This window comes from Schistosoma mansoni, chromosome 4 (genome assembly GCF_000237925.1).
Source record: "Schistosoma mansoni strain Puerto Rico chromosome 4, complete genome".
Lineage (NCBI taxonomy): Eukaryota > Metazoa > Platyhelminthes > Trematoda > Strigeidida > Schistosomatidae > Schistosoma > Schistosoma mansoni.
In genome coordinates, this window is record NC_031498.1 from 6,365,720 (window position 1) to 6,508,636 (window position 142,917).

General features: G+C 34.1%; 7 protein-coding genes across 7 annotated transcripts; 2 read left to right on the top strand and 5 right to left on the bottom strand.

Annotated features, from left to right (window-relative positions):
* Nucleotides 1-2,250: 2,250 nt before the first annotated feature.
* Smp_027430 (putative ef hand domain family, member A2) lies at nt 2,251-4,699 on the bottom strand (the record flags this gene model as incomplete). The annotated part of the gene is made up of 9 exons (XM_018796650.1): nt 2,251-2,468; nt 3,466-3,574; nt 3,612-3,789; nt 3,823-3,917; nt 3,955-4,020; nt 4,062-4,144; nt 4,180-4,332; nt 4,372-4,504; nt 4,544-4,699. 9 exons carry the CDS (start codon nt 4,697-4,699, stop codon nt 2,251-2,253), a joined length of 1,191 nt encoding a protein of 396 aa, XP_018651771.1.
* Nucleotides 4,700-8,755: 4,056 nt separating this feature from the next.
* Nucleotides 8,756-13,972, top strand: Smp_137020 (phosphatidylinositol transfer protein; the record flags this gene model as incomplete). The annotated part of the gene is made up of 6 exons (XM_018796651.1): nt 8,756-8,807; nt 12,885-13,203; nt 13,236-13,313; nt 13,351-13,518; nt 13,567-13,662; nt 13,724-13,972. The coding sequence occupies exons 1-6, from the start codon at nt 8,791-8,793 to the stop codon at nt 13,970-13,972; spliced, it is 927 nt and encodes a 308-aa protein (XP_018651772.1). The 5' UTR covers nt 8,756-8,790.
* Nucleotides 13,973-21,824: 7,852 nt separating this feature from the next.
* Nucleotides 21,825-27,158, bottom strand: Smp_137030 (hypothetical protein; the record flags this gene model as incomplete). Its single annotated transcript, XM_018796652.1, has 3 exons — nt 21,825-21,980; nt 25,344-25,573; nt 27,137-27,158. 3 exons carry the CDS (start codon nt 27,156-27,158, stop codon nt 21,825-21,827), a joined length of 408 nt encoding a protein of 135 aa, XP_018651773.1.
* Nucleotides 27,159-48,980: 21,822 nt separating this feature from the next.
* Smp_027450 (hypothetical protein) lies at nt 48,981-56,912 on the bottom strand. Its single transcript, XM_018796654.1, has 4 exons — nt 56,893-56,912; nt 54,032-54,548; nt 52,176-52,664; nt 48,981-49,740 (listed from the first exon to the last, which is right to left on the bottom strand). Exons 2-4 carry the CDS (start codon nt 54,524-54,526, stop codon nt 49,171-49,173), a joined length of 1,554 nt encoding a protein of 517 aa, XP_018651774.1. The 5' UTR covers nt 54,527-54,548; nt 56,893-56,912; the 3' UTR covers nt 48,981-49,170.
* Nucleotides 56,913-60,515: 3,603 nt separating this feature from the next.
* Nucleotides 60,516-94,796, bottom strand: Smp_137040 (putative ubiquitin-protein ligase; the record flags this gene model as incomplete). Its single annotated transcript, XM_018796655.1, has 27 exons — nt 60,516-60,710; nt 61,310-61,405; nt 62,464-62,575; nt 63,534-63,716; nt 64,497-64,621; nt 67,839-67,976; nt 70,213-70,419; nt 71,334-71,411; nt 71,515-71,646; nt 71,695-71,794; nt 73,188-73,410; nt 76,644-76,762; nt 78,147-78,315; nt 80,675-81,165; nt 83,206-83,318; nt 85,169-85,233; nt 86,358-86,481; nt 88,497-88,602; nt 91,932-92,014; nt 92,050-92,135; nt 94,045-94,135; nt 94,167-94,271; nt 94,304-94,360; nt 94,404-94,468; nt 94,506-94,567; nt 94,603-94,652; nt 94,686-94,796. 27 exons carry the CDS (start codon nt 94,794-94,796, stop codon nt 60,516-60,518), a joined length of 3,486 nt encoding a protein of 1,161 aa, XP_018651775.1.
* A 14,096-nt stretch (nt 94,797-108,892) lies between these two features.
* Smp_027480 (hypothetical protein) lies at nt 108,893-116,909 on the top strand. The gene is made up of 4 exons (XM_018796656.1): nt 108,893-108,987; nt 112,147-112,368; nt 112,401-112,579; nt 116,602-116,909. The coding sequence occupies exons 2-4, from the start codon at nt 112,243-112,245 to the stop codon at nt 116,831-116,833; spliced, it is 537 nt and encodes a 178-aa protein (XP_018651776.1). The 5' UTR covers nt 108,893-108,987; nt 112,147-112,242; the 3' UTR covers nt 116,834-116,909.
* Nucleotides 116,910-138,447: 21,538 nt separating this feature from the next.
* On the bottom strand, nt 138,448-139,729 carry Smp_137050 (putative g-protein coupled receptor fragment; the record flags this gene model as incomplete). Its single annotated transcript, XM_018796657.1, has 2 exons — nt 138,448-138,503; nt 138,547-139,729. The coding sequence occupies 2 exons, from the start codon at nt 139,727-139,729 to the stop codon at nt 138,448-138,450; spliced, it is 1,239 nt and encodes a 412-aa protein (XP_018651777.1).
* Nucleotides 139,730-142,917: the final 3,188 nt, after the last annotated feature.

Below are 142,917 nucleotides of genomic sequence, written 5' to 3' on the forward strand. Positions count from 1 at the left end.
GTCTGAAGGAAACACCTTACTGCTTTCACACCTCTGTACAGTCAGCAGTACGACTTCGCCTTCGGACCTTGGGATTGCTGCTTTTAGTCTCACCGCTCTTCAACCGACCTGTCTGGCATGGTAGGACCTTGAGGAACGATTGTTCCAGCCAGCATAGCTCGATTGGATCATCACGATAGGCAAGCCCGACCACCACGTCAAGGTAGCAGCAACGGTCGGGACAGAGCAATATACTCATCCCTTAATTGATAGATGGATATCTCGTCTTCGCCATAGGTGATGTAAGTTGGCAAAAGCTAAACGAGCTTTTTGAATTCGTGAAGAGATTTCGTCAGACACCAACTCATTAGGGCTGATCAGACTTCCAAGATAAGTGAAGTTGTCGACGCGTTCGACTACTTCACTCCATATCCTTAGTTCAGGTGTTGACGTAGGCCAATCATGGAGTAACAATTTGCATTTAGAGGGGGCGAAACGCATCCCAAATATCCTGGCATTGTTACTCAGTGTCGACAGAAGATTCTGCATTTTATCAGTGCCCTCACCAAACAGGACCATATTATCCGCGTATTCTAAGTCGATAAGTGGACCCCCTGGTAGGAGATTAATCCCCGGAAGTTCATTCGACGAGAAAGTTATTTCCAGCAGTAGGTCTATGATGAAATTGAACAGAAATGGAGATAGTGGACAGCCTTGACGGACACCACTTGAGGTTGTAAAATCATATGACAGTTCGCCATAAGCTCTCACTCGACTGGTAGTGTTCGAGTAAAGAGTCTTCACAAGGTTTATGTACTTCTGAGGTACACCTCTCAATGACAGACACTGCCACAGAACCTCTCGGTCTACAGAGTCAAATGCTGCTTTTAAGTCAAGAAAAACTATCATTGTTGAATGCCGATAAGAATGCCTGTGTTCTAAATCTGAAGAATGGTAAATTCGTGGTCGATACAGTCACGACCAGGTCTGAAGTCGGCCTGATTTCCTCGTGTTTGCAGTTCACGAGTCTTAGTTAGGCGCACGATAATTATTGTGGCTAGTATTTTAGATACTATGTTAGTTAGACTAATCCCTCTATAGTTACTACAGGATGATTTTGACCCCTTCTTATATATTGGGACAATAAGTGATTGTGACCAATCAGATGGGAAATCGTCCAACTCCCAAATGTTTTTCATACTTGCTTTAACTTATTAACCATTCCATCAAACAAAATTAACATCAAAAGATGACCCAAGAGAAGCTCTCTAGCACCTTATTAGCACGGAATATGGTCTATATGTCATCAATATTGCATAGAAATCTTTATTTAAGTATGTAGCTGTTAGATAATAAAGTGTGAAACGGCAATTTCTTTCAATTTCCTTCCTGACTACAATTAAATCTGCAGCAATTAAAGTGTAAAGCTAAATCACATAATATTATATTTGGTAGTTTAAAAAATGAAACGAAACATATTTTTTCGTTTATGAAATCGCGGTCATCAGATTAAGTGTTTTAACTTTCGTCCACAAGTTCAGTGAATGTTGTTAGTGAATTGATGAGGATTTAGTATTTCTTCCATTTAATAAACCAAGTGAAAACCACCTAATTCTAACATCCACCACCATTTAGAAACCATAACCATTTCTCATTCCAAACCGATTACCAGTTAAAAATACTCAACAGCACGGCCTTTATCAAGAACAAAGCATTAATCTCAGGTTGTTAGGACAAATGGGGGCCACACAGTTCGTGTATATTTTCTTTGATCCAGTACAATGTAGAGTTTTTTCCACGTTACTATTAAATTATGCAAACTTAAATTTTTGTAATAAATTAAACTGTTTTATTAACTAATGTATGAAGTTTTTACTCTAGTTGCATTACTCAAACGTTGATAGTGACACTTACGGAAATCTAAACATTTCTAATTGTGTGACATAATAATAACTGCACGACAAAATGTAGTTGCTTTTTATGCATTTAATAACCACGTAATTTCCTTTTCGAGCATACATTGCTCATTTAACATACTGTAAAACAAATAAGCTTCAGCAAACGATTCCAATATTATTTTCTGTGTTTAGTCAACCTTTCTTATAAAACAAATGAGAAGCTAAAATATATGTAACCCACAAAGTTTTGTCTCCGAGATACAAAACACTAAGTAAACAGAGTAATACTTCCTTATCTACTGACAAGTAGCGAATTAAAAGGACTTGAAAACTTTGACAACCATAATATTATGTTAACATGAATCAAATGCCTTCAGAAGGCTAATAAGTTAAGCATCAGATGCAAAGCTAACGACCAATTCAGATAACCTACCGATAGTCCTCCAGAATGTCGTTCTCGCATGATGTGAATGAATTCATTATAACTAAGACAATTATCTCCATCACGATCAAATAAGGCAAACAAGACTGTTAAAACATCAGAGCTTAATTCATTACCGATGCATGCTTTAACAGCTCGCTTAAATTCAGCTAGAAAAGTTTGAAAAATTAAACGTGCGTAGAAATGATTAAGAGATCAAGAAATCAACCAAAAAACATTTACTATAACTTTAGATGTTGTGAACATCGAATAATGTTGGGTTAAACCACTTGAAGTATTAGCCAAGCCGTCTAGTATAATCCAGCTCTAATCATATTGCTTACATACATCATTTGTCACAACTAGATACATTTAAGAAGCAAGCCTAATTGAAGTTTCATCCACGATATAAGAGTCGATTAATTTGGGGCTACATAGTTTATATCAACTGAAATTTGTTCTTTCCTCATCAACCATCGAAGATAGACCTGTTGGAGGGCAGTAGGACTAAAAGTTCCAGGTCACTGCTTTGAAGCAAGTGTAAACTCTCAAATACACCCGAGTTCTAATGAAAACGTGGTTTTTCTAACAAACAAACAGCACTAAAAGAGGTGCTAAAAGAGACAATGAAAGGAATCGAAACAGCTCAAGATCAGATATGGTATAACTACTAGCCCCATGAAACTCTAATGCCGGCAGTCATGTTCGATGACGTGTAGAACTAACCGATTAAAAAGGACTTTGAATGACCAGCCGCGGGTGTTTAGAACTTGATCGAAAGTTGACAATAAGACCAATGAATTTGGTACATCCGTTCCTTTGTTTATACTAACACGTGAATGATACCATATTCTAATTTGCATCTTAACGAAAAAAATGATAATTAGACTGATAAGTATCCTGAGATTCTTAGTAAGCTCACTGCTAAATATTGAATTTCTAAGATAATAATACGGATTATTATTCTAGTTTAAGTGGACAACTCATTATCCAGATATTTTATTGAAATATTATAAGACACTTTAAGGTACTTAAGGACAAATTTTTATGCTAAACTTATATTAACTTTCTGGAACATCGCCAAGAATAGGTTTCCCGACAACCTGCTATTTTTTAAACTTTATTTACAGAAAAAGCAATGACATCACAAAAGTTTGGCGGACATACGTAGTGATATAGGCTGCCCTGCAATAGTGTACATTTTTACTGCCAGTGCGAAATCATCCAGACAGTTTAAAAACATGAAAAATTTCAGAAATTCGTTGAAGGTTATTGCCTGCAATATGGTTATAAGTAAGATAAACTGAACGAACTATATTCGGTGGAACAGCTTTTTCAAGCCGATTTATGAATGCATCATACTCAGAAGCAGATACCGTGGTATAACGAAGAATAATACGAGCGAAGTCGACTGGTGTAATTGCAGATGAGCCTGAAGAAAACTCCTGAAATTCAACCTCTAATGCTTCCGTTTGAACATTACACATGAATCTGCTGAAGTAAAAGTTTACTTTATAATTTTACCTTTTAAATTCCTCAAAGCTCAAGTTATTAGTCTTATTATAGCCAAATAGGTGAGCCATTAGAGTTGTATTATAAGCTTGGTCTGCCGGAAGCAACTACATTTTGAGGTCATCAAACGAGCTCTTAGCTTACAAGGTCACATGCTCCTCTATCGGTATCAGGCATATCATCGGTACTCTCTGCGATTATATGATTCAACTGAAATCATGATAAGTATATATTTGAACATCATCACTAACGATCATGAATTCCCTAGCGTCAACAGATCCGCTTAAATCCCTATCAAGCATCTTGAATGCTATTTCGAAACCTGAAGGAGTTTCTGAAAACATGAATATCATCAAAAAGTGTTTATACTTGTTAATATGTGGAGCAGAAACAAATATTCCGAAAATGTTATTATCCCATCGTTTTGAAGGTTTCTAAAAAACCGAGACCCGTATTTCTTCTTAGATGCCTTAGTCATTATCTTCTCAATAAATTGCGGTTCATTTGTAATCATCATTTTGACTGGTTATACCTCATAGTGCAGGCTAAACAACGATTTACCCTGCTTTTGATCACCAACCAAAGAACGTAGGAAATCTGAAGGGGTCATCAGCAAAACGCCGTTAAGTTGCAGGGAGGCGAAGGCACGAAACTTTTCCTCAAGCGATAGATGCTTAGTATCAGCCTTTTCATTCTGATTAGAAAAATTTATCTAGTAGTAGTTCGCTCAAACCTTCATTTTCACATGTTCATAACCATTGACATTAAGGTAAAATACTCCAGACAAAACAGATCCACATGCAGTTGCTATTATTACACCTCCCGTTTTCGTTCTAATGAAGGTGCCTACAAGTTCACCGATCTTACGGCAATAACAATGCCACAACATGCGCAGAAGTATCAAAACACTTCGTAATTGTTACGAACAAGAAACTATCCACTTAAACTGTTTACTTTATTAAAACACCAGTAAATCTGACACTTTCAATTACTAAATTTTCCTGTGAAGTTGTGAGTCACCAGGGTTTTTCTCATGTTTTTCAAGTTCGTCTTAGTATATATGAGCCGAGGACCATATAATAATTTTTATTCAATCCTTTTCCTGATAAATAAAGCCGCCTATATTTATAACTATAACGATTGTTGCTCCAACTACTCTATATACATCGTGTAGTTCTAGACAGTGCCAAAACTTCAAATCACTCCATTCTCAACCAAATACAGAATTTTTATTTGTGTTGCAAGGGATCTCCGTTTGTCCACATTCCAATGAAAAGAACAACCTCTGAAATTAGGTGACTCAACTGTTGTCACTATAAAAGGCGAAACGCTGGCAATTATAACACCCATAAAAGGCATTAACTGTGTAGGCAAAGGCTTTGTATGTCTCTTTCTAAAAAATTAATTAACTCAAGAGTCTGTAGCGGTAAATAAATCCTTAAGATCAATAGCTCAGTATGTCTTCGACTTTTGGTGCTGACTGCATTATTTTTAGTGAACTCACCTAGCTGAAGTCACTCGGTCACGCATCTGCATCAGATTACGAGTGCAACACATCTTCTACAACCTCTAGTGGGCTTAGATTAATCACTTCCCGATACATTGATAGCCAATCAAATATTTTTTAAAACTTCTTCGCTTCTGACTTTTGACTAGACTGGGTTGAAAATTTTGATTACAAAAGGTGTTGCTGGTTAAGGTGTTGTCACACTCTGAATACTTGTGATACCTTGAAGTCCTTCCAGTCCTCTTCCGATTGGGATAACAGACCAAACCTGTTAAATATTTTGGATCCCGACTTATCAATAATTCCTCCAGGACACGAAATCAGCCAAAAGCGTTGTCCACCATGACCCAGTAACTTACCTTATTTCAGACCGTTAAGCAGTTACGAAACACCATACTTCGTGACGAATACTGATTCGGTCATCTGTATTTCAAATTCACGGTTGTGTTGCATGTTCATATTGTTGTCTCTAGTTTGAAGTTATCCAAGTTATTCTCACAAGCCCCGAGCTTTGAATTAGATAAATATATACTAATATTTTAACTGGACAATCATAAAACGCAAACTATTCTTTTCCACAATGTGAGTAAATAATTATTTTGCGCCCTTCAGGCTGCAATCTTTAGCCAATAGGTAACATACATTACTAGGCCTTTTAGAGTCATTCCAAAATCACTTATGATTTCAGACTGATTTAGACTCCGTGCTCCGTGGTCAGTTGTAAAGAGTTTATTTTAAAACTTCCACATCCCTTACTAGCCCAAAGCCAACTCCTGTATAATCACTGTTATAATGTCTCCCTATATGTTCTCGGTTATTTATTAGATAAGTAAACTTAATATCCCCAATCTTCAAACAATCCCTAATGATCAGTGATACTAGTATTAGATGCCTGATTAGTCTGCTTTGAACAACGGAAGTGTTTCTGAAGTAAAATTTAAAGCAGTTACCTTCAGCATTGAAAGGACTCAAAAGAACACTTAGTTTTTTTTCATAAAAAACTGGCAAAGGTCCCATTACAGCAGTTCATATTGGAAACCCCTAAACCTCTAAAACGTTGTCATAAATGCTTGCATTCTGTCACAACTGGATTCCCTATTAAGCATGATGAAGTAATGGATAATCAAAGTGACCTTCTAGAGTGAAGAGTCATGCGTGCATCAAAATTGGTGTTTTGAAGATGCAACTGAAATGTATTCAATGACAGTACTGCTATTCCTTGAATTTACTCTCCCTCTTTCGTAGACATCGAATGGAGGTGTTGCATTTTCGGTAAAGAACTCCTAGCTATATTGCGCTGTTCGGCACTTTCGACACTCAGTTAAGGGCCGGGAATATACTCTTTTCAACGATCACAAACCACATACCTCCTTTTTAAGCTCATATTCAGACAAGTACCAGCATCGAGAGTCTCGACAACTGGACTACATTTCGCAGTTTACTTCAGATATACAACACATTTCTGGGGCAAATAATGTAGTCGCAGACTCTTCGTCTAGTACAACTTCCTTGAACAGTCCTCAAGGAATCGACCTTTTTAAACCCGCCGGACTTCAAAAAGAAGACACTGATCTTCAGCACAAGTTGTTTTCAACAACCCTGAAACCGAGTGTTAAACAGATGGAAACAGGTAAGGAAACCTTACCAAGCGACACATCTACAGGTAGAGGTCGTGGAATCGTACCGCAACATTATCGACTCAACGTCTTGAATACTTTGCACAAGCTTTTTCATTCGGATGTTCCAGTAACCGTCAGGCTCGTAGCAGAACAATTTTGTATGCTTCGAATAAATAAAGGCATGAGGGAGTGGGCACGCTCCTGCGTAAGCTGCTAAGAATCTGAGTTGATTAAACACAACAAATGTCCCTTAGGCACTTTCGAATCTCCCGATGCTCGCTTCGACCATGGTCTGGTCTTAACATCATGTCACTTCTAATGAATACTCCAGTCAGTGTATGTTGTAGATGAAGCCACATCCTTTATAACTTGAGGATATGAAGATTCAACATTATTTTGTGCGGGGGTGGGAAGTATCTAAAAAGTCAATCATTCATATTCTGGATATCAGTGTTTCAGTACACATTCAGCACCGCAATTGTATACGCTTCCAGGATCCAGGTGAGTCCGTTCCGATTCCAGTTGTTGACTCTGATACTAAATAGTACACTCTAAGTCGTACAGAACCTACATCTACTACACAACTGAACAGAAACATGATGAACCTCTGAGGAAGAGGTGCAATCGAGCACAGAAACTTGGATCCTAAAGCATGGTTGGTCTTCAAGTGTAGACAAACTGGCACTTAACCTACAGGCTATTAAATATTGTGATTACCTCCCCTGTTATTGATTCCTACTCCGAATTTACTGACCGAGACTGTTTGTCTCTGTAATGAAGAAAGCCTTATCTAGTGTTAATGTAGTTCCCTATTTAGGATTGTGAGTCCCGGTGTCGATATAACATGATCAGTCTTTTTATTAAACTAATGTGTTATCGTCGTAAAATTAGGAGGGAAAAATACTTTTAATTATCCATTATATCACATAGTATCGTCTTTAACATCATCTAGGTTAATACATCCAAGTTTTTGCTCTTTTTATTTTTTCAAACGCGGTAGATCGACCTACTTGTGGCTTACGATCAAAAATAATCATAGAATCAAATCTTGATTCAAGCATCAAAGTTTCTTTGCAAATTACAAGTAATGGACAAAATACCGTTCTAATAACAATTATAACATTTATAAAACAAATCTTATATTTTTTGGTTTTGGTTGAAAATACCACAGGTATTTGGAGTTTGACAGCGCTTCAACCAGTAACACTTTCTACTATGAATCGTACCGACCTAGTAAAATCAAAAGTCAAAATCAATATGGTTCGAAGAAATATATGATAGGCTATCAATGTATCGAGAATGGATCTAGGCTAATTGGTGATTGCAAGGGTTGTTGAACACGGCGTTCCCACTCGTAATCTGGTGCGGATGCATGACCGAGCACTTTCATCTCGGTGAGTCAATTAAAACTAATTTGGTCGGCATCCAATATCTGAAACTTATTGTGTCACTGATTTTGTAGATTTATTTACCGCTACACGGTGATCAAAATCTTCCAAATATCAAACCACAGATAAAGTGAAACCAAAATGTCCAAAGTGAAAGATACAAACGAACGAGCTTGAAAGTTGAGTAAAACGAATGCGTACAAAAACAGTGAAGTAATAAATAACCAATATGATATTTTTTAATCAGTCAAATATCTTCTGTTCCACTATAGGACGAATCTGACGACTTACTTAACTGAAAATATGAAAAAAACCATAAACTACTCCTTAATATTACGTCAGGAACACAAATACATCTTCAGAATATCGTGAGCTCAAAACTATGATATTGGATATTTGGTGGTTGTTTAATCTTACTAATTAGATATTTCCATCAACTGTGAACCAAATTGGATTTTGCAGGGCGATGATCATTAAAGAGTTGTAGGTAGTTTTAATGTATTTACTTGTTATTTGCAACTGTTCCTGGGTAATATTTGTTGATTTCGATTGTGGTTAAGTTTGAATCATGTAGCTTAGAAATGAGGTTTCATTCTTAGTCGATTATATACCTATTGAGAACATCTTCCTTGAAATGACAAATAGTAACATTTACACGCGATATTTACTAATATTGAACGAATATCATAGGTTTTCATATGTCTCTAAACTCAATGTGCTTATGCGTGGTTTTCATCCACACAATCAATAGACTTAAGTGTTTCATGTGACCGTTCTTATTGTAAAAAATGTTCTATAATTAACCTAGGTGTAAATATAAAAGGCAATATTGTTTGCTAAGTCAAAACAAAGCTTACCTGGTCACTTGGTTTATTCCTTAATCTTCACTGATTTACACACCCTCTGAGACTTGTACATCTTCCGGTAGGGGATTTACACGGTCTTGTAAATTTGACTGATTGGTACTTCTCAACTAATATAACTAGTTTATTTTTACGCCATGGCATATTAATCGCTTTCAGCTGGAATTTTAGCTGTTACGAATTATTTTTCACATGTACTCACTATCAAAGCATTAACATTGATGTTTTCATCGTTAATATCACCTATCCAGGTAAATAGTCTCATATTTTGATGGATTTGTATGCGGTTAGCTCATACTAACTAACTGGTCTAAAAAAAACTAATTCCACCAACATAATGGGAAATTGTCTGTAACATAACTTCATTTGATTGTCAAGCCTACACATCGTTTATGTTCAACAATTCATTTCAGTCAACCGGCAGCTCGTTATGTAGCTCACTAATCAAGTACATGTTCATGCACTTGTCCTCAACCACCTAGTTTTCTCAACGGCTGGAGATAACTAGTAATTACCAAATCAGCATTTGGGGAGTTAAAATTATGATGTTTTTACAGCCTATCCATCTGTCTGCCTCTGCCCTTGTGTTATCGTATTCATCAAACCTGTTCACACCTGTAAACTCTTATCAGTTATTAAAATACCTACTCTAAAGTAATTTTCGTAACTGGTTTTATGTGGCTGCTGATAATAGTTCGTTCTAATCTCTTCCTAAAGTTGTTCACCCTTGGATTTAACACATTCCCAACATAGACTCTTTGCAAAACTGCCCATCGCACATGTTAGGACTACAATTTAACACAGTAGTCTATCGACAAGTATCAGTCTCATACGAAAAAAATCACTTGAGAGCACCAATAGGGTCATGCTCCATTCTGAGCTAGTGTTTTCATAATATGAATACACTGAATTACTTTGAGGCTAGCAAAATATTGCCTCCGCATTGGCACTTGAGATGTCAGCAGTCCACTGCTTGGCTATACGAAATCTAATGGAAATAGGTCCACTTAATGTGAGATAGCTGTTATGTCCCACACTAATATCCTGCTCAATTTTATGTTCATAAAAATCAAACAATTTTATGCATCATAGCATTTTCATGCATCCATTCCTACATTAATATTATTAAAATCTGACTTGCTAGGTGCTCATTTTGAATCCCGTGAAGCTTAGTTTTCAATTATTTGTTTTGTCCACTTAAAAACGTTCATTTTAGTCAGTTTCGGTAAACAAGATATGAATCTCCAAATGTTTCAACAATAGGGGTATCTTAAGCGAAAAGAATATAAGCCAATAGAAGACAAATCAGGTTAAATTTGGTTAGGTCATGCATAACTATTCAGCTTGTGCCGTATAAATGAATTTTATGTGTTTAAATTCTTAGGGTTTGTCTTTAAAACAAATACAAGAAGTTTATGAGTTTTCTGTTTCAAAATTAAATTTTGCGTCGTGAGTACTAAATTATAAGGCCGTCGAATAAGCCAATGTACTTCAAATAAAAGGCCAAAATGCCTGAGCGCTGTGGGTGTACTTGAATGCAATTGATTGCAAGTCCTTAAACGAATAAATATCAATGTATTAAGCACTAAGCCATACATTGTGTGGAGTACTTTCCTCCTTGGTTTAATGTAGTTAAAAATGAGTTGAAGTCATCATACGTAAGTAGATCTTTAGAGATACATCATAGTACATCAGTCACCCCATCTTAATTCTTTAGGTGTCACCTATACCAGGTAAGACATAAAATATTGCTAGTGTATAAATCTTTTAGTTAACGTCCAACTGTCCTTTTAGTATTCTGAAATGTAAGTATTTAAGGGTAAACGAGGTATCCGTATCTCCGTCGTCTTGCTATCAACGATACTTAGGTGAAGGAATATCTTTAATTTCATTCTTTTCTGGTCAGTAGAGTGTTTATAGTGAAACAAAGATTCTTATCAATTCCGTTAAAATACTGTTTCATTGTGTTTTATTTCCTATAAACTAGCGTAAAATCATACTGTACCATGTTTTTATGGTTTGCATTGACAGTTTTGCTGTTTGTAAAGTGGTATTTACTAGCTATAGTAAGGTTCATTGACAATAACTAACTTCTGAATATCACTATTAATGTAACGCTTGAGGAAAACTAGTTAGATCTTTGGCAAAACTTAACGAAAAAGTTATCGGATATTGCACCCTTAGTTTGAGTAGTTGAACTGAAAAGAAACTGATAAATATTGCAAGCTCCTGAGAAATAATTTCTTAAAGTTAGATAGTTGCTTCTAAGATGTAGTAAAATTTTTAAAAAAAAAAACTAAAAAACGATAATTTATTTGTAAAAACTGATTTCATCCAATTTATATATAGCTTATTTGATTCGCTAGGAAAATCACCCTCTTACTTTGCGTACCCGAAAAAGCACCATAAATGACCTTATACTGATCATAACAGTCCAACCTTTCTTACAAATACTTGCTCATAAACACTGATCATTATTATTAATGCCATTATTACTAGTTGTTAATAGTCAGCTCATTTTTTATGGTCAAATCACTTTGCTTTTAACCACAAGATCTCAGGCTCAAAACTCGCTACACCTGCCTTGGTTAAGATAATCGATTATTATCTCCAGCAGCTATGCAAAAATAGTTTCTGGGGGCTGAATACGTAAATTTTTCCACAATAGATGGATTACTTATTCTTAATCTCTATCTCACTTTGGTCCTGATCTATCTAAAAAGTTGCCAGTTGGTTTTTCCTAGGAATCTGCTACGATATCCAATACAGCCGTCATTAAACTATGGCTTCCTTACTCGACTTTCACATTTTGATGCAACTTTAGACCACTAAATTACGGTTCAAATCTCTCTTAACTTAGATTTGAGAGGCCGAGTATTATCACTTTTCCTTAAAAAAAGCGTGTCTAAAAGATGAACACATGAGTCTATGGTTAGTTTATGACATATCCTCACTAAAGATCGTGTCGCGCCGTAGTTAGGTTCTTTGCCGGACGATTTCGAAGTATTTCCTATGGATTTTTCTCGGAGTCCTGTAACGTCAGTATTCGTTTCGCACTTGTTGCTAGTGTCTGGGCTGTATTCATTGACTTGAGTCCCATCAGTAGCCTTCTAGGTTAAAACGTTTGGCTGAGATTTGAGACCTTTCTGTATCGTTTCGTTTTTTTCTCGATCTTCACCCGTATTATTTCAATTACTGTTTGAATTCCAAGTACACTCCGCTCTACCTTTGGCATACATTTCATACCTTTTTCCTTACCACAGATTTTTCACTTTGTGGAATCCTGATGCAAATACAACCTCAGTTAAATTTTCTAAGAGCTATCAGTTACTAATGCTACAAGTACAATATTTCACGGAAAAAAGGACCACTAATCTGAGTTGTTTAGAGAGATGTAAAACTCTTAGGGAATGTCAAGATGGTAAAAACCAGTAGTTGTAAACCTTTTGTTCTATTTTACTCTTAATTAGTTTGTTACTCGCTGTTCATGTTATTTCTTAACTCAAACCTTTGCTTTTTAATGTTTTTCTATTCTTGTTGATTCGCTGCATTCCCTTAGAACTTGGATTGATACACTTTGCTACACGTTCTTCATTCACTCCTACCTATTATAATATTTTCCATGATGAAGGATGTAGCATTTCACTTATAGTACATAAGTATAACCCCCTTCCTGTTCTTTTCCCTATGTGTGTAGTCGCATAATTCTACCTTTAACGGTCGATGAATACCATGTTGGACAGCTCTGGGCTGTTGCAGAGGCATCCAAAAATGAAACCGGGGGTGGAGAAGGAATAGAGGTTCTGGTAAACGAACCATTTAATCTTCAAGTCAATCCTCCTGAGTCACCGTTAAAAGCTAATGGGGAAGAATTCTCTTCTGGGCAGTACACTCATAAACGCTTTTATCTGGCCGGGAAGGTACCTGGTTACGTACGTCTGCTTGCGCCGAAAGGATCACTTGAAATTGACGAAAAGGCCTGGAATGCTTACCCTTACTGTCGTACAGTTTTACAGGTATACATAAATAACTTCATAAATTTTTTTAGAATCCTAAATATATGCAAAATAACTTTACTCTGATGATTGAGTCTATGCACGTACAAGATAAAATTGATATCGAAAATGTAAGTACTGATTTTTAAAAGAATCATATTTTATCAGATTCACAACCTTCCACCAAAGCTCCTGGCTCAACGAGAAGTTGTATATATTGATATTGTAAATGATCAGTTGCACAGTGCTTCTGACTATGATGCAACATGTGATCCTAGAATATATCAGTCAGTAAAAACTGGTCGAGGTCCATTAGTAGGCCCAAGATGGTGGGAAGTGAGTATATTCGTATCTTCATTTATCTTATTTAAACAAATTGATTAGAATACAGATCTACCAATAATGTGCGCCTACAAACTTGTCACATGTGAATTTAAATGGTGGGGTATTCAAGGCCGAGTTGAAAATATGATACAGACTGTATGTTACATGTAAAAAAGATATAGGGTTGCATTTCTTACTTTCTTTTAAAATTATGTAGCAAGAAAGGCGAATTTTCCTTAATTTCAACCGTCAGGTTTTTTGTTGGCTTGATAAATGGCACGGACTTTCTATGGATGATATACGGGCTATAGAAAATAAAACTAAAGAAGAATTGGATGAAGTACGTTTGTTTGGTGGATATAAATGTATGATTACATTTTCTTCTTTTTTGTTAGTCACATATTGCAAGTTGATCAAGATTTCTAAAAGCTTTTGTCTATTATTTTTAAGGACATTGTTTGCTTAGTGAATAATTCAGTAAAGCACAAACGATACTTGACGGGAGATCAGTATACGATTTGTTTTCCCTAATATCTCAACATAACCAAGGGTCTTTAATTATGAAATATACATACAGAGCAATTTGGTTTTTAATATCACTTAGTGTTTTTTCACCTCTATGTTCAACCAAATCAATGAATTCTTTTAAATGTTTGCAGATTATCGGTATTATCAACAAGTGACGCTGAATTGTGTAACCAAAACTAACATTAACCGTAAACAGTCTGTGCAGATTTAGAGGACTTTGTAAAATTTATTGCTATTATTCGCTTCAGATTTAAGCTCCTTAGTCGCGTCCGTTTCTGCTACTTTGACGTGGTGGTCGGGCTTGCTTATCGTGATGAACCAATCGACCTATGCTGGCTGGAACAATCGTCCCTCAAGGTCCTACCATACCAGACAGGTCGGTTGAAGAGCGGTAAGACTAAAAGCAGCAAACCCAAAGTTCGATGGCGAAGTCGTGCTACTGACTGTACAGAGGTGTGACGACCGTAAGGTGTTTCCCTTAGACAACTAGCATGATACGATGCTGTCTTCCCACAAGGGAAGGGTGGAGTTAGAAAAGGCCGACCCTAGAAATACACACCTCGCCTTATCCCACGGATTTCCGTCTCCGGCAGTAAGGTCCCAACAAGTACGGAGCTAGCACGAAACTTACAAAAAGGTCGTATGTGACAGGCCTCAAGCAGTTGTACCTTGGGCACTGCGGTCACGTTCTCAGATCACCAAGACCACCTCGAACCCAATTACCTTTTCAGGTACCTACAGAAAAACCCTTCCACGGTGTGGGCAACCGGGAAGTGATAACTGTCATCATACCTCTAACAGCACTCAAGACCACTGTATTCATAATCAATCCCTCTCTTCAATTCCTATTATTCCTCCTACCTTGACTTTCAGCTCTAAACTCCATCTTTTGACTCCCTCCTCAATGTCACCATGGCCAACGATCCTAGTGCGCGAAACACTGCCCCAGGTCTACTGAAATCTCACTCCAAACTACACATTGGAACCTCCAACGTAAGCACCCTAAGTCAAAACAGCCAGCAGGCCTCCATGGCTAAAACCCTAGAATCTCGTGGCATTGATGTATGCTGTATCTCCGAAGCACACATACAGGATCCTAGTGTGGTCATTCACTTGACCTCACCTCGTCAAAACAGAGATAAGACGAGATACACCCTCCGTGTATCTGGCGACCCGATGGCTAGTTCTCGTGGACTTGTATGTGTAGGCATAAAATTAAGTACGAGGGCAGAACAAATACTATTAGAATGGATCCCTGTTAACAGTCGCCTATGTGCTGTTCGGCTAAACGGCTCCTTAAGAACTTGGAAGGATAGGAACACAAGTCGTTGGATTTTCATGATTTCTGCCTATGCTCCCACTAAATGTAACCCGGATGAAGTGGAAGATGACTTGAACAAAAAGCTTTCTGAACTCCTTCAAAAAGCTAAACACTCAAACATAGTACTCGTAGCGGGTGACTTTAATGCTCAGTTAAGTATCTTAAACTAAACGGAAAGACAGGTGGGTATGTTCATATTCGGGCTCAGCGAAAGGATAATGGTGACCGTCTGTCGCAACTGTGTTCAGACAATCGTTTATTTCTGACAAGCACTAATTTTAAACATACAGAGAGATATCGTCTAACATGGCAACCCCCTGCACCAAACCAACGATTGACTCAAATAAACCATATCGCCATCCGTCATCGTTGGAGAAACTCTATAGAAGATTGCCACTCGTTCTGGAATACATACTGATACTCCGATCATGCTCAAATACGAGCACGCACTTGCTTGCGCCTCACTGAACACAGAAAAAACATACTAAGAAGATCCATTAGAGTTGAACTCAGTGACGAGAAAGCCAAAAGTAGATTCCAGGAACAACTGAGGTCACACTCGGGCAATTTTAAAAACAAGGCTGACCAAGATGTTGCTTGGAAAGATATACAAACAGCTGTGGAAATAGCAGCGACATTTATTAGCTATTTGAATAAAAGGGTCACGAAAAATCAGTGGATTTATGAGACATCTATTGCACTAATCGACTCTTGTGAACTCATCCCATAGAGCTCCGAACACGATAATGAACGAAAACAAATCAAGTCTAGGTGAACGAAGAGTCTACGGAACAATCGTGAGCAGTGGTGAGCAGCGAAAGCAAAACAGTTGGAAAAGGCGGTAGCTTTAGGTAACACAAAACAGCTCTTCGGACTATTAAGGGAACCCGGGATTAAAAAGGTAAGTGTAAGTGAGACAGTCGCCAAAAAAGACGACACTTATATCTGCTCTCAGCCCATACGTTTAAAACGATGAGCGGAACACCCTAAAGAACAGTTCACCTGTCGGACGTCTGACAAAGACTCGTGAACTTCAAACACGAGGAAATCAGGCCGACTTCAGACCTGGTCGTGACTGTATCGACCACGAATTTACCATTCTTCAGATTTAGAACACAGGCATTCTTATCGGCATTCAACAATGATAGTTTTTCTTGACTTAAAAGCAGCATTTGACTCTGTAGACCGAGAGGTTCTGTGGCAGTGTCTGTCATTGAGAGGTGTACCTCAGAAGTACATAAACCTTGTGAAGACTCTTTACTCGAACACTACCAGTCGAGTGAGAGCTTATGGCGAACTGTCATATGATTTTACAACCTCAAGTGGTGTCCGTCAAGGCTGTCCACTATCTCCATTTCTGTTCAATTTCATCATAGACCTACTGCTGGAAATAACTTTCTCGTCGAATGAACTTCCGGGGATTAATCTCCTACCAGGAGGTCCACTTATCGACTTAGAATACGCGGATAATATGGTCCTGTTTGGTGAGGGCACTGATAAAATGCAGAATCTTCTGTCGACACTGAGTAACAATGCCAGGATATTTGGGATGCGTTTCGCCCCCTCTAAATGCAAATTGTTACTCCATGATTGGCCTACGTCAACACCTGAACTAAGGATATGGAGTGAAGTAGTCGAACGCGTCGACAACTTCACTTATCTTGGAAGTCTGATCAGCCCTAATGAGTTGGTGTCTGACGAAATCTCTTCACGAATTCAAAAAGCTCGTTTAGCTTTTGCCAACTTACATCACCTATGGCGAAGACGAGATATCCATCTATCAATTAAGGGATGAGTATATTGCTCTGTAGTTTGTTATGTTTTACTTTACGGTTGCGAAACGTGGCCATTAAGATTGTAGGTATCATTACCTAGTTTTGATTTAATAATTTTGAATAAATTGAGCATTGGGTAGATTGTTATAAATAAATTAATATATTTGTAATATCCCAATGAGTAGAAAAACTAGACTTTCTGACGTTTCTTGACTCAGTGTAAATCACTTCTTGTGGCCATTAAGAGTATAAGATATCCTTAAGTTACCAGTATTTGACCACAGATGTCTTAGAAATATCGCCAACATCTCCTGGGATCACCAGGTAAGTACAAGTGTGTCAAGTCCTTCTTAGTGCAGATCGAATGCTATCGATCAAGTTGCAATGTGGTCACTGGTCTAGATGGCTCGACACTGCGTGCACTATGTTGAGATAAGATGGTGGTTGGAGGTGATCAACAGGAAACCCTGGACCCAGGTTTCGTGTTACTTGGCACTTGTCAGCAAGGTGTACCTGTAATCTTGAGGGGACTGGTGCTGCTTGGAAAGACACACGAACAGCTGTGGAAACAGCAGTAACATCTATTAGTTATTTAAACCATAGGGCTCCAAAAAACCAGTGGATTTCTTCTAAGTCTATTTCACTGATGGATTCGCGTAAACTCATCCCATCAGGCTCTGAACACGACGAAGAGCGTAAACAAATTAGATCTAGGTTAACTAAAACTCTAAGGAACGATCGTGAGCAGTGGTGGGCAACGAAAGCAAAAGAGACGGGAAAGGCAGCGGCTGTAGGCAACTATTCAGACTAATAAAAGAAACCGAAATTAAGAAGTCAAGTGTAAGTGAGACGATCTCGGAAAAAGATGGAACCCTTATCTGCTCTCAACCCAAACGTTTAGAACGATGGGCGGAACACTTTAAGGAGCAGTTTAGCTGGCCTTCAGCTACTGCACAACTACCCACTATTCCCAGAAAACCTGAATGGAACATTGAAGTAGGCCCCCCGACCCTACCTGAAGTTCAAAAGGCTATAAGTAATCTGAAACGAGGAAGAGCAGCTGGTCCAGATGGATTGGCTCCAGAGGTCTTTAAATATGGTGGTCCAATTTCAGCGATTAGGTTGACTAATATTCTGGCTAAAATCTGGGAAACGGACGTAATCCCATCTGACTGGTCACAATCACTGATTGTCCCAATATATAAGAAGGGGCCAAAGTCACCTTGTGATAACCATAGAGGGATTAGTCTGACTAACATAGTATCTAAAATACTAGCCTCAATAATTATCGGGCGCCTAACTAAGACTCGTGAACTGCAAACACGAGAAAATCAGGCTGGCTTCAGACCTTGTCGTGACTGTATCGACCACATATTCACCATTCGTCAAGTTTTAGAGCACAGAAATGCTTATCGGCGTCCGACAATAATAGTTTTTCTTGACTTAAAAGCAGCATTTGACTCTGTAGACCGAGAGGTTCTGTGGCAGTGTCTGTCATTGAGAGGTGTACCTCAGAAGTACATAAACCTTGTGAAGACTCTTTACTCGAACACTACCAGTCGAGTGAGAGCTTATGGCGAACTGTCAAATGATTTTACAACCTCAAGTGGTGTCCGTCAAGGCTGTCCACTATCCCCATTTTTGTTTAACTTCATTATAGACCTGTTGCTGGAAATAACATTCTCTTCGACTGAATTTTCAGGAATTGATCTTCTACCAGGAGGTTCACTTATCGACTTAGAATACGCAGATGACATAGTCCTGTTTGGTGAAGACGCTGGCAAAATGCAGAGTCTTCTGTTGGAACTCAGTAATAATGCCAGGATGTTTGGGATGCGTTCCTCCCCATCCAAATGTAAATTGTTACTCCAGGACTGGCCTGCGTCAACACCTGAACTAAGGATATGGAGTGAAGTAGTCGAACGCGTCGACAACTTCACTTATCTTGGAAGTCTGATCAGCCCTAATTGGTTGGTGTCTGACGAAATCTCTTCACGGATTCAAAAAACTCGTTTTGCTTTTGCCAACCTACATCACCTATGGCGAAGACGAGATATCCATCTATCAATTAAGGGACGAGTATACTGCGCAGCAGTTCGCTCTGTTCTACTTTACGGCTGCGAAACATGGCCATTAAGAGTAGAAGATACCCGTAGGTTACTAGTATTTGACCACAGATGCCTTAGAAATATTGCTCGCATCTGCTGGGATCACCGGGTAAGTAATAGTGAGGTTAGACGCAGGGTATTAGGGAATGATGGTAAATCAGCTGATGAGTTGATGAATCTTCATCGACTGAGATGGTTGGGCCACGTGTTACGTATACTTGAACATCGATTACCACGACGCGCAATGTTGACTAGTGTAGGGGATGGTTGGAAGAGAGTTAGGGGCGGCCAAACCAAAACATGGCATCAGTGCTTGAAGTCACTAACTTCTAGTCTGAGCCATGTTGGAAGATGCAGACTACCTGGTTGGGGTCCACGTGACTATCGTAACCAATGGTTGGAGACTCTGGGTGACATGGCTCAGAACTGATCACAATGGCGTAGGTGTATACACTCTTTATCTTCCCTTAAACCTTGAGATTAAAATTGCTTCATAACTTTTTTCCTTCCTATACTATATCCTTATATACAACCTTTCTTTATATACTACCACCACTAAATTAATTACTTCTATGAATCCGGTGTTGATCTTGTTGTGCTAACGAGGTATGGCAACTTGGACCGATGCATATATGTGCCTGGTCCTACGTTGTCGCTGACTGACTGACCAGGTAAGTAATAGTGTGGTTAGATGCAGGGTATTAAGGAATGATGGTAAATCAGTTGATGAGGTTGTGGATCTACATCGACTGAGTTGGTTGGGCCACGCATCGTCAACCACCGAATACCACGACACGCAATGCTGACTAGTGTTGGAGTCGGATGGAAGAAAGTTAGGGGCGGTCAAACCAAAACATGGTATCAGTACATAAAGTCATTAACTTCTGGTCTGAGCCATGTTGGCAGATGCAGACTACCTGGTTGGGGTCCGCGCGACTACGTTTGACATGGTTGAGAATCGACCGCAATGGCGCAGGTGTATACACTCGTTTTCTTCCCTTAAACTGTGAGATTAAAATCGCTTTATACCTTTCTTCCTACGGACTAATTCTTCCTTTTTGTATTATATCTTGATATTCAATCTTTCTTTTATATATTACTACCGTTGAAGTAACTACTTCTATGAATTTGGTGTTCACCTTGTTGTGCTAATGAGGTGTGGCAACTTGGACTGATGCATATATGTGCGTGGTTCTACGTTGTAGCTGACTGACTGAAGCTCCTCAGTAACTCTAGTGTATTTCCTATTTTTAGTACCTTTCTAAGACTAGAAATCGCCGTCGTTATAAAACCATTTCTCTTATCAATACGTCTTTGTTGGGATTTTAACGGAGTATGTAAGAATGGATAACTGCTGTTCTTAGTCTATATGAATGAACTTCAAACCTTTTTTTATTTTCAGCAACGCCTTGTCTTCAAACCTTTTTTTATTTTCAGCAACGCCTTGTCGGTAGTATTCGTGGCACTGTGGCTCACGACTGGATTACACACTAATATATATATATATATATATATATATATATATATATATATATATATATATATATATATATATACTGATGAAACTTCCAAATTCTTATATAACGTAAGTTTCGTTTACTGCTATTCATTCATTGTTTTTAGTTTATTTTTCTCATGACAAGTATTTCATTTTACATTGTATCTGATTGTATTCAGTAACGATTTCGGTCAAAGTTCATCAGCTATTCCAATTAGATATGTCTACATAATCTTGGATACGTGTTTGGCTTTGTCAATTCCCTGTAAATTCATATATTTATAACAGTCATGTGATATGATAACAGTGATATTGATATCAAAGAAATAGTTTATTATTAGACAAGTAAAACAGAAATATGTCAATAAATATACATTTATGTATGATTTATAGACCATTCAATCATTCAGTCACTATTGCCTATTAACATTGTGTATGTGTACGCTATAATTTTTTATTTCAAATATTTACTAATTGTTTTTGTCATGCTATATGTAAATTGAAAATAGTACACAAGACGGCATATTAACTTGAAAATTTAATTATATTTTAAACTAGAATCGTTTCATTTACATCTCTGCATTAAATAAGATAACTTGAGATGGTAAAGTGGATAAATTTTCAAAGTGATAAATTGATCAGCTGTTACATTTATGTGAGGTATCTAGTTGTGTATATGATTGTTATTGGTGTTCTGTCGTATCTAGAAATTGTTTTGTTCATAGTTGCCAAGTTACTTCGTATAAATTCCTTGGTAGAAGGATCAACTGCTACATAATGTTAAGTCAAAACAGATTATACAATAGAGATGATTTTTATTTGTTGACGATAGATGGAATAAAAACGTCGTAAAACGTATTCGTGGTATTGATCAGTGATGAAAATGTTAAAACTTCCCTCCGTTTAGGTAGCTAGAACATTTACTCGGTACAAATAGTTACAACGTCTCTTACTCGATCGTCATCATGTTAACCTGTGAAGTACGTTCACTGAGAAATATCTTTTTATTTTCAATAAATTAGCTGAATCAGTAATTTAAAGTTGACTAATATCAATCGAACATTAACGAGTCGATTTTATTGTTTATTTTATATTGTCTTGTGTAAATATTTAGCGTAAACGTTTATGCATATTAACATGTTAGCCCATTCTAAAAACAATGCCATATAACCAATTATCTTGTTCCGATTTCCGTCCACAAACAGTTTAATCAAATCGCCTTTTTTGGAGGGAGGGACAAAGAGCTAGAGAGGAAAATAAACAGTCACTATCTACCACTCAATTCTTGTGAATGATTTCTTTCTTTTCTTTTGTTTCATCTCACAGTGTGTGTGATATTCTGTTATTATTTTTCTTTATTTCTATCAATGATAACATTCAGTGGTTTCCTATATATACATGTATGTTGTGAATTATCTAACTGCGCCAAATTATAAGATACACTTTTATAAATTACGTGAGAATTTCATTTCTCGGTTGATTTTTCTTCTTTCCTATTTGTGTCCATCCTTTTCATTTGTTCACTGTTGTCCATAAAATCAAAGTTTTGTTTATGACTGTATTTCTGCTTATTGTTAATCTTTTTTTCCTTATAATACTTCAGAAAAATAACTATATTATTGTTGTCATTAACTCAGTTTAACTAATAGTTGTGCTGCTAAATTACTTTTTGAAATTTGTTACCAAACACATTCCAAAAATTTCACAAAAGGATACATGTATACATATTTGTTTTTTCTTGTGTTCCCTTTTACATTTTCGGTGCTTATTGTCATGTTGTTTGCTTTTGTTTTTTCTTTACCTGAAATTAAGGATTACACCATCTCTATTTTAAATGCTATTATATATGATGTGTGTACACATTGTGTAATTGGCAAATGATCACATACCCGATTGGAATCTCTTCACTCATCTCTCTTATTTTTTTAATATTCTAACCATTGTTATGTTTACCTTTGATCGTCATCGTTTATCGTCATTAATAAAGAAAATAACCAATTGAAGGTTTTTCTTAAATTTATCAATCGTTTAAATAATCTGTCTCCTCTCCATTTAGAAAAATTCGCAAACAAAAAGATAAACAGTTCTGGATTATTACATCAATTTTCGTCTTTCCTTTTGTTTACTAATTTTTAACCATTCTGTCTTGTGTTAAAGTCAGTTTATTCATTTGTCAGTCTGTGTTTAGCTTTATTTAATTAGAGAATGCATTGAAGTATTCGTGTCGAAGTTATTAATACCGATGTTTAATAATATTCTGTGTTCTCTGATTTTTCACGGGAAGAAGGTTGTAACAATTGTCAAAATTATGTTTCTAAACTTGTCAGTTCGTAATGCAATCTAGTTACTCGGATCAGTTAAGTAATGTTAACCAGTTTTGCGTTCATTCTCTTAGCCTTGATGAAAACATATATTCCTTAAATTATTGTATGTGTAATAAATTAGATGACTCGATATTTCAGTTAAATGAGATACTATTATGCATCTTTGACTGCAATTGGGAATAATATGTACTCGAATACCTCAGAGAGATGTCCTTTTGATAAATGCTAATCTTATGTGGAAGATTTGTCTAAAACGCTTTTGGTTAATTACCTTTGTATATCAAAAGAATTAATTCGCATAGTTGTTATGCCAAGTTCTGCGTTGTTCATGAATGACAGACTAACATGGTTATTATGAATATTGCCATTCTTAAAATCATATCTCAAACTAGGTTTGCGCATTATGTAAAAGAATTGTTATTAATTATATCACTGATAAAATAGTATTGTTAAAGGGCATCAATAAAGTCGTTTTACGAACATTAGTTTATGATTTATTGAAAATATATATATATATATATATATATATATATATATATATACTTTAAAATCATCGCTATTTTACTGAAGCTTGTTGTGTCAGGGTGCCTTTCCTTTTGAGAACAGTCCTATAAGCTGTGAGCGATCTAAAGCGACGGAGAGCATCTAGGCTTGATGGGCTAACCCTTGAAATTTTTAACGATGGTGGTCTAGTTTTAGCAGTTAGATTGACTGAGATGTTAGCTAAAATCTGAGGACTGGACGCAATCTCATCTGACTGGTCTCGACGGCTGATCGTCCCATCAACCAGTCTGGCTTCAGACCTGAATGTGGATGTGAAAGCCTAATCTTCTCCTTTTGGCAGTTTCTGAGACAGAAATACTTTCCGACATCTAACAATAGTTGTATCCCTTCACCTGAGGGTGGCATTCTACACTGTTGATCTTAAGGTTCTGTGGCAGTGTCTGTCACTGAAAGACTTCCCAAAAAGTATATTAACCTTGTGTAGGCTCTCTACTCGACCACTACTGGTTCAGTCAGAGCTTTCGGCGAATTATCATCGGAATCAGTTACTTCAAGCGGTGTTCGTCAAGGTTTTCCGACTTTTATTTAACCTTTTCATAGACATGCTTTCGGAGGTGACATTTTTATCTGACTTGTCAGAGAATGATCTTCTCCAGGAGACTCACCTGTGGACCTAGAATACTCTGATGATATATTTCGGTTTGGTGAAGATAGTGACAAAATCCAGTCTTCTGACTACTATAAGCAACAATGCAAGCATAGTTTAAATGCGGTTCTCTCCATCCAAATGCAAAGTGTTGCTTTGGGATTGGCTTGCGCCAGCTCCTGAATTAGTCATAGGGAGTGAAGTAGTTGAACTCATCGACCGCCTCACTTATTTTGGGAGTCACATCAATACTGATGGTCTGGTGTCTGAAGAAATCTCAGCACAGATTCACAAGCTTCAGCTGGCTTTTGCCAACTTACGGCACATATGGAGTAGGCGAGATGACCGCCTGTTAACCAACTTACAATTTTAATGCACAGCAGTCTATCCTCTTCGACTCTATGGATGTGAAGCACGCTCATTAGAAACAAGACATTCGTAGGTTACTGGTATTCGACCATAGATGTCTTCGAACCACTGCTTGCGCATTTCGGGAACACCGAGTAAGTAATGTCAAGGTTGTGGATAGGGTACTAGTTAAGGATGGCATATAGGTTGGTGAGGTAGAAAATCCTCATCAACTGAGGTGGTTGAGACATGTGTTACGCATGCCCAACCACCACCTCTCAAGGTAGAAGATGTCTAGTGTACGAGTGGGCTGGAAGAAAGCTAGGGGTGACCAAACGAAAATATGGCATCAGTCCATGAAGTCATTGACAATTGGACTGAGCCTTCTAGGTAGAGGTAGAATAGCTGGTTGGGGTCAGCGAATCGTAACGAATGATTAGAGACATTGGGTGGTATCTTTGCTCCTTGTTTTCCTCACACCCGTTTTGTTGTATTACTACTACTGACAATCTTACTACTGCAGGATTCATCTTGATAGTTTTATCTCACAGTGCTAATGTGGTGTAGTGGTTTAAACTAACGTATGTAGGATTTCAGTCAAGAAATATTTACTCGCTTTTATTTGAAGTAGGCCCAAAGCGATCGAAAATATCTAAACCCTGATAGCTATACATTTTTTCCTTATTTCACAATACTAAACATTGAATAATACGTGTACTGACAATAAGCAATTTTATTTTATAGGGAAAATTACACCAGGATAGATAAAAAGAAAATTCACTTACCAAATTTTCGTCCGTATAAATATTGGCTTCAGTGAAAGAGAAACTTTCAAGTACACTAGGTAATTGATGATCTTGCATATTAGGATCAATTACTGTGTTTACATTTAATGCGTTTAACGATAATAATTCGTTCTCTGGTAGTTGTTCAGCATGCATTGAAATCAGTGGTAGGCCTTGTTTTAATACATGATTGACATATAAAGCATGTGCTTTAGGAGCTCGATGTAAGGCTATTAATTCAGTTATGAAACAGAAAAAAGAATAAATAGTTGCAACCAGAATGAAATCATTTTACATTACACAATATTAAGAGAAACAATTAATAGATCACCGTCTGTTGACTATATGAGGTAATAAATGGTTACGCATGACTATTTGGCAGAGAATATATATAATTGTTTCTTTAAAAAAAGCATATTTCATAAGTACTAACGGTATTGGTTTATTCTGAAACCCTGTCAATAGTTATTATTAATAAATTGTCATTTGTCTTCACCCAAAATTTGAATCAGAATTCGTCACCTTTTTTACTTTGTTTCACTAACTTATGTTTTTTCCCGAATCATCTATGCTCAATCTTTCCTTTTACTATTGATACTGTTACTACCTCTACTATTCTGAGATTTGGCCTGACAATCTCACCATGCTGTGCTAATGGGGTATGGCAACTTGAACCGATGTACATACGTACCAGGTTCTACGTTTTAACTGACTGATGTGCCTTGATTATTGATGGTATCTGTTTTCCTTACCCCCCCCCCATAAACGAAAAAATGTCTCGTTTCGCAACATAATGGTTCCATTTGAAGTCACTCAGTTAATAAATTTCATCTTGATTTCTACAAAATGAACAGCTAAGTTTAGCATAAGTAACAAATTGCTCAGGTTGGACTAATCTATAAAACTTTCTAAGGAGTCGAAAAATACAAAGCTAAATCACTTGGTAGTCATTTAGGAATATGGAGTACCGATTGACTTCTTAGTCATAGTTTAGGATCTTAAACCTTTCTTCTTTTGACCTCGTTCAATGTTACATTTTGGTAAACAGTTATTTTCTTCCAAAGCTTATCAGGTAGCTCAATATGGTTAGTTGGTCTTTGTTTTAAATCCATTGGTTGTTTAACTATTCATTGCAGTTTAACCACGTATCGCAAAATGTATTATTGACATTTATCAATAAATTCCCTTAAAACTTATATTATTGAAGCTTAAGTAATCACAGACTCGGAGTAATAGGTGGTGTAATCATTTATAAAGATGGAGTGAAATTTATCTTAGTCACGCGTTCATACATTAAGCTTTTGTGGCCAATATAAGCTGCGTCTTGATTTAGAAATTCCATTCATTACCAACACTTACTAAGTTCATGTACCCAAGACAGGAAGAGATTTAATGGCAAGCTCTATCGATTAAGCAACAATACTCACAGTCCTTGCGTATTTGTAGATAGCTCAAATGTAGATGATCTATATCTAGGTTAATAAATGTATTGTACACCCTAGTTGGATCACATTGTCACCAAACTTTCCATTCATCTTTTACACGAATGATTTAAGAAGTCTCATATGATTGGTGGATTCCTTAATTATCGTAAACGTAAAGTAAGTCATTTGATTTTATTGACCTGATCTGAAATTCGATTATCATACTTATGAGTTAATTCCACTCCCTAAAGGATACTTATTCATGTGGCTTACAAATTCTTTTGAATATTTTCTAGTAAAAAATACGTTCATTTATCCATACAATATTGATACACCAAAACTAATAAATTAGTATAAATCTACTTTTACCTTGATACAGCCAATGGGCCATATCTTAGAAGGTAAAAACCTTTAAAAACCAAGATCACAACTGCTTGATACTAAAAATACCTTTTAAGCATTTCTACGTAAGTAAACCACATAGGATGATTTTTTCCTCATATATATATATAAAACAGTCTTCAGAAATCGTTTGGCAAACTGATGTTGAGACTAAGGTTCTTACTTTTCCTAACCAGAAATTATTCAAATACCAAATAATTGCAAATGATATAAATTATTACAATAGTATTTTATGAATGTATAAAGTAAGACAAAGATATTATTTGTAGGTATCATAACCAAGTTTTGATTTTGTTATGTCTTGATCAAGGTCGTCGGCAATTTGTTGTGACTTTACAAAATGAACAAAGGACGTATCCTAATTCGTTATTGGTTTTATGTCCGGCTTTTATTCACGTGAATTATCCACCAATCGAAATACGACTTTTCCGACCTTAACACTGTGACAATCAATGACGTTCGATTAGTATGAGTAATCTAGCGTCCTTATTGGTCCTTTTCCGCCTAGCCCTTCCACTTGAGTCCAGAACACCAACGACAGATTCTGTTATGCGAATCTGTGCGAATCGTTTATTTCAAACATACTCGGTTTATATATCAGACAGACAGACCACATCACACCATGAAATAGAAAATAATATTTGTACAAAATCAAGCCAGATGTGGCTGTGAACGTGGGAGACAATAATCAATAAACTGAGTATAATTTAGGGAACAGTAAATCGTATAATAATAATCAATATGTTAAAATGAAGCTTACAATAAGATGAATTTAGATATATATAATCTAGTTACTCAATAGTTATACACTAAGAATATATATAGAGTAATCGTCCATTAATAGGTCCTGGGAGTTACTCGTACTTATGTCTTCGCTAGGATATAACAGATTTGATAATGTTGAATAAATTGAGCATTGAGTAGATTGTTATAAATGAATTAATATAGTTGTGTTATACCTGTGTTTTCCTATATAAACGACCCAGCGATTCCTATTGCTTAGTATTCTTATATAATGACACTCGACAAGACCCCAAAATCAGAACACGTTGAACAGGAATGAAATTGTATTCAAAATAACAATGGTATGTAAACAGCAATCACTGATTTTGAATAACGCTCATATATTTATAGTATATACATAAGAAGCTTCTAGATTTCTCTCCGATAATATGCCCGGGCTGATCGGTTTAGAATTAGCCAATCAGCGCGCAGCAATACCATCATGCATGAAACATGCTTTAATCCAATCTACGTCCCGCTAACAAGTTGTAATATCCCAATGAGTAGGAAAATTTAGACTTTCTGACGTTTCGTGACTCAGTGTAAGCCACTTCTTCAGAGAATAAATAACCAAATTAACATTAATCCAAGTTTAAACAGTACAACGGATATTATTTCTTACTATTCAAGTAATTCATTTACAAAATTATTTGATCAAATTTATAATCTGAAAATAGAATGAGTGATTGACAATCTCAACTTCTATTAAAAGTAGTAATTACATGATGTAGGATAAACGCTTAGATCACATGACGTTTGAGTGATAGAAATATGTGAAACTTTGGAGCAGTCACTTTTCATAATGTATGACTAAAGTTGTTCAAATACTATTACATGGATCCGAATTGGTATCACTCACACTTAATATTCTTAAAGTAGAACATATAAATTATGCTATATTGTTGAAAGTAAGCAACATGGAGCATTAGTTGATGAGACATGTTTTTAGCTATGAGTGAGCTCATTCCTGTCGTAGGATTTAAATTTAATTCTGACTAAAGTAGACTAACTAATACTCACATTATGATACTGTTGATGCAGTACAATCAGCTCTAAGAACCAGTTAAAAATGACATTAGTTACTACAAAGTGATTAGTCAATATGTACATAGATTTTGCTCAAGAAGTAGTAGACACTAGGTATTATCAATTCAAAATACGTATTATTTACATACAACTTTAAAGATGATTATAGATGATACATGAAAATTAACACATTTCTGTATACACAGGCATTTACCATACAATTGAGATGACGAAAGGAGATATTTAGCAGTTACATTGAATCAGCAAGTGAAAAAAAATCACCCAAGAAACTTGATTTATAATTATTCTAAACAAAGAACAGATCGACAACAAAGTAAATTAGTGAATGATTTATCAATATTTACTAGTCGCCAACTGTTATGCGGTTGTAACCGTTGATATTGTTCTTCTTCCTTGGTGACTAGACATTTTGCCAGATTTTTGGGTGCTTTCTGAAAACAACTACCTTGTTTGATTTGTCCAACGAAGCAGTACCTCAAATAGCTTACAATATAGCAAAGAAAGACTTGAATCGCTGTTTAGCAACCATCAATTATTTTTATTTATTTATCAGTACTCACACTGTTCGGATTGTCCTATATTAATCTATTCCTAACATTAGGAGTTTCCATTTGTCAGCTAAGTAGTAGTTGCTTTTTCGAAGATATCACCAAGAACGAGATTTGACTCAGATACTATGATACATCTACTTATAGCCTTCGATGTACTCCTTGAAGCCTTGTGGTTTTAACTGCTAGAATGTCCCGTATCTCAGAAATTCAAAATGAATACCACTCTGGAATACTCTAAATAAATGCCACATATACTAATTCGTAAAGAGTGTAATGTGAGATCGATAAACGAACACACCAATGATAAAGTGAAGCTCTCATCACCACATGATCTTTCTTTGAACTTGTATATCTTGTTTATAAACCAATCACAATTTTATATTCATTGTAAAACAATATTCGCCTTGTTGACTCATTTTTCCTATGCTCTAGTTACTGTTCGATATGTTATTTATGTCTCTCCTTTTCCCTATGTAATAGACTGTGCTGTTTATTTGTATACTAACGTTGTTAATTTACGTTTTAGAAACAGATAAAGTTTATTAAGCCAAATAGCTTACTTGTTCTGACTTTGGTGAAACCAAGACTATGTACTCGATAGTCTAGAGAATAGCTTAGACTTGCACCTGTAGGAAATTGCTTCCTACAAAGAGTGTATCATATATACTTTTACGAAACTGTTGCAGTATCACTATGTTCATCACATTTCGTGAATTGACCAAGCTTTGAAATATGAACCATTGGATACCATCTCAACAACCAAAGCGTCTCATTCTGGACGATCAACTTGGTAATTTTCGGTTTGGTTCAGCTTAGGATCGTCGGTGAACACTCCTGAAAAGAACCAAGCTTGGACGAAAAGATTTTTCAATACTCCCTAGTTATGAGTAGTTCACCAAATGAAATAAGTCCGTAATGTAAAGTGTTCTCACCCATTGTCACTATTTATCTAAAAAGACTAAATGGCCAAGAAATCCATTCTATATATTTAAAATAGTTGCTCTCTGATAGCAATTCCCGGAAGAATCAACGGAATTTAAAGATGATATCACAGTAGTTGGCCATACAATATCAGCAACAACCTACTGTAGGAGGGAACAAACCAGATTTCAACGGAGGAAGATATCAGGAAGAAGCCCTGGAAGTAGATAGGACATACATTGAGGAAATCACCCAACTGCGTCACAAGGCAAGCCTTCATATGGAATCTTGAAGACCAAAAAACACATTACGCCGAGAATTGGAAACAGATATGAGAATGAACAACAATTGTATAAAAGTAGAACGGAAGGCCCAGGACAGAGTGGGTTGGAGGATGTTGGTCGGCGGTAACATTGGGGGTAATGGGCGTAACTAACTAACATCACAGTAGGTAAAAAATAACGAACATAACTCTGAATCTCGTTTCAAGCCTTTTGCAAATATGAATTGTCTAGCAACAAGTTCAGTGCTTACTTTATCGTAGGAGCATTTTTTGTATGTAGTGTAACTTATCCTAATTAGCTATATTCAATCTTTCTTATTTTAACAGTCACATCTAATGATTGGTAATAATGTTGAATCCAATGAGTATTGTTACATGATGGACAACATATCCACAAAGATGAGGTAACGTTACTGATTCTTACACAAAATCCTAATTACATCAAGTGAAACGACAATATGTCTAGTTTTAAAATAAGGATTGTTATTTAGTTTTCATTACATCATTTGTGAATGGTTATTGTTAGTTCCCTTTATGAATTTAAATAAAGACAGAACAAATATTGATGCAGAATAATATGAATTCATTATATTTCGTGGTTTCTCATCAGCTGCTTACAACCAAATATGCATTAGAGTTTTAGCATTAGGGTAATAAATAGGATGGAACGGCTGGCATAAGTGAATGTAAAGGATTAGAATAACAAAAGATCATCAATGATAACTTTATATATATGTGCAAGGAAAGGTCAGAAGTTATTAGGTATTAGAATGAAGGGTGGCGTAATAGTTGAGTGGAATTCAAAGACAGATGAGATCAAAAGTGTGATTATTTTAGAGGTAATTAAAACAATTAGGGTGGGTTACGTAATAATTGAATAACTTTTAGAGGTAGTTGAAAAAAATTAGGGTGGGTTACGTAATAATTGAATGGAAAAAAACAAAAAAAAACCCTAATGCTAAAACTCTAATGCATATTTGGTTGTAAGCAGCTGATGAGAAACCACGAAATATAATGAATTCATATTATTCTGCATCAATATTTGTTCTGTCTTTATTTAAATGGTTATTGTCAAGGTTCATGAAATCAATCAAACTAACATTCAAGTGATCTTAAAAACTGCTAAGGAATCTAATACTCTGGACCAATAATATATGGGCTAAGTGATAAATCGGAGATGCTTGCGGGCTTACTCTATTGGTCAAGATTTAGCTTGACTTTCTGAGGAAACAGAGATGCACTATTTTTCGAGAATCTGGCATAGTTTTTTGAGGGAGACATATATTTATGAACGAGTTGTGCACATACTTTCGATTTGGTTAACTGATGCAAGCTTTTCACTCAAGCAGCTGGTTTTGCTGCTATTTAAAAAGTGTATGTTATGAGTACAGAGTCGGGTCATCACAGATCGTAGCAGAATCCCATACTGTAACAAAACAACTATCCAGCGCTTCCTAGTTCTCAGTAGTTGTTTAACTAAGAACAGCTCAGAGTGTAGACTATAAAGTCCGGCAATCTTGACAACACTGTAATATTATGATCTGATGGACAAGCTTGATTCGAAGAAAATACTTGATTTATACGCTTCCTTCAAGGGGACCAACTTTATCTAGAAAGAAAAAAGTACTACATTATTCCATTGTAAGATCCATTTACTTTTTCATTGCAACAGTGATACCTAATATATGTTTTTCCTACATAAATATATGTCCTGCATAATGAGAAAATAATGTAATTCATATGAATGACTTTGGTAGTCTGAGGAATTTTCAACTAAATATCTCACTAAGATGCTTCCAGTATCATTTGTAACAATGAATATTCATGAAAATTCACACTTTAACTTTGACAGTAGCTGCGTACACATTAATGCAGTGCAAAGGAAAGTAATAATCATAAAATCAATATCTACAACTATGTTTCTATGCATCCAAAAAAGAGCAGTGTATCGTATACCTTGACTCCGAATTACATTAAATCTCACAAATTTTACTACAATCATTTTGCATTTTCATAATCAAAATCATTTTTGAAGCGATTAGTCCCTTCGATAAATTTCGATAGTGTAATAAGAAGACGAAGATTATCAGAACTATGTGATATATTAGCGCAATACATTTCGAACAATCTGATCACACATATACTTGTTAAGAACATTTATATATAAAAATAAAAGGTCAACTAGACTGGAAGGATGTATATATCACAATGCTAAAGAATTTGATTATAGACCTAATTTATACGGATTCTGGTCCATAATGGATAATAAATTTCCTCGAAGTATTTTCTTAGTTGAAATCATGAATCGATTGAAGCTAGACCACCGTGGAAAACCTAGAAGCACTGGATGGCCGTTTCGTCCTGCTATGGAACTCCTCAGCAGTGCTCATCCACGATCCTGCTTCGCGGGATTCAAACCCAGGACCTACCAGTCTTGCGCCAGAGCACTTAACCGATAGACCACTGAGCTGGCCGGCATCCAACGGTGTTAATTTTCAACTTCAACCGTCCAGTGCTTCCAGGTTTTCCATGGTGATTTAGCTTCAATTGACTCTTGATTTCAGCTATGAAAATACCGAAATCTTCATAAAACCCCTTCTGATTTCCTCGAAGTTCTGCATAGTAGTAAGCAATATGAAATATAGTAGATTAATTCCAACTTTCGAAGTACTAACTACGTCATAAAAAGATAATATTTTGATTGACATTTATAATCGGCATATGCTTCTATTTCTTTAATTTAAATTTCTCAAATAATATCTACAAACACTCTTTAAATTATCAAATTGTCTTTCAACAATATGGTAATACTTATGAACAAAAGATATTTGCATTTATAAACAATTTTCTCTGTTTCTAGTTAAGTCAAATTCTTGTTGACAGTAAATTAAACGTATTGACAGAAGTATCATTTCATCTGAAAGTGTTTACAGTGGATGTGGTCATCATTTACGAAACACAAACAAACATATAAAAATAATCCAGGGTGAATCACATCTAAAACAAATTGAACTGTATTTCTAATTTTTGTTATGTCTAATTAGTAATAATTCAAATAAATTCTTGTCACCAACATTCACACCTTAGAATATATTTTCATCAAATCAACCATATCGTGAGTTATAACTGTTAGTAATTAGTTAGTTAGGAGACAAATAAATCATATAATGGGCAGAAATAAAAAGCCATTTCAAAACATGTAATCTCAGCTAGTCGCAGTTTACTGGTTTTCAGGTTGATGATATGTATCTATCATAAGTTTGGTGTCTATATAAAATAACTCAACTCATAGTCTCATGTAAAGATTTTTTTGAACATAAAACCAACCAGTACTGTGAGATGAAGCTTAAATGTATTAACCACGCCTATGTAAAAACATATGAATATGTTAATTAAGCATGAATATTTAAGTAAATTTTTATAACTGTATGGTCCTTTCCGAACAGCTAAACTATACTATTTTAATTCTGGCAAACTTTGAAGTTGCGATTTCTTAGGATGTTATTCAGTGGTGTGGTCTACTTATATCCATATAAGTAGTATATGGTGTTGGTCAGACATAGAATGTATTTTCGCAGAAGACCGATGAGGAAAGAACTGAAACAAAGCGCAATCGGTAGGAAAATGCACGAACAATGGAATTAGAGAAGAAACAGTGAAGATTGAGACTATTGGTTGTTAATTTGCAAATTGACTGTCCATTGTATGGTTTTCAGAATTTACTGAGATAGTCTGTAATGTTTGCTTAAAAATATTCGATTGTCCCCAGTCGTGTTCTGTTCACTACGGTGTGGGTATTTAAGATAGGACTATGATATATGGACATCCTTTGAGCAACTCTAAATGCCATTTAGAATGTCCATCTACTTACTAGGGTTAAATGAAGTTTATAAGTCAGTGAGAGGAACTAGAATTAAGATTTGCAGTTGAACGTCAGGGTTAAAAATTATATTCAGTGTGTTCATCAGGAACTTACATCAGCTTTAATGCCGAAATGGCATTTAACCAAATTAGTGGATGTATCTCGCGCCAAAATCTAAGACCTGCTATCTTAAATATATAAATGCTTCGTCCATAAATTATAGTCTCGCCATATTTACCCCACTAGTAAATCTCTACCTATGCTTATAAACAAAAGACCGAACGATAAGTCTACTTTCTTAAATTTTTATAAAAATAGTTAACACTTTATTGAAAATCACTGGAAAAGTACTCAATTACATTTATTCTCTGGAGATTTATTGTTCAATGGATAAGTTAATTTATGCGAAATTACGTAAGTGAAAACATGATTGATGATAAAAATCGTCCGACTGCTAATAGTTCAGGATTACTTGTTCAATGAAATATTATATTGATTTTTTCATATCAGATATTTGTAATTTCAATGATTTAATCCATCGAGCTTTGCTTTGATGCGTGCAAACATCTAAATACTTAAGAAATTATAATATTGTCATCTAAATTCACTTGGTATTGTTTGCTTGTATCTTCCTACCCAGCTGACGAGTCCCCACTAGGACGAAAAGCGCGTCTTGGATTACACTTCTAGCCATCATCCATCATCGATTATCGAATAAGCCTGTCTTATTGCATCGAGCCATTTCTAGAACTCATTTATACTATCGTTTAAACTCTTTCAGTTTTCAAACCTCTAAAAAGGTCTAAATACTTTCACATAGATAGTTTACTAAGAACAGAAATGATAAAAATTGACGACTAGCTTGAAGTGAGTCCATTATTTGTTGCTAATCGTATTTTTAAAGAAATTGTTGTAAAATTAGGGTGCATTCCAATTATAATGATAAGCATTTTTTTCAAAAAAAAACCCCACAAGTTCACCATTTATTTGTCGATTTTAAAGTGAATAAAAAGTTAAATGAAGCTTTGTCTGAATATATACCAATAAGTAATTAGATCTCAAAAACTAATAATATTAATAATAATAATAAATTTATTCAGCATCATATATGTGATTACGTTAAAAAACTCTAATCACAAAATATGTGAAATTCCAACAAAAACCCCTGTTTTATGACTACTTAACGTGTGCATAGTCAAGAGTTAGTCAGTTAGCTACAACGTAGAACCACGCACATATATGCATCAGTCCAAGTTGCCACACCCCATTAGAACAACAAGATGAACACCAAATTCATAGAAGTAGTTACTTAAACGGTAGTAATATATAAAACGAGGATTGAATATAAGGATATAATAAAGGAAAAAGAATTAGTTTGTAGGAAGAAAGGTATACAGCAATTTTAATCTCACAGATTAAGGGAAGAAAATGAACCTACACCATTGTGATCGATTCTCAATCATATCACACAGGGTCTCCAACAATAGGTTACGATAGTCGCGCGTAACCCGACCAGGTAGTCTGCATCTACCAATATGGATCAAACCAAAAGTTAGTGACTTTGTGTACTGATAACATGTTTTGGTTTGGCCGCCTCAAATTGGATAGTGGAAAAAAATCTTTATGTACAGAATTTTTTTGATATGGTCAAAAACTTATGTACATAAAGATTTTAAAAAGCAATTAGCTGCCATTCATATACATCCATAAAAATTAACAGTCCTTTTGCTTAAATGATGTTTTTTTCATCATTTATTAATATTCGATGCATGAACTCCACAGTGAATGTTTCTTGTTTCTTCAAAAGTCATAAGAAGATGAAAACATACAAACCAATGCGATTGAATTTTTCAAACTTCTCAATAATTCTACTCATGATAGGGTGTAAACATATTATGAAAGCAGTAGGTATAATTATTGAATTAAAACAAATCTAAAACAAAAATCTTTATGACAATAAGTGAATAGAAAAATGTTGACCCATCATTTGGTGCAAACTCTTCTAACCAATTTGATGATAGCTCCATAGCATCAGTAGTAATAGTGATGAAATATACAATGACAATGCTGTGATATAATAAATTCTTTTACATTAGTTTAATACTTGAGTTCATGAGTCGATTAAAGCTAGACCACCATGGAAAACCTGGAAGCATTGAATGTTCGCTTCGTCCCAGAATGTTACACCTCAGCAGTGCGCATCCACGAATCGAACCCAGGACTTATTGATCTAGCGTGAAAACGCTTAACCTTTTATATTAGTTTAATTTATTGTTCATTTTATCAACAATATTTCACTACCTAATCTGATTCTTTTCAAATATCTGAATAAAAGTCTTATGCAATATATATATATATATAAAACTAATAATTTTGTTTTAAATGTTAACTATTGTTTAAATATTAAATAAAGTCTAATAATATAACGATTTGAAATAAAGGTCATTCTTTTCTAGGAATGAAATAAAAAAAACTTGAAAATTTGTTACGATCTAGTTTACCCTCTGAAATTATAAATATTCTATTGTTTATCAAATAGCATTAACCAATTATTTAAATATTTAATTCATTTTTAGATTCTCTATATTTAATGCTAATCATCAATTGTTTTTATTTTAATTAGAATGATAATTTCACTGTTTGTTTGTTTGTTTTTTTGTGAACAAATTACAATAATTTCCAAATGGATGAATCAAAAAACAAATCTGGAAATAACAATCATTAAACAAAAAGCGCTAGACCGATAGGTCCTGGGTTCGAATCTTGCGAGGCGGGATCGTGGATGCGCACTGATGAGGAGTCCCACAATAGGACGAAACGGTCGTCCAGTGCTTCCAGGTTTTTGATGGTAGTCTAGCTTCAATTGACTCATGATCTCAACCAATAAAATTACTATAATATCCATAAAAATCTTTTCTGATATTAAAAACTAAAATGTACAAGTAATAACTAGTGAAGACACTATTTTAAAAAGATTAAATTAAACTAGTTTGTAAAACAGATTAATTCATGTTCATTACAATAAAACTAATTGAAGATTTACAAAAAATTTTACGTTCATGTACTATGTTAATATTCCATAATATATTATTCAATATGATGAATGAGACTATTTCTGTTCTCTTTTTCTCGGCCCTACTAACTAAAGTAAACAAATTAGTTTGGTAATTGAAAATGTTTTGTTGATGATGACACTAGTCAAACCAAATATTCATTTACGATATTGTGCGAACATCTTCCATTGACTCCGATGGGTAACTGTCTCACACTCAATACAGCTGAACTCCACTGGTCATGGGTTCTCATTGGAACTTCAATAATCACCTTTCGAAGCTAGTCAATAGCGAGCTCATGATAATTATCAGCATAGCACAAAATTTACATAGTTGTAGTTGAAACACAGAAAAGTGCTCTACATAAATAAACTCACCTGAAGATCCATCACGCTTATCTAAAACTATAAAGATGACTAGGGTGAGAGACATGAGAAACAAGAAACCACAATAATGAAGAAGTATCTTCGCCAATTTATTTTAAGTAAACAAAAAGTTGCTAGAAAAGTACTACTGATAATGAATGCAACAGTAATGAGAGAAAACTAGATACATTTATAGTATTTCCTTATATATGAAAGTAAAGCTGAACATTTTACATCGAGTTCCTAACATAGCTGGTATAGGAGTGAAATTTAAATCTAAAAATGAACTTAAGGACAAATTTTTTCAACTGCCAGAATAATCCAACCTTTTGAATTCCATGCAATAACTGAGTGGTCGAATAAATAGGACAAATTATCTGATCCTAGTCTATTAAATAGTGAAAATGTAGAAAACCAGTTAAATCTATTGTAAATTTGTACCGTAGCTACCACTGTTCAACCAATTATACCTGATTGCCTGATAAAAAGAAATGTAGTAACATTCCTTTAATTTAGTTAAAGTAAAACAAATCTTGACAAGCTTTCTTTTTCAGATATACTGAGATTGATTCAATATTTATGGCAAATATTTAAAAATCCAATAAATAAATAGAATAATCTAGTAGTACAATAGACGTATCATAATATAAAATCATGTAACCTAATGAATCTCTGTCAAAGAGACTAAGTTGTATAAATAATGAGAGCTGTTAGTAAACATTCAATCTAGGAACATTTTCTACTTGTTATTACCTTTAAACATAATTTTAAAAATGTCAATCCAAACTACGATTCACATCAGTGTTCATCGTATGCTACTTTCTGTTATTTTGATAGTAGTATCCGATCGATTTCACTTCATTCAATAACAAGATTTATTTCTACTTAAGAAATAAAGTGATTATATTCAACTTAACAGCTTTCGTCTTCAAGACTTGAATAAACATGTATTGTTTCATTATATTTTTTGTTATGCAAACTACCAAGAAGAATTGAAGTTGAAATATTAACATAAGTGTAATGGACTCTCAGAGAATACGTAAACAAAATTACAAATTTAGTAGTTTACCAGTATTCCTTCCGAAAAATATAACAATCCTAGTTGGTCGTAGTTACCATTAAGTTTTGTAACAATGTATTAACAGGGTTGTTTATCATACATAAATAAAACAGAAAATGATTTGAATCAATGATAATATTCAACTGTTAGACAATTTTATGAAAATGAATAGTGTATTATAGTATGAACTGTTTTAATTTACATAGTTGAGATCATGAGTCAATTAAAGCTAGACCACCAAAGAAAACCTGGAAGTACTGGACGACCGTTTCGTCCTATTGTGGGACACCTCAGCAGCGCGAATCCACGATCCGCCTTGCGAGAAAAGGGTTTTATGTTTATTCTATAAACTCATTTGGTAATCAAATAACTGTTCTTTGGGAAAATACGTCTTTTGAGAGGCGCATCAGTGAGTTGAGAGTTTGAATTTCTATTTCTATATCACTACACCTACTTCTAATTGGGCAACCATATGTGTTCACCAGCCCTTGTGGAAGGTAAGTATGTGAATCTGTGACTCGTAAATGAGTTAATTAATTATTAAATTAAATTTTTGGAATATTATGGGTGTCATTTAACCCTTAATGAACTGTAATAACCTTAATGAAGTTATCCACATTAATGAATCACTAAATATTGATCGATATGTTTTCTAGTTCAAAATATTCACAGAATTCAAACAATCGAGTTTGTGATCATATATATATATATATATATATATATATATATATATATATATATATATATATATATATATATGAGTATTGGAGTGAAGAGGCAAGGATGGAATAGTAAATCTATTGGGCTGCCGAATAATATATATATACACCCCTTAGAAAATCAATCCATTTCTTAGCCAATGATAAGCATTTGCCCTTCAGGCCAGTTCTGATTGTTATCAAATGATCTCATTTGCTCTCTCTTGCTTGCCTAACTACATCAGAAATAAAATTAACCATAACTAACATTAAATTATTTTTTATTGTTTGTTTGAGTCTTCCTATTGACGTTTAGGAGTGCAATCGGTCAGTCTCTTATCGATATATCTGCATCCTGTGAGGACTCCCTCGATATCGCCTCAAATGACAAGCATTATAAGCAAAGAAAGATGGTGGCTAGCATTGGAATTCACGATGAGCGTTTCTTTCAGCCAACGAGTCCTAAATGGGACGAAACGCGTGTCCTAGATTCCACTGCTAGCCACGACCCTTCTTTGCTAATAACAAAGATTGTTCCCGATCACAACGTAACAAAAGCAATACAGATTCTTACGTTGCTACGATTCAATCCAAATGACAAATGTGAAGATTAAATAGAATCGAAGGGAATTTAATTAAATTTGGTGAAAGATGATAGGATGTTTCAAATGTTATATAGCGTATGAGAGTAACGGAAGGGCAATATAAAAAAGAACACGGTGTTGAAATGGTTAGTGTCTTGTACAAGGTGTTATGAAAAATCGTGCACATGTCATAGTGTTATAGTACACAATAACTGATCAATAAGCAAAGGTCTGAAATCACTAAATTTTGCAATGACCTTTGGATATTTCTTGATGATACGGCATGTAAATTCTGTTTATATTTATTTTGTCGAACAGGTTTTTATACTGAAAAAGTATGAATACAACTGTTATTACATAATCAGTTGTTCACGTTTTCTTTTTGTCACTCATTTAGTTACTATTGCTTAAGTAAATCCAGTTTCCTGAACAGTTTTCAGTCAAACACACTGTATCGAATCGTGTTATCGATCGATCAATATTGTGTTCATAATTCTTATAAACTAAATATGTTCATACTAAATAAAAATTCTTGATCAATAATACTATTATGCAAACAGACTCTGTAAACTACCCAAACAATAAAGGGGCTTCACTGAGGACATCATTTTTAACAACTGAACGCGTAATATTTTCTGCCCTAGCTTTAACTGGACTCAGTGGCAGTGAATAACTCAATGTGTTTATAATATTCGTATCATCCGATTTGTATAGTTTAATATGATGAAATATCATGTTTCAATGCTTATTAAAAAACACACTCCATTACTCATAACAAAAATTTCCTTCTACTTTAATTCAAATAACGTTTAGTAAATACAAAAGAAAAACGAAGACTAGTAAGCTAGTACTGTAAAACTATGTATGAAAATTTTCATTTAAGCCACCTTTATCATGATTATTCACTTTCAGATTAGAAAAAAATATTTTCTACATTAGACATCAGTGCTTAGTTATCTGAAGAGGAACTATTTCAGTTATGAATAATCCCCTTTAAATTGGATAACTGAATGAAACAATCATAAAATATCAATAAAAGTTATGTTTGTTCCCACCGTGATGAATGAACTTTTTAAAATTAAGGTTCGTATTATTCTACTATGTCAGGAGCTTCAGAATACTTCGCACTAAATTAGCTTCAAGATATGAATGATTTCACATTCCTACCATTTTCACAAATACCATTTTTGAATACGCTACTGAATGAAATGAACTCAAATATTCAAAGTACAACCAGTTAACTAATTATGCTCTGTATTTCATCCTTCTACAGGATAAAGAGCAGATACCAAGAGAATACTTTTAAAACCTTCCTTAAGTACTTACATCAATGTTAGAATCAGGTAATTATAAATATTCCGAAATGTGATGTTAAACATATCAGATTCATTACATGAAATATTCTAACAAAAATGCAATCCAAAAATCTGTCGTTCACTTTCTAACATTTCTAGTTTCACAGAGTATTTATTTATTTGAACACATAAGTATTGGTACAAGGGAGCATCATATATATAGGCGCCATACAAATCTCATTTGATTTGTGTGAGGGCTGTGATACTGCCCAGGTGCCAAAACCGAAACAGGTGGTTTTATTAGGGGGGCAAAACCCTCAGAGCCTTTGGCCTAAAGGTCTGACCCACAAGACAATGGAGCATCATGAGGAGATGCAGTCCCATGATAGCCGGTGACCAACAATTGGTTCATACACCATTTGTTCCCTCAGGATACTGGAGCCCATGTGCACCATTGGTTTGGAATCAGGGTTTTCCAACTCCCCTAGTTGGACTTTCCGTGTCCACCAACCCGGTTAAAGCGCCAGACATTCGCTTTTTGTCCTCTCAACTAAGTTAACAACAGTAATGCCACGAGAAGGTAGTGAGTAGGACTTCCCTGTCAGAGGCTATCTACGCGTGGTCATGTGAGAGCATTTAGAGAGGGAGAGCGGACTCTCCCCACTCTCATTCGTACAAGGGCATTTGGGAGCTTATAGTTTCACACTTATGTACGAAATAAATTATCAACATTTTTGAAAAACAAGTAAATGATAATCTGAATTTTAAATAATTCTTCACTATTAATGTACAATAAAACAATATAAATCAATGAATACTTTTTCCGGAAAAATGGAAACGTAATAAAGTCGAATAATACACCACAATTTTTAATCATATTGTTTTGCCTTGTTAATAAAAAAAATTCGCCTTCATTGTTTGTTTGTTCTTTCTAAAAAGAAAAAAATTATATATGAAAGTATTTGTAAATGGTTTCACTTATTTTATATATTAAACTACCAATACATTCAAAAGTCAATAATGAATTTAGTTCTTGTATCAAAATCAAAACTTCACCTGTAGCTCTTCTAGAGTTACTGCCTGTCATGAGCCCGGATAAAGGAGGAGGGTTGGGCATGGGGTCGACGACCCCATCCGTAGAAAACTAACTCTTTAAAAAAACGCTAACCGGAAAACATCAAAATCAACTTCATAGTTAATAAATCTTTATATTAATTTATCGGTAAATAATTATTGCTCTTAACTTATATTACGTTGGGACAATAGTAACAGGCAAGACAATATGAAGATATCATTCTAGTTACACACTATGATTAGATATAGGTTGAAATTGTTAGCTTTTTTAGAATTTAGTCAAAAGTTTAACAAATTAGGTTTAAACTTGACAAAGCGTAATGATAATTATTTTAATTCTAAGAAAAATTAGAAATATTCATAATAGACATACTATGGAATAAGAATAAGTAGAAGTATATCAAGCCTTAATTTTCAGAGTACACTTCATACTGGTTCGATTGAAATTTAGAACATAAGTGTTAACCACTTGATTGTTTCAATTCCAATACGTAATTTAACATCGATAATAAAGATATCTGGAAGCAAATGTTAAAGCGTTTTGGAAGAAAACTGGATGAAGCTTTATTTTCTTTGAACCACTAGGTAAAGAATTTGTTCAGTGTTTAAATGAAGTGTTAAATGTGAATCTTCAATATGAAATATTTCAAACACCGTTATAAACAGAATTTGAAATATGGCATATTAGCTAAACATCTTTAAATGGTTACAGCTGTTTATTAACAGTTGTCTACGCAAGATACTTCGGATCCGTTAGCCAGACACTATCAGCAACAACCTACTGTGAGAGAGAACAAAACAGATTTCAACGGAGGAAGATATAAGGAAGAAGCGCTGGAAGTAGATAGGACACCCATTGAGGAAAGTACCCAACTGCATCACAAGGCAAGCCCTCACATGGAGTCCTGAAGACCAAAGGAAAACCAAAGAACACATTACGCCGAGAATTGGAAACAGATATGAGAATGAACAACAATTGGATAAAACTAGAACGGAAGGCCCAGGACAGAGTGGATTGGAAAATGCTGGTCGGCGGCTCACGCTACATTGGGAATAACAGGTTTAAGTAGGTAAGTATTGATCTAAAATTCAACTCTACTTGATTTAGCTTTGTAATAATACCAATATTACTTTCTACATTCCCTGAATCTATACCTAATGTGACGGTGTTTATAGTCACGTTTTTTGTTTGTTTTTGTTTAAAAAAAAAAGAAATGAGATTTAGTCTCTGACATTAATTAAGTTGACAAGTACGATTCAATTTCATTATTGTTGGTTGATATATTTCAATGCTTGTTTTCTTGCAAACTTTGTTTTACTGACAAAAGATGACATTTATTGATCAATCTTTATTTCTTGTTATTTTTTTTAATAATAAATTACAAAACATAAGACATAAATATAGATTTTAGTGGTTACATTCAAATGAACCTAACAATAAATCTTACATTTACTATACATCTCCCATAAAATATTGATATTCTGTCAAGATGGTATATATTTATATATTATAATCAGCATTATTTAATAATGTAAGAGATATGTATATATTTTCATAGAATGTCAGTTGATTAACATTGATTTCATTAAAAGTTCATTTTCTGAAATAACCAGACAAATAGAATTTTCATTTATCTACAATGAAGAATATTTTTAAAGGTTTCAATAAGTTTAACTAATTACAACCAACTCTTTTCAGCAATTATTGATACAAATCATTTCTATCATGATATCCATTGCATAAGTTTCATTGTATAGACAATTTTGGAACAAACTTTTCAGTAGCAGACGTTGGTATCATATGAATGAAGCACGAGACTATAGGTGATATTTTAAAAATCTCGCAACGTGAATTAGTCGATCTGACTATGAAAAAATCGATATTTGGAAACCATTTTATCAATTCTGAAGATATACATTAAGAACTATCAAATGAACAAGCAGAAGAAATCTGTATAACAAGGAAGATACGGCCTCCAAATAGTCGCATTCTGTTAGTTAACTGGTCGGTATTTAATGATTACAATTAGAATTAAATAAAATGTTTTTCCATACAATATAATTTTGAACAGTTTCATTAACTTACATATAGTCAGAGTGTACTGGTAACGGGAATTGGTAAATCTAAGTTCCAACCGAAACTTGATTATCCGATTATCTTATATTATTCAGTGATTAGAACTATTAAATTGGGACTTAAATATTGAATACTCACTCAAATCTTACGAATTTTTATTAGTCCTCCACCACTCTCCGTTCAAAATCAATTTTAAGATAGATGATACAAACAAATCAGCTTTGATCTTACTTATTTAACGATATCCTGAAAGGTATAAAAGATGTATTTCAACATCTTTCGCTCATCCAGATGAGTATATATCAAAAGTGTGATTATGCCACTATCAATTCATATCTGCAGTATTATCCATAAGACCAGTGACTTATGGATAATGGTTTAATTTTTTTGGTTTTTTTACTTCATTTTAATTAAAATAGTTACCGAATTCTGAATCCTACTTTATTCTCAAAGTTAGCTAAGTTCAATCATCTTTTAAATCTCAGAACAGTTTCATCATTGATAACAGTGACAAAAATTGGCATGTCGAAGGTAACGATTTGATGACACTTAGTAGCAATTACCATATGTGCATAATTATAAGATTTGGAGGACGAGAGCAAAGTACCGTATAAATAATACATAGATATTCTTTGTTTAGATAATAATGTACTGTAAAACTGAAGTTCAATTATATAAATTTCCAGAAAATATAGTTCCTTGATAAATTAACAGTTACATGACTAAGTATTCGTCACTCTAAAATTCGATGTGAACAATAAAAATCATATATTCTTAGCTCGTTAAAGCACTTTTGATCCATCACTTGGAATGAGTAGACGGAAATTAATACACAGTAAGTTGTGACAAAATACCCGATTGACAGTTGATTATTCTTTAAGGAAATTTTACCATAAGGTATCTGTGGAGTTCAGTTGTAACGAGGAATAATACGATTTTTTCAAGAGTGTAATTCATATGAATTTAAAGAATCTTTCTTCAATGTACAGAGAGGACTGAGATGAAATTTTTAACTAGCACACCAACAGAAAACAGATGTTACAAATTAAGCTAGCCTAATAGAAGAAAAATCTATAACGATAACATCATTAAACACGAATTTTTAATTCAAGTGATACTGATTAAAAAAATACTTCAAAAGTTCTTTTTATAATATCGCTGAGAATGATTTGAGACCGCTCTTCTTTAGTCGAAATTCAATAAATCAAGGAATGAAAAATAAAGTCAGACTGATGACCATTTCGATGAACGACAGATTTCTCTCTTGAGAAAATCTCAGTGGTCATCCTCTAAATCAAGTTTGTAGACAACATTGAGTATATACTATTGTTTGTTCAAAAGAACATAATAACAAACCCCGGACATTTTGTTAACTGAAAATATTATACTACTTATTTGATTATAAGGCATAATTTATGCAGTTTTTTCATACCCTTTCAAAAGAGTTTGAAATAAGTTCTTCATTAATTTTAACCAAGTAAATTTTTTTCAGTAGTTGCTATCAGCGTGATCAACACATTAAAGTTCAGTGAATATCCAAGACCCAATAATTTAATATTTACCGTACTTAACGCTTGCAACAAGTATTAATTATGAATTATTTTGTTGCAAACTAAACAATCCTACTATCAGTCAAAATTATTAGGTGATACGACCTGAAGAAAACCGTGACACAGTTAAATAAAGATTTTCTTGACCTTAAGTAGCAAAAATTATTAGCGAAAGTTTATTTTTATGGATTTTTACAAATATAAGTGACCATCGACTTTATCTTCCTAGTGTATCGATTGCATAAATTCAGTGGAGGGGGTAATAAGACAATTAAAAAAACTGAAAACATAATGATCAATCGACTTTGAAAAGTGAGTAAAATACACAATTGGAGTGTTTCAATGCTGTGGAGCAGCTATTATCAGTAAACGCTAAAAGTAATACTTAATTTAGTGTTGCATCTTTGTTTAGCAACTGAATTTTAGAAATTCTCGATCGTATCCTATTTTGTTACAAGTTTATTCAGTTTCACAACTTTTAGGAAACTTTCATTCTAGTGGATAAGTAACGATGGTTGCCCAGTTCTGTTTGATTATCAATCGCTATCAAGCTTATATTAATCTATTGGTGAAGAGTATCTGCAAATGAATCAGTTCTCTATATTCAATGCTAATCAAAAATCCCAATAAGTCCTTTCTGGAAAATATGTTCTATAGGGTAAACGCAAACAAAATTGAGGACGGATATCCACCGATGACACTGAGGAATGGAATTTTCCACTGTATATAGAGTTGACTGAAGTTCTAAGATTCAAAACATCTACCCCTAGCCAAACGATTGATATCACTGTCAGTGAAAAACGAAAATGTTTCACCCTTAATCATGGATTTACTACATAGTGTACGCAAAAACAGGATAAACAAATTGCTAGTGTTTCATAGCTTTCAATGGAACTTTCAACTAATGCCGTTTAATGGAAAAGAATATTAATTTTATTTCTACGTAGTTTCACCAATTATATTGTTACATAGGACAAAGAATTTCAGCAAATAAGTGATAATAGTTACACGCAACATTAAACTCTGCTGATTATTCAAAAGCTATGACTATTGCCATTATAATTATGAAATAACTATTCACGCTATTTTTAATACCTTCTCTCAAAATCTATCACCAATACATTACTAATTAAAAAAAGAATTGTGTACATCTCTATGGAATCACAGATAATATCAATCATTTATTCATACATTCATTATCATAACAATATAAATCAACTGCTTTCAATGAAACAGCCAAATTCAATGATGAAGTATGCATAAAACTTGCCAACGATTAATAGAAAACATCCGGTTGTACAAAAGCTAGTTTATCCATTGGAACAAAAAGTTGCTCATCATCTACTTCATTACTTTCTTGAATAACTTTTGTGATATTTCGGTTAGTTACATTGAAGTATTTAAAATTTCTAAATCTTCATATAACCAAAATCTGAAAGAGCTGCAGATTTTCATGATCATTATGTGCATCTGTCAGTCATAAATAAACTAGAAACAATTAAGTGTGCGAATAGATTCAAATTCCAACAATGCAACAACACAGTTACATGAAATTATCCCGATGAACATCAAACTAATGGAAGTATCGATGGTAGCAAAAAAAACACTGATAAAGAATATGATTCGAGAAAAATGAGTTCGCAAAATAAAAAGTATATAATTTTGGAAATCAGGATCAACAGTGAGATAAAGAGTTAATGCATCTGTGTGATTGTGGCCGATTCCGAGGCATGTCACCTGGCATCTGAAACGAGCATTTACCAACGTAGCACAGTCGATAAAGAGTCTTAATCTTATAAGCCGATCTTCCACATAGCAGACCTAAGTATGATCAACTATACTCAGTAAACTTAGTGCAACCACTTTCAAGTCCTTCTGTATGTAAAAGGGACGCCGACATTGTAGGTACTGAAATAGTTTTCCCAACCAGTTCTTCATGACGTAGTGATATAACCGGTTTTCTATAGCATGACTGTCAGTGAATTACGGTCACCATAGACATCCACAGGATTGTAGTGGATTAGCTTCGAGATAATTCCTTAGGTTTCGTATATTAATTGCCATGATAACCGTTATTAAACAAATCCAGACGGTGTATTTATTTAGAAAACTCATCCGCTTTATATTATACTCCTACCATAAACTGTTTCTTCTTAGTCAGAGAATGTATGTTTATTGGTAGCATTATATTATGGTCAAATAATATCCGCAAATAGTTGGAATCTAGACACCTGAATACCAACACAATAAATGAATAAATTCGATTCCGTAGCTGACTGAAAACCCGTACACAAATCGCTCAAAAGTATAACAAAACAGTTAACTCGTAATTCTCGATCTTGGATTCTTCTTTGGCTGATATTAATTAAAGATGACTATCATACCCAATTAATTACTTTTTTCCAGTTCTGTTGACAGAATAGGAAAAAAGTGATATTACGAAATTTAATACATGATTAGTCATACTGAAAAACAGACACTAGTTACCACGCCATGAAAATATAAAGGATGCGAAAACCACCAACACAGTTCATTGAATCAATGACAAAGAAACACCTAAAAATTGATGATCGCTAAAAAGTGAGATGCTTTGCAATAAATAAAAAGCAGGACTCGAATACTATTTATAATAAATCAACACTCAACGAAACAGAATGTAACACCGATTTTTAAATGTTAACATACAAATCAAAGCTAAGTAATACAGAGAAAATAATATACAAAAGGAATTAAATGCAGAAACCTAAAAGTCTTTAAAATATATAATTTCTTTTTTACAAACATCATAGAAGTTGATTTCACTGTTTCAAATATGAATCAACTAAACGTGTTTGAATAGACTCTAAAAAATCATTCCATATCTCTAATTCCATATAATTGTCTAATGGATGAGATTTATGCAATAATAAAGATTTTACAAGTTTTTCTAACATTTTTGCTTCATATGAATTTGTATTTGGAATATCAACAACACATGACATATGTGTATTTGTATATTGTTGACAATGCATTGAAGATGATGATAACATAGCTTGTTTAGTAATACCAGTTTGTAATGGATAGTTAGGCAATGAATAAACTGAATGAATTGATTCTAATGAGCATAAATATGGAATATCTATGCCAATTGATGAATTGTTAACAGTTTTATGTGAATCAACTGTTTGACTGAACACATTCCGTATACCATTCAAGAGAGTAGACTGTTTAATTCCTCGAGACATTAACTGACGACATAGTACAGCTTCAGAAGGTACGTTTTTACCAGCTATTACTTTTCCTTGATTGTAATAAGGATTAAGATTATACCATGATAAATGATTATCTACCATTCCATTACAATTAACTCCAGTTTGTACAGTGAGCATCTAATGAAATCAATGAAAAAGAAACAATAGTGAAGTTAATAAGTGTTGCATAAAAAACGGTTGATTTCTGGTTATAAACAGAGCTTAGATAGTTACATTGATAGATTTATGCAATTGATTGAGCAAGTACAGACCGATGAACTCAATCTTAACACATGGACTTTTGTATGAAGGTAAACAATACTGACTGATCACTTAAGCCTTAAAAAAGGTAAAGCAGAGTTCTATTCTTCAGTATAAGAGAGAAAGCAACGTATTTAACATAATAGTTACGAGTAATTAGTATTTGCGTGTTAAAGGTGGAGTCATATAAAGAAGGGGGTGAAGTTATAAGTGACAAGAACGAGACATTAAATTTTGCAGTAAAGAGATTAGCTGACATAAATAGTAAACATATGGAAACTTGTACGGGTTAATATACTGATATTAATTTTTGTTGGTCAGAACAGTGATTACTCAAATAGTGGTGTGCAAGAAAAAGTTTAATTTGCAAGAGCAAGAAATATCACTAAACCAAAGTAAATAATACAATCTAATCAATCGGTGAATAACACAAAAAAGGTATATGCTAACAATTTACTGGAAAAAAATGTACATATATCTAAAACATTGCTAACCATGGTCAAATGTCATCTCACTGTTATGATAAAAATGTGTACAAAAGAAAAAAGAAATGAAAACTTGATAACGTGATCAAGTGATTATCTATAGAAATTACTTTCAGCTTGCTCAAGTTATTTGGATGGACCATGAATATTAATAAATCACATGGAAACACCTGGAATAGATAATTTCACCAAAAAAGTAATGTGATGCATACATCAAATTGAACTTATTCGCCAAGTGAGTACAGGTTTATTTACTTGGTTTTGAGCCACAATTTCAGGTGGTTTTATAGTGACACTATCTGGGCGCTTGAACAGAATCAAGTTTCATTGACGATATGTAACAGCAGACAACTGTTCAGACTATCTCGGAAAAAGATAGGATTATTATTTAGTCTCAATCCAAGAGATTGGACTGATGGACAGAACACTTTAGGGAACAGCTAAACTGGCCTTCAGCTACACTTCAATTATCCACTATTTCCAAGCAACCTGAATGAGAATTGGTGTAAGTCCTCCAACTCTTAGTGAAGGCCATAAACAATCTATAGCGAGGAAGAGTAGAGGGGCCTGATGGATTAACTTCTGAGATTTTTAGGGATAGTGGTATAGTTTTAGCAGTTAGATTAATTGAGATCTTAGCTAGAATCTGATAACTAAACGTAACCTCATCTAACTGGTCTCGATCAGCCCAGTTTATAAAAACAAAAATCCTCTTGTGACAATCACAGAGGAATCAGATCAACTATCAAAGTGTGTAAAACATTGGTCTGAGCTTCTGAATTCCTCATAAAGCTTTTGTGTTTTTATTTCGCTAACTAATATATGCTTGAATCGTATCCTCGATGTCTAATCTTTTCAATCACCACTCATATTGTTACTACCTCTACTATTCTATGATTTGTCATGTGAATCTCATCTACATTACTGGGGTATCGTGACTTGAACCGATGTACATACGTACCAGGTTCTACTTTTTGACTGATTGATTGAATGTTGATGTGAGAATAGAACCCCTTATATATTGGTCAAAAGCCAAGTGCTTTAACTACTACCCCCCAAACTCCAAAAATTGAATAAGTAAATTAAACTGAAGAGTTGAGTGTAATTACGAACATTATATATATGTGAGGGATAACTTATAATATAGGCATGTAAATGGTGACTTGATTTCGTTTGTTTATTCTCCATTAAATATTTGTACGGTGGATAGTGTAAAAACGGGTACAAAAACGACTAAAGCAATCAGCTTAAAATACCGCAATGAATTTACTCTATTCTAAGACTCAGAGTGGGTAATAGTACTGATTTGTTGATAGGTAAGATTGAGTCAGGAGGGTCGTCCTCTGATTCAGCAGTTTTAGCTACTAGCACAGAAGCATTGTTTTAGCGGTTAGGGTGTTCAACATTCAGCCACTAAGTCCAAGGTTTGAAACCGCTACATTTACTTCGTTTAGAGCAACCGGGTAGTATGATTGTCCGTCATACTTGATGTGTAGCTCATATATGAATGCCGGATGAACGACTTAACTCGAGAGAATTCAGAAATAACAGATAATTGAAACCATTATTCCTCACAACTCATCACACGAAATTGAGTCTGTTAAGTAAGTAATTTCCCAAAACCTGTTTGGAAAACCAAACTACTTTAAAAATATTCTGACAAAACGTTCGTTTGAACTCAGAATATTAATCCTCTAACTTATATATGTACTAGTGTCCGTCATTTTAAAGACAAGTTATAAAACTCTCACTCATATCGATTTTAATAACTAATGAAATTACATACATACAAAAAAAGTTAGTCAACAAAACTATAAAGTAACTCACCTTTCTACCTTGTGCAAAACATGTCACAGACAAGAAGTTATCTAAACTCATACCACCATATTCAATCGCCAACTTGGAAGGGGTTGTAACTGTATCAATAACAGAAGCTAAGACACTCATTTTTTTACAGGGATGAGGATGGTCATACAACTGTGATGCATCTATAGGTAACCAACATGCATGACTTAGAAGATCCCCATATTCCAATATATTTAGTAAGCACAACTGATTTACTACGGTTAACTTCTTCAGACGCGCATCCATACGTGATACAACTGATGAGTTATAAACAGGAACCGAAAAAATGAACGCCTTTGGGAATTCTTCGCTGATATTTTCTAAAAGCTGAGATCCAATACCAGTGAAGCCATCTTCAGCATTTACAACCAGTTGGAAGCTGTTTGGAAAGGCACAACGCTCTGAAATACGACGGATACGATCATCACATTCGTCAGCTACTTTGCTTCCAGAACGAAATACATTTTGTCCCTGAAAAGAGTCAGAGATACAAAACAACGATATGAAATCAGTACACCGTTGTTAGTGATATTGAACACCTAACATGTACAGCGATAAGTACTTGATATGAATGAACAAACAAGTATTATTGTTTCTTAAGCCATAATTCTTTAGTTTTATGAAATTATCACATGCTATAATATGAGGTCTGAGGATATTAGTTCAGAGGAAATTTTGATAAATTAGAAAAGATAAGTCTTGTCATCAGCTTCAAAACTTGAGACGATCATTCATATTGCACTTATAGTAACTGACGGATAACAGCCAGATATGACGTTCAGTGAAGAATGAGTTTTGCAGACGCTTACATACGTACGAAGTTCTACGTTGTTGCTGACTGACTGACTGGCATAGTATAGTGAAGAAAATTTGGAATGCTTAATAAATTTATCACACCATGTACGATTTCCAAGTGTTTCAGATCATACGAAATTTCAGCCATCAGTAAATTCTTCTCTTTTATCATATATGAAGTTTCTGTAATGTAGTGAGTCAACTTTTAGACGTATAACCTCGGTTTCGCAAACACTGAATATAGACAGAAACGCAAGGCTAAAAGCATCGAAAAGCTTGAAATTTCGATATCTATCGAAAACAGAAATCAGTTGTAAGTTGCTGAGTGATGCACTTACAAATAACTCACATAAAGCATACCTACTGAAAGTGAACATGAGAATCGGGTTTTAAATGCACTGACTATTAGGTCAAGAAAGTCTTCTGTTTGTAAGACAAAGAGTCCACTTACAAGATCAGCGGAAATTTTACTGATTGCAGTAGACTAGTGTCGGTAATTCTTTGCCATGTTTACATATATATATATACATATATATATATATATACAGAGAAAGACAAAGGGAGTCTATAATGTCACCCTTTTTCCTCAAAGTAGGACGTTTTTAATATATTGATGGCTCACATTTGCATTGATCACTTGATTAACAAGCATATGCACTCAGGTAACTGGCATAGTACCTGTATGTTACATGTATTGAATTTCAGATAAAACTCGCCTAGTGGTAAATATACTATGTCCAAAATCAAACCAGAAATACGATTAAGGAACGGTCAGTAGCAGTAATTATTTATCTATCTTAATCAAGTTGCGTTTAACAGCACAATGATACACAAGCTATCGAAAAAGTTTCCATACGTTGCTCTTGTAAACTTGTGCCTTTTAGGCACATCATACAGTTACTCACGTTTAAAGTACACAATCACTCGTGTACAACTTTACAAACAATGAGTTTCCCCTTAAAGGCTTTCATAGTAGAAAAGAGTTTTAATGAAGTTGGATATCTATGAAAAATAAACAAAGCTATGAAATGACCAGTAATTACCTCAGTAAATGTAGAAAGGCTACAGACAGAATCAGATTGATGAATTCCATTAACAGAAGACTCGTCAGGAATAGGTTGTAATGATAACGGCAGTTTTAGAACAGTATCATTACGAGACCATATTCGTCGAGCAAGAGGAGACAAACAGTTGGTCCAATTACAGTGATGTTTATTTTTGGTCGATGTAGATGGGCAACGCACAACTTTATCCACTTGACTGTCCCAAGAAGGAATATCGAGTGGAGTCGGGATTAAATCAGGATCAAGTTCACTTCCGAAATCGACAACTTCGCGTATGTCAATGGCTAACGCATGTGGTTTTGGTTCGCGTGTACTATCATCAAACAGAACTTTATACGTGAAAGGGAACTCACATTCGTTAGTTCTTGATTTATTGAAAAATCCATATTCTTGCAAGTTCCAAAAATGAGCGCAGACTCGGTTAGCTAAAGGACCCGCTTGGAGAGTTATGATTTCACCCTTGCATGATTCCATGGGTAGGAAATATCTAAATTTTCTAATGTATAAAGGTATACATAATTCAGTACAACTTATCAAACATTAAGTGCTGAACATAGGGAAACAAAATAAGTAGATGACCAAAAGCATAGGAAGAAGAATTTGTAGACAAAAATGACATTTGTACGCATATCTACTCTTATAACTGATCCATAATATCACTTATGAGTTTGAACGAGAAGTAACATCAGAATAAACAATGAGTGACGAGACTAGAAAATGGACTCCACTTAAGATAACAGATAAATGTGATGGGATTATGATGAGGGATACCTAAGACATTTGAGTGAATTAGTGTAAGCGCTACGGATATTTACAAACTATTATATATTGTCAGTGAAGTTTAAACTTATTTGTTACTATTTATTTTTTAAACTCGCCTAAGAGTTAAGGGCTTATTGACCCAGTGTCCTAACAGGATACGTAAAGACTGCTGTTTGGAGTGCACTACTAGAAACGGCTGAGAATCGGTTGTAGAGACGTCAGTCACCAGCAATGTAGAACCCGGCACAGGTGTGACGCAAGTATATATGCTCCTTATTTTTCTCTAGATCTTGATTTTTAAAACTCCTTATTTTAATTCTGTGAATTCATTACTTCTTTCCTTACCATCGTCTCTGTTCAATTTCATTATTTTTGGTACTACAACTATTTGCTGTTTGATATGTTAACTTCGCCTCATTATGGCACGCGAATTTGAGCCCACCTTCAGACGATTAACTGAGTGGGCAAGTATTACAGATTATCGATATTTAGCGTTGCGACTAAATCTATCGATAGTTGAGTCAACCCTAGCATTCCTACAAATCAGATGATTTTACCTGACCTCTACTTGTACTGAGTTTAACTAAGTTGTACCGAGCTAGCCTGTTATTAAGTCATGGTGGCGAGACTATAATTCATGGACGACCGTTGAACGAGTTTGAAGTGACCCCGAGAAATATTAGCCCACCAGGAAACAGTTGGTATAGAAAAAAAAATCATACAAAACCAAAGAATCAAAGTTGATACACATTTTTACATGGTCCAAAAACTTGTCAAGGTTAGAAAGAGGTTCAAAGGTTCTAAAATCGTAGTGCATATGGTACAGAAACTCATCCATATGGCTCCATAATAGTCGATCTCTGGAGCCATGATAAGGTATCAAATACTCTTTTAACCTCTACCACATAGCTTCAATGTTGTATATGTGTACTCTGGTTGTGTGAGCTTGTCATATTTATTACCCATATACCTACAATATTTATACCACTGAATAGCCGAAGCTTCAGTAGCATCGATGCCACAGTATTTGGAGATCTGCGAATACTGTAGCCAATCTTACTGGCGCTTTTATTATGCAATTCGCAGCGATTACAATAATTTGCCTTAGTCTTAATGTAGATCGAGCGAAGAAAGTTCCTATATCATACTTCTTCCAACATATATCACGTCGAAAGACATTATCACGGTAGTCTGCACAAAGTCTACAAGTCGTTTGATTACCGTAATTACAAATAAAGGAACGTTTTAAGTAGTCCCTTTTTGTAGAGGCTTAATTGTCACGCCTCCTCTAAAATTATCTGTGAACCGATCATACATGAGCATCAGGTATTGAAATCAGCAGTGACCTGGAATCCATCAAACGCTTCTGATTGGCTCGTCCATAAATTACAGTCTCGCCCTTTGAGTCATGTCAGTAAATAACACTTTTAGGCCGCGCAGGTAGGAATATATCTTCTCACTTACGACGTTCCTGTAAATAACACATTTAGGAACAAAGATTGTAAAACACTTCGTTTCTAAGGTAATAACGGACGGAAAGAGTAATTTTCATAAGGAGTATACCAGCTTTTTTATTCAATCTCGTAGTAAATACTTGATGCTTAAAACACAGCTTTGATTCTATAGGTTTCGGGTACGTACTTCCCAAACATTCAGTCGGTTCGTAAAGTACAGCTACCATAAACGTATATAATAGGGCTCAGATCGAGATGCATGAAATCATACCTGCCAAATGGGTTGTATCTATCTTTATCACAACTAAACCATGCCTCAATATTTTGGAAACTACTGCCGTTAAGACTGTGACTAACTAGTTTTCCAGTTGTTTTATTAAGGACGGAAACATATTTGTGCTATGGATGCAAAGATGCTGAAACCGAAAAAATTCTACATAGCTGTCCAGCCAATCGTTGAGATTCTGTCCATAATCATCGAATTGTATTGAGAGTCGGTGACTATCTTTATTCAATACCTAGTAGTGGAAAAAACAAAGCTCAGTGAGCTTCTAATTTACAATATCTTATATTTAATATAAGCTTACAAAGGAATGGTCATAGATTATCGAAACCTATAATTACCCAATCACCTGGTATCAAAACAATAGTAGCACTAGTTATCATATTGAGCGGTGAGGTTGTTTCAAACAACACCCTTCTCGCTGAAGGAAAAAGGACTATTCTTTCCTGTGTAATAATTAGGAACTGCCGAATTCGGAGAGAAAATATAGCTGTTTGATTCATCTGAACGATGGAGGAAGCGTGGTAAAAATAAAATAATAGGACTATACGCTGTAGCTCAACGCGTACTAAAGAAGTAGTGAAGCCCTCTAGTTTTGTGGGATTTCGTACAACACAGCGCAGCTTCCCTCAAAACATGTTTAATAGCAGATTGATGTTGATGATGTGCAACCATAAATTCCTACTTCTGGTCATCCCCTTAAACATCTACTTAAGCTTAGTCACAATACAAACCTAAGGGTTCACACCTAGAAAATGGAGACACGACATAGCAGAACGGACTGTAGAAACAATTTCTACTCCGAAAGAGTTGTCAAATGCTGGAATTCGCTGCCAACTGAGCTAGCCGAAGCGACTTCCCAGGAGTATTTTAAGAGGAAACTTGACCTATTCTTAAGGACTAAGGATAACATATTATTTTGATTTACCAGTTTCTTTTTTTCCTCTATCATCGTTAATATACCTAGGTTCTTGTCTGGAGGTATTGGTGATCCACTGCTACTAGACACGGAAGCCCGTTTAGCGAAAGCTTGTTGTATTCCGTCCATAACCATTTTAACCATTTGAAATCGACAGGTTAGACTGAATAAGAGGTACTGCCATCTACATATATAAAGTAGAATACTCATAAAAAGCCGTGAACACAGTATCACATAGTAATCTGATATGGGTGAAAAAGACCATATTATGAACATCGAAACTAGTTAGAACCTACAATTAAACTGCGATACTGACCAGATTGATCTAAAACCCTGATCGTGCCAATATATTCGGAGTTTGACAACAACGTAACCAGTAACAACTTTTATAATTGAAATATGCCAACCTTTTCAAGTCAAAATTCAGAAGCAAATAGGTTCGGAGTTATCTTTGATAAGTTATGGGTACATCAAGAAGTGACCAATCTAAGCTGGCTAGCTATAATAAGAGATGTGAAGCACTGTGTGCCTACTGCCTCTAGTGAGTGAAAACAGTGTTAAATAGTTTGTGGCGTATAATCAACCTCCAAAATCAATAGTTCTATTAGTCTTCCAATTTGATGATGACCTCATTAGTTTTGCTGGGCTCACTTGCTGAAGGAGACCAGTCACGCATCCACACCAAATCACGAGTGGATACTCTATGCTACGGATCTCCTACAATCGTTAGTCAACGTAGATTCAATGCTTCCTAATATATTAATAGCCCTTCAAATACATCTCCGAACACGTTCATTTCTGTCTTCTGATTAGCCTGAATTGGTATACTTCGATTATAATAGTTGTTACTGGTTAAGGTGTCGTCAAAATCCGAATATCTGTTACATCTTTCGGTTCAAATATGATGTCTTGAAGGCTAGAGGGAAATAAACCGCGAAAGGTATTATGCTTATTTGACCACAGAATTCCGACAAGTAATATCTATAGCGTGCCAGGCAAAGATGTTTAGATCTATTTCGACAGCGAAAAATGTAACGTTAGGACACTGATAGGCTTGTAGCTGGTCTGACATATCTTGTGTATTGGGGGAGTAGAAAACACAGTGACAACTTCTAGGGGTAAAAACTGAATTGTTGACCTAAAACTACACTGGAGTAATGTAGTTAACCGGGAAAATATGGAATCAAGTATCACAGTTGTTTTTACTAGCCTTCATAATCTGACAGCCGTTGTCTTCAGTTTTACGTAGGGAAATTGTTTATGAACTCCATCGAGATGCTTGAAGAAATCTAAGACACTCATATGGAACTTATGTTTATGTTCCACAAATAACATCCAGCTATTCTAGGCAGTTTGCATGTCTGAGCTACAAACTTTTTCGGCAGAAATCTACCAAGGGTTTCTGAGTACAAGGTGAAAAGTTACCAAGTGATTCATTCAGCACTCGTTCCAACGGAGGAAATGTTCAACTCCAAATCAAGGGTTTTATATAGACAGATCACGTGTTCCTCGTAGGCGATTGAGCGGAATTAATTTTCAAGGTTAGAAAAGTATTTCTCTGTTCCGCAAGAAATTTTTACTCTTTGATCGTAGCGAACCAAGCTTTATATCGGTGATGAAAAATCAAGCGAAGAGGGCACACAGAATTTATAGAGCATCAACTTCCATATAAGATGCCGCTTGAATTGGTGAATATGCTGGTCTACATGAGTACAACCTCAGAAATGCTAATAGTCCATTTGCGTCAATGCTTTAGTTATTCCTAGACTATATCTTATTGGTTTTGATAACCCTACCCATGACTAAAGGTTCACTAACTCTTGCTGTCGACAATAGTTTAGCTAAAAATAGGAAAATTTATCCCTGTCCTTCCAACTGGAGCCTTTTTTCGGTGAGGGAACAGTCCACTAATCGGGAATACATTTCAGCTGTAGACTCTTTGTTACTTCATCTGCAAAATGACTTACAAAATATCTACGGTTCTAGACCGTGACCACAAAAGTCGTCAACATGAAACACAAATAAAAGTGAATCCTGCTATACAGTGCCAAGCAAACGTACGGAACTTTGAAATCATTGAACACGTGATACCTCCCCATACTACGATGTGCAACATCTGCTTTAACAGATTGGATGAGAGGACTGGCAGATGTAAATATGGGACTAGTCGATGGAGTAACTAACTGCCTACTCGAGGCTTGTTGAATATATGGTTAAGATCGCAGTTGACTCATGACAGTCGTTGAGTCACGCGACCTGCTTCACGCCAAGTCTCAGTGGCATAGGTATATCCCCAGCCTTCATCCTCCTCTAAATTCGTGAGCTTACATAAAATCCGGTATCTCTAATTACACGAAATCATCTTACTCGAACCGTAAGCCTTAATGTCCAGTCACTGTTAATGTCGTCTGTGCCAACACAATTTTGACTTCCACGACTTATTCTCCCACAGTGATGTGATATGATAAATTATGTTGATATACATTTCTGCCAAACTGTGTTGAACATTACTTACTCCAAGTGTGGAACAGTAAAAAGCGAATTCGAAATATGATTACCAGTGAGTTCTAGATGACAGAGTATTTTCAAGTACTAGTTAGAGAACTGAGTTGTGTTTCCCACTGAGGACAATAAAGTGTCAAGTAATGAAACTAAAATTGTCAATTAAATGACAATTTCTTCAATCTATTTGGAAAAGGAAGTATATGAAGAATAAAAACGTTTAGAAAATAGCATTATTCGGCAGGTTATCAGAATGGTAAGATTAAAACTTTTGCCCACAATCATCACATTCATTTAAACGTACCATCAAACATATCATAGTATTATAATATAATTGACAAATGACACTGAGTTATTCATTATGAATTGAAAATGTGAATAACCTAAATTAAAAGTATGAAGTAAATTTAAACAGCAAAATATGTTGGCCATCGAAGAGTTGATTAAATGAGATGAAAATAATAAACATAATACATATTTACAGCTTCCTATCATGAAAATAAAAAGTATATATTATTAGTAGCTTCATAAGAAATTTCTCCGCTACGATAGTTCAAACCCAGCATGACTATTGATGGCATATCTTAACTTTTCTTTCAATGCACTACGAGATGAGTAATTAGGTAATTTTAAGAGATTAAAACAGGTAGATGCAGTTGGTAAGCGAGATACTTCTTCACGGCGCCCAACAACCCCCAAAAATCCTTTTAGTACTGATCCTAGAGTATCACCGACATCCTGTACAAATCAGAAGAAAAAATATGGGAAAATATTCATTAAACGGAGATAATTCTTGTTTCAAAACTATAAACAAGAAGTCCATTAACGATAAATACATAGATTAGATAAAGATTGCAAATATTTAGATGTCATCAATTATAAATTATGGCAAAATTGACGAAAATAAAATGCATCGTTGTGAAACACATCTCCTACGAATTTTTTTTATTTTCACTTTTGAGTTATAATTTCAACAAAGTAAACAACATGAATTATTTTTAAGAAACAGAATCTCTATTCTCAACTACCTCCTCTGTACCTCCATAGTACACTTTCCCACTTGTTTTCAAACTAATACTTTTATTTTCTAATATTTCCATTAGCAGAATATCAACTGTCATTGTAATGTAAACAAGAAAAAATCCACTAATTACGGACAGTTTAAGCATGAAAAGGAGATGAGACATAGCCATTTGGTTATTCACTCTATCACTGGTTTGCATCCATAACTAACAATAAGAATCAATAAAATCTCATAGACATTAAGTAATCGACGTTAATTTGCCTTTATGTTTTACTCACCAAGATAATTTCAATAATAATTTAAGATGACCTACTTGATCTTCATTAGTATAATGTACACAACGTATACAAAATGGTGGTTCAAGATTAGCGAACCCCAAAAGAGGTGGCCTAGAACAACTGGTGACAAACTGTAGAAAAAAACAGAAACAATTGATTTTTATTACGTAGAGAACAAATGAAATATGTTATTTCAATAAATACTGAGGAAGTATGAAGGGTAACAATTTATGTTTATATTGTCTGTAGGAAACATTTCTGAAATTAATGTAGAGACAAATCAAGTACATTGTGACTGACTGGTGAGATAACAGTTAACTGCACCAGTTGGTTGTCAACCTATTAACCTTGGATTCAATTAATGAACAGACACATTTACGAGTTGTACAAAAATAACTAATTGTATCAGTTGAACAACTTTGATTATTCGACTGGACGAATTTAACCGTAACCGTAATGCAAGAATTCCACTAAGACACAACATACTATGAACTATGCTTCTTCTAACAGTGCATTATGAGTAAACACTAAAAGAGAACTAACAATACATTGCATATAAAACTTAAGGTCACTGACATATTAGACAATCAACCAGCTGCAAATAATATGACACATAAAATATTACTGTAAACTAACTGGCTACTATAGGTATCATTACCCATTTACTCTGAAGAAGTGGCTTGCACTAAGTCATAAAACATCAGAAATACAATTTTTCTTCCCTTTGGAATATGACAAAAATATATCTGTTATTAACTGGTTACTAGTTAGTACAGACTTGTCGCACGATATAACAAAGGTTAATGACGTATGAAAGTTCACAGGCACATATATGCCACTTAAGAGTTCTCTGATTACAAGTAGCATAAGATTCATACAAATTTATTAAATATATGAGGTTCTAGACAGAAGCTTTAAAGCTAGTAATACAATACGCCATAAGTTTTTCCTTCAAAGTGCAAGTCCCACTGTCGATACACTTCTATTTCAACACAATTATATAAATAATGACACAAATAAGCGTAAACGGAGAACATATTAACTATAAATTAAGATGTACAGGTTTCTTGTCAGAAAAATTCAGACAATGATATGATTGAAATTATTTTATGGATTGTGAGACGGACAGTGAAATAATAACTAGCTATGTCGATAAATTAAGGAGTAGAAATAAATGAAAACAACTTACCTTCAAAAATAAACTACGTTCTCTATCGTCGAAATCACGTCTTAAAATATCCCATAACCATCGAATTACGCGATGATTACTATGAAATCCACCTGAATAACGTGTATGTTGTCTACAGAAATAAAGGGAAGCGAATATATCAAAGCATGTTGTAGAAACGATTTGGTAGTAAACTGAGCTATGAACAGTAGAATTCTTTTAAAATGATACCAACAGATTTCAAGCTAAATACATTTAAAATAAATTACTCAACCACTTAAATCTGGAAGGCATGATTTATTATTTAAACACATAAACCTTGGCACAAAGGGGTACCAAAATATATATGTCCCACACAAAGTTGTTATCAATGCCTTTGTGTGTGTACTGGGATATTACTTGCGTGCCCAAACCGAGGTAGGTGATATTCTTAGGGGGTCATTCCTCAAGTCTTTGACCCAAACGTCTAATCCACAAGGTAGTAGAGAAACGTTGAGATGCCACCCCATGGTGGCCGATGACTGATGATAGGCTAACACTCCATTTGTTTCCCTCAAGATCCTGGAGCCCATGTGCACCAATGGCTTGGAATCAGGGTTTTCCAACTCCCGTAGGTGGATCCCACATATCTACCAACCCTGTTCAAGCGTTGGATATACTCTTTTCGTTCTCTCAATTTCATAAACGAAAGCCACGCCAAGAGAATGAAGTGGGTTGACTTTCCTTGATAGTGGCTAAATACGCACGGCCTTATGAGAACATTTCAAGGAGAGCAGGCTCTTTCCTGTCCACGGCCATATCAGGGAATTTGGGGGTTATCTAGAATACACCAAGCAGTGATGTTTATCTGACTTAATTTGTGACAGTGTTATCCATTTTAAATATTTAGGTACAAAATCAATATAAATATGCACAAGAAAAGTGTACATGTGGGCATAAATATAATATTCAACCACGCAATAAACTGGATAGGGACCAATGCAATTTTATATACTCCCATCATAAAATAAGTTTAATTGATACTGACTAATGACAAAAATGAATTTCATCAAAGTATAAACCTATTAAAACATAGTTTATTGTTTACTTACTTTAGATCATCAATATCCATTGAACTACTGTCACCTGAGATAAGTGTTTGTAATTCTGATGGAGAAAACATAGCCAACCAATCAGGACTTAGTATAGAGTAAAATCCCCGTATAAAAGAAGCAGTCTGTGCTCTAATTTGTTTATACATTCGAAAGTGAGCAACACTATGAACGTAACTTATTCTTTAGGCAAAAAGATGCATAATTGAAATGAAAAAAAATATTTGAACATTGAATATATGATCTAAGATTACAACGGTCAAAATTTTAAACAATATCATTTATTGATTAAATTTGAAATGTGAAAACATGCGTAAATTTACTAAGTGTAATATTACTGAAGTAACTGGTCGTGGTTAATTACTGTGGCTAGCAAATCAACTTTTCATTGAAGCATTTAGTAAGAAGGAAATACTTTCATAGATAATCAATAATTTAGCCAAAAAGAAAAACTCCGACTAACTGGGATTATAAAATAACAATTTAACAAACCGCTTTGAAATTAAATTCGAGCAATAAATCAACTACTTAAATTGTAAACTATAATAGTAATTGACTTTTTAAATAAAGAATATGTTGTTATTTTGTAAAACATCGGAAATTGACGGAGCCTAATCTTCTATAAACTACTAACACTTATACAGTATAATGAAAGCAGAAAAATTTAAAACAATCAACATTATATCCATTATCGACAGAAATCTAAAAACTTCTTGTTTTTTAGGACATTGAGGAGAGATAATATGATATACAGACAACAAGCAATTTGTTTCAGGTATTATGTAACATCAAAAAGCTGTGAATATTTACCACAATAAACCACAATTTAAGAAGCACCTCATTAGGGAACATGATATAAGAAAAATTATGTACACTATAAATATAAACGCTTTACTTCAATGCTTTATACACATTTAACATGAAATTACTTAGGCGTAAAAAAACGAGAAAGAAATAGATTACTTGACATCATTCGTCACAGAAATTTGACGACCACCAGGACAGAGATCATGTATAATCACTTGACCTAGACAATCTTCAGCATAGGAATAAGTGAATTCCAGATCGGAAACATCTCCATCATAATGCTAAAAAAATATAATTCATATTATAAATAAGAAACAAACGTCAAGTATAGAGAATTACTGATAATATTGAGGATTTTTTTAAAAATGTTAGTGTAACCCATCAACAAATTATAAGTTGATCCATTCAGCATTGGGACAGACTGCTACTGTGAAGGTTAATAATAACTAAGTTATTTAAATAAAAATCATTGCAGTGGGATTCCAACTCGTTTTCAATTGATCACCCACTGATTGAAACTAAAATCTTTTTCATCACTAAACCATAGCCCCACATCAATACGTAAAAGAATGCACATTCAATTAAGACTATAGAGAATAAGTCGTATCTCAATTTGCAAAGTATTTAGTGAATCTGTTTGATAATTTTTATGATACAACTCGTTTCATGACTAAATAAGATGTCATGATAGTCATAGATGGGTAGAACGAATTCAAAATTTTAATAGTCGATCCATTTAATTAAATCACACTAACTGCAATGTGTTAAACATCAGAATTATACTATCTGTGACGATAGATATGGTCTTTTATGTTCAAAATATATAAGTCAGCTATGTGCAACGTCGAATCTGAAACAAAATTTCATTTCAAACTTAGTTTTGAATACTATCAAACAGAAAGGAACGTAAGTTACTACTACTAATTGTTTTGTCATTGCATAGTCCAGCTAATAACGTATCAAGTAGTAAATGTTTAATTTTCCATATATCTGATTAGAAAAGACAGATAAAAGTTATTTAATTCATTTTTAAATCCACAATAAATAATGACAGACGCTCCATTTTTCGCTTAAAACTACTAGCTTTTAATTAATGGCGTGAACGGAGTCTCTCTCTCTCTCTCTCTCTCTCTCTCTCTCTCTCTCTATATATATATATATATATATATATATATATATATATATATATATATAAACTAAAACAAGAATTCATAGAGCTATCAATCCATAATCTTTTAAACTTCCTATTTACAACACTGTCATTTATCGGAGCTAACATGTAACATCCTGAAAAGCTGAAAGTATGATTATATGTTGCAGTTGATGGAAGATGGTGAATAAGTGTAATTCTAATAGATGTATTGTTTCAAGAAAAGCTGGAAAAAGCCTACAATTAATTTTGTGTATACTGAAAGTGGATAACGATTTTCCACCGTTATGAATGTATTTGAAATAAGACAGAATATCATGTTACCAAATTATTAATGAATATATCTAAATCTGTTACAAATTAGCAGTTTCGATACTGTGAAAATACCTGAGTACACTTGCCTTCATTTAAATACTAACAAACAAGATGGTTGGAGAAGCATTATATGTGAGATCTGTCGGTGTTCGATACCATTTGTTTTTATTTAGCTGTGGATATATACTTTACACACGAGATTTTAAATAAAACCAACACACTGATAGGCTACAGGACTGTGTTCGCTTAAACTGTTGAGACGTTTTATACAAGCTTGATGGTCGTTTGAAGTACTTACCTAAAGTCAAGTGCATATAAATTGGGGAGAGTTCTGAAAACAATACGAAAAGATTGCTACTATAAGTATGGAAGTTTACTGACCTACAACTACATCGAAAAGTATAAACTGACTAACACTCTAATACTATTAGTTAAAGTTAGGTTCTGTATTGTCCAGTAATGATGAGATTAGCAACTTTTTTCAGAACTTCAGACATTCTATGGAAATCAAAGTACAAGATGTTGGTTAATGTAATGAATTGTAATATTTCTTAGTCAAACAATGAAATAGCAAAACAGAACTGAAAAGAGCTAGTTTAGATCATCAATCCCAGGATACTAAGTTTTCATATTATGTTTATAAAATAGTATAGAAACATTTTATACGACAGGAGTTTACAGGGTGGATTATGTTGAATGTAGAAATTTTGTTTGACAACTCAACTGTGAAATAGGAAAAACATCAATTATTTTTGTACATTTTTGACCCCTTATCTGCTTACCTTTTAGAGATGACAGCGTTGAAACAATGTATTACAATAGTAACAAATGAGTTTCATAACATTTTGAACAATATTACCAATAAAACTGATAAAAACGTACTTAATTAGAAAGATATATAAATCTTATTATTCTGCACAATTTAAATTAACGAATAAGAGCATTTTTGTTAAGTTTAGTTATATAACTAAAACAAACGATGACATACACATATGACAACCTTATAGATGGATAATAAAAATGGGATCGACCAGTAAAGTTGGTATTTTATTTAAAACAATAAAAAAGGATAGCTTCAATAATAATATCAGGAGAAAATCATCAACATATTACCAAAATTACTACTAGTAAAACATACGTCATCAAAATTAGGTATGTTTACATTTGTTTCCATAAAAATTACAGTCTGTTATGCTTCATACTTGTGAAACCTGATTTCTTTGAGTTTAGGATGTTAGACGACTCTCTATGCTTGATCATTGTTGTCTACAAAGGATTGCTAACATTCGGTCGCAACATCATATTGTAGGAGTTCGGCATCATGTGTTTGGATACAGAGACAATAATTCAATTGGTGTCACCATCTTGAAACATTGACTTTGCTGGCTTAGACGTGTCTTACGAATGTCATACCAGAGAATTCCACTTCGTGCATTATTTGTTTACGCTGGGACTACTTGGAAAAGTCGTGAGGTGGTCAGTGTAAGACATAGTGTCGTGATATAAAACAAAGCTGCACAGGACTGACTTCTGTTGGTTCTTCACGACTCCCTCCTAGAGGTGATGCAACACATTGGCTTGAGACATTATCAGATATGGCCCAGAAGAGAAGCTAGTGGCGATCGTGCTGTAGCTTTCATTTACTTTCTGCATAAAAGTGAACGTAACTTCTTTGACCGAAAGAATTCTTTCTGGTTGTATTTTTCCTAACTGAACTACTTCTCTCCTTATTATTATTATTATTCCATTCTAATACATTATTTTTTGTGATCATCGTTGGTCTTCCTTTTACTATACTCATCCTTTGTTCTCTATCTCTTCACAACCTCATTGTTATTGTGTGGTGCATATGTATTTGGTGCCCCCGTACCAATGTTTATGTGTTCAAGTAAATAATAAATACACAAAATGTCTGATCTTTTTTTTTTAATAATTTCTTATAACGTGGAGGAAATTATGTGAATTATTTTAGAGTTATATTTGTTAGAGAAAATAAAATATAAAAATTAATCAATTAAGAGAATTCAACTAACTTTAATATAACTTAAACTTTTGTATAATTCTTTATCTAATGTGGCTAATTCATCAAGAAAACTGTAACATCCTGCTTTTTCACGACCAAGTAATTGAGTTAAAAAGAAGTTTGCGAATGGCACATCCACAACAATACACTAAGAAAAGTATAAAAACAAATTCTGTACTGTTTACTGTTTATAAAAAGTGCAATAGCTTACTAATATGGTGTCATAACTGCGTAACAATTAGAATAAAAACAAAAACACTAGCCATATGTATTTTAATGGCAATGTATCCAAATGTTTTTGAATGGCAGATAAATGTAACTATGAAGATCTGGATGAGAATATATGTGTACAATGAATAACTCTGTCCTCATTCACTTCCCTTCGACTCTTTTGTGTATTGTTTTATACTACTTATTGATATTGCGTAAACAATCGTAGTCCTAACAACTACACGTATGTTGTGACGCAAGTTTATCGTGTAATGTTCGGAAATATTTACATATGCTTATAACACATACCGTATTTATTATTACAATCAAGTTCTCTCAGTTTTTGAAGCAGTTATTCGCAATTCCGTGCGATCATTTAATCCTTGTTTAAACGCAACGGCTTCCATGTTGTTTGCTCTTGTTTCAGCTTTTGCTTGTTTATAAACTGTTATAAAGTTTTGACGAAGTTAACAGCTGTCATTTGCACTATCGTATGTTGTAAGTATTCTTTGTTACTACTGCAGGAAGCCCTTTTTATTTCAGACTTACAGATGAGGTAAACGCTACAGATACCTAAGAAGTTGAAGTATGCAACTAATTTTTGTATATTATTCAATAAAGAACCGCCTTTTTGGACAAATCGTTGTTTTATGAACTTCGATTTCGCGCGTTTTTCAATCCGTTGATTTAGACCCTTCGATAGATTTAACAATATGACTTATAAGGTATATACTAGTCAAGTTTTGATATCCTATACCATGTTGGTGTTGTGGCCTCTGCGCAAGACGGTCTAATTGCAGAATTTTCATTGTCACTCTGGATAACATCTTCAACACCTACTACATAATCCACCACGGTTGCAAATCTTCATCATTTTAATATTTCATCTGTTTTAACGTCATTGAAATACAAGACAATTATCAGAAGGGGTTTTGTGGAGATTTAGTATTTATCACTGAGCTGGCACCGTTGGATGCCAGCTCAGTAGTCTATCGGCTAAGGGCTTCGGCTCGAGACCGGTAGGTCCTGGGTTCGAATCTCGCGAGAGCGGGTTCGTGGATGCGCACTGCTGAGGAGTCCCATAATAGGACGAAACGGCCGTCCAGTGTTTCCAGGTTTTCCATGGTGGTCTAGCTTCAATTGACTCACGCTTTCAACTATGACAAGACAATTAGTTGAAGATACAATCTACGTGTTCACTTCAATTGCTTTTGAACATTATCACAAGGTATTAGATAATTACACAATTCCAATAGTGTCTTTGTGGTACATAAAATGTGAATTATTCACGATATAACTGATTATTCAGTTAGACAAACGCTTACATAATTTATTCGGATTCCAACAAAAACAGATCCAAGAACTACAAAACTAAGCACTGTATATACCCAGAAATACGAAGTTGAAACATAGATTGACCACTTATGTTGTACACTTCAGCTTTTTTCATTATTTAAACGTAGTTGATCAAAATGGGATAGTAACATCGCTCATGAGATAATAATATATAGATTATTGTCTGAAGCGTCAACTTATATGCATCACTAGGATGTATTTATTCTCGATTATTTTTAGTATTTACTTACATGAGAAATAAATTTACAAAACCATGTAAGGGTAAAACAAAAACCGATATACGAATGTACTGACCATCATAATTAGAACGCTGTGGAAATGTTTCCTAATCAGTATGAAATAATAGTTAAAAGGTTTGTAAGGATAGTTTGAACTTAGTCTCAAATACTTCTGTTTTGATTTAGATAGTTTTTACTTTACCAGTACTAGTAATATATTATGGGACTTCAGACAACATACCGGTGATTTTATGTTGCATTATTAGGATGATATAATAAATGACAGCCGGCCTTAGTAAAATTACCAATATATGAAGGTTTTTCGATACTAATTCTATATGAATTACTCAAAGGTTAAACAATGTTTATTTGATCCAAGTATAATCTATCTTTACTCCAAACTATATAATTATTTAACAGACTAAGGATACTTTAAGTTTATGCATATTTAAACCCCAACCTAACCAGTAGTACCACTAGACTCTAAATAAAAAGTTAAATCAAAGCTGATTAAAATGATATTAATTTAGATTCTTTAAAAAAATCACGATTCACTATCAGCACTAGATGATACACAGAATGGATATGAAAATCACTAACCTCATACACAGCTTTGGCAAGCATTTTACCCAAAAATTCGAAGAGCTGTAAATGACTTTCTTGTAAATGTGAAGTAGGTGACGGATATAAACGCTGGTCATTAGTCACACGAAATAAATTTAAACTAGGGTCGAATACACGACGAAGAGTTTCTTCCAGGAATTCTTTGAACACACCGTCTAAATCAATACCAACTTCATCTAAACCCTACACGTTAAAATATTAAGACAAACAAAAGAATGAACAGTTGAATCATAAAACTGAGATTGACTTACACATCAAATACGTAAAGAGGTGTGAAAGTTGTCATTGATAACTGTTTACCTAACGATCAAACTTTTAAATAATCAGACCTACTATTATTCAGTAAAGCTCAGAATAGTAGTAATTTTGTTAGTATGTTGAACAGTTAGGTTACAGCCTACCAATAGCTGATTTATTTGTTTCTAATAGTTTATCAGGAAGACATCAGGCTACCTAGAACTTTTTCATTAATAAATGATAGTTTCTCAACGTAGGGATAACAACGACAATATTTTTCTAATTTATATTTTCGCAATTACCACTGCTGACATTTCATTGGTTATTTTCACTTTTCCTAATTTTACTGTATGTCAGTCATTTTCTGCTGCAATATGTACAGAGTTGTTCCATAACAAAAGTACATGATGAATTGTCCAAAAAAAGAAATATAAATATGTATATACATTTCCGTTGAATGGTCTTTCTGTCCTCTTCAAATGTATGCGAAAGACTTCAGAGACCAAAAATGAAAGAGAATTGTCTTTTTTAGATTGCCATCTACCTTTCAAATGACTATGATTAAAACTCAAAAATACAACATTTTTTGAATACGGATCAGTCTTTCGGAAAGCTAAGTCTTTTTCTTTAAATCCATGTGTATATGGTAGCTTTTTTTCTGTATTTAAGTTTATTCACTCCTTAATAAAAGCATAACATTCAAATTTACCGCAGAGACCGTTAGGCACATAAGTTGTATAGTCTCTCGTGAAAGTCTACATTTTAATTATCAAATGTAATATACGCAGTGAATTATATAACAAAAAAGTTAAGCATTACCATAACTACATATAATAATTTATCTCTAAATTCAGACATACCATTTCGTTTACAAACTGTACACGTATTTTCATACGTAACTGAGGTGAAGTTAAATTTGCCAACTGTTGATAACCGTCCTGAAAGTAAAACAAAGTGAATTAGTAATATAGTTACGTCACACTAATTCACAACATATTTTTATCTACTTATCGATAATAATAATAATACATCATAACTTACTTCAACAATACGATTTCTATGAACTGTGATGACAGCACCAACTGGACCATCATCTGTAAGCCAATTTGTGCGAGTATGTATACCCAGTGATGCTTTATCTTCACGTACAAAATCGCGAAAAAGAATAACACGCTTAGAAAAAAATTCATTCATTAATATTATTTAAATAACAAGACGTACTTCTTTGTGTGGAATGATATGCGGGATGTGCTTGAGCAGAAATGTTGCATGTGGTTTCGGTTTCCGTAGATCTGCTAGAAAAGCTGGAACTTTGAGATTTCTGATTTCAATAAAAATTTTAGTTTATTAGTTGTAATTTCAACGATGACCCGAAATTAAAAAAGAAAAAATAAAGAAAATGTAGTGTAAAGGATGATGGATACAAATGTTACACAAAACATTTAGATCATAACTAAGTGTATATAAGATTAACTGTACTATAGTAGAAACAAAATGATTAGATAAAACTAATCATGCAGGAAATATTATTCTTGCTTAAGAGGAGGACTCCGTGGTTCATTTCTTTTAGCAAAACTAAATCGCGCTAACCAAAATATCTACAAGGACAACTAGGAAACTGATGTAATTTTTATTAAAATTTACACAATTTACGGTGATACGTTATTAGCAGGCATCAAAAACAAGTTATCAAGTAATCTGGAAAGCTAATATGAACAGTTTATGAAGGCTAAATGACCTAAAGTAATAAGATCTTTATAACGTATGCTCATTTGGTTGGAGACTTAGTCTACATGGATCCAATATCGAAACATTTTGTCAAAATCCACATGTGTTAACAAGGACTGCTTGAGTTTCCGATCAAACTTGAAGCTGCTAAGTAGCAGGTTCAAAACCCATTTCAACTACTTCGGTTTGAGTGACCGGATAGTATTAATGCCCTTGATACCTGAAGCATGAATTGGTAGTTGTTAAATGACCTAATATTAATAAAAGACCAATACAAATAAATCTGATTTAAGAGTTCTATCCACTAAGCCATCTTTTCATCTATATATCAAAATGTAATGAATATCAGAAAAAATTTAGTAGTTTTGAAGCTTGACGATGAATGTTTTAAAACAATTGACTCGTGATTCACGAGTGGTAAATCGGTAGAGTACAGATGCACACAAACAAAACAATTACACATTTTAGATGAAGCATACTTTCGTAAATTCTGAGAAACCGTAGTGTTTCCCATCAGAATGTAAAGCGTAATTAGCCTAACTGATCTCTTACTGATTAACAACTTGTACAATTCAAGATCATGTATAAATAAAAGTTGGTTGATATATTAACTATAGTAATTTGTTGATAATAAGTAATTCATCAATAAATAGAAGACTGATAGACTATTGGATTCCCACTAAGTGGTCTGGAGGTTAAGTGTTCACGCCCGAGACCGAATGTCTTTGGTACAACTCCCAGCTGCCAGGACGTTTATGTGCACTGTTGAGAAGTTCCGAACTACGACGAGACACTTATCTAGTGCTTTCATTTTTTTAATTATCGTATAACTCGGATCGATCCATGATTTCAATAACAAATATACACCTCTATCATCATATTCACATGTTAAATATACAAAGCAAGGATTGAACTATGAACAAATGTGAAGTACATGCAATTTTTTAACAAAAAAAGCGTATAAGAGATTATACAAAGTAACTTACGATATTAACCAAAAATTCGGTGGTGTGAATAAATGTCTACTATCACGTTCATAGATTACAGATAATAAACGTAAACAAATTGTGAATAAATTAGGCATAACAGTAGATGAATTGTTTGATTGAACAGTAGACTTATTATTATTATGCAATGCAATGGATTCATCGGTTTTATTCAATTTATTATCATCTTTATAAGATGGACTCCATAATTTAAGTTGATTAGCTTTTATAGAATCGGAGAAAAACAAGACAATCTTATTAAAACACAAATGGAATTTGTTTAAATGGAAAAGTGTAAAAATAATTATTATTATGTTAATATATTTAGTCTATACACCTTTCTTAAATGAATATAGAATAATGAAATTTATAGTCAGAAATTTTAAAATAATTTCTACTTATAGAAATAGATCTAGTAGGATTGAAGTGTAACAAACAAGTACTACTTACAATATACTGAAAATATAATTATTATGATATGCGTTTAATTGTTTCTTATCATGGAAATGGAAAATCAGATAGGTAGAAAGAATTGTAGTTGTACTTACTTTTGAGTTTCATTCCCTTTTTTGTGCTATTCAGAAAATGTGTTAAGGTTATTTACAGTATATTACCTGCACAGGCTTCAGTGAATATCGTCAAAATTGTTACTAACAATTGAAACTGATTATATGGTTCTTTTAAAGAGCTGATAACAATTTTATTGTGTAATCGATTTTTCTTGATTAAATTAACTCATCCACCATGTAAGTTGGCATGATGAGCTAATGATACTACTTGGTTGTCCGATGTGAAATAGATACAATGAGGCTCGAATGCGTGACTTAATGGATGAAAGTTGAATGACTTAACCACTAAATTATCGCTCACTGTTTTATGTGTAAAAGATTGTAATAGTCAAATGTCGCCAGAATAGAAGCAGGTGAATTAAGGTTCGAAATTGCAACTGTGACAGACAGTCAAGTGTACTAACTATTTATTTTATTTATTTATTTAAACACATAAATATTGGTACAAGGAAGCACCAGTTACATATGCGCCACACAAATCTCATTTGATTTGTGTGAGGGCTGTGGTATTGCACGGGTGCCCAGACCGAAGCAGGTGGTTTTCTTAGGGGGCCACACCCTGAACCCAGTGTACTAACTACCATAACATTGAACGAAAGTTCCTATAAAATTAAGTCAGAGCTCAAAATCATGTCATTAGATTTCACTAACCTATTTCTATAACTTACAAACTAAGAATAAACAATTATACTATGGAACATATCTTTTTATTACTGAAAGACTTATTTGACTACATCAAATTAAACAGGTAAACAATAAATTTGCGCACTGAATCACTAATTTGTCTACATAAGTTACTTCGTTAATTATACATACAACAAAATGGAGCAAATATTTTTTTATAACTAGTTAGTTAACACGTTCGACATTCTCTTAAAAAGATATTTTAGAAAACAATATTGAAGAAGTATATAGTTAAAAAAATACTAAAGGTCTCAACAATAAAAACATTCCAGTATGAGGTTGTGAAAATTGTTGAATTTCACTGAAATAATGAACCGACTATCATTTAAAACCTGTAAGTACATGACTGCAGTTCCGTTCTAGTATGGAACTCCTCAGCAGTGCGCATCCATGATCTCACATGCGGGAACCGAACCCAGGGCCTTTAGTCTCCACAACCTCATAGTGAAAATTATCATGTGCTCACCAGTGACTAGCTTCGAGAGGAAATTTCCGGAGTCCTAGTGAAAAGTCGTGATCAGTGAAGCTAATCCGCGTTGGGTGTGAAGTAGTTAGCCACCAAAGACGATGGGAGATGGTCGCGTAATGTCATGGATTGACCAGGGTTAAGCATTAACACTGTTGGATGCCGGCTTACTGATCTAGAGGTTAAGGGTTCACATGCGATACCGAGGGTCCTGGGTTCGATTACCGAGTGTAGAATCGTGGATGCGCACTGCTGAAGAGTCCCATACTAGGACAAAATAGTCGCTTAGTGCTTACAGGTTCTCACTGGTGATTTAACTTAGATTGTTTCATGATTTCAATTAAATGAAAACTTTATTTCTCGAGTTTTGCTTAGAAAGCACGTTCGAATTTTTTATATCATGATGCAAATTTTTATACCATCCCAACACAATTTTAGTACAAACATGTTGACGGAAATGAATCTGATAACCTTAATCCAAGAATCTATTACTTAACTGAGGATACGCAGACATCATAGTTCTGTCAAGTGGTGTTTTTTATCATTTATTTGAACATATAAATATTGGTACAAGGGGGCACCAGATATATATGCACCACACAAAAATTGTCATTTTATTTTAATTGGGTGAGGGCTATGATGCTGCCCGGGTGCCCAGACCGAAGCAGGTGGTTTTTTTAGGGGGCCACACCCCGAGCCTTTGACCTAAAGGTCTGACCCACAAGGCAGTGGAGTATCGTGAGGAGATGCAGTCCCATGGCAACCGGTGACTGACGGTTGGTTCATACACCATTTGTTTCTTTAGGATACTGGAGCCCATGTGCACCATTGGTTTGAAATCAGGGTTTTCCAACTCCCCCAGGTGGACTTTCTGTGTTCACCAACCCGGTTAAAGCGCCAGACATTCGCTTTTTGTCCTCTCAATTTCGTAAACAAGAGTAATGCAGCGAGAAGGCAGTGAGTACGACTTCCCTGACAGAAGTTGTATACGCGTGACCGTGTGAGAGCATTTCGAGAGAGAGGGCGGGACCTCCCCATTCTCGGTCGTACGAGGGTATTTGAGGGTATAAGATATAAGGTATTTCGAACATGGAGTAGCGATTCGAGAATCTACATCACATGGTATTTGGATTCAGCAATTATGAGATGATCACTGGTATTTGGCTATGAGTAATTACTTTTTGAACAATCCCAGTACCTAGTAGTAGCACTAAGTGAGCAATTTAGAAACTAACCAGAAATTTTCAGGCAATTACAGTAAATCAGTCAATCAAGTCGTGAACCTCTGTCAACCAAAATGGTACAAATTCATTCATCCTTTATCTTTTACCAAATTTCAAGAACTTTTCTTTCCAATTTTACCAGTACTAACGTTCTTTTCCTGACAACCTCTTCTACATACAACGTTGTGAAACATGAAAATTTTATCTGATGCACTACTGCACAACGCCTTTACAATTTCTCCGTTTACAACTCTACTTGTCAACCGACATTATATACACAGTTAACGATTGTCAAGTTTGATTACCTAAGTTACGAGAATATAGCTATAGTGAATTAATAGAGGGATGTATCACCCTGTAAATTTGATCTCATTTGAATTACTTTGGTATTTTGCCGAAGGATACATTTAATTTACTTCTATTTTGTGAAATCTAATAAAATTTACCTTATTAATAGAGTAGGTAATAACACTTAATTAAACAGTCACATTAATGAAAGATAATTGATACTTACGATCTGGTACCATAATGACTGATTCATAAATTAAATGATTAAAAAATGAACCCATCGAGCACAATTCGTCGATTGTAAACGATTTCTTTAATTCAAATAATTCTGCATCATCTAATATGCTACAAAGAAAAGTGTACAGTGAATCATACAATATACTAATAAATTTATTTACTTTTCACAAGAAAAAAACATATTTTCTAAAAAGTTTAATTATTTATAAATAACTAAAAAATTAAAAACAATTTCTATTGTGAACTGATAATATTTGAAGAATAAATTGAACGCTGTGGGACTGTTTAGTTTTGTAATCGTAAATCCATTAAGCAATGCTGTTATATTGCGGAATCCCTCACTGTGATAACTGGAAAATTGGCTCTGTCATCACTGTTATGTACGTATCGAGTCTGCTGAGTCTACAGTCTTACTGCTTTTACTTGACAGTCCGGAAACACTGCAATTAACCGATCCTACTATTTATACTGAGAAATGAGCACAATTCCCACGACGCAAACTGAAAACACGAAAGATTAATGCAATGAAGGTTTTTTAACTCGAAAACTCAACGACAAGAAAGTACCAAATCACATCATCCTCAGACCAAATAAATAAATAAATAAATATATTTAACCTGAATTAATACAGGGAATAAAATTTTCACAGTGAACAAGAGTTCACACCTGTCATATAGAACAAAGTTTATACTGAATTGATACAGTAAACATTGACCTAAATAATATCATATTCTTATACCGTCATATCAAGTAAGCACTAACTAGTTCACACAGGATTGAGCAATTCGAATATGAAATGATATTGTCAACATGAAATATACTACTATGAGTTCACATGCAACAACTATTACGACTATTTATTTATCTTTCAGAGGTTTAAAAAGAGTACACATTCGACTAAAAGGACATTATATTTAACATATGTGTAATTGACTTACAATAGTCCCCTGGTTTTCGAAAACTAAATTCAATTCGCATTTCAACGTAAAATATTTCAAATACAGTCAATTGTATTGAATGAAACAATAAGATTGTACAAACAGATAAATAGATATTGTTCGCCAAATTTTTAGTCCAACTATTAATAGAAGTGCCTAAAAATGTCAATATGCTTTATACCACTTATTCAGTGACAAAAGGGAGTCGATATCAAATGGTCTTCGTTACACAAACCACTTTGTATTGTTTAATATCAGCTGTCACTTTACAGAACGTATGAATGAATATAGAATGTTTTAATGATGAAGATAACTCTCACCAACTTAAATTTAACAGTTACAAATGATCCACTGAATTGTTTAGAAATTCACTAATAACTTTCAAATATTCGGTCACAGGTTTACATCCCGACTTTTTTCAGATTCAAAGCCAAAGTAACATCATGTTCACAGAAAGTATCTAGAGCAGCTGAATACGTGAACGTGCACTTAGTTTAATAAGTTATTTTCAGTTAAGTAAAAACCGGTATTAAATGTAAAAGTAGACAACATACCTCAACAAATTGCTTGTAGCTGAAGCAAATATTTGCATCAAATGAGATTCATGTGGTTCTAAATGGCAAACTGATTGTGAATTCATAATCACATGAGCCCAATCACGTACAGATCCACAGCAAGAAATTAAACGCCACATACGAGGTAATAAATCACCTAACGATAAACCTGTTGTGATTATTTGTTATTGAAACACAATAAAATAATGAGTTATGCTAGGACAGATAAATCAAAGAAGAGACATAGCAAAAGAATCCTGATGAAAATTCGTCATGTAAATAAACAAAAACTGTCTAGTTCCTCAATAAATACTCTGAAAGTTGATGAAGGAATGAAGGAAACACTCAACTAATCAACTTAGTAGATTTTTTTGAGGAAACGAAAAAAAGATGTCCAGACATATGAATAATTTCCAATATATTTCCGAAATAGTAACCTGAGTTGAAACATTGCACAATTTGTTAATTATAACTACACGATTGTAACATCTCGGTTAGTCAGTTACACACAAGGTAGAACTTGGTATATATGTGCATGCGTTCAAGTTGCCACACCTCACTAGCACAGTGAAATGAAATTTTCAAAGCAAATCCCAAAGTAGTAAAGGTAGTAACAGGATTAATGATAGTAAAACAAGATTAGGCAGAGAAGGTATGATTCAAGAAGAAAATATGAATTAATCGGACAATAATAGAAATTTGTAAGCTAATTTAGAATTACAGAATCTAGGGTAAGAGAAAAAAATGGATACGCCTGCGCTTAAGAAGTCTGTTGTCCTATTTAACGCAAGGATTGAACATCAAAAGCTCCAAATTGTAGCTTGGAGCGTGGGTTTCAGGAGACCAAAAATAACATTTCGTGAACTCAAACCATTAGCATTGATGGTGTGTGACGATAAAGATATGAGATAAGAGTTAGTCGTAAGGATGGGACAGTTATCAAGAGGTGAGGCAGGAATTCGATTGCGAACAAGATGATCTCGAGTGATGTTAGGAAAGATATTTCCCATTGAGGGATTTGAAAATAAAACTGGGTTAGTGATGGTCTTGGTGACCCGAAAGTGTAACCATAGAATCAAAGGGACAACTTAAGATCGACAACACACTCTCTTTTTGCGATGGGTCTTCAATGTGTTGGCTTCGTGCTTCGAAAAGCCTTGCCACTGGAGACGGTATTCCGTGAGGTATAAGATTTCTAAAGTCAAACTTTTCTAACCCCTTCCGCCGGTAGCATCACTGTAGATGCTATTTGCCTGGATGAAACACCTTATTGATGTTACACTGCGGTAAAGCCGACAGTATGACTCCAACTAGGACCATGAGTTTTCTGTTTTTAGAATTACCGTTCTTCAGCCCATCTCCTTTGTATGGTAAGACCTAAAGAAACAAGTGTTCTAGACAATATAACTCTATAGAGTAATTAAGATAGGAAAACCCGACCACCACATTAAGGTAGTAGCTAAGAACGCAACTGTAACATCTGTAGAATTTTCATAACAGACAACCAGCTAAGGACCATAACTTAGGATATCTAACACATATGTGTCATGATCTGAAGAGATATGTTACTAGGATATTGACCTAGAAATTTATGCTATCCTGACTACAATGAATTAAACACCGAACGTGATTAAAGCACTTTTTAGATCAACCCTGTTAAAAATTTGCAAAACGAATTACTAAGTGATCATATTTATTTCATTGATTAGTTGTAATCAACAAACCAAATGAAAGTGAGTTAAATAACTTTTCTTTCTATCTCAAACATACCTTCAGTACATTCCAAACAAAGTCAACTCAGAACAATCTGAATCTATACCTAATGTGATTTGTTTACTAAATCTCTGCTCTAGTAAGGTCGGCAATAAGACGTCTTGATTTTTTTTCATTAATCCGAAAAATTCCGATTTTTTATAGGCTTAATTAAACTATTACCATGTAAGCGTGTCGATTGTAATCGTGTGTAGTAAACAAAAACCGTAAATTCTAGTTCACTCACGAGACTGATCTCGAAACATTTGACCCAAGATTTAATCTATCAGACAGTGAATTCGGACTAAAATAGTAAACTATGACCAGAACAGGTTTGTACATTACTCATTACCGATAATTCAAAGTTGAAAATCTAAATTTACCATTATGAAGAAAAGGAAAGAATGAGTGGTTGATCACTTAAATAAATGTGAGGAGTGTGAGTGATGAGAGTTCATAAAAACCAGCCTATCCAAAAGCTTCAACTCAAGGAATACCAGACAATGATTAGCTGACAAAACTTACTTTTCAACCAATAAAATATTTGCTTAAATGTGAAGTGGGTAACATTTTGTTTTAAGCTTTCACCACCAAGCTAATCTTTCCAATTTTTTTTCCTAAACAACATTCTTCATTACATGACGATAGTAAAAACATTTGTTAATTAGGTAAACAAATAATGTAGTGTAATCTAACAAGAAAGAAAGAATTCAATTCATTTAACCTGCCTGCCAGTATAGCGCTTCTAATTTCTTTCAAACTTCCAGAAGTAAAACAATAAAGCATACACACAGCTTTTAAGGATTTCGGTAAATCACTTGGGCCAGGACTATCTGAACGTCCAGTGGAAAGATTTGGAATGTAATTATTGGTTATTTCTTTCTTATTTCTAAATCTAGCACGATATGCTGAGGAATTGGATATCTGACGTAGAAAATTTGAAAGACCATGACGTACACGATGCCCATAACCATCAATATCAGAGCCGGTCGACCTACTACCGCCCATCCGTGAAATAGGTGGCAATAACCCTAACACAGCAAGTTTTTCTGCTTTAGAAGGTACCCCGGGTCCATGTTGATTTGTTGCACAAGGTGTGTTAGTAGAATGAAGATGACCTGTGCTAGATGAACCACCCTCTGATGCACTTAACTCAGGTAAGTTTAGTTCAGCTTGCGCATACAGATCGGCAAATAATAAACGAACCATACGACCATTCCAGAGTAGTCTTAACTGACTTGTTACAAAGGACATGGCTGATTGTAAACTGAAATATAAATAGTAAGAAGAATAATTGGGTTAATTAAAGAAATGAAGAAATAAAATAAGATGAGAAACCAATGAGCATCATCATGGTACATCTCAGATTTACAAGACCGAATTAAAAACATTATTAAGTCATCATCTCACAGAAACTGATGAACCATTTAAACACTTATTAACTGTGCTACAAAATAATAGGCAATCATTAGATGATGCAATACACTATGTAAGGTGGAATTATTTAAAAGCTCATAACAAATGTGACTCATAAGGTATAGGACTTTTTTGCAAAATGTGATGCATTACTTTATCAGGAAAAATAATATGATAAAAGCCATAACGAAAAAGGCCTTGTTGAAAGTCTACAATAATTTAAGTAGCCTTATTACGGATTTAAGTAAAGATAAATATATAACAATGATATGATCGGTGTAAGGTATCGCATAAGGTAATATTTATATGGTGTTCAATACGTGATCATAGCAAATATGGTACCAAATCAGTATTAAGAAGCTGGATCAATTCAGGTAGGAACTGAGACATATAGCAAAAGATACCATGTACATATTTCACCACTTTTTATCAATCTTTTCACGATCAGTCATTTCCATGTTGAACACTATATTTTAGACCTTGTTTAGTAATCTCTATAATTCGACCAAGTCCTTATATGAAAATCAACACTGAGATGCAAGTGCATCCTGCTGACGAGTCCCGAATAAGAATAAACGCGCCTGCAGGATTCTACTTCTCGTTGCATTTAGTCTATTCTAAATAATCTGTGAAAATATGTTTTGACTTAACACTCACTAACGTACGTTATGGCTTTTGTTATCAAAATAAGCTTCACATTTTATATACCATTTCCTATTTCTTAGAAATGTGTATTTCGTCAACTTCTTGGGACATCATTATTTGATCAAAGTGAAGCTAAAAAATTTGTGTATTTCTTAATTAATCTAAAAATTAGAAAATATTTTATTCAAATGCAAATTCTTAATGACAATCTGATAAAAACAGTCCATTACTTCATAGAATTTTTTTTGTTTTGAACAAGAAAAGTCAGGATTCCAACCTTCTGGAATCTATGACATGTTTAATGATTTAGGTAATTTTACCTTCAACCAAAAGACTACTAATCCTAACTCTATGACTCCTACTACAAATATCATTTATCGCACTGTTTTTTTTTCGTCAAAAATTTTTTTAGACCGTTGTGTCCAATGAAATGGTTAGTTTTAAAATGGTAATGACTATTACTTTCATTTTACAATAAGCTTATACATAAGTACAGATCTTTCAGGCGGTCTGCTTGAATATCTGGGTTACCTGTTCCTGCCATCTAGATATTTCAACAAGTTATCTGGGTTTTTTGTTTTAACACATCACTATGTCTATTAATCGCATAACCTAATCAGGTACGTTTGTGAAAAGTTCACGACCTTTCGCTGTACAGGTTACAAAAAAGTACAATCAGCGATATTATGGTGGCTGGCAATATGCATTGAAAAAAATGAACATTATTCAGATGTCGATTCCTGAACTGTTTACATCTAACTGGCGACCACTCAATATTTATCGTCAGGATCGATCAAGAAATAAGAAAAGGAAACTTGTTGAAATATCTTGTTCTGAGAATTCTATACTGTACTAAAAATATAATATTTAATAATGCCACTAATAATAATAATAATGATTATTATTATTATTATTATTACTATTAGATTTAGGCGTTTTTCAAATCTGTTAAAACTGATGGGTAGTCAATTTAATGAGTTTTAAGTAGTACCGAATAAAACCAGTCAAGTGAACCGGTAATTCGATTTTTAAAAAATTCACTTAGCAAAGATTACAATACTATCATTTTAACTAAACCTATGAATTTTATTGGACAGATAAATCTTGGATCTTTTTTGTGTAATAGAATGTGGAAAATATTCTTAGGTACATTGTATTTCCAACATCAATTTCAATAAAAACAGAGGTTAAGTTAATTGGTGATCAAAGTAAGTAGTTTATATTATTGCCATTTAGAAGAACTTACGAATTATCTATTGACTGAGCGAACCACCCCAAAATTGGATGCCAACTGCAAAGATTAGACTTTTTACTACCGATATAGGTACCCAAATAATGCATAGATTTGGATAAAACAATCTACAAAGAAAATTGAAAAAAAAACGAAACATTCTTTGTTTATGAAAAACTGTTATTAATGTTGATCTAGTCAAAAAGATATCGAACAGTCCCATTTTTAAGTACATAATTATCATAACACATCAGAAAACGGTTGATATTCGAAGCCCTAAACCCATTGTATGCTCAATGAATTCGAATTATCATCAGTTGATTTACAGACCTTGTGATGGTGAAATTCCAAACATATTTATTTCATGTTTCTATGTCAGAAAATGCTTCGCTTAATTCTTTTCTTTTTAAAGAGTAACGCTGAGACGACATGGTTGTCAATTGTTCTTTTTTTGCTATCATTTACTTGAATAGTCATAATGAACTTAATAAGTTGGTATATTCAGTTTCGAAAGCATTTATTCGTAAGTCACCTCACAAACGTTCTAATCATTATTTTAACAATTAAATCAAATGTCTGTTGTTTGTGTAGTGATAGCAATGAAGAGCTGATGAGGAAGTAATACCGTCTTTCATATCAATATTGATAAAACATTTGAAAACAGCTTGCATTATGAATGGATATCGGATGTTTTTAAAAATGCACTAAAAAATAGACAGCAGAGAATAACGGTTTCGCTTTGATTGAGGACTTTACAGACTAAACACAAATTTGTACAAAAACTAAGTTAAATAATGATCCAGTAGTTAGTATTCACTGCGAGTTAGATGCTCCAAAGTTCAAATGAGAAACCATAATGTATGAAACAAGAAGTCTTAGGAATGGCGAGAATCCACATCAATAACACATTAGGAGACAAGTGTGTTGTACTGTGAATTGATTGAAATCCTGAAGTGTGAACCAGGGGATTTTAACTCACTAGTTGGATGGTATTTTGACCAATACGAAACTCAAAGGTTTTGGATAGAATCCTATGTAAATTCGTACGTACACAACTAATTAAGAGCCTCAAACTAGAACGAAACAACTAGTCAATGTTCTCCGATTTTTGATGATTATTTAACTGGTAATGAAAATTATTGTCAAATCACAAAATACATTTATTGAAATACCTTCATTAATATCTCACAATGTACTGGGACTGCATATTTCATAATTAAGTTTGATAAAACTTATTCGGTCAAATTATCTTTGTTATTGTCATTATTAAAATTTCCTGAAAGAATGTCATAGTTTTTTTAAAAACTGCTTCACAACGATTTACAAATAATATGCTCAGTACATATTGAGACTAAAAAACTTTTATCATTCAGTTTAAATCTAGAAAAACTGCACAAACTCTAATATTATCTATTTTGATACAATACATAAGTAAAAGATGAAATATTGCCCTACCAATTCAATTATAATTAGGTAGAATAATACCTAAATCTTACAAATAGTCTAAGTATTAATTTTTAAAACACATCACATTAAAGAAATAACAGTTGTAGCTAAGTGTCTAAATCATACCACCGAATAAATAAAATATATACGTCAAAATCACAGATAACCGGAAATCTATTACATCTAATTAGAAAATTTTAAACTTAGATTTGAAAACGAAAAATCATAATAAGTATGGGGATTTGTGGAGACTGTAGTATTTTACTAGTTGAATTCACGATACGATCTAAGATAAACGACCATTGAAAACCTGGAAACACCGGACGGCTTTTTCGTCCCAGCATGGGACTCCTCAGCAGTGTGCATCCAGGATTTCAGTGATGGTCTAGCTTAGATCGACTAATGCATTCAACTGTTAAAATCAAAATAAGTCTAGATTTTTTGAAAAGGTCACTTTTCAGTAACAAAAATAAAAGTCATTATTGGATTGCATCTGAAGAAAAAATATGCCTTAACAATTTTGTAGACTTACACAAAATTCTGTACAATGAGAGGCCAAGATATCAGTTTCTAACAGACTGAGTTGGATAAGATTTGCTAGATAATGTATATTGATAAAAATAATTAAAGAGAAAGAAAATACTTTTTTAAAAGTTTAATGAATTCATCAAGTTTCTATATATTCTAAAGAAACGTTTCATGATTTAGTGTATTGTTTTTTACCTGATTTACTACTGATAATTTCGAGACTTTTCACTGCAGCTTGGATTTGACTTTAGTGCTAATTATTAAAACCAATTAGTTTTGTCCACTAAGGCTAACGAGCATGGGTTTCAATATGATGTATACTCCGGCCAACAGATTCTGTGGAACTAGTCGTTCAAACATTGGTGAAATTTCATATGTGAGCGTGATACATTCAAGTCTAAATAGTGTTATTCTTAGAAATATCAATGTAATACACTGGTAGTTTACAGGTTGTTGCCACTGTAAACGAGTTTAGTTAATACCGTTTGCTATAAATGAATGCTACCGATATTTTTATTATGATTTGATAAAAACATGAATTAGCTGCCCGTTTAGGAATCAAGCTTTGGTCTGAAAATCTGATCAACGACCCAACGTACACAATAATATGGACCCGTCAAGTTGAAATAAAGAACGGATTCTGTGAAACACACTAAGGAAAACCTTAGAATATTGAGCACGAGTGTATACTTTGACAAATGTTACAGAAAACTCCAAGATCAGTTTGAGCAGAAATCCAATTTGATAAAACACGCATGTAACTTCGCGCCTAGTTAGCGAATTGCATTGATAATATAAGTCAGTTTAACAAAATTAAGCCTAGTTCACAACAAAAATACAGAGACCTGAATGCCAAACGAGAAAAATCCTCAAAATAATTGACTATATTTTTCGGTATGCCAAGGTTAGACTTGATAGTCTCGAATAAATTGAGCATTGTGTAGAAAGTTAATAATAAATATATATTTTGTGATATCCTAACGAGTAGAAAATTGTTTTTCTGACGTTTCGTGACTTAATGTGATTTACTTCTTCTTAGTAGGTAAGAAGAAAGTGACTTACATTAAGTCACGAAACATCAAAAGTACAATTTTCTACTAATTGGCACATTACAAAACTATAATTATTATTGAATGACTATATGTTCAAATCAACCTGAATATGCATATAATGAGAAAATTAATATTTCTTACCAATCAAGCATAAAACATATGACCCATCTAGCTTAGATAGTAGAATATTGAACTCTTCTGAACTATCGTATAATGTCATGATAATTCTCGAGCACAATCTTTCATTCACTATAATATCATACGCCTATATATAAAACAATTAAATCAAACACAGTTAAGATGAGGATTTATTTACATACGTGAATGGACAGGAAAGTGTTTAAATAGCAAATGTACACCGTTAAGTATGTTTTTAGTAGAGTACTAGATTATGAACTCCATTCCATTCGTGTGTGAAATGATGTAAATGTTTTCATTTCTAAACTGCTGTAATGAAGAATTACACGTTTGTAATAAAGCTTTTAAGAGACAGACATCAGGATAATTGAGATATATACAGATTATATATATATATATATATATATATATATATCTTAGGATGGCAATTACAAAACAAAATTCAGACAGAAAGAGACGTAAGGACGCTGAAAGAAGTCGTTTCGCTTACGATACGTGGATTATGTGCTCTATTGGAAATCGATTATATCCATGACGAGAATAGCCACTTCAAAATTATAAATAAGTAGAAATTATAAAAACGACGAATAAAAAGAATTCAAGATTTGTGTTTTAACTCCTGACTCAAAATAGTGCACTGGAAATCCTCATTGTGATATACTGAAGATTTCTTTCAAGCCTCACACAAGATAATCATATGTTGCGACGGCAGTCATGAGACAATCAAAACTAATCTTATTATGCCAGCCATTTGTACTGCTTTATTGTTGGAAAAACTTAATTTATTGGAGTTTTCTCAGTCTCTACATGATGGTTGCTGAGTGTAAAATCCACACGTAAACCTCTACTTGAAGTTCGCGTTGATGATGTCGTTCAGAACAATGACCAAACCATCCAGCTAAGAGAACAAAACTCCACCAAAATCATCCACCTGAGCTACAAATGTTCTCCACCATCGCAACAGCTAAACTTATTTTCTTACAAAGCATCATTACATGATTAATGAGCACAATACTGACAATTCCATAAGGACTTTCATTTCTGAGTATCATAAACATATTTTGGAGACTTGGTGTTCTCTAAGTAAATGGTCTGATGGGCAACGAGGTACTGATACATATATGAACAAACTATGAAGTGTAGAAATCCTGAACAAAAGAAACTTGATATTTCACAGGAAGTTTTGAAAAGCATAACACTTAAATGGAAAAATGAACAACAGGCCTATTATTAAACACCTAGTTTATACGTGAAGCAAGAGGATAAACAAAACAACAAATAACCTTACATAAAATGCGTTGGTCTAAGTTGCTGTACATCGTGACAAAGAATAGAAAACCAATAAAAGGTCAACGTGTCAAAATAAACTAGAGACCTCATGAATCGATACGATATTCGTGAGACGGAGCTTTTCTAATTCGGTTTACAGAATGAATTATCCTCCAACGAGGTTATTCCTGAAGAGCATTTTTCAGAAAATCTATCAATTTTATCATTAACTGAAGATCTCCCATACGATGCTTTCAGAGTTGCAAATTAAATATCAGCTGTCAGAGTACATGTCTACAGAACAAAAGCAATTTTAATATGCTATGAAAACTCAGTACTATTGATAAATTCACTGGTTTAACATGATAAAAACTTCGTACATTGATCACAAAAATCTTACTATCTAAATGAAGATGACTTCGACACAGAAACACTGTCAAACCTCACTCCATGAAAAAAATGACTTAGTCTTAAGCAACCTAAACTTGATTGATTTGAGATGAATACTAGAGGTTGTTATCTGACACACAACAACTATCAAAATTTCAAAAAGCCTTTCAGCACTTCAATACTCTTTATGAAATTCTAGGGGTAAAAAGTTGAGATTCCGGTAATAAATAATAGACCTTCGGATGAACAAACTACCAAGACGCAATATGGGTGATGAAAACTGTGCACTGATAAGAAACCTTGTCTCGTAAGTCGAAATCAACCTATACGTTGCCGATTCCACTGTAAAAATTTATTTCAAATTATTCAAAAGACATACAAAATACTAGGCACAAAAACAAGGCTAGTACATGTAAAGTAAATATAAAAAACCAATTCAAATCTTCAAGAAAATGTTAACGCCATTAAAAATTTTACACTAACTTCATTCATCATGGAATTTATATGTAGTATAAATCCTGGTACAGTTAAGATATTTCTCGTAAATGAAATAACAAGCTCCTGAGGGAACTTTTCATATATCAAGGGTCTGAAATATAAAAATGCCTTATACAGAAAGGTAGTTTATACAAGTTGGTGAATATAAATCGCGAAATAAAACTTGGAAGAAATTCACGTAAATGTTTATGGAAATTACAAATCTAACTGTTTGTCATGGGCTAGGACAACTTCTTTTCCCTCTATCTTTACTTTGACTGGAATCTTGTGTCATGTACATAGACACTAACCCATATAAATCGGCTAATAACAACGTCCCTTAAATAGTATTTCCCAATAAAACAGACAACACAAAAGCTGTTTTCCTAAACAATTTCTTGTTACAGCTTACAGACTATCCATGGTGATGCAAATACTTTTGTACAACTGAGAAGTCAGTATCATAAAGCTACAATCGAAAGTATACGATCCTATCAAAAGTATGTTGCCTAACAATTTTAGATTGGTTACCTACAGTTGATAACAATACTTCCTGTAAAGTCTATTTAACAAAGATACCAAATACTGACGGACCGAGGAGTAGGAAAATGATTTTAAAGCAAAAAATTAACTGATTACTCAATGTAACTCATTTATTAAGTACAGGTTTGTACAAACGATCATGAGCCAAACTTGTTGTGTGACGGAAAGTAGTCCTACTCGGCACCCCGAACGGAAGCCGACTTAGTGGATTGAAAATTAGGCGCTTTAACAAATAAGCCGACATAAAAAAGTTAGGAACTAGTTTTTTTTCACCAACGCACCGTCTTCGAAAATTCATTGAGTAGGTCTGACGAAATCCATGTGTCAGGAAGCTTTAAAAGAACCAAAATATTATATCTAGCCGTCTCTATTTGAGTAAAGCGAGGAATGATGATAAATACCAACTATAGGATTTTCAAAAAACCATTATTTGAATCCTCAATTTGACGGGTGCTCATTAACGGTCAGATATTTTTTTCCAAGTACAAAAATGAAAACTAAACAGAAGGAATTACTCTATAAAGTTGTTCGTTTGATAAACGAGTCATATTCGCATAAAACTTTTTAATAACATCCTAAGCCGCATAACTGAAAATAATTTGCGAAAATGGATATGTAAGCATATATACAGTTCAATTTCGAAAAGTGATAACTACAGGAGGTTGTCCCCCAATGCCCTGGTACGGCTGAGAGTGAGGAGAGTTCACTCTCCCTCTCGAAATGTTTTCACATGACGACGTGCATACAACAACTGCCAGGGAAGTCCTACCCACTGCCTTCTCGCAGCATTACTCCTGTTTACGAAATTGAGAGGACGAAAAGGGAATGTCCAGCTCTTTAACCGATTTAGTGGATACGGAGGATGCCATGGGGGAATCGGAAAACCGTAGTTACAAACAGATGGTGCACATGGGCTTCAGGATCCTGAAGAAACAAATAACATATGAATCAACCGTTGGTCACCAGCTACCATGGGATTGTATCTCCTAACGTTGCTCCACCGCCTCGTGGATTAGACCTTTAGGTCAAAGGTTCGGGTGTGTGGTCTCCTAAGAAAACCACCTGCTTTGGTCCGGGCACCCGGGCAGTATCAGAGCCGTCACATGAAACAATGATAACTGCCAATGACCTTATTGTTATTATGTGGCACATATGTATTTGGTGTCCCCTTGTACCAATGTTTACGTGTCCAAATAAATAAATAGATACTTCTTGGTTATAATAATCTCCCAGATGATTGTGCTAGAATTAGGCGCAGGGTATTCGATAGATATGGAGACCGACCAATGATATATAGAACCATCATCGTCTTAGATAGCTGCTTCACGTACTATGCATGCCTACTTTTACTTGCTATACTAGCTAACACAGGAGTAGGTCAGGAAAAAAGATACAGGACATCAAACCAATATACATAAACAATTTACAAAGTTATCAGTCATTGATCAGAATTTGAGAAATTTTTGTTTGCAGTCAGGAGGGATATTTTAATTTTTGGTTACAGACTAAATGCAATGTGAATCAAAATGGTTGCAGTGGATAAGATAGGCCCATTTCACATTTTCCTTGAAATCTCGAGCTTAGTATTATTCTACACTTTCCACTCTCAAAAATTATTCCTTTTGTTTAAGCCATATAACTTGTGGTTAGTTTCCTAATCCCATCAATATGATGCTATGATGCTATGATCCGGAGCCTTTGACCTAAAGGTCTGATCCACAAGACAGTGGAGCGTCGTGAGAAGAAGCAGTCCCATAGTAGCCGGTGACCAACGGTTGATTCATACGTTATTTGCCCATGTGCACCATCTGTTTGTAACTACGGTTTTCCGATTCCCCCATGGCATCCTCCGTATCCACTAAATCGGTTAAAGAGCTGGACATTCCCTTTTCGTCCTCTCAATTTCGTAAACAGGAGTAATGCTGCGAGAAGGCAGTGGGTAGGACTTCCCTGGCAGTTGTTGTATGCACGTCGTCATGTGAAAACATTTCGAGAGGGAGAGTGAACTCTCCTCACTCTCAGCCGTACCAGGGCGTTTGGGAGCAATGGCGTAGGTATATACACTCATTGTCTTCCCTTAAACCGTGAGATTGAAATTACTTTATACCTTTTTTCCACGAACCAATTATTTCTCCCTGTGTGATATCCTTATACACAATCTTCCTTTTATATATTGCTACTGATTGAAGTAACTTCTATGAATTTGGTTTTCATCTCATTGTGTTGAGGTGTGGCAACTTGGACTGATGCATATATGTGCCTGGTCCTACGTTGCAGCTGACTGACTGATTGTTATTAAAATCTTCAATCAGCTCGCACTGTTATCACGTCTGTGCGACACATGTCTTTGTGGAAACTGCAGGCATTATTTTGTGTTTAAATAATGATCGCAAGTGATTACCAGTGAAAAGTCGTGAATTTATTTGGATCTTCAAGTTGAAATGCTTCACTGTCAACAGATACATACCAGTTCTAAGCAACCATAATTTTAACGGACTAGGTATTTTATCAATTTACTACACAATATACAGATGGGTTGAAGATGGTAACGAGGTTAAGTGCTAAGAGCACTGTAATATAAGTTATTACGACTACACCCCACCAACTTATTAGAGGTTTAGGTACGTAACTCTAGAAGAAAATTGTTATGTAGGGGCTAGAAATACCCTCTAAATGTTTAAATAAACTATATATGAAAGGGTATTCTAAATAGCAAGCCGATTTAATTCTTATACTTAGAATGCTTAACTACAACACCACACACGTAAATTAAAGCAAAACTAGCGACCCTACTTCTAAGTACCGAACCAGAGTACTTAATAATAACATAGCTCTCATAGACAAGCAGAATCAAGCAAGAATTTATGAGAAATATATCCCCATCCATTTAACACTAACCTCATAGCAATGGTAAATATACCAGTTAAAGAGACTTTCGTTAATGCAGGAGTGTGTCTAGCCAAACCCTTTTGCAAAACAGCCTGGAAGGCGCCCATTAGTTAAAAAGGGAATTTACATTCAAATGTTCAAATAAACGCTTTTGCACAAGATGCTGGAGAAACGTTGTAGCTAATCGGTTCATTACATGCTTCAGTTTTTCATCTATAAAATAAGAACTTTGGAAAATTAGCGTTCACATGAAACAGCTAAGGTAAAATTATTATGAAATTTCCATTCTAAAATTTAGTATTCGCGGATCTATCATCAAAGATGAAAAATAGATAACATGAAAATCCGCGAATTAATGTCCCCTGGAAGTTGTTTGTTAGATGATTGAACACGCTTGAAAACTTTACTTAACAAGCTTTACGCGACTGACCAGTTTCATTAGTTCTTAAATTAGAGTTATGAATAAAAGCCAAACGACTAAACCTGGACCAAGTCACTATATATTTACTAAACAATTAATATCATTTAGTCGGTAGTAACTGTGAGCATCAGAATATCTAGAAACGTAGCACATAATCAAATTGACACGAGTGTAAATGAATGCAACCATTTCAAGCCACGTTTATTGGCGATAAATTCTCCATCGGGGAACAAGTGTATTTATTAGATATGATAGGTTGAAACTAACTTGATCCTATGACATATTACGTCAATGTATAGAAAAATAATTTAATAGACAATGCGTTTCGTCAGGTAAGTACAAGCTCTTGCGTTTATTATTAAGCTATACTTATGTTTACCCACGACAGCATTGCGCCACCTTGATTGAAATAAGTGACGCATGTCTCAAACACAAATGACGAGCTACTTTGCTTGTCAGACTATTATATAGTGCATATTACCTTGATTGTTACTTAATGTAACTCAACCACCAAGTACAGGTTTATATACTAACCTTTGAACCATACTGGGTGAGGGGTATTGGTACTAGCTAAAGAGGCAAGGTTTGAATCTGATACCTGTTGGTTGAAAACCTAGTGCTTTAACCATCAGACCACCGCTCTGACTTTCACCTCATACATCACTACTTATTTTACAGAAACGAAAGGTTATGTTCAAACTCCAAGTCGTGTTAAATGAAGACTGCCTGAACTTGAGTTATAGTTTTGTCAATTACTTTCACGTTGAGCAAACATGTTTTTTGGATTAACCAACAACGTTGGGACTTCACAACAGCTCTTGTATCAAAAATGAGGCCTATGTTGAGCACGTAGGACTCTAGGCGGTATTAAAAAACCACATATCCTATGACGTTATAGGCATAGATTTAAAGATAACAAAAAATCATGAACATGAAAACCGTTAAAAGTTTTTAGAATTGTTGACTAAAAAAAGTGTAATTAATCCTGTGTTCATCAAACCCTTATAAACCGCTTCAGACAATTTTAGTTCCAGTCAACTGTACTAGATTATAAGGCACCAATCATTCATGTCACTAAGTACTATGTGAAACGTTGGGTTTTCAATTACAGTTCTTAATTACTGTAATGAAACATTATTTGGCTACTCAAATATATTCCGTCATCTTGACAAACAGATTCTGTACGTTTTGAACATTTTGTTAGGTTATAAATTATAAGAATCTATCTAACAGAGGAGAAATATGTCGAGTCACTTTTCAGACCCGTATATATTTTCAAATCTACTTTCATAGGTCCGACAGTTCAAAAACTCAACTTGATGTTTGTTACAAATCTAAACATCTAAAACCAAGGTGTTCAGCAATATATGATGGAACTTATGAATTACTCGAAAGAACCCATAAACATGCTGCAATGTTATCCCTAGATTATGACGTTATCTTTCTCCTGATAAGGACAAAATAGAGAGCGTACAAATGCAACAGAAACCCAATAATCAACATTTTGAGTTCTGGGTGTCGCACATCGCTCTACAGTTTGTTCAACATGGAATAACTTAATGATGAACTATGCTAACAGAATGAATGCTAAAAATCAAAACAAACAAAATACAGAAAACTTGTCCATCTAGTTCAATAATTTGACTCGAATGTACAGAAACCGAATAACAATAACACTAAAACATTATAGAATAAACTCACCTTGTACCAGCGACCACTGACAACAATTGGTATGTATCAGTAAGAATGACAGAAATAAGTTTAAAACTTTGGAATCACTAGGAATGGATGGCTAAACGTGTATGGTACCGACAGTAACTTACATCTAAAGAACTCATATGTTCGGCAACCGTAGAAAATAACCATTTCGTTGTAATTATCCATTCAACCAGTGTAGGTTTCCTTAACGCAAGAGATACATAAGACACCTAAACATTACGAATGATTCAAAGTAAAATACTTTAAAGTCTCCGGTATCCACAGAATTCACTATATATCGAATAAGAACTAGAAAACGCTAGATAGAGTAAACACCCTAAACCTTGATAAAAGCAACCTACTTCGTAATCCAGCTTCGAGTTATATTGAAACTTCAGATACTTTACAAACCTTAAGAGTTCAGTGGCTTAAAGCAAAAATACAAGAGTAAATATCTAACAAACCAGGAATTAAATGAGTCACTTTGACATCATTTCCTTCGAGTATCTTGAGGTCAAACTCCGAGCTGAGTATAACGAGTTAACCTAAAAATGGACAAACCGAAAGCCTCGAATAACATTTCTCCTGACTACGAAACTTCTCCAGTTTTTCTACAACTATCCTACAACATTGATTAAACTAACTTGGATGACTACAGCAGATAGCGCTTTAGCTTTTGCATCACGCCGTTCAGTTCTTTGCTTCCTACTTTGTTCGATGAAATCAGTCACTTCAGGCTTAACCTCCTTAAACATAAGTCAGTCAAAGCGGCCTTCACAGACATTTAGCGCCGTTGCGCTCAAATTCGATAGTGCGACTAATTGCAAAGTACAGACTTCTCTTGTCGAAATTAACGATTCATTTGTCTTCTGGAATTTTCAACTAGATGGCAGAAGAGAAAATGATCAGGTTTTAGTATTATTACGTCTAGTAAAAAGTCCAGTAGTTTGGTGATTAAGACCAAGGGAAAGTTTCAACGAATTTTATTGAAGTATTCTATTCAGCATGGATGTCTCTTTGTGTGTAGTTCATTGATAAAATGCATAAGAGGTTAGTCATATGGGATTTATTATTGAGTGATATGATGCACAGTAGTCATATCTACCCGATTTTTTCTGTACCGTACCGACTGCAAGTTCAGTGCTCCTAGACTAATCCAAATTCTATTATCATATCCCTTTTTGTACACCTTCACGCGACTAAACACGTTTTTTAAGGTAGTAACACAATCAAAACGCCAAAGAGTTTATCCTTAAATTACGAAATCAAGCTGCCAAATGAAATTTTGCTGGCCAGCTTTATGTGCAGCTAAGGGATCGATTGACTGCAGAGATTAACACATCTAGTCTGGAAAGACAGCTCACACAAGTACCGAAGTGTTCCTTTCAAGATGCTAGAACCTCATGTAATAATTATGAAACAGGACACCAAGAACTCCACTACATTATTTAGTTACCCAAGTGCAATGCATACTCAAGGTCTTGCAGATAGTAATTGAATAGCAGGTCACGAAGGTGATACACAAGTTTGGTAAACGTTTTCCCGATGGCAAATTTCACACACCTAATTTATGTGTATTTCGTAATGCTCAATGCTCCAACTGTGGTAAAATTGGACACATCCAGTCAGTTTGCAAAAATACTGTGCATTTCACCGTGGGTAATAAGCTTTGTCATCCTAATAATTCGGATAATTTTAATGATCATATATTACCCTTACTTACAACTTCCAGCAATTCACTTCACACTCAAAAACGATTATATACGTCCAGTAGTGCTTTTCATTTCTTGTTGTTGACAATGGCAGTGTTAAGTTCATTGTTTCGGCTGGAAAGTTGAAGTCACCAAGTCCCTAAATAGTCCAAGTTAAATCATGTAGAACTAGTTGAGCACTACCGAAATTATTATATTCGAGATTTGTAATTAATTCGCAATCGAGTACAGAAAAATCATCAGTTTGTACAGATGCCACAAAATGTCGTGTAGGTCGAATATTCCTCTTAGAATTGTCAGGAAGTCTAAAGTATCGGGTTAAAATCAAGGAGAAGGATGATCTGTAGATTGAGCTGTGTGAATTCGCCCGTTCCAACGATTTGTATATACATACATGACCAGCCCCAAATGCTGTGATAAATCTTTTATTATTTGAATGTGTGACTTTTACTTGAAGATGTGTGACAGATAAACGGTTCAACAACAGGTCTAGTTTAGGTACCTCAGTTAATAAATTGACGTGTACGATTGTTGAGCTCAGACTGCTTTCAGACCACAAAAACAATGAAAGAAATGAAACGATGTGGGTCTCTAATTACAGAACAACTTTCTGGATAACTGAGTTAGGGACGGCCACAAAAGGTAATCGAGACTACCTTCTCTATCTGAATCTCCACCCCAAACATGGTTTCACATAAACACTTATAATAATAATTACTCAGCTGTGTTGATATTTCATAAGATATCAATGTAAATTGTTTTAGTAAGTGTTGGGTCGTCTTCCGGAGAACTTCGACGGAGCCTCCAGAGCCCTAAAAAGGAGCCGAAGAGCCCTAGTCAATCAAAGTATGATGGAACATCCTAGAATTCCAGCGTGGCGTGCTACTATTGGTCGGTAACATAATATATCGTTAACGGATTGGCTGAAATATGATGTTGATTTAACAGACGCTAACATCTATAAATACCCATGATTTTCTGTACAGGAACGTACTTTGGAGTAAAGTTTTTCTCTCATACTTGCGTCTTCTCTCTGGTATTCAAGTTGCTGAGTAGTTCTAGCCTGCGGGTTACCAGAATAGCTTAGGAAACGAATATAGCGTTCAATCAACAAGACGTATCAACTGGCGGCGGGCTTAGCTTGTCAAGATGTCATTTACCTTTGAACAATTTGAAGCCTTGCTGGAGCATCAAGAAAAATGTTTGGAACAGTTCCAGGTTCGTATTATAGAGTCTTTAACCCAAAAATTGAATCGAAGTCAAAATGGTGATACAAATGATGCTTCCAAATCTTATGTCGACCATGTTATTAATTCTATCCGTGAATTCAATTTCGATGGTTCGGCTGGTATTACTTTTTAAACCTGGTTCAAGAAATATGAAGATTTATTCAAGGTCGACCTCAGAAAACTTGATGACGCCGCCAAGGTCAGAATTCTCTTATGAAAACTTGGCACGTTTGAACATGGACGCTACAGTAATTTCATCCTTCCAAAGAACCCAAGAGACTTTTCTTTTGATGAAACGATTGAGATTTTGTCACAGATCTTTGCTGAACAGTCATCCTTATTCAATATTCGTTATCAATGTCTGAAGATAACAAAAGCAGCTGATGATGACTGAGTGAAGCATGCAGGTTTAGTAAATCATGAGTGTGAACGCTTCAAATTATCAACTATGACAGAAGATCAGTTTAAATGTCTCGTATTCGTGTGTAGCCTACAATCTTCCGAAGATGCTGATATCAGAACCAGAATTTTGAGTCAGATTGAACAGTGTCCGAACATAACACTACAAGAAGTTATTACAGAGTGCCAAAGACAAGTAAACTTGAAACATGATACTTACATGGTAGAAAATAATTATCGTTTGCCATATATTCATGCTGTAAGCGAAAAGAAAGAATTCGACACAAGAAAAGTGTCGCTCACAGACAACCAGCCCCCATCTTCATGCTGGTCATGCGGAGGTTGGCACTATCAGAGGTTCTGCCCGTATAAAGAACATCGTTGCAGAAAATGTCATCGAAAAGGGGCATGAAGAAACCAGATGCAGAAAAAGAAACTATAAACGACATTTTGTAAAACCTTAGTTCAAGAAATACAGGTCTGGCGCAATAACGAAAAGAATATTGGTATGACATAACAAAGCACGAATTTGCCGCCAAAGAAAGTACGTAACCTTGGATATTAATAAACACCGTACTCGACTTCAGCTTGATACAGCTTCTGATATTACTTTAATCAGCCCAGAAACTTGGAGGAAGATTGGGCGACCCATAGTGTATCGAACAACACAAATAGCACACAGTGCATCAGGTGGAAAGTTAAATATTGTTGGAGAAGTGCCATGCACTGTTTCTAAAGGTACTGTAACAACAAATGCAACAGTATATCTTACAAAGAAGCCAGCACTCGACTTAATGGGATTAGATCTTATAGAAGCACTTAACCTAGCAGAGCGCTCTATTAACAGTATCTGCAAACGAATCAGAACTTTTAACACCTCAGAGTGGAGCCAGAAAAATGCCATTCTACAAGGACACCAAAAGGTGTTTGAAGAAGGATTAGGGGAATGCATGAAGGCTAAAGCAGTGCCAACTCTAAAACCTGCAGCTACTCCCGTTTTTCAACCTAAAAGACCCGTACTCTATGCTGCTCTTCCAATAGTTGAACAGGAATTCCAACGCCTTCAGCAAATGGGTGTTATCGAGCTTGTAAACTTCTCGAACTGGGCTGCACCAATAGTGGTGGTCAAGAGGTCGAATGGAAGTGTCTGTCGATGTGCAGACTACTCCACGGAATTAAATGAAGCTCTAGAGTCCCACCAGTATCCGTTACCTTTACCGGAAGATCTTTTCGCTAAGTTGAACGGTGGCAGATATTTTGCGAAATTGGACTTATCAGACGCATATCTACAAATCCCGGTATCTGATGAAAACAAAGATCTTTTAACGATCAACACACACAAAGGTCTGTTCCGGTATAACCGACTACCTTTTGGGGCGAAGACAGCGCCCTCTATTTTTAAGCTAATTATGGATACCATGTTACAAGGTATTCCAGGGGCAGCAGCTTACTTAGGCGACATCATAATTATGGCAGTGGATAAAATGGACCTGTAGAAGAAAGTGGACCAGGTACTAGAACGCATAGCCGATTATGGTTTTCGCCTCCGAGCGGAAAAGTTTGACTTCTATATGCAACAAGTATGGTACCTTGGGTTCATAATAGATAAAGACGGAAGACGATCAGATGCAGAGAACATTGAGGCAGTGAAAACAATGCCTAGACCCAGGGACATTACTACCTGACGATCATTCTTGGGATTGGTCAGCCATTATGGTACCTTCCTCCCCGATCTCCATCGTCTACGTGCTCCACTAAACAACCTACTATAAAAGAATACGAGATCTAATTAGTCTGCGGACTGCCAAGCGTCTTTCAAGAAAATCAAGCAACTCCTGACCTCCAATCTCTTATTGATACATTACGATCCTTGGCGACCGATAGTCGTCGCTTCAGATGCTTCTAACTATGGTGTGGGTGCAGTTATCTCTCACATTTTTCCTGGTGGGTCTGAAATAGCTATCTCACACGCTGCCAGATCTTTGACAACGACCGAAAGGAACTACAGTCAGATTGAGAAAGAAGCCCTATCAATTATCTTTGCAGTGAAAAAGTTCCATAAGATGATATATGGCCGACATTTTACTCTAATAACAGACCATAAACCACTACTTGCAGTTTTTGGGTCAAAGAAAGGTATTCCTGTCCATACAGCTAACCAACTCCAACAATGGGCAACCACACTTCTGGCTTACGACTTCAAGATCAAGTATCAGTCTACCACCGCCTTCGGGCAAGCTGACGCATTATCAAGATTAATAGGCTCCCAATCGAAAACCCCAGGGAAGACTCTTATAGCAAATATAAAAGCCGAGGAAGAAGTTCATCGTGTATTGGATGACGCAATCAATGGACTCCCAGTAACCTTTGAAACTATCAAGAAGATCACTGAAAGTGATAAGATACTGAGCACAGTCAAATGCTATCTCTCGACCAAATGGCCAAACAATCACCTTGACGGAGAACTTTTGCAATATTTTCGTCGACGGGACTCACTAATGGTTGTTGACTCGTGTATTATGTTCGGTGATCGAATTGTTATTCCGAAGTTATTACGTCACAAGGTTCTCAAGCAGTTTCACAGTGGCCATCCTGGAATCAATAAAATGAAGTCGTTGGCTCGTAGTTATGCTTATTGGCCATCAATGGACAAAGATATCGAGAATAAATGCTGTAACTGTCCATCATGCATTCAAGCCGCTAAAAATCCTTTGAAATGCGAACCTCAGTATTGGCCTACGCCTGCAGGACCCTGGGAAAGAATTCATGCAGATTTTGCTGGTCCAATCCAAGGAAAAATGTTTCTAATTATCGTAGATGCATTTTCTAAATGGCCGGAAGTATATATCATGCCAAATGGTACAACATCAGAAACAATCCACAAGCTGTCTACCCTGGTCAGTAACACAACCCTCCCTCCTTTTATGATGTTAGGCTCCCCTAAGTTTGTGGTCAGTATGAATATTGCTTTATTCAGGCCCATAGTTGAAATACACTGTCTCTAATAGTTCCATGTTACAAGCTAATCAGATGGTAAAAGCACTTGTATTATGGGTTAGACATCCATTTATTATATCATACTGCTATGAAGATAACTAATGGTATAAGCTATCAGAGACAGGTCAGACTATATGTGGTTAAGTGATGGTAAGAACTAATGGTAAATGAAAAGATATGAAGGGATAGGTTGTAAAATTTTCAGGGTTAGAAAAATAAACCATTGAGCAACTCACGAGAATTTAGGACATTTGAGCTTCTTTTGATCGGCCTTAGTTGATCAGCATCCATAAGATTAGTGAGTTATCTGTCTACTTGTAACAGGAAAAATAAAAATAAAAGGACATTACACTTAGGAAGAATAATGTGGTTTTAACCACTAGAGAGATTCGGAATCTGAAAATGAGGGTTAGGGGCAGAGGACCATGGTTAATAATCGATAAATAGTGGGATAGGATAAAGCATGTGTTTTGTAATTCGGTTATATTCACACTAATAACAATGGGGTTCGTTATATTCTTATTCCGTCTAGATATTAGGCGGTCCATGATAAAGTGCCTCATTGGTGGGTGGGAGTTCAAGGAACAGTTGATGAAGCTCTTTAGAATCTGGTAACAGGCTTATTAGCCTTTTAAATTTGGTAAAAGTGTCACAGTTATGGATAGGTATTGGCAACCTGTTCCACAATAAACTATACCGCACTGTTAAAAACTAACAACGCATTCGTTTTTGGTGTTTTACGGTAAATAGTATATATGCGCTGTTTCTTAGTCTATAGGCAGGGTCATGGATCATAGTTTGGCAGGAGGTTAGAAATGAGAGTCCATTTATTGCTGTGTAAAGAAATATCGGATTATTCCTTAGCCTTCAGTGCAATGAAGATTCTAAAGAGAGGTGCTTGCATCTACGTGTGTAATGGAGAGTGCAGTCATTTCCTAGCAGTTGGCGTGCAAAGCGTCTTTGAACATCTTCTAATCTTATTTTTTCTGTGGTATTCATAATAGAGAAGATAAAAGAGCAGTATTCTAGGGAAGGTCGTACACATATTTTGTAAAGGGTAAGCTTAGCCTCTGTCGTGAAGAAAATTTTCGTTATGAAGCCAATTAGACGTCTAGCTTTAGAAATAATAGAGGAGTCATGTTTTTCAAAGTTTAGGCTTCCTGTGTAATTAATTCCTAGATCATGTACTGATTTGAGTGCCTGCACTTTACTTTTATTTCGGTGAAGCTGAAGTTCGTAGGGGTGCTTTCCAAAGTGCAAGATCCCGCATTTGTTGAGGTTAAATGGTAATTGCCACTTTTCGCTCCAGATAGTTAGGTTAATGAGATCATCTTGAATCAGGGATACACTATCACTTAGAGCCTCAGGCTTATAGCCGTGTACTATCTAGAGATCATCAGCATATAAGTATGGTTTCCCAGATTTTATGATGTTACATACATCGTTTATATACATGAGAAACAAAAGTGGACCTAATAAATTTCTCTGGATGACGCCACTAGTTATTGATCTGGGTGATGAGAGACAGTCGTAGTACTTTACCATTTGTTTACGTCCCTTTATCGTGACCCTTCAACGCTGTTCGTGACTTGGGATTAAGATATAGCAATAATGTGGACTTTTCCAAGCACATCGCATCGCATGTATCTAATGCACAGAAGCTCATTGGATTCATCATGATAGATTTCGCTGACACCAAACCAGATTATTATTATATAAAAAATGTATCACACCCACCCCTAAATATAGCTTTTCAGTTTATGGCAATATAAGCCATAATGATTTGAAGAAAATTTAATATACTTGAAGAAGTTTTACTAAAGCTCTTTTGAGATATTCTAACAATGAGAATCACAACCAAACATGTCAACAACTCAGGTGAGAACCTTTCCAGATCAGGTACATTAAGTTAAACCATGTCTTTATCTACCGTCTTATAAGCGGTATTTCTTGCTCTTCAAAATTCAATCAGTCATGGTCCGTTACATCATTTCAAAAAATGCGCGATAAGGAGAATTTTTTGTTGATTCCAAGAACCAACATGAACCTGTATCAGAATCTCTTCGTTTTTCGCCATTCGGCTATATGAGGCAGACTTCCATCAGGCAGTAGAAACATAACCCATATCAAAAGTCTCATTGATGAATTTCTCCCTGAAAGTGGTTTGTGTCACCCATAAAATACGAGAATAATTAACAATGATTTATGCAAAATATACCCAGCATCTACTTAATTAACTGCGAAACGAAATAGGTTTTTTATGTTTTTTTTCATGCAAGCAACTAATGTTTGCTTACGTTCGCAGTTATTACTATTGTTAACACGGTTGCTCCTTTGGCATATTGGGTATTCATTTTTTCTTTGTTTTTACTCTGCATAAATTTTGTTCTTACCCATTCAGAGTTGCTAATTAAGAATATAATGTCGTACATTACTCTTGGCGAAATAAATTAATTTTTCAGAACTATTTCATCTTCCTGACGTGTACGTGACCCATACATATTAGTATTTGGCTATCATTCTCCGCGGTTGATCAAGTCTTCCGTGGCACCACTCTAAGTTATTGCTGCATAAGCTTTTCATGCCTGAAGGTAACCATCGTTCTATTGATAGAAAAAAGCAGACTAGTAGAGAATAGATCTTTATTTGGATCGTGGGACAGTGACAGTGGGGCGAGAGGTAACCTGTTCAAGCACACAAAGCTTTTAAACATTCAGTATGACATAATAGGAAATATAGTGCCTATGCAAAACAAGGAAGTAAAGGAATACTTGAGCTCTACTGTTTTGACACATGTTTAGTTGCTTGAGGTCAACTCCTAAATAATAAACTTAAGTTTTAACAAGTTCTAATGCTACCATAAAATCTTACTACGTTGGTGATTTATTTTTATTACTACTCAAACACATATTTTACGATTTATTCTTACTATGTTTCACAGACACTAGTTAGATCACTTACACATCTCAATTTTCTTTCCATCCCTCGTTTACAGTCAAATTAATATTCTCCTAATCAGTATAGAACCTGTTTAAATATGGTGAATGTCATGTAGACATTATCGAAACTTCTGTGTACTTGTAAGAAACCAAAACTGTGAAAGGGGTACTGACCACTGATCGAGAAAGCCAAGTGTAGGTAGATGTTATCAGCACTTATAAAAAACTAATCAAACGATAAGGTCAAGAATATCCGTGCTTTTCAAATAGAAATTGTCAAATGCTTGTACATAAACAGTGCAATTTTACTAATAAATTAAAGTAATTATGGTAACAGCCGTCTGGCTGGCGTAAAAAGCCATGTGTGTCTTCTCAGATTTCAGGTCAGAACTGACGATTCCTGGCACTCCTTTGTCTCTCGGCGACAAGCCGGAAGAGAACGTGGAACTGCTCTGTGATTACGTTCTCGCTTGATCTCGCATCAAATGTACACTTAATAGCTTAACAACGTCGACGAATCTACATGCTCCTCAATAAATGCATCAAAAACCACAAGATCTGTGTTAGAAGTCATCAATAGAAAGCTTGATTTTGGCTCGCAGTGCTACGAAATTATAATAAAAGCACTAATTCATTCCTCCATCTAGGACAAACTCACATCTTAATCTTTGCGGATTTTAGTTTTTCCGAAACTCCCAAAGAATTGAACGTCTTACAACGAACTACAAGCTGTTTGAAACAGGGCAAAGAGATGCTACCACAAAAGAACACCGTAAAATGTCACAATGAGATTAGCAACTTCATATTAGAGTAGGTTCACTTGAAGGTAAATTAGAAATGATCAAAAATGTGTTTCCATTTTGAAGCGAAGATCATGGTTCTAAAAGAAACCTGATCCTCTGGTGATGTCACAGTAGATGAGCTGAACGTCCAAGGCATGACACTATTCAGGCGTGATAGAACACGGAACAGAAGGCGGCGTGGCGATATAAATCATCTGTTTATTCAAAGTTAGAAAACCACCTAATTCCAAACCCTCTACGTCTATCGGAGTCTTAATGGCGTTGCTTCAACATTAATCACACAAGATACCCGATTAAAGGAATAAGTGTTCATCCCAAAGGAAATTAAGCATGAACATGAAGTGTACTCTAGGTGATATTATTAGTACCACACATGTGGATATGACACATATTGCTAACGAGCGATTTCATAACCCTATCCCTGAACCCTGGCAATATGGATCTGATACTTGAATAATGGTTTCACAAACAACCCTTCGTAGCCACACAAGTTCAGCACTGAATAAAAGAGAAGTTGATAATACAAGACGAAGAAAAGATACAAAAAATCATGAGGACTAGACTACGCACTGTCAAATGACCAGCGTCTACCCAAAGATGTTCCAGTAGAAGCACCAAGAGAAATAATGATTTCGGCAGTCATATTATGCGTGGTCGTAGACAAGACCTGTAGTGGTAAGAGAGAGGTCACTGTATTTGAAAAAGCCACGAAAATCACTAGACTATGATATGGCATTTTCAACAATGGTGAATGACTAACAAGACAAGATAAAGGATAAGATTCAGATAGATATTCTGGATAAAATCTCTCAAACGAAAACTTCAACTAGAAGGAAAATATAGTGTTATGCTTTGCTTACCAAACGAACTTTGAAGCCGAATAAATGATTGCTAAGAGGGTTTACACTCAATATGTAGAACTGAGAGGAGGTCGGAAAATGGTGGATGCAGGAAAAATCGATTGGTATGGCACCGCTCAGCCTCGGAGAAGTTACAGAAGTAAAGACATTTAGCTGAATTAAAACTTATATTGAATAGTATTATTTTATCTGTGTTTTCGGATGTATTTGTTTCACTAAACTTCTGAACGTGTATATTTAGATCTTTGACTCCGAACATTTTGGTTTCTGTTTGCCTTCGGTTTGGTATTTGAATGTTTTTGCACCGGGAACTTAAAAAAGTGAAGGTTTGTTTTGTAACTGTTAAAATAATTATTAAAATGACATTTGGATCGTTTGTTTATCATTTGCGAATAAACTTTGGTACCTGAATTGAAGTTTGGTCCTATTGCTAATTTTGGGTCCGTAAAATACAAAGAGATTGACATTAATTACTTACTTGAGCCTCTTACCCCACGTGGAGGTGCATGGCCCACCCACCAGCATTCTCCATCTAACTCTGTCCTGTGTAATCCTTTCAAGTTCTTTCCAGTTTTATTCATCCTCTTCACATCTGCTTCTATTTCCCGGCCTAATGTGTTCTTTGGCCCTCCTCTTTTACGCTTCCCTTCCGGATTCCAGATTAGGGACTGCCTCGTGATGCAGTTTGGTGATTTCCTCAATGTATATCCTACCAACTTCAAACGTCTTTTCCTAATTTCCTCTACAGCTGGAAGCTGATTTTTCCTCTCCTACAGAAGGCTGTTGCTAATGGTATCCGACTAGTGAATGTTGAGTATTTTATGTGGACAACTATTTATAAATATTTGTATGTTCTTAATGATGGATGTATTATTATTATTAGCTTTATTCAATGTTATATTTTTGGTACAATATAGAATTCTCAGCACAAAGAACTTCAACAAGTTTCCGTTTCTTACTTCTTCGTCCTTCCTGACGATAAATGTTGAGTGATCGCCAGTTAGGAGTTAGCAGCCCAGTCAATCGACATCTGAATAATGCACATTCTTCTCGCAGCATATTGCCAGCAACCACGATGTCTCTGATTAGGCCTTCTGGAACCATTACAGAGAAAGGTTGTACACTTTTCAGGAATGCACCTGAATAGGTTGTGCGATTAATAGCCATAATGATGAACTAAATTAAACAAAGTTAGAAAACTTGTTGAAATATCTAGATGACAGGAACAGGTAGGCCAAATGTTTAAACAGGCCGCCAATGATGATGTAGTAGTCCTTCACGTTCCTGCTTCGTACAGTAGGGCTGTCTTGACGTTCGTTTTGAAGATTCTGACTTTCATATTGGTTGACAGTTGTTTTGAGTTCCATATGTTCTTCAATTGTAAGAATGAGGTCCTTGCTCTGCCTATCCTCGCCTTTACATCTGCATCCGATCCTTCTTGTTTATCGATGATGCTTCCTAGGTACATGAATGTTTCCACATCTTCCACAGTTTAGCCATCAGGTGTGATTGGCTTGGTGTTCTCCGTGTTGTATTTGAGGGTTCTGCTTTTTTTGTGTATGTTGAGGCCTATTGAAGCAGAGGCTGCTGCTACATTAGTTGTCTTCATCTGTCTTTGTTCGTGTGTATGGAATAGGAGGGCCAGCTCATCTGCGAAGTCCGAATGTCTGACTTCAGTGCTTCAGCTGGTATATTGTCAGCTCCTGCCGCTTTCCCACTCTTGATTTGTCTGACGGCCATCTTGATTTCCTCTGTCTTTGGGTCTGTATCCGGTGGATTCAATGGGGCTGGTCTATTCAGCAGTTCCTCGAAGTATTCTGCCCATCTTTTCCTCTGTTGTTCAATATCCGTGATCTTTTCTTCTTTGTCCTTCACTGGTCTCTCTCTTACCAATTTATTCGTTGCGCCATATAACTGTCTCATATTTCCTTCTCTTGCAGCTTTTCTCACCGTCATTGGTTACTTTTCAACGTATTTCCGCTCGTCAGTTCTGATGCTCTTCTTCACTTGCTTGTTTGCTTTTTCGTACTCTGCTCATGTTCGATTGGTGTTAATTGCTGTCTTCTTATTCTTCCTTTCTTTAATCTTGTCCAAGGTTACCATAGAGATCCATTCCTTTTGATGATGCTTCTTGCAATCCAGAACCTCCGGACGCGTTGAAGTTAGTGCTTCTTTGACCCCTTTCCAGTTGTCTTCTATCCTGGTTTCTTCTTTCAGTAGATCATGTAAAGCTTTGAACCTGCTGTCAGGAGTTATCTTGAATTCGTTGAGTTCGCTAGTAACTCGTAGGAAGGTTGTATTGAACCGTTGTAATGCTATTTGTCCAGTTGTTTTAGTGTTTCTTTAGCTTCAGTTTCATCGACATACTGTGCTTCAATAATAGAAGAGAGCAAAACCTTTGACGTAGAATGAGACGTGGCCACTTTGTGTAACTGGTGTCTTTCCATATTAAATATATTATTCTATCCCTATCCGAATTGTGTTCTTCAGAAGTAATAAACATCATGTTGCTGGCAAACAAGATAGGACGGGTCGGCATAGACAATAATATAAGTTCCACTTAAAGTAGTCACATCATGACAAATCTACAGTTCTTGGATTAGGTCTATTGTTATGATAACAAAGATGGATGTACTATTGTCGAATTAGATCATAATTCTGCAAGAACGTGCTGGCTGATGCAAGAGGCAGAATGTTTACTACAGAAAAAATCCTAGAGTAGGCAGGAAGTTCGTCTAGAAGATTTCCCTTACATATGTAACCTGGTATCAAGTAGTAGATTAACTTCTTGAGTTGAGAGCGAGAGGAGGTAGTCACACATCTACCTAGCTAGTGCAATAGAAGCTGATTCGAAATAGCACTGTTTATTCGTTACCCAGAGGGAAGCTTTAAACCAGGGAATCATTGCTCTCAAACGGCCTGGGAGAGAAGATCCTTAATTGCCATCGTTCCACACCATCAAGCCAGATACTTACAAGTAAGTGGTATACTTCTTCTTCAGTACCTGTTGTAGGTCTAGAAGACATTTACCTCTTGGTTGAGTATTTGAGATATTAAGATCCTTAAGGCTAGGAAAATCATTAAGATGCAACACCAACCGTATGTTCACGAAATGATGCGTGAAGGAAATTTGAATGCTGGTGCGTGACTCGCTCGTCCGCCCACCCGAATTTCAGGAAATCACTGGAGTGTGGAAACAGTCCACTTTATCTTCAGTCTTCAAAGAAGGAGATGGTAAAGATCAATCTTATCACAGATCAGTTGCATTATTTTCAACACTGCTGGATGTTATGCAAGGGGATGACTAAGAACTAGATGAAGAAACACTTGTTGGAAGAAAAGATAACCTTCATGAAATTCGACATAGTCTCAACAAAGGTAGGTCCTGTGACACACAATACACAAACCAACAAATATCTACCGAACTCGCTTGTACTGGTACAGATGACGAAATTTACTTACCCTGTAGCTCTAAATAAGTCCCCAAAATCAATAGCTTCTTAAGTGTTCGACATTGGATGCTGACCACAATAGTTTTAGTGGACTTGTTTAACTGAAGGCATTCGGTCATGCATCCACACCAGATCACGTTACGACTCGGAGTGGGAAACAGCTCCTACGTCCACTAGCCAGATTAAAACAACCGCTTCTCGATATATTGATAACGCATCAAATATATCTTTCCTACCTCTACGCATCTGACTTCTGATATTAATCAAGTGGGGGACGGTTCGAATATAGGTGTTACTGGTTAATAGTTGTCAAACTAGAATACTGGTCGTATCTTCAACCCATTGGAAACCACAGAAAGATTTTAATCATGCTCAAGCAATAAGAGGCTAGGACAAAATGTCGGTTTGTCTATACTAGCTAGCGACAAAAGTATTGGATATTGGATGAAGGTTGTTGCGGAATACCAGGATTTTTAACTTCAAGGTCAGTCCAGGTGTCTGGATTAAACCTGATCTGAGGTCAGAAGGGTGGGGGCTGAAGTCAGTCCTTATCTGGTAAGTTTCTGTGTGTGTAAAATATACTCACAAACCAGATGGTTTAAAGTGCATATGCTGTTTCCCGTAGGATGCTCGTTCAGTTATTTACTTGTGTGAATACATGTATTCCAGAGTATTCTTTCTGCTCCAAGTCTTAAACTTGACCTAGTACCTTCGCTGAGTTGTTCCAGTCTAACAGTAAAAACTGTGTTAGATTTGAAGTTGTTCCTGCGCATTATATACATTATAACCCAATCTCCTAACATTCGAGAAATACCTATTTGTTTTATGGAAGTTCTGAGAAACCTTGAAACCAATAATGTAGAGTCTTTGCTCTAAAGAGGTGAGACGGCAACTTATGGACGACATTTGAGCGACGCTAAAGTGACACTGCGAGTGTCCACCTAATAACTAGCACCAATTGAAGATCATGAACCTGTGTGAAGAATTAGAATTATGATTTACAGTTGGTGGTTGGGATTAGGAATTAAATCTAGGGTTTTTATCACGGGATGACACCAGCTATAATTTCAAAGTGACATTTTGACAAATTGATGAATGGATTTTGCTCCGAAATCTAAGACCTGTTATCTATTACCTGATTGGTTCGTCCATAAATTATAGTCTCCCCAAACGAAGTACTAGGTCATGTGCACTTCTTCCTTGATCTTATGAAACCTAACTTGTTCATTCCAAGCCTGTTTGATGACATTGTGTGTGTTCTTCGTCATCTCTTAATAATTCTAACATACGGTGGTAACACCACGTAATCGGATGCCTATTTGGAATGAAAAAGTTCAACTTAGTTGAGTTTCTGTGTTCATTAACAATGGTGTCACTATCATTGTTTAATTATTTAATCGTTCAATGGTTTTTCACATACTGTAACGCGTTTCTTGATGCTTAGTATCAAGTATTGTTCCACAAATAAGTAGTGCACACCAAATAAATGTATTCGGAGTTTGAAGTAGAGTAAGTCACCACCAAGCTACTATCAAGCCCAAATTATCCGAGTTACTGTTAGCACATATTGTTTCTGGTCACTTAATGTAAAGACCGAAATTCAAAATCTTTCAGTAGTTACGAATTACCGTATTTACTCATTCATAGTTACCTATCACGCTCTATGTAAGGTAGTTGCTCTTATTTGTCATACAAAGAAGTTAGTTCAGATTCATACTAGTTATTCTCAGACCAAATAATGTAATGTTAAGCTTTAGTAGGAATATAATTACAGACTACTGACTCTGTGCCAGTCTTCCTACTACATTACGCTGGATATTTTCCATAGCTACTTAAGGACTTCATGCATTTTTCTGTTTCGTTAACAGTATTCCAAACTTATCCATGTTTATGCATTTCACTCCTCAAATCGAATGTGGAAATACTACTTAGCTGTTTCTTGTGGTCAATGTTCAGATAGATGATACTAGATAAAATCTTATCTCCCGTTGACACATGCTTATCGACAGGTTGATGTAATTAGCTGCCAAACCATTATCTCCTTATGTAGGTACAGTATTCTGATAAGCAAGTAATTTTCTTGTTAATCTCCACCTAACTAGTTCTTATTGAAGTCACTAGGTGTTATATCCTAGTGATAATGAAAGTACGAGTAACTTTCGAGGCCTGTTAATGGACTATTGTTCTATATATATTCTTATTGTATAGCTATTGAGTAACTAGATTGTGTATATCTATATTTATCTTATTATAAGCTTCATTTTGACCTATAAATTATTATTATACGAATTACTGTCCCTAAATTCAGTTTATTGATTATTGTCTCTCACGTTCACAGCCATATTAGGCTTGATCTTGTACAAATATTATTTTCTATTTTATGATGTGGTACGGTCTGTATGTCTGGTATATAAACCGAGTATGCTTGAAATAAATGATTCGCATAGCAGAAGCTGCAATTGGTGTTCTGGACTCAATTGGAAGGGCTAGGCGGACAAGGGACCAATAAGGACGCTAGACTACTCATACTGGTCGAACGTCATTGATTTGTCACAGTGTTTAAATCGGAAAAGTCGTATTTCGACTGGTGGATAATTCACGTGATAAAAAGCCGGACATAAAATCAATAACGAATTAGCATACGTCTTATTTTTTATAAAGTCATAACATTAGGTAATATGATTAAATTTGTACCATTGGCTTCATAGAATTGTACTCGTATAATTCATTCTTGACACTATTCAAACTATAATCGGTTGGTGTACAAAAGGAAACCACAAACGGCGGCCTATACGTTCTCATCCTTCTAATAACCCTATGTATCATTCATTTAAATTCCATATTAGTGACCATTTACTACGACACAACAATAAAACACTGTTTCTATCCACGAATTTGGTGCTGCTCCTACATCAGAAAGTTCACAAAAAGCAGCCACGGTATCGTCTGTTACCTATAGATTGCTAAATGTTGATTCATCATATGAACTAGGAAGGTCTAAGATTGTAGTCCTCTTTGAAACAATGTGAGATTATTGCTCAAATGCTACCTTTCTGGTCATGAGGTCAGCTTTCCACCTAACATAACAATGAAACGTTTACTGCGTTATTAAAGTTCATAAAGTGTTATGCTGTAGAGATTCTAAAAACGATAGTGTTATTGACAAAGGGACACAAAATATGAAGGTCTGTCAATAAAGAGTAGAAAAGTTTATATTTTTGCAAGTTCGAAAGCACTTCGTGTATGCACACTATAAAAGTTGACATCTTAAGACGCCTGATAAAGGGAATTTATCAGTGCTTCACAAATCCTGAACTTAAAGAGTTTGTTCGTATTTACCCTTTTTGGAGGTGACTGTCGAGATGTGTTCATTCGGTAAAGAACTTTATAACTGGGAGTAGCAAACCGTAAAGCAGTGCAAGTTACTCAATTTTATGGCTGATCATTTTAGACCCTCAACTCCATAACAGAACAGAAACTTAGTTAAGAGTTTTATTGCCTATTTCTCTTGACCCAAGCAACTTTATATAATAAAGGTCTAAGGAATGTCATAGACAAAACGAAATGACAGTACCTTAATAAATAAAAACATGATCATAACAATATTAAACAAGAGTTTAGAAAATAACTAAAATGTATTGTTTATGTATTTTGTTATCATAACATATCTGGTTTGTCTCGCCAGATATTCATCCTGCAAAGGTTTTCTTTCAGTTTACTACTACATAAGAAGGAATTTTCGGTCTTGAAATTTGTTCAAATAATTTGAACTGTATCCAGAAAATTTCACAGATTCGATAAGAGGGAAAAATGGTTTCACTCGATGTCCATCTTCCAACTATTGAGGAACTGACAGTCCCAGAACTAAAGATATCAAAGTGTCCACTGTTGGCTGCAAGTATTCATTTAGGGAAGTTTTGTGACAATGAATCTAAGGTAATTTTCCAAAATAATATTTGTATTTATAGGAATTCATGCTTTGCCATTATGAAACACATGATCCAAGAGCTTGTCTTGGAGAGGGAAAGGCTCTTACCAGTTGCGCTCATACGTTTTTCAAACAGGTTAAAAGGCATTGTGAAGATGAATTTCGCAATTACTTTACCTGCCTTCACAAGTATGGAGGACCGGCTTACAGCTTAACAAAGTATGTTTTCTGCTTCTCAGCGTATTATTTAGGTTTTTAAGTATTCTTATGTTCATTATCTTGTTACTGAGGTGCCATTGGTATCATATTTGGTCTCTGTTCTCATGTAATCTTATAGCTTAAGTGTGGAGCAATAGCTTAATAACCGAACTGCTATCAATAATATAAAAATAAAATATTTCTTTGAAATTACATAAAAATGGCCTGTGTTAGCTTTGTGTTCGTATGAGTGTAAATTTCATGGAAGAATTGGAAATATATTATCAAGTAAACAATCTCACTGAAAATTTCGCATACTGACCTATTTTGTATTCACTAGGCATCTAGGCAGTTCTGTAAACGAGACTGACCCAGATGCTGCTTGGAAACAGCAGTCACATCGATTAGTAATTTAAACCATAGGGTTCCAAAAAACCAATGAATTTCTTCCAAGTCTATTTAACTGATGAATTCGCGTAAATTCATCCCATCAGGCTCTGAACATGACGAAGAGCGTAAACAAATCAGATCTAGGTTGACTGAAAGTCTAAGGAACGATCGTGAGCAGTGGTGGGCAACTAAAGCAAAAGAGATGGAAAAGGCAGCGGCTATAGGCAACACCAGGCAACTCTTCAGACTAATAAAAGAAAGTCAAGTATAAGTGAAACGATCTCGGAAAAAGACGGAACCCTTATCTGCTCTCAGCCCAGACGTTTAGAACGATGGGCGGAACACTTTAAGGAGCAGCTCAGCTGGCCTTCAGCTACTGCACAACTACCCACTATTCCCAGAAAACCTGAATGGAACATTGAAGTAGGCCCCCCGACCCTACTTGAAGTTCAAAAGGCTATAAGTAATCTGAAACGAGGAAGAGCAGCTGGTCCAGATGGATTGGCTCCAGAGGTCTTTAAATATGGTGGTCCAATTTTAGCGATTAGGTTGACTAATATTCTGGCTAAAATCTGGGAAACGGACGTAATCCCATCTGACTGGTCACAATCTCTGATTGTCCCAATATATAAGAAGGGGCCAAAATCATCTTGTGATAACCATAGAGGGATTAGTCTGACTAACATAGTATCTAAAATACTAGCCTCAATAATTATCGGGCGCCTAACTAAGACTCGTGAACTGCAAACACGAGAAAATCAGGCTGGCTTCAGACCTTGTCGTGGCTGCATCGACCACATATTCACTATTCGTCAGGTTTTAGAGCACAGACATTTTTATCGGCGTCCAACAATGATAGTTTTTCTTGACTCTATAAACCGAAAAGTTCTGTGAAAGTATCTGTCATTGAAAGGTGTACCTGAGAAGTACATAAACCTTGTGAAGGCTCTTTACTCGAACACTACCAGTCGAGTGAGAGCTTATGGCGAACTGTCAAATGATTTTACAACCTCAAGTGGTGTCCGTCAAGGCTGTCCACTATCCCCATTTTTGTTTAACTTCATTATAGACCTGTTGCTGGAAATAACACTCTCTTCGACTGAATTTTCAGGAATTGATCTTCTACCAGGAGGTTCACTTATCGACTTAGAATACGCAGATGACATAGTCCTGTTTGGTGAAGACACTGACAAAATGCAGAGTCTTCTGTTGGAACTCAGTAATAATGCCAGGATGTTTGGGATGCGTTTCTCCCCATCCAAATGTAAATTGTTACTCCAGGACTGGCCTGCGTCAACACCTGAACTAAGGATAGGGAGTGAAGTAGTCGAACGCGTCGACAACTTCACTTATCTTGGAAGTCTGGTCAGCCCTAATTGGTTGGTGTCTGACGAAATCTCTTCACGGATTCAAAAAGCTCGTTTGGCTTTTGCCAACTTACGTCACCTATGGCGAAGACGAGATATCCATCTATCAATTAAGGGACGAGTATACTGCGCATCAGTTCGCTCTGTTCTACTTTATGGCTGTGAAACATGGCCATTAAGAGTAGAAGATACCCGTAAGTTACTAGTATTTAACGACAGATATCTTAGAAATATTGCTCGCATCTGCTGGAATCACCGGGTAAGTAATAATGAGGTTAGACACAGGGTATTAGGGAATGATGGTAAATCAGTTGATGAGGTGATGAATCTTCATCGACTGAGATGATTAGGCCATGTGTTACGTATGCCTGAACACATTACCACGACGCGCTATGCTGACTAGTGTTGGGGATGGTTGGAAAAGAGTTAGGGGCGGCCAAACCAAAACATGGCATCAGAGCTTGAAGTCACTAACTTCTAGTCTGAGCCATGTTGGCAGATGCAGACTACCTGGTTGGAGTCCGTGTGACTATCGTAACCAATGGTTGGAGACTGTGTGACATGGCTCAGAATCGATCACAATGGCGTAGGTGTATACACTCTTTATCTTCCCTTAAATCTTGAGATTAAAATCGCTTCATAACTTTCTCCCCTCCTATACTATAGCCTTATATACAACCTATCTTTTATATACTACCACCACTAAATTAACTATTTCTATGAATCCGGTGTTGATCTTGTTGTGCTAATGAGGTATGGCAACTTGGACCGATGCATAAATGTACCTGGTCCTACGTTGTAGTTGACTGACTGACTGATATTCACTAAATCGTAAAAGTTTCCTATGGAGAACTGGAGAATATAAAATCTTATGAAAATAAAATCTCATGTAAATATATGTGATATATCTGACTAGATATTTTACAATGCGAACCTGCTATACAGCTAGGAATATCTTGTCAGCAAACTAGTCAACCTTACATATACATTCAGATAGGTAGATATTATCAAGCGTAAGTGTATCATACTAATTCTACTGCTGATTTTGTGTTTCACAAATTTCATGGATTGGTTTATTTCTTGTCAGATGTATACATTACGTATTGTAGATCAGCGCCACTGTATACGTGCTTAGAGTCTGAAAATCATCTCAATAAATATTCAGTAAACACTTCCGGTGCTTCTTTACGTGTTCTATAAAATTGGATGCGATAGGATTTCCATAATGTTAACTGGTTAAACCACCACATTGAAATGTCCTTTGAGTACTGATTTCAAATGTGAAACAGATGAACACAGATAATTATTACTGTAACAAGAGACAAATAAATTTGTTCTCACCAATTTTCCTGATATAACTGTAATTTGGATCCCTGGTTTGGTTTTTATTTTATGGATTTGATCATTGTGTAAGCTAGTGAAAATAGGCCTTGGTTTTTCAAAAATCGTTTATATTTTCCTCACAAACGTATTGATTGTGAATTCATGGTTAATTCACTTCCTGGTTTTTCGTGGCGTTGGGTAAAATGTCTGTCAAACCAGACTTCAATGCACCATTTATTTTTTCGAATAATCGAGCATGTTTAGGTTTATGATTCAAAGATTCACAGCCTTTAGATATATAGACCCAGACTAGCTTCACCTACTTTACCTCAAACATTCTTGTGTTATTGTTCTTCATTGACGTGGTAAATGTCATTCACAATCTTGAGTACGGACTTTGTATGTTTTTTTTTCTGAATTACATTTATTTTGATTTACAGTGTAACTCTGGGCAGTATTTTCCGTATATTCATACGTGTTTGTCTTCATTTTTACTGGCAAAAGTTGGGAAATAATGATTATTTCCACAAGTTAGAAGTGTAGTGAATGAATAACGCAGACGGTTTTCATGTAAGATCCAATAAGAAAAATAGTTTCCCCAAAATCTAGTATACATTCACCATATAATAGGTCAGTGCAACGCTAAATCTTCGGTATTATTATCATCATATCTTTTAATAATCCCACTAGTTCCCATATTGCGATCCCATCTGCACTGGTCAGAATCCTACCTTCTCAACAGTATGAGTATATACATAATAGTTTCAAGGCTTAAATAATATTTTAGTTGAAATATTGTTAAACTCATAAGGTATTTTGATTTTCTCCATCATGAAAAAGGTGTATACTTGTAAGGAATTCATTAATATGCTACTCTCTTTTGCATTCTATTTTCCACGTAGTTTAATTAACATGATCTTAGAAACTTATCCTTTGTTAATGCTTTTGTTTTATAATAATTAGATGCCGTGCAGCTCAGTATCCGTTTGATGAATGTATAAAAACTCACCTTAATCAAGAACGCCCGAAACCGGATTACTTTAATGTTGTTCGTCTTCACAAAACGAATCGACCTAGATATGAACCGGGATTGGCTCCAATGCCCGAGAGAATTCCAGATTTACCTGACTTGGATACATTTGACGTACCCGAACGTTTAAAGCATAGAGAAAAATTAAACGAACTATTAACTTAAATTTATACAATGATGCAACATAATACAACACCTGATTATTGTCAAGTATATATAAATATAGTCATTTTAGTTTAGTAATATTTAACATTCTAAAACTTGTTTATTCAATTTGTAAAAATTAAGATAGCCGGTCAAAAGTTTGTTTTACAAATATCTTACGAGTACATCAGAATATACTTGATAAAATGTATGACGAATAAAGAAGGTATTATTTCTAGGTTGAATCCCTATACAAAACACTACCATTTACTGATAAATTGAAAGCAATAAGATCTTCGAAATGAAACAAATCCTTATTTTAATTCATAACCTTTCACCATCTACATATAGCCATAACTACAGCAGTTGAAGTAGTAAAAATCTTGAGATCGTCAGTGCTTAAGCTGTGTTAATCTGAGTACTCTATAATATGGCACGAAATTTGTACACGGAAGCATTTGTCAGAGTAAAGGAAAGTCTATAGAGAAATAGGATACTTTGAAAACCTTGTTATAAGATACGAAAAACAAAAGGTTTAAACGACTCAACACTAAACTACCAGAAAAAAGCGTGTTTTAATTTGTCGCACATTTGATATTGATACGGTTTCAAAGATAGTAAACTGGGAGAATAAATAAATACGAAAAGGATATTCTGCAATCCGTGTGATATTAGTTTATTACATTTCCTTCCATGAAAACAATCAGGTTAGGGAACTAACCTATTCATGTCACCTTGAAGTGTATTTGTAAATTCATGCACTCAGTATCAACTAAACAGTAAGTACTTAACAGATTTTTCGCAGTTTTCTGAACATATTCCTGTTAGGAACACAGCAAATATATCATTCAGCGACGAATAATATGTCTCAATCGATTCAGTCAATTCCTTGATTTTGGAAATTATGTACACTCAGATTATCGGTTGACTCCTAGCCCAATTCACTCAAACCTATTGATTGACCAAACCGTTTGAAAAGGTATGCAATTTATCATTATTATTATGTATGTAATGGTCGGTGAACAAATCAGTCTGCTTCTAAAGTCATGTTTTCTTTGAGTCAGCAAAGTAGTTTCGTACCGTTGCAATAAGTAATGGGTAGAAGTATTTTGCAGCCATACCAAACAGGCTTATCAGTAACAGCACTTATTATTTAGCTCAACTCACAATATCAACATATTAGTGCGATTTCAAAACATTGCAATCCTTAAAAATTTATATTTGAAAGAAAGGCTACTATCAGTTCAATTTCCAGAAACCTTTAAGATATGATTTGTCAAAAATCTAAGTTCTATGAGTGTCTGGGTTACATCATTTTTCAGAAATCACTTCATTATGGAGTTTTTAACAGAAATAAATTTATCATTAATTAACTTCCATATTCCTATCTCAATCATTTCATTCCTTACTAAGTTATCAGTAACAGTACACCAGAAATAGCCCCCGAATGCCCTGGTACGGCCGAGAGTGCGGAGAGTAGGCTCTGCCTCTCAAAATGCTCTCACATAGCGACGTGCATACAACCACTGGCAGAGAAGTCCTACTCACTGCCTGTCACATTACGAGCCTAGGCCGGTAGGGTTAATTAGTCACGTTGCCTGCAAATGCCCTGGTACGGCCGAGAGTGAGGAGGGGTCTCTCTCGAAATGATCTCACACAGCCGCGCGTATACAGCCTCTGCCAGAGAAGTCCTACCCACTGCCTTCTCGCAGCATTACTGATGTTTACGAAATTGAGAGGACGGAAAGCGAATGTACGGCACTTTAACCGGGTTGGTGGACACGGAAAGTCCATCTAGAGTAGTTGGAAAACTCTGATTCCAAACCAATGGTGCACACGGGTCTCAGTATGCTGAAGAAACAAAAGGCGTATGAACCAATGGTTAGTCACCGGCTATCATGGGACTTCATCTCCTCACGATGCTCCACTACCTTATGGATTAGACTTTAGGTCAAGGGCTCGGGGTTTGGACCCCTATGAAAATCACTTGCTTCGGTCTGGGCATCCGGGCAGTATCATAGCCCTTACACAAATAAAATGAAATGACAGTTTTTTGTGTGGCGTATATATATCTGGTGCCCCCTTATACCAATATTTATTTGTTCAAATAAATAAATAAAATAATTAGTCATGTTACGCGGTTAGTTTATGTAGAAGAATATTACGAGATCATGATCGCCAAGTCTATTCTGAATATAGATTACTTGTTGTGAGCGATGAGTGCTACAGCTTATTAACCTGGTGCTTGAAGCAATGAGTCTTGTGTTCATGTCAGTGTGAATTATGTACAAACTCAATCACATGCACTAAACAGACTTTACATCCCACTAACGTCAATAACTGAGTACAATTTAAAGAAGACTGTTAGTTATGTCGAAGATTTGGAATACTTAACCTACATTCCAAGAGGTTTTGGCTAGTTAGGTTATTTAAAAATATCGTCAATCAGCATTATCTAGTTATTGTATGGACGAAAACTGTCTGAAAGAGCTCACACAGTGAAATTACTTTTAAATCACCATACTACTACTTAGTAGTTCGAAATTTTCTATAAAACTGGTCATGAGTAACTTCATGGCCTACAGCTGAATCCAGGACATTCCATTGTAAACCGAAAAGTAACAAATACTGGATGGAGTTCCTTTGTTCCAAAGCCAAAACTTGGTTTTCCCGCTGATAAAGTTCATATGACAAATGTGTGGGATTTAACAATTACCTGTTGAAAGTTTTAAATAATCCAACAAAAAATGAAATGGATTGTTCAGTTAGTCAAATTTTGTTTTTTTATGAAAATAATTCTCACTTACTTTAAAGTTTGTAAATCAATCCTTAGTACCAATTATTGGGGAGCATTGTGAACAGTAATATATCGTGAAAGGCGAATTACTGTCGAATATATTCGTCTCTATTAGTTCTTGGTACTTTACAAAATGATTTCAATTCTCACATTTATATACTATTTTCATATGATTGGAGACTGAAAAAAATGATAGTATTTCTTTACACCGGAAAAATGCTAAGAATATAAATAAGAATAAAACGACGAAAATATGTTTAACACACTGATATGTTTTCAAGTATATACACAGTGATGCATAAAGTTTTATAATCTTGCAATCCCCAAGTGTCTGGATGAAAGTTGGTCACATAAATTGCAAATTTTGAGTTTATTTGAGTATCTTTTAGTTGGCTAGATATTGTTTGACATCAGAATAATATAACTGTGTTAAAGTAAGCCTTTTTCACACAAAAACTTTTGTAACAAAGTATCCATTTGAGTGTTTGAATCAGGCTTTTTTCACTGTTATACTTCTTAACCGTTTTTTAAAAACTCGTTGTTTTGCATCATTCAGTACTTCAAATAGTTATTTGATGTATTAACGTTAACAGTAAATAATGAAAACGACAGTTACTTTGTTCATTTTCAAGAAAAGTACCAGATTCATAAACACTTCGTAAATCATCGGTTCCTTCTTGAATAGTCGTATAAGATGAAACGCGTATTATATATTTCAGCAAACATCATGTACCAAATTTACAGAAACCTAATTAAAAGTCATTTAATGCATAAACGATTGTAATTCATTTACCGACCAATAAACCTGAGACATTATTATCCAACTTTCTTGTGGCTCATCAAATCAAAGCAGAAAATAAACAAATAAATGGTTAAAAACACTTGTTCAACAAAAAGCTGCAAATAATCTCTCATATTCTGGACTCTATAACTCACTAAACCAGGAATAAACCGATTAATGATTATCACAGTACGCTTTAGTTAAGATAGTAGAATTCTCATAGTTGACATCCAGAACTAATCTTAGTTAAATTACTATTGAAAACCGGGAGGCACTGAAAAGTTGTTTTGTCGTAGTATAGAACTTTTCAGAAGTATATGTTCACGACCTTAGAGCTGATTGAGCCTGTAAATAAAACTATGAAAACTCAATAATTCTCACAAATCTCTCATATTATTAATAATTATGTGCTCATTAGTGACCAACTTCAAGATTTAATTCCAGGAGTTCTAGTCAAAAACCATAACTAATAGAGTTCCATCATGTCGAGTATGTGAAAGTTACACATCACAAGTAATAGAAGATAGTAGAGTAATATCGTGAATTGATTGAAGTTAGATATGTACACCATTGGATGCTGACTCAGTACTTTAAAGGTCGGATGTTCTCGTTCGAACACTAAGATTTTAGGTAGATCTGTCGTTGCAAGATCGTGGATTCGCATTTCTGAAGGGTCCCATAGTAGGACAAAAGAGCTATCCAGACCTTTTTTGATTTTTAATGATTGTCCATGTAAGATCAGCCAGTTGTATAAATTATAAAAATTGGTGATTCTATGAAGGCACATAAAACTGTTCCTGTATATTATTTCCTGCGTTTATTTTTACTGTTAATTTCCGAGTTATTCGTTTATTCAATAAAATGTCACTTAAGGTCATATATATATATATATATATATATATATATATAAACATTTTGGTATGATCTTACAGCATAAGGGATGAACTCATCAACAAATTTTTAATTTTTTTTCAGAAAAGACACATAGAATATTTGTCAGTTGACAAAATATATCATAATATATAAGATAAATTTAAAGTTCAGTGAACCATGAAAAATAATATTGATAAGCTTATAAATGTTACTGATAATTATGTTTATTTTTTTAATGCAAGCTATATACTATGGAGTTGTTTTATGGTGTTTTTTTTTATATAGTTGAGATCATGAGTCAATTGAAGCTAGACCACCATGAAAAACCTGGAAGCACTGGATGGCCGTTTCGTCCTATTGTGGGCCTAGCTTCAATTGACTCATGATCTCAACTATATAAAATTACTAAAATCTCCATAAAACCCTCTTCTGATACTTTTTTTTATTCATTGGATCATAAAATGAATAACATGGTGCCGAAAATGGAGCAAAATTTAGGGAGATGGAAGAAAAAATAACAAATCGATAAAATAAATTGTAACGACAGTATAATAATGGGATAGGGCTCAAGTCCTTAAATAAATAATGGAATATAAATATGGTGTTGAATTAATAATGACAGCTTTCAGGATTCTACATTATCAGCTTTCACAATTGGTACACAGAATTAGTAACGTTTATATACAGCAACTGGCTGCGACAAATTTCGAGTTACATATTCTTTGCATTGAAATCTCAATAAATAATGAACTTCAAAAGATGCTTCACACTAAACAGACTAAATCCTAGTAAGATTTGAATATAATGGGTTAACGTAATTGATTATTAGGCAGTAGAGTACTACTAATAAATACATAATTAAACCTGATTAAATATCGATTTACATAAACTCTGTATTCTTCAGATTCGATGTTCATTTGAAAAAAATTAAAAAGAATCACTGTGGAAAGTAAAGAACGCGCATTACCGGCTTAATATGATGAAGAACCAAACTAGATCTAACCACTGTGACTGTTCTTGTTATATTTAGATAAATTAATGGTATAGATGATCGTAGCTTAAATAACCATCTTTGCCAAATATCAATATTTGGTTCTATCTAGTACTGGAACAAAAACCCGAACAAGGTTTTTAGATCAGATCGATGCCTAAATTGCTCAATACCGCATGGTAAATAAATCCTTTATAATCAGACCATTAGACTGATAACAAAGTTAAGAGATCATGTGTTTTTCATTACAAATGGAAAGAAACAGATAACGCAAATCATTTCGGTTAACAAATCTAAAATTCAGGTTTACATATCAGCATTTTTCAGGGCAGGCTAGGGAATAAACACAATGTTATTTACTTGCTAATATGGTCTTGATGTTCATACTTGAGATGATATAAATATTCGGCGAAAGATTATATTCATATGAGTACAGCCTGGAAAGATTTCTGTCAAACAGTTGAACTATGAAACATCCTGTTCACTAAAATGGCTTGAAATATAGATAGCTATAATTACCAGACTTGTCTGGCCATGCTTGCAATGGCGATCAGAATCAAATTGTAAATGGGATGCATAAATTTTATACTAACATTTATGACTAACGATGTTTACTGAAAACTGTCTCTGACATATATAACAGTCTGCGAAGCTGTTGTGCAATTAAATATTCGATTACCTGAACGATTTTTCAGAACTATTTATGGACAAGTGACTGGTCTCTGAATAGTAACTGACATTATGTTTGTATAGTCCTTTTTAGAGCTGACAAATTCTACTGATGAAGTTGTTACGTCCTCAAAAATCTCAATGAATTGATAGCACTTAGTTGGACGATGCGGGTTCGAAAATCTTGGGGAGAATAGTTTCTTCAAGATTACAGTTACGTTAACAAGTGCCAGCTAGCACGAAACCTAGGTTCGTGATTTCCTAGTGACTACATTCAACCACTAAATAAATACTTATATCTTACTTAAGACCAGGCACTATCAATAACTCGATTGTGCCATTTAAAGCACTAATAATTTGAAATAAAATATATTCATTTAATAACTCAGTTGTTTGAAAATGCTTAGAGATGGAAACTCTGATTCCAAGTCACGTTCTTATTAGTTTGCAGAGTATAAAGAAAAATCTAATGTCACCTTTTAGAAAGCTGATGAAATATCAAACAATGTCGTAGTCTCGTTTCCACAGATATGATTTGTGTTTGTATGAAGCAGGTGTCTATGTTCTCTCTTTCTTTTTTTGTACATTTTAACTGTGATTGTTAGAGCTTTGAGATAGAGTTTCACTCGTTTGTTCAAGAAAAAGGACATTTCGGGCAGGTATTTTGATGATTGGTATGGGTGAGATAATCAAGACAATCTGTTTTCAGATGGATGATATAATAGCGCTCTCCTCTTCCTGTTTATATCAAAACTTCCGTGACAAAACACCATCTTCTATAAAATTAGATAATGTATACATCGAAATTGTTTGTATTATAAAATTTAATTCAACATGTTTGATATCTTTCATTTATCAGGCTTATCAGGTTACCCACTTTTTAAAATATATTCCTCAATATTTTTATATTTAATGCACCTATCGAGACATAAAAACAAGAAAGATTTATTTACTCAATGAAATATCTTTTCAGCGAATTCGTTCTCAGTGATGTACAACTAAATATATGTTTTATAATTACAACGATAATCAATAAATTCACTTTTATATTGATAGTTTGGATCTTCTTATTGGTGTTTAGGTGTGAACATTAACTATGGGATGCAAGCGCATCCAGCTGACGAGCCCCAAAATAGGACGAAACGTACAGCTTGGATTCCAGTGCTAGCCACATCATCTCCGCTTTTATTCAACAAATGTTTGTTAATAACAATGATTTATTGAAAATAGTGACATTGTCATAGTAATCTGAAGAAGATGAAAGTGTCCTGTCTTTTGCAAGTTTCTATTCACCTCATCTCAAGATTGCTTTGTTAATAAATGTTCATTAATCAACAACAATCATCACAAATACGTTTACACTATATTGTCCATCAACATTAGCAAATCGTAAAGCATCAATGAAACAAATATACCTCATCTTAAACAGTAAGCTCAAAACTTGCAATTCTTATTGACTAATGATTCATAACTATCACAAGAAGCTTACCCCTAATAAAGGATGAGATAGTGATAAGTACTTAACCGTTAAAACTGAAAAAAGCTGATATTGAGAAAATGAAAAGAAGTAAAAGAAGAATGCGAATGAAAATCTAATATACTCGAAAAATCAATCAAAATTGTACTGAATACACTCATTGTTGTGCTTAGTTTACACTGATTAATAACCAAATTTGAATAAATTAAACTGATTACTAATTAACACTAATGCATGAGCATATTTTACAAGATTAAACCGTTATAATCGGTGAGTATCACTAATAACCTTAGTTTTATAACTACTGTGGTGTGGGTTACTGATATCCACATAGGTAGTATATGGTGGTGGTCGGGCATTGAATGTATTTTAGTAGAAGCTCGATAAGGAAAGAACGGGAACGGCACGTAATTGGTACGAAAATGCATGAAAAATTATAATCGGAGACTATGGACGGATATTTGCAGAAGAAACAGTCGAATTGAGACAATTGATTGTTATTTTGCAAATTAACTGGTCACTATATGGTTCTCATATTTTAATGAGATATTCTGTAATGTTGTGCTGAAATACATCCGATTGTCTCCACTCGTGTTCTTGTTCACTACACTATTCCTTTTTACCACTACTTTCCCATTTTTAGTCGAAGTATCTAAATGAGACTTCTTTAAAGAATCAACCTGAAGAATAATTGCCCTTCTTCTAAACACAACCTATGAGATAAGCTATTTTAAAAACTGAAATATTGTGTTTTACTTTCCATCATCAAATAACTATTTACAAGTTCGTTTTATGATAAATTATCTTATTAACAAAAAGTTTTGAAAAAATGTTATTCAGATTTAGGAAGCATTAAGTGAAATCGTCGGCAATTCATAATGTTACGGTTTATGACAAATGATCATCATAATAGGATTATTTTTATCCAGCTTTGATCTAGCCCTAGAATACATCAAATGCGTACAGTACATTACATCCTTAATAGAAAGGATTTGAATTATCCTGTCATTAATGTTCCTGACTGAATTTTGACCAATCCTTGTTGGCGTATGTGCATCTTGTATGAATCACCACAATATAGTCACTTTTCACAAGCCTTTATACAATAGATGCATTCAAAGTACGACTGTTAGCCACAAATTCATCCGTTCTATAAAAGTGAAATACATTTGTTTAATTTTCACAGCAGTAAGAGAACATCAGTTCACTGAGAACTGTCCTTTTGTATACTTAATTCATAGCAGTTATTTGTTTATCAATCGAAGCAGAGAACATTAAACTCATTTGATTGATTTATTTCATACAGTAATGAGCAAACAACTTGATATTATTAAAGGAAACAGAAAGTGTGAGTAGTAAATAATAAATAATTACTTCAGTTGTATTTTCCATTATCGAACGACAGGATATAAATATTAGCCTGTTCTTTCCGTCCTTATTTTTTCCTAATATATACCAGATAATACCTGTAACAACATACTGTTAAATAGGCTTTTAGATAGTAATATTGATGATGTGTCATGTTCAACTCACCAAAATTGTAAACAAATTATGCAGGGATGCGTAAATATATATTATCATCAATATGCAATTATTATTATTAAATTCACGGTTACTTAACGTCAATTTAAACAAAGAATTAACATGGTGAGTCAAAGGAAACTCAAAATATTTTGGAATAAGTTATCCCCAGTCAATATATATATATATATATATATATATATATATATATATTAATACCTTTATGCAATGTTTGTTGAATATGAAGAAGCTTCTGTTTAAAAGACTTTTTTAGTAAATTATTTCCTTGTAAGATCATGGATGATCATCTGCAACATAATGTTCCGTATGTGAAATAATGCAGAGAAAATTCATAATCCATAAAGTAAGAATCCATTAATAAGATTATACTGACGAAAATAAACTACCTAACTACTATCACCATCCGTGTTCATAGTTACCCCTTATAAGTTTAATGTATTCTTGGTCGTAAAAAAAAAAAACAGTTGAAAGAACCAATCATTCTTAAAAGTATAGTTATCTAGTACAATGTAGAATATCATTCTTGACCCCATACAATATACAAAGCCTAGAGCGAAAAATTATTAATTAGCCATTTCAATTCTATCAATAACCAATGTTAGAGTTTAAAATGGCGTATTTTCTGACTAGTAGATCTGTATTAAATTTTGTTGAGTGTTTTTGCTTTCTGGTCATGAACCAAAGTTGAAACAATATCCTAAAATGTTCTCTATGGGAAGAATGATAAGATACAAAGTATTTCCGGCAAATAATTGTATTTCAATAGATTGAAGCTTCTGTAAAAAAATAAAAGGTATAAAAATAATAGTTAGGATAACAGACTTGATGAAGGTGGTCTAAGTGTTTCTCGGACATAAAAGGAGTTTTCACACTGCTAGTGAAAGCACTCTGACTATATATTCAGATAGCCACACATTGGCTACATTCATAAATATTGACTAATGAATTACTACTCACTAGTGTCAATCCTATCTGCTGCCATGAATGTAAATTATTGAGCAGTTTCGAAAGAAGGACGAAAGTGCTACCTAGCGCGTTCTGATTTTCAATGATCTTTCAGTTGATATTATTCTATGATGAAAGCATAGAGATGTGTTGAACTGAGATCAAAATTTACTTAGACTAAAAGTTCATATATATATTCAATACAATAAATAACAATTGTAACTTATCGAAAAAAAATAAATTTCTTTATTGATATTTTCATATTTGATTTCGTGGACATTCAGTTTATAATCAGAAGCTTTTTCCACACAACATCTTTCTACAACATTCACCTTAACACAAATTTATTTAAACGTAGTTTCATCCAGATACTTACCGCAGAAAATTGACTGGAGTGTCATTTTGAGGTCAATAGCTACAAACATTTGCAACCTTACTCTCCAATTAACATTTTAATTTATACTCTATTCATCCTTACTATATCCTGATTAATAACCAAATTTGTATTTTGAGAAATACGTTTTTTGTAGAAAGTTAAGAGAATAATTCTGTGCCATCAGTTCTTTCCAAGGAAATGGCTTTACATTTGATAATTATTAACAACAGAGAAAAAAAGTGATCTGGTAATTATGTGGTGAGAACTTTTTGACCTTAATCAAGCCTGTCACTCTGTTTTTTTAAATTTAAGTTTAATTTGCACCAAAAACAGTATAAAATGTGATCGTTTGAATAAATAATTCAAATTCGATGAATAGTTTGGCCTTCCTTTCTATTGAACACAATATGGTTTAGCAATATATAAAAGTCTACAGCTACCCGGCCTCTTTTAATGTTGCAAGAACGTTTATGAGTTATACTGATATTTTTTAATATCGATTTGATGGTTATTACAAACGGCATATAATCCTATTACTGGCTTAATTTGGAGGTTCTTGAGTTCTACAGGATAATTATGAAGTTTTAGTTTAGCTTAAATATTACTTGGTAAGAGTTAAGATTTCATTAGACGACTTTATAATATCATTTATATCACGATGAATACATCCTAATCTATTGATACATTTATGTGTTGAAGGGAAAGGAATTTTCAAATTAGGTCGACAATAGCAGTACAAACCATTTTCAAAAACCATCAAATCTATATTAAAAATATCAAAATAATGATTAAAAAAGGTCAAATAGCTGGAGTCTCATATATTGCTAAACTATACTGTGTCCAACATAAAGAAAGACCTTATTCCTATGTACTGTCTAAACTTGAGTTAGCTTAATTTTGTTATTTTCTCATTCTCTAAAGAATTTTATACTCTGTGGTATATTACATATATGCGTTTATTACTATGAGGCATATTAATTATTATGAACTAACTGATTCATAACATTATCAATAAAGTAACTCTTTGAGCAACTTTATATTTGCTGGCAATTTCGTTTAGCTCTCTTACTTACTTTCTCTAAAATAACTTGTGCTCTTATCATTTATATTTGTCTCCAATTACTACTGTAGTGTGGTCTACTTATATCCATATAAGTAGTATATGGTGATGGTCAGACATAGAATGTATTTTGGCAGAAGATCGATAAGGAAAGCACTGAAATGAATTCGCAATTGGTAGGAAAATGCATGAACAATGAAATTAGAGAAGATGAACTGATATTTACAGTAGGAACAGTGAAGATTGAGACAATTGGTTGTTATTTTGCAAATTAACTGTTCATTGTATGATTATCAGAATTTAGCGAGATAGTCTGTAATTTGTGCCTAAATACATTCGATTGTTCCCAACTAGTGTTCTGTTCATTAAACTACTAACATGAGTATTCTAATTATTATATCATTCATATTTACAGTTTCATACAAACTATTATTATTCCGTTCAAAATAATTTATAAAGAGAAAGAAAAATCGAAAAGCATTTGTTTAAATTAATTTGAATAAAATTAACCTTTTCTTTTACTTATTTTAATAAAATTCATACATTAGTTGATCCATGAAAAAGTTTTTACTGATGGATATATTGAACTAATAATAATTGTTATCATGGTAATAGAATAGACACAAAAGAGAATATTTCTGAATGTAAACTATAATGTGTAAGAATATAAGATAATTTATTTAACCTTATTTTAAAAATTATCCCCTGAAGGGATGCTAACAATAATAGTTCATTTTGGGTGTATACTTAATAAACCGTATTGTGATATAAAGTGTCATCTCGAATGGTACTGATTTAAGGTGTGGTTTTTAGTTTTATTTCCATAATAGAAATCCAGTAATTTATTGAGTATTATTTTTGGAGGAAAATTAAACTAATTTCGCCTTAAATCATTATATGTGAAAAATTATATTGAAAAAAAATACTCTTCAGCCTTTGAAAATTTAAATAATTTCCAACGTTTTCGTCCCATCTAAACTTGTTTTGGACTTCTTTCAGGGAAATAATCAAAATCAACAAAGAAATATATATTATTTTTTTTAACAATCATATCAAATTTTTCAACCTTTAATTTGCACTTTTATTCTTTTTTTTACTTCACATACAATCATTTCAACACCGATTATTATTCCCCTCTCTCTCATCTTACACATTCATACACACACAATTCATCTAGTCACCTTCTGTTTCACATCGTTCAACTTTTCACTTGATTCTCATTCAACTGACTCATATTATCCTGTTTGCATAAATTCAACATCCAAATATGATTGGTCTAACGCAGTGTAGATTTTGATATGATTGTTAAAAAACACTATATATTTCTTTGATGATTTTGATTATTTCCCTGAAGAGGTCCAAACAAGTTAGATAGACGAAACGTTGGAATTATTTAAATTTCAATCGCTGAGACTATTTCAAACAAAATTTTTCACATATAATGACTTCTTTATACTCGGCACCCAATTTTTGTCAAGCTATTAGTTCTAACCTTGACGAATATTCGAATAATTTCTCCTTAAACTTGTTGTTTTTAGGTTTATATTTTGTTTCGTTATGATAAAAATGCTTGATACACTTTGGTACGGAAAATCTAACTGTATGAACAACGGAATATTATTGCGGAATAATTAAATAGAAAAGATTAAATAGAAAATCACGCCTAAAGAAGAACAAAAATCAGATGTAATTCCAGAGTGAATATAATCAAGATGAAATTTCATCTTGTAAAGAGGTGTTTTATACTACTTATGCGAGGTATAATACATAAATGCAGTAACCTTGATCACTTGTTTCTATCATGAATCATAACTAATTATATCTCAAGCTAGTGAGTTGTAATATCTATTAGATCCACTTACAGAGCCGTGGTAACCAGCGGAAGTTACTCTCTAGGCAATAACTGCCCGTCACACCACCTCTTTTCTATCTTCAGCAGTAACCACTATTGAAAAAAATAATGCTACTTGCAAAAATTTGGTTATTTTTTGTGTTCATGGTTGGTTGTTTCGAGACTTAATCTATTTAGAATTTTACACAATATGTTTATTACAAGACATAATTACTCTCTTTGACAGTATTATGTTTGCTTGAGTAGTGTAGTTTATTTTTTATATAGTTTATTGAAAAGTCTTTGAATGATTATTACCATTATTATTATTTACAGCCGAATTATATTGATATTGATATCTTCAAATAAATGTGTCAGAATTCGATAATCTAAATAACGTCCATCTTATATTACTTAACTTTTGATAAAAAATAATCAAGAGGAACAGATTTATTTAAATTCCATGTTGTTTAAACAAACGAACGGAACGGAAGATACATTGTACTTTGATTTAGAACTCCCTCAAAACTACCCTTCAATGATATTTTGGTGAATATTCAGAAAACTATGCTTAAAACTATTAAAATATTAAGTGAATACTTTTCTTACAGCTCAACTCATAATAAGACATAAAGCATAAATTAAGAATCACATTTCAACATTATTATTTAGCATAATGCTAACAGACATTTTAGCTTGCTACATTTAGAATGTTTAGTCACTGCTGTTCTATCAACCATTTGGCACATCAATTATTTTGAACTTCATAAACTATTCCATTTTGGAAAAAACAGTTTGTTCTATTCACGAAAATTGTCAGTGCTCGTTTTCATTTTACTTATTTCAATCATACCATCGATCACATATATAAATCCAATTTCAAATTTTCACAAACAAATATTTAGATGCTTTACAAAATTATTATAATAAAACTTACTAGTATTTGAAACAAGGAAATATTGTGATTTTCACGAGACAAGCAAAGAGACAAAACCGATTGCAGATGAAGATTTTATTCACCCTCCACAAAAATAATATCTGTCAACAAACATAAACACTTTTATTTCTATTTTACGAATCTTTCTCACTAAAACAATGGCAATTGAAAAAAACCCAAACTGGACTTATGTGTTCTGAAAAAGACAGTTATCAATCCATGATTGTCCTGGTATATTCACATTTTTCAGTAGAATCTGTTATTTATATTCTTATTGTGAATATTAGTTTGTTTTGCAATCTTTGCTAAGCTAATTGTTGTTTTATCTACACTAAAATTACCTTACCATACATTTGTCTTTTGAATTTGCTCGGATTCTCAAAGCTTATGTATGCTCCTAAAATATTCCATAAATATTACGTAAACTATCTAACCAATTTCGGATATATACAGTTATTACTAATGACGGTCTGTAACTTTATACTATGTTATACCTCAATGCCACATTTTAATAAAAATACAGTTGTAAGTATCTGGAGAGAAATTGCAAAATAAAATGAATTCGTGTTAATCCTCTTCAATTGTTATTTCGGCTTTATTCAAACACAAAATCATTCAGCTCATCTAAGTATAATATCCCTTCAGAGTTAGTTGGTTGCATAAAATTTTTGTTATTTTACTGAAGATTGATTCGTATGATGAGCACTAATTGTCTTAAAATATGCATCATTTGCATCGAAACTTAAAATACACAATTTCATTTTAACGAACAATTTGTTCAGACAGTTCGTTCCTCTATTCTATATATTGTGAGCGAATAGTACACATATAATTCTCTATTACATCTAATATCTTTATACAATTCCATGTTTCCCTTTATATTTCTAGGTATAAATGAACAGAAAGCATAAAGCAGCCTCAAAAAACATTCAATAGTTATCAACAGTGAGAACGTGCTTAAAACAAACTTGTAAAATGAAGAGCAATAGCAGTAGAATTAATAATTGCATAGCATTTACAGTTCAAATGACAGGGCTAATATGAATGGTGTTCATTTTAAAAAAGTGATATTTCCAGGATTTATATGTGAATAAAGCCAATATGAGTGGTATTATCGATTATACGTTTTCTATTTAGTAAATCAATATTACACATTTAAATTTAGGTTAGAAGGTTCAATTAGCTGAGACGCTTATTAGAGAAGCAATTTTTTCAACGATTTAACATAAACCGTAACAGTATTAGAAATCATGAAACATTGTATAGCTGTTGAGCTCTAATTTGAAAATACTTTGTAATATACATCAGAAACTCCATATACAAAATAATTTTGATTTTTACAACTTTTAAATAGACAAATCAGGGTCCAGTTACAAATTCAATATCCAAACCATAACATTTTCAAATTCAATCCGCTTACAGAATCTTTTTACAAGTTTTCCATGTAACGTTTTTTGGTTTAAACTTCCAGTGATTAAACGCCAGTGGAAACTTACTTAAAATTGAAAATTTCTGGTGTTTTATTTTCTATTATAAATGCTTACATATTTACATGAACCATTTATCTGAATTATTTTAACTCAAAGTGACTATTTGTTTTCATACAGTAATGAAGTTAGACATTCTCTTCAACGCTTATGAAGGCAATCAATAGGACAATGTTCTTTAACAAAACCATAAATCGACAGCAAACTTAAAATTTTCCTGAGTGTTATTAAAAGTAACATGGGTAGGATAAACTTTTCTCAGGAATTCTCGTAATATAATTGATATTTTGACAATGTATTTGCTAGGATAATTGTCTAAAATTAGTTAGTCATGATACCAAGTACAATCCGTAACAATGGACGCTAAAGGTGAACTTGGCACTTGCTCAAAGCCATTGCCACCCACTCTGAGAAAACCTTTATTTATTATAACAGATGAAAGATTTCACTATTATTTGGCTCACTAAAGTGGTTATTGGGTAACAAAATTCAGGTGATAAAAAATAAGTATCTACATTGAAAAGACACTAAATATTTAATTGTTTCTTGTAAACAAATGAGAATTTTGGTGTTCAGAGCGAATTCTAGTAATAACACAATTCAAAATGTTGTAGCGATAAAGGAAACCCACTTTAATGAGACAAGATCGTTTAAGATCAGTCATTAGATGAAATACAAACTTACAAAGACAGCAATCATGAAAGCAAGCGGAATATTTCAGTTAAGGAACATAGGTGTAAATTGCCGAAGTTTGTAGTTCTGTACCACGGGCCGATCTTAGATGACCTTTGAAAACCATAAAGCGCTGGACAGCTTTCTTATAGAACTACTGAGCATTGCACATTCACAACCCTCCCGAGGATCATATTCAGAACATTCGGTCACCCACAGAACGCTCAACGTTTAGACCACAGAGCTCACATCGCGCCTAACCTTAGTCGCCAGCTGATTGAAATTATTTATAAATACAGATAACTATGAAGTATATTAGTAGGTTTTATGTATTACTCACGTTTGCTCCTTTTAAGACCTCGTAATTTAAAACACTTGATTTCATATGAATTAGTGTTGTTACTGGGATTCGAACTTATATCCTATTACTCTACACTTATCTAAGAAGCTATGGTATTCATCTGTTGTTTAAGTAGCACGTTTACCCAAAGAATCTTCTGATTACTTGTTATCAACTTTTCCGAATTGAGCGAATCGATTTCTCCCATAATCTAGTTAATTTTTAAAATTGTGATTTACATTAAATTCCATTATAATGAAGCAAAATACATTACTCAATAATTTATTTACACTTTTTCAGTCAAATCAATAAATTTATCAATTCCGTTATTTATATACACATCAAATTATTGATTATTCATCTTCGACTACCGCCTAGTTCAGTATTTTCAAATTTGACTACTACCCAATCAATTAAACGATATATATATATATATACCGTTTTAATCAGTCCTGAACCAAGAGTTGGTGCATGAATAAATCTTCTTCTACTGTCCTACGTTCTCATTTGCATTGAACTAATCCATTCTCTCTCCATTGAACAAGTAGTGAATAAGAGTTCGATTTCACGGTCATAATAAAAAACCATACCAGTTGTTAGTTTTTTTTAGCAAGGTTATGTTGTACAGGATGGGGTTGCTAACCTCAAGCCCAACGATACCCACTTTATCTGAGCTTTGTAGCTTGAATAACACTAGAAGGTCTACTGTCGTATAGTCCAGGACAGAGTCGGTTGAGGAATCCTGGTCCACGCCCTGTGTATCACTAGGGATAACAGACGTAAACAAGTATACAAGTAGTAGTATCACTTTTTTTTCAAGTTCTTGTAAATTCCTATGTTAAGTTTTACATTATTCAATGTTATCTGTGACTGATATTAAAGTAATCAACAGTGAATTGCAATATTTCATTTCTTGATAAGCATGGATTACAGTTAGCTTATCTAAATGAACTTTAAGGGAAATAACTCAGTCAACTATAAATAACAATAAATCTTGCTTCGAATTATATGATCAATTAGGGTGGAGTTTCGTTTTCTGTGTTGGATAGCTTGATCATGATGCTTTCATTGTTCCTCTAACAGTTTAATCCAACTTCAGACATTGTTTTGTAATAATTCTAATTGCATAAATGGTTGTTATAATATTTGAAAATGGAAGTTAACAAAAGAATACTAAGAATGAAAAAAATATTATTTTGATTAGATTGGCTTAATAAATTGTCACTTAAATAAAATACAGTCAGATTAATGATAATCAATTTTCAACTAGAATCTTTTCTTTAAAATGAATAATCTTCATTATGATTAAAAGAAATTTATACGATGATCTTAATTTATAAGATATCATCGCTTGTAAACAGAATTTTATCAAAATATAGATAAAATCTATACACCATTCAGACTGTAAGGATGGCTCGTTGGCAAACTCAAGGAAGCCTCAAGAAACCCGGAAAAGAGCCGAAGACATTCCATCCAATTACCGCTAGAGGAACATTCTAAAATGTCGACATGTAGCTCCCCTATCGGATGAATAACAAGGCTCCCCTATGTGCCTACTGGCTGTCCGAAATGATGACTTACCTTCAGTCAAAAACTATAAATACATGAGATTTTTGTACTATATTTGACACTGTTTGGAATAACATTCCTGCTTACTAGTCTTCTGATTTTGAGACTTGGGAGGGTTCTAGCGTTCGAGTGTTCACGTATCACGCGACATACTAAGAATCTAAGTTCGAGATATAACACAGACATATACACTATTTATAAAAACTAGTAAAGTGTAAACCAATTTGTCAAAATTACATTTTCGATGTATTTGATTTCCTTTAAAACATATAAATAACTTTAATTAATTAGAAGGGGTTTTGTGAAGATTTCAGTATTTTCATAGTTGAAATCATGAGTCATTTGAAGCTATATCACCATGGAAAACTTGGAAGCACTGAACGGCCGTTTCGTCCTATTGTGGGACTCCTCAGCAGTGCGCATTCACGACCCCGCCTCGCGAGATTCGAATACAGGACCTACTTTAATTGAACTTATTCTTAACTTGATAACTACAAAACTATTTTAGAAATCTCTTAACGATGCAAATTTAAATTTTAAGAAAAAGACTTTATCCATATTTTCTTTTATTGTTAACTGATAAAATTATTAGTTGGATAGATAAAAAAGTTTTCTATAATCTTTCGGTTCTATAAGTAATATATGTAACAATAAAAAATAATAAGAAAACTTGTCAGTATTTCTTTTAGAAAAACACTTCTATCATTATATTTAATGCTGATAATTTTACATCTAGTAAATATAATGACAGCGATAAGAAGTAATCAAGAATGAGATTATGAATTAATTCATTAAAATAATTATTAAAATAAGCATTTGATTGTATTCTGACCATTTTTGTTATCTATTCATTCAGTATAAAGTCTGTACAAGTTATATTGATTCAGTTTTAAATAATGATGATTGCAAAGGAAATGTCAACATAAAAAAACCCAGTAAATGACATTCCTTCCTGCAATTATAATCCAGTCTTTGTCTTTTGATGTTCCGTAAGTCAATTAGATATAAAGTTACAAAGGATGAGATGGAAGGTTGTAGTCATATATCGATTGGCGAATTGTGAATTATCAATTTGAATTTGTTTGATAATCTTAAGATTTTTACTCGGTCATATCTAATATATTAACGTTATTTTAAGTGTTATGTTAAAATAATTGAATATTTTGTTTTTTCTATTTTCTAAGAAATATGGTACCATATTTTACCATCATTTTTTTAATTGAAAAGCATTTACCATTTCAATAGATCATATATTAGAATTACCAACTGATTAATCGATTTTATAAAAGACTAGGGCTATCCTTTCAATGTATGAAAAAAATGTTGGGAAGAATAGCATATCTATCTAAGGTACAAGCATTCATTAATTTGTCTTTTTTTTTCCAACAGTTCCTATGTTAAACTCTATTAATGACAAAGTTTACCACAAATGAATAGTATTAACTATATGAAGACATTCCTACATGTATATACACATAAGGACGAAATAAACTATATTAAATCACTAAATGTTCAGTTTATATTTCAATACCAAATCTGTTTTTTACCACTAGAGAATACTATATATTTGAACAGTAATGTACAAGTCAATGTAAAAACTAAATTTTAAACAAGTCAATCATTTCATTTCATAACAGTACCATCATAATCATAAAGGACAAGGCTTAAATAAATGAAATCATAGAATTTATGATGATACACAAAATAACCATTATCGTTACTTATGTCAAATAACATTTTCATAGAAAAATACATTTCAAATAGACATAATATGTTTTTTTATCCCATAAATTTTACTCAGTGAACAGTTGCTATATTGATATCATGCATAGAAACTATACTGGTATGAGGATATTTTTATATAATGCACTTTGAATGAAGAAAAGTCAATAACGATATACATTTATCTATTTATTGATTTGTCTTTTCAAAAATATCAAATAATCAGTAGGTTAAATAATTTAAATCAATACGTAAGAGACAACTAATACAATAATGTTACCTTAATTGTTTTCTTTTAATTGACTATTAAAGTTTTATTCACATTACACGTAGTTGTAATATTTACCAACAATGAATGTGTCAGCTAGTATTATGGTGTATGCTACTTATATCTTTCTACTAAAGTAGTATGTAACACTAATCAGTAGTAAAATGCTTGTCAACAGAAGACTAAAAAGATTGAATTCAAGGAAACAGAAGTGAAAGTGAAAAACAATTGTGAATTGAAAAAAAATTATACAGAATGTCATGGACAATTGAAAAAAGATTTACAAATGAAATTATTTAATGTATGGTTCTTATATTTTACGAGAGATATTTTGTAACTATGGAAATAAACAATACATTGTTTCCCTCCTCCATATTCTTGTCCATTACAATATGAATCATAGAGAACAAATTTAAATCAATTTTGAAGTGTAAAACATTTATTATAACAATTTATTAATTGTTTTAATTTTAAACGAAATTTTAAATTAAAAAAAAAATAAATTAAAGGATTTACAGAAGAATTAATAAAATATAAAAAATGAAAAAATCTTCTTAAATGATATTTAATATTAATTTTTGTTATTTCATTTGGTTTATATATAGATAAATTATTATTATGAAAATTATTATTATTACCACTACTTAAATTCATTTCAGTAGTAATTGAATGATTTAATAAATTTTTGTTGATTATATTTAAATTTGTTTCATTTATTATACTACCATTATATGAAAAATGAAATTCATTTTTAGTTTCCATTAATAATTCCCAATTAATAGGCCATATAAATCTATTAGCAATTAATAAACTTGGTAAATATGATATAATAAATGTAATTGTAATTAAAATAAATGTAATTACACTTTTTATATGACGATTATTGGATAATTTAAAAGAATTAAATTTTTTATTTAAATTCCTTTTTTTAAAAAATTTACATTTAAAACAATGAGTTTTTTTAATTGAGTTAGTTTGTTTATATTGATGTTGAGTTTCATTTTGATTTTGTATAAGTTTTAAATGATCCAAATTGATAGATTGTGAATCTATTTGTATTATTGAATCACTATAACTAAGACTGAATTTCTTTTGATTTTGTTTATTGTTTAAATTAGTTTGATTAATTGGTACACTTAAAAATCTTGGTCTATTATAATGATGAAAACAATTAAAACAAGATTGTTTGATTGGTTTATTTATGACAACATTATGTTTTGGGGCAGTTAAAGGAGTATTGATTGGCCGAACTACTTTTATTTTAGGTCCAAATTTAGTTCTCCATCGATATTGATGTATTATGATGAATGAAAATAAGTAACCGTAAAAAATGCAAATGCAGGTGAATATAAGACTAAATAAAATGAATATAGACAGCTGGTAAATTTCATAATCACTTTGTGATATGAAACGTTCATCAGATTTACAATAACCATAATTTGTAAATGATGTTATTAAATCGATAAATTGTGATGTAAAATAAGTCAATGATGATTTTGTTGACGGTATTAATGAGCTGTCAGAAACACTACCATTCAATTGTGATTGGTTAGTTTTAGGTGAACTGTTTAATTCATGAAACATGATAATAGCTTCTGAATCACTAGATACAAGTTTATCAACTGTACTAATTTTAAAATAAGTGTGTACACCTTGATGTAATCCCATTGGTATTGCCCATAATAATCCTAAGATATATGTTCCAATGATTAGTCTCTTCATACATTTTTTTGTCATTATAACACATGGTATAAAACAAACTAGCAACCAACGGTCCAAAGCAATTATAACCAAAAACAATGCAGATACAGTTAAAGTGAATGATTTTAAAATAACATGCAGTCTACAAATAAAATCATATGTTCTAGTTTCCCATACAATCAGAAAGATTGTTGTCGGTATATCAATAACACAGATAATCAAATCATTTATTGCAAGAAGAACAATGAGAAGATCAGAGTTGAGATCTGTGTGCATGACATTACGTTTTGTAAAAGTAAATGTTTTCGTAGTTTCCCTGTTTTTAGTACAATCATTTCCTAATTCTGGCGATTGATGAATATTTAATGCTGAAGCATTGTTGACACTTGTTAAACTACCGCCTTGATTTCTTAGTTCATTATTACTGACAGAATTAGAAGATTGGCTGATTGGCACAAGACTAGAAGCTCTTGACAAACATATATCAAGATGATGATTCGATCGTTGTTGACAACTTTCCTGTCGGCACTGGGAAGGCTTTTGGTTTTGTATATGGTTTTCTTTTTCGCTTTTACATCTTGAACAGCTGCCAAGAATACGTAGACAGCTTTCCAATAATTCGAAGAATTTTCTAAATATATGACGACCAATTGTATGCACTACTAACCAATTACCAATTAATCCAAAAATACTTATGCATACAAGAAAACAACTGATAATGATTAATGTCGGAATGTAGTTTTTTAAAACAAGTTTTTGGACATTTTCTTCTTCTTCAGCAATGAGACTATTTAAATTTGATGATCTCATCATAATAATTCGAAAGAAAATCTTTTTTTCTACGTTATCATCTATGAGAAAAAGTTGGGCTTGTTTCATAAAATTCAGTAAATTAAATGATAATGTATAATATATTAGGAATGTAAGGGGAAATTTCAACCAATTAAAAATATTTGAAATTTGATTCGCCAAATAAAAGTCATAATTTTACTATTAGCAGTAATCTTATTTAAAATATTATGATATTTCATAAAATTAACTATTAAACTGTCATTCATTTAATATTTCGCAAACTATTATCAATGTCAGAAGGCGTTTTGTGGACATTTTAGTAATTTTATAGATGAATTCATGAGTTGATTGAAGCTAGACCATCACAGGAAACCTAGAAGCACTGGACGGCCGTTTCGTCCTGGCACGGGACTATTCAGGAGTGCGAACCTAAGATTCCGTCTCGTGAGATTTGAACGCATGACCTACCAGTCTCGCACCAGAGCACTTAACCGATAGACCAGTGAGCCGGCATCCAACAGTGTTAATGTCTAACTTCAACCGATCCACGAGGTTGAGCAACCGTTCACTAATTTTCTTCAGTGAGTTGATATCTCACAACAGACGTGATTTGAACTACACTAGTCACTGCTTCTCACTGGAACTCCAGGAATTATCTCTTGAAACCAGTCACTATTGAGCATATGTTCAATGTTCCAAAAAAACTTAAAAATAAAGCTACGTAATTTATTAATATCAGTAGTAATTTATTAATATTGAAGTTACAAATCGTTCACAATATCTAATCAATGCAGATTTGAGGAAATGATTCATTTTTGTGAAGGATATGATGTATGCTGATGAATTCTCCGTTAACCAAAAGAATCAATCCATTTTTCTAACAAGTTATTTTGTATCCCAATACTATCAATAACACGAACATGATTTCATTTCGTATTGTTTGTTTGAACCTTCCCATTCTTGTAAAACACTGCATTCGATCAGTCTGTAATTAACATAGGTGCATCCTATCCAGATTGCCTCAATATTATCTTAGGTCACAAACATTATCGACAAAGATGGATGTTGGCTATCAGTGGAATACAGGATGCGCGTTTCATTCTCTATGTAGTTGAGTGGATAACGTTATGGCGTTTGAAGTGACAGTACTGTGTTAGAATCGTGGAGTGAATATCAACTCCGGGATGTAGACCACTTTTTCAGAGTAAATAAATAACGGAAATTAAATTAACACATGTTTAAATAGCAGAAAGGAAACAATGCAAAGTATTTTTTGCATAGTCGAAATCATAATAGGCCTGAATATGTCAATACCAAGTAATTTTTGGTCAAGGTGAATTTGTATGGTTTGTCATTGTAATAATTTGTGTGTCAGAATGTGGGTATGAAAAATGTACACCTTTGTAATATGAAGAAGGGGGTTGAGATTATGTGTCCGTGTGTGTGTGTAACCATAATAAATAAGGTTAAATGTGGTACTCTAGAAATCACCCTAATTCTAAAACCCGTACTCGAAATTTAAGATAAACTTAAGCATTTAGAAGAAGAATATTTTTGTCAAAATCAAATTATATTTGTGTATTACTTACTTACTTACTCCTGTTGCCCCTCGTGGAGGAGCATAGGCCGCTCACCAGTACTCTCCATCCAACCCTGTCCTTGGCAATCCTTTCCCATTCTTTCCAGTTAACATTCATCCTTTTCATATCTGCTTCTATTTTGCAGCGTAATGTGTTCTTTTGCCTTACTGTTTTACGCTTCCCTTCCGGATTCCAAGTTAGGAATTGCCTCGTGATGCAGTTTGGTGGTTTTCGCAATGTACATCCTATCCACTTCCAACATCTTTTCCTAATTTCCTCTTCAGCTGGAAGCTGGTTTGTCCTCTCCCACAGAAGGCTGTTGCTGATGGTATCCGGCTAGTGAATGTTAAATATTTTGCGAAGATAGTTATTTATAAATATTTGTGCCTTCTTGACGATGGTTTTAGTAGTTCTTTACGTTTCAGCTACGTACAGCAGGACTGTCTTTTACATAACGGTTGATAAACTAGTACACAATCCAGAATTATTAAAAATATATAATAAATAATTTACATGTGTTTACTAATAGGATGAAATAAAACCTTGGTTTTACCATTTAAATCCTGAAATAGTTTTTATTGATATTTTTTTAAGAATAAGTTCTAATCTTCACTTTTAATCAATAATTGAATAGTAACCTTTCAGGAGTTCTTTCATGAGCAATCCACCTTCAATGATTTTATTTTCTTTCTAATATGATCAATATTTTTGATGTACTGAAACTGTATGACACATTGATAAATATAAAATTATTTTTATTATTTGTTTATTCGCAATTTATTCAAATTAGATTGATGAACATGTTATTTGGGAATAACACTGCTTGATGGACATCATTTGTCAACAGATGTTTCGCAATATTCGTCTATTGACGTTTAGAATATATGGTTGAGTAATGTTATGGTTAAATGTAAACCATGCTTTAAAGAAATTAAACGAGCTATGGTAATCCCAGGTAATTATTTAAAATATGAAGATTATTGTATGATTACGAAGATGAAAGATATGAAATTAATTGGACAACAATAACTTTAATTAAACGGTAACGATCTATTTTAACATATTTCATAGTTATTATTATGGAATAATCTTAGTTAAGCAACCACTGAAAACCAAGAAACACTAGACACCTATTTTGTTCTAGTTTGGGATTCCTCAACATTGTGCATCTACGATCCTTCGAGTAGAGATCAAACCCGGGGTCTTCGGTCTCACTGGCAATGGCTTCTAGACTTCTGAGCTAGTATCTAAATGTGTACATATTTAGCTCCAATCATTTTGCTTGTGGTGTATAATATTTACACTTTCGACTTGGTTGAGCTCAACAGGTCACAGCTTCTCACTGGAACTTCTAGAGTTGCATCTCAAAGTTAGTTACTATTAGGCACATGAAAAATTGCTATTTGAGGATTGCGGAAATTTTTTAAATTGTATATCCAGACCTTGGATAAACAGCAACTGAATAAAGAAGAATTACATCCTAGTATACTTTTCGAAGGGATAATTCGATTTTTATCGTTGTTAACAATTAGTTAAAAATGATAAAAATATAAACAATAATTTTTATTATAATTAAAGATGTATGGTGGCCAACAGTGGGATACAGGATGCGCGTTTCTTCTTATTTGGAACCCGTCAGCTCGGTGAAATTGCATCCTAAAGTTGATATTCACTCCAAGATTCGAACCCAGTACT

Excerpts from the sequence above, each read along its gene's own strand:
- Smp_027450 (XM_018796654.1), bottom strand. The coding sequence starts at position 54,526 with ATGGAATCATGCAAGGGTGAAATCATAACTCTCCAAGCGGGTCCTTTA. Across the intron at positions 52,665-54,031 it reads GCCTTTCTACATTTACTGAG|GGACAAAATGTATTTCGTTC; the intron begins GTAATTACTGGT and ends GACTCTTTTCAG. Across the intron at positions 49,741-52,175 it reads GTTTTGCACAAGGTAGAAAG|ATGCTCACTGTACAAACTGG; the intron begins GTGAGTTACTTT and ends TGATTTCATTAG.
- Smp_027480 (XM_018796656.1), top strand. The coding sequence starts at position 112,243 with ATGGTTTCACTCGATGTCCATCTTCCAACTATTGAGGAACTGACAGTC. Across the intron at positions 112,369-112,400 it reads TTTGTGACAATGAATCTAAG|GAATTCATGCTTTGCCATTA; the intron begins GTAATTTTCCAA and ends TTGTATTTATAG. Across the intron at positions 112,580-116,601 it reads CCGGCTTACAGCTTAACAAA|ATGCCGTGCAGCTCAGTATC; the intron begins GTATGTTTTCTG and ends TATAATAATTAG.